This window comes from Adiantum capillus-veneris, chromosome 30 (assembly GCF_014529385.1).
Source record: "Adiantum capillus-veneris isolate H3 chromosome 30, ASM1452938v2, whole genome shotgun sequence".
In the NCBI taxonomy this organism is placed as follows: Eukaryota; Viridiplantae; Streptophyta; class Polypodiopsida; order Polypodiales; family Pteridaceae; genus Adiantum; species Adiantum capillus-veneris.
This window is the reverse complement of record NC_140960.1, coordinates 63529414-63665153: the sequence shown is the minus strand read 5'-3', so window position 1 is coordinate 63665153 and position 135740 is coordinate 63529414. Positions and strand designations below refer to the sequence as shown.

The 135740-nt window shown below is 44.1% G+C and overlaps 2 protein-coding genes and 1 long non-coding RNA gene across 8 annotated transcripts; 2 read left to right on the top strand and 1 right to left on the bottom strand.

The window, feature by feature from the left end:
- Positions 1-2731: 2731 nt before the first annotated feature.
- Positions 2732-3329, top strand: LOC147418082 (uncharacterized). Its single transcript, XR_015187329.1, has 2 exons — positions 2732-2808; positions 2878-3329. It is a non-coding gene; the product is annotated as an uncharacterized LOC147418082 (long non-coding RNA).
- Positions 3330-14582: 11253 nt separating this feature from the next.
- LOC147418081 (uncharacterized) lies at positions 14583-89596 on the bottom strand. 5 transcript variants are annotated; one of them, XM_086507161.1, is made up of 7 exons: positions 89391-89529; positions 89259-89313; positions 63459-63579; positions 61112-61427; positions 60359-60643; positions 15353-15490; positions 14583-15268 (listed from the first exon to the last, which is right to left on the bottom strand). In XM_086507161.1, the coding sequence occupies exons 2-6, from the start codon at positions 89281-89283 to the stop codon at positions 15368-15370; spliced, it is 870 nt and encodes a 289-aa protein (XP_086363287.1). In that variant the 5' UTR covers positions 89284-89313; positions 89391-89529; the 3' UTR covers positions 14583-15268; positions 15353-15367. The 5 variants fall into 5 exon arrangements, with proteins under 5 accessions (XP_086363287.1, XP_086363288.1, XP_086363286.1 ...); XM_086507162.1 differs by lacking the exon at positions 89391-89529 and adding an exon at positions 88972-89128 and having other exon boundaries at positions 89259-89373; XM_086507160.1 differs by having other exon boundaries at positions 89259-89397.
- A 35828-nt stretch (positions 89597-125424) lies between these two features.
- On the top strand, positions 125425-132634 carry LOC147418080 (uncharacterized). 2 transcript variants are annotated; one of them, XM_086507321.1, is made up of 11 exons: positions 125425-125679; positions 125964-126119; positions 128733-128854; positions 128935-128989; positions 129147-129221; positions 129655-129748; positions 130065-130128; positions 130243-130304; positions 130522-130588; positions 130676-130723; positions 132160-132634. In XM_086507321.1, exons 1-11 carry the CDS (start codon positions 125548-125550, stop codon positions 132422-132424), a joined length of 1140 nt encoding a protein of 379 aa, XP_086363447.1. In that variant the 5' UTR covers positions 125425-125547; the 3' UTR covers positions 132425-132634. The 2 variants fall into 2 exon arrangements, with proteins under 2 accessions (XP_086363447.1, XP_086363448.1); XM_086507322.1 differs by lacking the exon at positions 129147-129221.
- Positions 132635-135740: the final 3106 nt, after the last annotated feature.

The window sequence follows — 135740 nt, the reverse complement described above, 5'->3', positions numbered from 1 at the left end:
TGACACAGACACTACGTGATGCAGCAGCAGAGGCATACCCATATACCCAGCCTGAGCAGAGACGTCGTTCGGGGAGCATGCCCCAGAACAGTTGGTATGATGAGGAATGCCGGGACACTAGAGCTAGACTTCAGAGGGAGGTGCTTTTGGGGGACATCGCTCATAGGCAGTCACAGATTGACTTCTGACGCCTAGTACGGCGGAAGAAGAGGGCATTTTTGGCTCGTCTAGAGAAAGATCTATACCAGCTATTCCTGAGTCAGGACTCACGTGAGGCATGGAGGCTCTTTCATGAGCACTCCCCCCCTCTGCCATCACTTCTACAGAGGCCTGGGGCCAATATGCATCATCTCTGTACACAGTTCCTGAGCAGCCCCCCCTTCCCGACCCCCCCGATCCATGCCCACACACATGTGCTTTTTTCACCGCTGAGATGGTGAGGAAGGCCATTGACAGGATGAGGACTGGGAGAGCATATGATCATGATGGCTTACTGGCTGAGCATTTCACGCATGCGAGAGATTTATTAGCAGAGCTTCTAGCAGTTATGTTTAACCGTGCCATGTGTGAGGGCTTGCCTGATACTTGGAGCCTATCTACTATTGTACCTATCTTCAAGTCGGGAGACCCTATGGAGCCTGGGAACTATCGCACTATCATGATTGGACACACATTGCCACGGTTGTACGCATCTATTCTTGAGTAGCAGCTGAGTAGATGGGCAGAGAGGGAGGGGATACGCGCAGCTGGGCAGGCAGGTTTCAGGAGGGGTTTTTCTACTCTTGGCCATATCTTGACACTCAGAGCCATCATTGAGGAGGGCAGATCGCGTGGGAGACGGATCTATTGTAGCTTTGTGGATTTCCAAAGCATTTGACACAATGCCCAGAGCTAGATTGATACGCAGATTACAGCAGATGAGAGTACCCACAGACGAAGCTCTAGCTCTTTGACACTTTAGTGGCTTCTGCATTGCTTTATGGAGCTGAGATTTGGGGACCTTCACTGTATCATCACGGGAGGATAGGCTGCAGTGATGGATGGGGGGACATGGAGAAGCCTCTGGTCTCTATGATCTCGCGGCTTATTAGAGCCAAGGCTTCAGTACCACGTGCTATTGTACGAGCAGAGCTAGCTGCCCTCCCCACTGGTGGTTGAGGCGCTCACCAGATCTGTCTCCTTCATACACCGCATGTGGGAACTTCCCAGAGACAGATATGCACGCCTTGCACTTGAGTCCTCTCGACAGTTAGCCATGCATGGAGATACAGCATGTTGGTTTCAGGCGCATGGGTTCAGCATAGACAAATTTCCTCCCTTCCAATACTCACTGGATGCGCCCTCTCTGACTCTTACACAGTCCGAGATCACCAAGCTCATTCGCCAGGACTTGACTCAGCTAGACACCAAGAGGACATGGATACAGCCAGCACAGGAGCTGGGCACGAAGATGGCTTTCTACAGAGAGCATCTCCTCCAGCTTATGGAGGATGGTTTTGTGACGAGGCCCAGATACATGGACACCCACTTGTCTCATTGGATACGATGTGCTATTGGCCAGATACGCACATCTTCACACCAGCTGCGGATCGAGATTGGGAGATACAGCGGAGTACCAGCAGAGGCGAGAACATGCCCCCTGTGTGACATCGAGCCTGAGACAGAGTTGCACTACACATGCCGCTGCCCCGTCTACTACGAGATACGAGGCCGCTTCCATTGCTTGTTCAGAGAGGGCTGTGGACTATTCTCTAGAGTCATGCGGTACGAGGATCAGAGATGATTGGGTTTGTTCTTGCTCGAGCTGCGCAGACACAGAGAGAGCCTGATGAGAGAGACAGATCACAGACTTCTTTAGAGCTGCCATTGGACACCCGGAGGAGTTACTACCACAGCAGAGCTCGTCGCTTTACACCAGAGGCATACTGATCGACCGAGCGACTGAGTTGGGGAGATCCAGACGCCCACGACTGCGGAGGACTACACAGCATCGACGGATGCTGCATCAGAGGATTCGGGTCACTTTGGCCCGACATGCACGACGCCCGGTCAGACTACTGGCCATGGAGGAGATTGATGACATCCGCCAGCAATCGATGCTGGATCTCATGTAATCTAGCTATCTGCCTAGTCCACACCTAGCAGTTTAAGATTCCATAGTATTTTATTTTGTCATTTTGTCATTCTGTCATTTTGTCGTCTTGTTACTCTGACTTTGTATGAGAGCCACCACATTGTAACTTTTTGGTCTCATAGGTCACTTTGGCCTTTTGAAGACGTTAATATAACATTTCATTTCATCTCTCTCTCTCTCTCTCTCTCTCTCTCTCTCTCTCTCTCTCTCTCTCTCTCTCTCTGCGCCTAAAATCCCTCCCCACTCTCTCTCTACGCTTGGGCTGGCGGGGGGGGGGGGGGGGTAGGGTTGGTGTTGGAGCGCTTAGGGTTGGGGTTGCAGGGAGAGCGCGAAGGGGGTGGGGGGGGTTGCAGGGGAGCGCGAGGGGGGAGAGCGAGAAAGCGCGTGGGTAGCAGTGGGAGCGGGAGTAGGGGGGGCAGGAACAGGGGGAGCAGCACGAGGCGGGGGCAGGAGGGCAGCGCAAGGGCAGGAGCAGCGAGAGAGAGAGAGAGAGAGAGAGAGAGAGAGAGAGAGAGAGAGAGAGAGAGAGAGAGAGAGAGAGATGGTGCAAAAACATTTGTGTAGTAATGGTAAGTGAAATTTTTGTTTCTGGCCGCCTTGCAGGTGTTTCTTAGAGGAGACAGTGTGGTCCTCATTCAAAAACTACCATAGGCAACCAATTCAATTCTTTTAAGGTGAAATTGGAAATTCATCATTGAATTCTATTCACTACACTGGGGTTCACTCAATTGAGTGGCTTACAGGATTTTTATTGTGCACGGGGGATCAAGTAGCCATGCCTTCGGAACAAAATTTTGAATACACCTGCATTAACCCATACGCAGCGAAATTCGGCAAAATAAGGTTCATAAGCAGTGTAAAGCATTTGATTCCAAATATCTAGAGCTTGTAAAGCTGAAGCTTGCCTTTACTTCGAAGGCTGAACTTAGATAAGTTGAATTGCTGGCAGGAGGTAACATGTCCATAAGTGGAAGTCTAATGAACGTTTTTGTAGCCCTGTTATATGTAATCGATAGTGATATACAGTGGAAACGCACCCAATCGACAACAAAATGTGCAGTCTTCCCAAGTTGCATGCTTTCAAAGATTTCACTGTTGAGTGTGGGACAAGGCTTTTATTTAAAGCTATTTAAAGCCTTGGTACTATTAACTGTAGAGCCTCAACTGATTCATCAATTAATAGCACTTTTCCTTTTTTTGGCTTTGAAAAGCAAGCAAGGGGCAATAGTCGTACCCTTCTGATATGTGTGACTGCCTTTGAGACGTACAGTGGGCGACCATCTTTCAACCTCGTCGATATCTATGCATAAACTTGCCTCCCTTAGCACTTGAGTACCTTTTTTTATTTGGAGCATCAGCTCAAACTGTTATCTGGTTCAGTCTCACTTAGATATTCACCTTACTTTCTTGAATTTTTTCATAAAAGCCAAGATTCACCATACTTTTCTCTGACTTATTTTATAGAAGCCAATTTTATATTATCACATGTTATGTCACACTAGAATTACTTATGCATTCTATGGTTTGGGAAAAAACGAAGATATGACGGCGAGACTTTTCAAGGATAACCTTGTTGGATGATTATCTTGGTCTACCACACAAAATCACATTAGTCGTGTGTGTTATTTAATTAGGAAAAGGGAAATGGTACACTATTAAAGCTATGGTTGAAAAGCAATTGAGTTTGCAGGCCAAGGGACGAAGTTTTAAATTCACTATTTCTCTATCAACATTCATTTCTTCTACTAGATGGAATGTGGAGAGGATGTACTTGTACTGAGCCTCTAGTAAAGAACATTGATTAATGTATGCATTGGGTGCTGTGAAGATCTTATATATAGAAAATTCTACCTCCTCACATGGCCTATGTAGTCTGCTTTCGACTAGTCAAGAGGTATGGAAGGTTGGAACCTTGGTTTTCCAAGGTTCCTAAAGGCCTCTTTGGATGCAAAAGTCATCTAAGGCTCGGAGATCCCCTCTTGCTATCCAATCCCAACCATATTAGTAGTGTGTTGCATAGTATGAACAGTAATAAATACAGGGGTAATGCCCTTGCACGAGATGTGAAGAGGCATAGGACGGTCACAAGGGTGTGTAGCTTGGCACACCATAGATGGGGTCAAGCTTGGTTGGTGTTTGGCCAAGTGCGAACAGGCAAAGACTCTTTTATATAAATATGGGATTCCTATCGTTAGGTGGATAGTTCAATATCAATGCTCCTATGTCAGAGAGCTCGCTAGGGAGCTCACCTTGAGAGGTTTAGGAGAGGCGTATGACACCTACAATTCGATGGTATCATAGTAGTTAGTATCCTTGTGGTGGGTAATGATGCTACACATAAGGTGATGTCCCTCCTCTGTGTTTCTATGAGATCAAGGGAAAGTACATATACATTTTCTTCTTATTGTGATTTGAAAGATTCTTTCTTAGGTTCATTGATAGAGATTACGTAATTGATGAGTAGGAATGAATTTCCTGTTCAAGAAAGCAATGGAGGACAATTGTTTGAATATTTTCAAAGCCATACAAACTTAAGTTTCATTCATGTCAAGTTTGCATATGTAATTAAGTGGAACTACTTGTTTATGATTGTTGTAGAATTTTGGTTTAAACCGTCTTTAGGAATAGCAACAATACAAAGATTGCAAATCAAAAGCTACAATATAGTGGGCTAGAAGCCAAGGCAACCAACTTTCACTGCTGTCGACTTTGCCAAATTTGTTCATATGCTCGTAGCTTAAAGGTACACAAACAATTGAATATAGCCGAGGTTTGCAGCCCATTGTAGCAATGGATGTAACTAGAGGCTAAGCATCGTTGCGCAAGGAGAGAATAAACGTGGGCTTGGAGCTATAATAAATTCCCTCAGAGGTAGCATATTGGAAACATAACCTTGCATGGGAACAGTGACTATGTGAGGATGTGAGCAAACAGTCTAAGACAACAAAGAAAACATTAAAATATCTTTGAAATTCATGCTAAAGTATGAACCTCAAAAATTATCTAATTCAATGAGACAAATTGCTTAAATCACATTTGTAAATTGTTAACATGAAAGAAACGTAATTGCACTGCTCTAACGTCAATATGATGTAAAAGTACATCCTTCTAAAGGTGTGAGGATACCACATAAGACATTCTAATATCCCATTGATACAAAATAAGAGGGTGACCTCAATCATATTTAGATTAATAATTCTATTGTTATTGACTTATAGTATGCACATTTGCTCCAATGCAAGGTTGTAACTTCCTACCAACTAGACTGTCACACTCTAAAATGTTAATAACTAAGAAATTCAGCAAGACAAGGAAAAAAGGAAAGGGTATGTCCAACAAGATGTTTGTCAGAAACCTGACTATAGAATTGTCTATGTGAAAATTTGTTTTTAATAAATTCATGTAAGAAGATAAACGATTATGATGATAACTTTTAATCCCCTTTGATATTGACTATATTGCTTTAGAAACTAGGGATTTTATTTTTCTCTCTAACACAACTCTCCTTCCAGTTTCATGAGTTTGTCACTGCTTGCTATAAGTTCTTTACAGATAGATAGCAAAAATAACCCCCACATGTATCATATTTGGGGTCATGCCAATATTATATGTTGAATGGTCAAGTCTTTTGATTGCTCGATGCTATGTACTCTTGGTCAATTGCCATAACTAGCAATATATAGTTGGGAATTGCTTGATAAGACCTAAGAGTATTTATTACCTCATTGCCACCATAAGGATCACTATACAATTGAGGAATGGCTCACGTTCTACATTATAATCATGTACTAGCCTACATGTGCGTTTTCCTTCTCTTGCGTATTTATTACCTCACTGCCAATGTAATTTTGATGAATTTTGTCTCAAACCATAGGACTGCGATTAAAATAAATAACTAGTTCGGGGTGTCTTTGAATTTGATTTTTATTTAGACAACGATAGTAAATTCGATTACAAATATGCTAGTTTGAGTGACATCAAAAAGTCCAATGATCATTGTAACATGCAATTAGACTACTAGATCTACTTGTATGTGTGGTTGCTTGATAACCGTCTCCTTCTGTCACTATGATAGTAAAAATAAGCTCTCCAAAACATTGGTTGTTTGGAGACTTCATCCACATTTTTGTGTGACTATATACAAAGTTTACCAACAAATCCTTTCTTGCGGAGTGTGGGACAACACTATGTCGGTTCATGTTTTTTTCTCTCCCCTTCAAGCCACAAAAGCTGCTTTCTAAAGGCAATGTCTCCATTACAATGACAAGCATAAGCCATAACTATTTATTTTTGTGTCAAGCTTCGATGTGCCTCTGTCTATCACTCTTATGTAATTGCTTATATAATGCTTTTGTGTCATGGTTTTTCCATGTACCTGATAATCATACATACTAAGGAAAGCTATCGCGCACAAATTAAAAGAGCACAAAGGATCAATAACTCCCATTCAAGTTGTTTACATACCTATGGATTGTTTGACTGACTCCACCCTCGCTATGACCGTTGGACATTTAGATGCTACAACTGTGCTTTTTCGTAATTTGCCACACTACAAAATTGTAAAAAGAGTCGTTACAAGTCTAAGTATAAATTATGATTTAATTTTTTAATTTTTTTTTGGTGGTATACTTACTTCTAGAGCTTCTTAAGCATGCACAAAAAACTTTGGTACTCTCTCCTTAACAGGCAAACCCTTTATCTAGCATACATTCTTTGTCAAAGCTTCTCTATCAAGCATTAAGTATTGGAGCTCGCTAATTCAATGTTTCATTCATGCACTAAAAGGAACTCCTAATGTAGATAAAGATAATTGTATTTGAAAATGCTACTTAAGGTTTTGAGCATATGTATATGACATAAACTTGATGACTATAATTAAAAGTTTGGGGGAGAGGGGGGGAGTAGAATACATGGCACCATTTACTTTTCGTTTGAGTTGTGAGCAAACAAGTTTAAGGTGACAAAAAAAACAATGTGTCATTGGAATTCGATCTAGAGTATGAGCACCCAAGATGCTCTAATTCAATAAGAAGAATTCAATAGGTCAAATGGAGTTGTCCTAGTGGTAAATGTGAGGGGCTCTAAGCGCACGCACTATGGTTCAACCCCTGAGACATGTGGGTGTTAGTGAGTGGGCGCAATCCTTTAAAACTAGTTGAAGCGAAGCTTCGAACGGAAAAATTCTTAAAGCACACTTGTGAATGTATTAACATGAAAGAGGTGTGATTGCATTTCTCGAACTCACATCAACATGACAAATTGACATCCTTCAAGGAGAGTGAACATATCACAGTTTAACTTTGACAGATGACATTCTAATATCCATTACTATGAAATGACACGGTGACTTCAATCATTTTTTTATAAATAGTTCTACTATTATTTAGTTGAAGTACGAACATTTGCTCTAGCTCAACATTATAACAATTTTTGTACCCTAGGAATTATGAACATATATTCTAACAACATAGCCAAATAACCCCTCATATCTATTTAACACGTCTGTCTGCTTGGGTGTGTGAACACTTGCTATCAAGCAGACTCCAACACACTACAATGTTATGAACTAAGAAATTTATCTTGAAACGTAAATATTAAAAAAAAAAACTCTTAACAAGAATTGTTTCAACTTTCTATACTACCTAGCAAAGTCAAGCACTAAAAGAAAGCTAGAACAAAGCAAAAGTAAAATTGTTTCAAGGAAATAATACTTCTTCATACACATATAACACACACACACATATACATATACATATGTGTGTGTGTGTGTGTGTGTGTGTGTGTGTGTGTGTGTGTGTGTGTGTGTGTGTGTGTGTGTGTGTGTGTGTTATATGTAGAGATTGATTGACACACGCTCGGTTGATCTGTAAGGAGCAAAATGAATTTTCCAAAATACAGGAGGTGAAAACAAATCGTGGGGCCAAATTATGTTCTGTTGTCTTATAAGTCAACCATTATTTTTGCATAAACATTTCAAAATAATACAACCTAGCTTAGCAAGTGAAAATTAGCATTGATTTAAGCATTTTGTTATTGAACTTGCTTCACTTATCCTACCTCAATGATGATTCCGTTTTGAATGAGCTGACAAGCTGTAGTTCCTTCCAAAATCTACAATATCAAAATGCAACCTTCTTTGTAGGGAAAGACAATTGACAAGCTTTGCTTCGCAATATGGTATCTGCATGCCAAACTCTCAATAACTATAGAGCACTTGATTGTATCTCCCTAGTGGTTGACCACCTTAGTCTCCCATCCAATTTTGCAAGGAAACTATTGATCCACTTCCCCCTTTGCAAGTCCACATTGTTGGTTTCTTGTGAACACTCTGCAGTGGAAAGATAAACACAAACACATGAAGGTACATAAACCAAGTTAGGGAAGCTTTATGGGAACCATAGGTGCACTTCATTGTTGAATGCACATCCACCTCGATTCTTATTTTGGTTGATGTGATCAAGGCACTATCAGGCTTAGGCCAACCAATTTAAATCAAGCCCACAACTAGTAGCCTCAAGCCGATATTGCTAATTAAGCTCAAAGTAAGTTACAATTATTTGGTAAAGCTGTCCCGAAAGATTTGATCTAACGGTAAGGCTTTGGCCTATGAACCTATAGGTTGTGGGTTTAAAACCCCCGTTGGGTCACACTTTGAAAGCATTGTCGGCCGTTACACCATCTCCCATCTCAAACGCTTGAATGCCCAACTTGGTGGGTCAACTCCGTTGATATGAAGTTGTGAGTAGAGCCAGGGTCAAACAAAATGAAGGCATCATGCTCCCTTACCTTTCCCCTAGCATAGGAGAGAGGTGCACCTTTGCAATGAGAATCCTCTTTTGGAGCTTCGATGGTGGAAGCTCTAGGAGTCTCATTGCAAGCATTTTTCTTGGGGCAAGAACGATAGCCATGTCCTTGCTCCCCACACTTAAAGCACTTATGGTCCTTGCAAAGGAGAACAAATAGTATTTTGTCATTTTTTAACACAATCACGAATCCCAACACTTTAACGAAGCTTCTTTCAAAGGTAGTGGAAACCAAACAAGTGTAAGAAAATACCAAAGGTGTACAATGGGAACATGGTATTTAAGTTTCGACCGACCTTAGGAAAGGTTCATCCAATGGATGCTATGGAACATAAGTACGATCCACATCATTGGACCAAACTGCAAACCTCAAACATTGCATTTCCTGGAGTGTGTTGCAAAAGTCAATGTGCAAATGCCCTAAAGTGTCTCAATGAAAGTTGTTCCAAATTGGTAAATTTTGGGAAGGAAAAATACATTCCATTTCAATGGCGGTACGCTAAAATTTCCTTGCATGGGCGAGTTTTGACGGATTTTAAGGAAAGCTTACTTGCCCCTATTGTGGACAACCACCCATTTGTTTGCATACATGTGATTGCTTCATATATTATGTCATGCCAAGGGATGAAAGCATGAGCAGATTGATGGTACATCAAGAAACTCACCAACATGACATAAGGAATGGTACGTCGAAAGGGCTCATCTATAAAACCAAAGAAATGGTTGCATGAGTTCTCAGTGTAGATAGACATGCAGACGTACGAAAGGTACAAATATGTGTCGCAATGAAATTGTGACAACAACTTTGATGCAAAAGGGGGGCTCTAGCCATGTACTTGGCAAGTAAGAATTTCTAAATGTTGCTGAAGCAATGGGTCCCTTAGTGAAGGACAATTGGTGAGGATGATTACTTGTTTCTCTTGTTTGTGCATCATATTTCAAAGTAACTTAACTTTGTAAGACAAGTTTCGAAGGTCCGTGGCAGCAACAAGAAATGCACCAACAAAGGAGAACTTTGGTGTGGACTCCTTGCTGCAACTAAAAAGGGATTGCACATATGATTTTTTTCATAAAAGCAAATTTCCCAGACTGCATCTAATGTGAAAACTGTCCGAAAAGAGGAGAAATGATACAGGAACAACACTTGCTATATAGCACAAACTGTAGAAGACTGTAAGGGAGGGATTTGCAAAAAACGGCACTGACAAAAATTGTGCACAAAATGACGAAATAGCATGCACAATACTGCCTGTAGTGGAAACGGAGGCCGAAATGAATTCGAATCAGAAATCTGAGCAAACTAAGCTCTTCGAATTTACCTGAAATAGTTGTCGACTTGCGAACGCTCGCCAAAGCTCATAGAAATTGAAGAAAGTGAGCAGGCATGTGTTGGAGTTGCTAGCCCATTTTCATGGATCATAGTTCTTGTGGTGATTTGACAAAAGTACAAGCAGTGGAGCACAAAAGCAAAAACGACAACAAAGACCGCATCGACATCGACAACTAGGTCATGTCAGGGACGACATTCGGAGGGGGAGAGTGTTGACCACTGGGTCAACAACACGCCATAACTCAACACAGCCTTATTTTCTTAGAGTTATGGAATGCTGAGGATTATGGTTATAAACATCATTTGTAATAATTAGCTAGTCTAGTTGCAGAAGCCAGGGTGCAATGGCACTTCCAAATTGTAAATACAAAGCCATTTTACCCCTTGAAGCCCATTTTTAGGTTTAACCTATGGTAGCCTTAGTATATAAGGTACCTAGAGGGACACCTTGTGCTCACCTAGTGTTCATGTTGTCCTTGGACGCTCGAGTGCATCCTTCTCCTAGGGTGGATCAACTGAGGAGGAGGTTCCTAGCTGGTTGCTACGAGTTCTCTCTGTCCTTCCCAGCACGTGGTGCATCAATTAGGTGGTCATGGTGATGCCTATGCGTGGCTCTTGCCCGATGGTACGCGGCCCTTGTCCGACCATGTAACATGGCTAATATTTGGAAAGGGATAAGCACCTCCCCCATGTGGGCCCTCTGGTGTGTCGAAAAAATTATATATTTGGTAAAGCTAGAGAAAAGATTTGTAGGTCACATTCATACCTTAGGTCAGTTATGAGGTGATGAGATTTTCTCAAGATGGCGAGAGGCCAGTGATTCTCCTCTCAAGTAGGAAGGAAAGCTAAAAGGACACACGAGTGTAGAAAAGGGGAACATGTACTGGCCGAAAGAGCTGGACAAATTCTTGAAAAGAAGAAGCAGAGGACCACCAGAAGACAAGCCAAAAAGTTAGAGAGCAGCAATCGAATGCGGAAGAAATAGAAACATAGCCAAATTTTAATTTTGCAAAAACCAATACCAAATTAAGATTATGGTATTAAGTTTTAAGATGGAAAAATAAAAAAAATTAGTGCATATTTTTTTTTAAATCCCATTAATTGAATATAAATTTTCATCAAAATAAGGATTTTCATAGATTGCAAGGTTTATGGATACGAAAAAACTTATATAGCAAGAAATCAAGCTTTATAACTTTGTTATGAGACTAAATTGTTGTTATAATTTAAAAAACCCAAATCTTGAAAATACTCATAAAGAGAAAAAATTTGGTCTTTCAAGGGCTCTTTCATTACTATAATAAGGTTATGGAGCAAAACTTAAGGTCTAAATATATCTAAGACCAATACCCATCAACTAGACATTTTTCAAGGTTTCAAACTCTTAGGTATCTTGTACTTTAAGCTCATTCAAAAAAATATATAATGCTTAATTTCTTGTAAAAAAATATTGCTATAAAAAACTAATAAAAGTGTATAAATTTTCCAATCGTGTCCATATAAGATATTTGTATACAAACAAGTGAGATGAATGGAAAAATCTAAAATGGACTTTATTCTAAGGCTAATCTTTTATAAATAAATAATAATAATTACAATAAGATATAAATCACCAAAGGTAGCTTGCATAATCTACTACCTTAAGTAATGGAGTAGTAGATTAACTTTAGTATATATACATCATAAGGCATTGCAAATTAGATGAACTAAATCTTTTATGTGATCGTTAATTGAATTCGTAGACATTGCATATTTGATCCACATGACTTTCTTTATTTAATTCTAGTGACAAAGAATTTTTGTTTCAATTAAAAATTACAAAACTTTCACATATATAAGTAGTTCCCATGGATTATTGCATGCACCTTGCTCAATTTTTTCTTACACTAGAGTACCGGTTTTAGTGAAACATCGATTGTTGTTTTGTATCGGTACTTTTCATGAGTGTAGTTATTATTGAGGTTGTGTAGATAAGTGACAATTATAATTTTTATGGGTACTTTGGATAACATTTTATAAGATTGCAAAAGCATTTCTTGATAAGTTTTTTAGATTTCATGTGTCATTTTATTTAAATTCGTGAAATATTTTTTCGTACCAAACTAGTGTTAGAGCGTGAAGATTACGTATTGGGGCAAGAGGAAGAGGAATATCCATCTCACGTTTCAAACACTATGTAGAAATGTTAGAAAGTAGGTAAAATTTGTCAATTTTCTATTTTGCCGAGCCACTACAAGGAAAAGAGGCAAGGGTATATCTAGCAAAATGATTTTAAGGCCTAAACTCTAGAAGGGTCTATGTAAAAAAGTGTTTTTAATATATTCATGAAAGAAGATTAACGGATACAATGAGTGGAAATATAACTTTCAATCCCCTTTGATACTAGCTTTCAAAACATGGGATTTTATTTCCTGACATAGCTCCCCTACAAATTGGAACTTAGGTTTTTGTTTGCTCTCTTAACAGAACTCTTCTACAAGCGGCATGAGTTTGTAGCTACTTGCTACCGGTTCTTTTAGGATAGGTAGCTAAAATAGCCCACAATTGTATCGTATTCGGGCTCATTCCCAACGTATGTTGAATGGTTAAGTCTTTTGATAGTTCAATGCTATGTCTGCTAGTAATAACAAGCAATATATAGTTGAGAATTTCTTGATAAGGCCTACTTGTGTATTTATTACCACATTGTCACTAATAATCAATATACAATTGAGGATTGGCTCATGTTCTACATTTTAGGCATGTATTCCTTCTCTTGCATATTTATTACTCGTTGCTAATGTATTTTTGACGATTTTTGTTAGTGCGCCTTTGAATTTGATTCCTAGTTTTCATTTAGGCAATGCTAGTAAATATGATTACAAATACGTTAGTTTGAGTTACATCGAACACAAGTGATAGTGTCCAATGATACATGCAATATGCAATTATACTACTCAATATACTCTTCGGTGTGTTGGCTTGATAGCCATCTCCTTCTTTGACTATGACAGAAACACTAAGCTCTGTAAAACATTGTTTCTTGAAGACCATTCACATTTTTATTACTGCCGTAGGAATTGTTTCCTAGATGTAATGTCTTAGATGCAATGACAAACATAACCCAACGCTACTTATTCTTGCATTAAGCTTCAACGTGCCTTTGTCTACCACTCCTCTTCTCTCTTATCAAAATGCTAATGTGTCATGCTTTTCCAATGAACGTGATAATCAAACATGCTAAGGAAAGATGTTGCACCTAAATTAAGATAGAACTTGCTTTTAGCAATTTGCTACCCTGCAAATTGGTTTACTCATTATTCTTTTCTTAATGGTGTTGTACCCGCTTCTAGAGCTTATCGCAAGCATACACAACATCCACTTTTTTTGTGACTCATACAAAGCTTGCCAACAAATCCGTACTTAATGAGTGTGGGACAACACTTTGCTGGCTTACATTTCTTTCTCACCCCTTCAAGCCACATAATTGTTTTCTAGATGTAGTGTCTCAAATGCAATGACAAACATAACCCAACACTACTTATTTTTGCATTAAGCTTCGACGTGCCTTTGTCCACCACCCCTCTTCTCTTATTAAGATCCTCATATGTCATGCTTTTCCAATGTAAGTAATAACCATACATGCTAAGGAAAGATGTTGCACCTAAATTAAGATAGCACTTGCTTTTAGCAATTTGCTACCCTACAAATTTATAAAGCATGGCTTACTTATTTTTCTTTCCTTAATAGTGTTGTACCCACTTCTAGAGCTCATCAAGCATGCACAAAAACTTTGGTACTCCCTACTTAGCACGCCGCACCATTTGACAAGCAAGATCTTTATCTAGCACACAATCTTTTAACAAAGCTTCTCTACCAAGCATTTTAGTGTTGGAACTCACAAATTCTTCAATGTTTCATTCTCACCCACCAAAAGGAACTTCTATTGTAGGTAAGGAATACAATGTTTGATAGTGTTACTTTAGGGTTTGATCACTCCCTATGTTCAAGTTTTGCAGACTGGTGCTCGGTCGTGAGTTTCACAACTCACCACCATGCAAAAGCCAATAATGCGTACCTCGATGGGCAAAGCGAGTTAATAACTCACCAAACAAGGAGCTAAAAGCATATCAGCTCCCACAGCAGACTTTGCCATGCCAGATAAAAACAAGGTAAAAAATCAATCAGGCCTACAGAAGTGGATGAGAAAGTGTGTGACACCTGCTACTCAATGCTTCTCTTTATAAAAATAGGAAAACAATGTCAACTATCTCTGACAGTGGCCTACATATACAAAAAAAACAATGCTTAGTTGATACCTCTCATACACGAAATACGAAGAAAAAGCTTGTCATCATAACTTGTGATGTGGCAATGATCACCAATGGTCCACAATTGCTCCCAACAGTTCCAAACTTTACTAAGGCCTTATATAGGGTACAAATCTTGAGTAAAATCTAATACGGAAAGTCTATATGTGGCTACTTTTCTTCTTAGGAATAGGTCTACAATCAAGCCAGCCAAATAATTATAACTAATATCAGCAGTGTTATTCCATGTCACTCATCTAACATGGCAAATAAGCTGATTAAAAAATAACAAGATTTTCTTGTTTGCAGAGTGTCGAATTCCGCAATTCTGTATGGTTTCTTCAAAGAGCTTACAGTTTTGACAAATCGAATCTAAATGTCAAGTAATGCTAGTAATGAGCTCCTTCCCCACGGTCATACCAAAATAGTTGAGGATGCTTCAGGCCAAATAATCAGCAGCGTAGAAAAGGCAAACCTTGATCTCTTGATCTTCTACATTCATCTGTTTACACTTGGCAATGCAATTCCAAATGAGCTTGCATTATCTTGTGCTTCGATATGGCAGCATCTATGTCAGACAAGACTCTTTAACATCCGTGTAGCCATTCTCAGCAATATTCCATGCTGATAGAATAATGACTTCAATAGCTGCTGTGCACAACAATAACCACCTCGATGAAGAAATTTTGCTTATAACTCCAGCACAAGATCACTGCATCTCGTAACCAAGTAATTTCATTAATTGTATACATGGAAACTGCAAACAAAGTAACACCGTCATTGAGACCTGACTTGCCTTTGTCTTGCTTAACTAGCTGGGTGCCTTGGCTTGCTGACATGCAGTTGGCCTGTCATTTGTTCTGTTTATGACGACGGCTTGACCTCTTACCACCACCTTCTCTTTCATCTTGGCTGCTCTAAGACCTCCTTCAGTCTGCATCAGTGCTATGGATTAGCTCACAAGCCGCATAGAGAAGTAACAGGTATATAAAATGCTCTCTCTCTCTCTCTCTCTCTCTCTCTCTCTCTCTCTCTCTCTCTCTCTCTCTCTCTCTCTAGCACATGTGTGTGGGCATAGCTCGGGGGGGTCGGGACTCTGGAAGAGTCGGCTGTCCAAGAACTGTGTACAGAGATGACGCATACTGGCGCCAGGCCTCTATAGAAGTGATGGCAGGAGGGGAGGAGTGCTCATGAAAGAGGCGCCATGCCTCACCCGAGTCCTGACTCAAGAATGGTTGATATAGATCCTGCTCTAGTCGAGCCAAAAATTCCCTCTTCTTCCGTCGCACTAGGTGTCGGAAGGCAATTTGTGACTGTCTATGATTGATGTCCCCCAAGCTTTGGACCACTCTCTAGAGTCATGGGGTATGAGGACTAGAGATGTCTGGGTATGTTTTTGCTCGAGCTGCGCAGACACAGAGAGAGCCTGATGACAGGAGAGGCTAGCCAGTCTCGGAGACAGATCACGACTTCTTTAGACTGGACATTGGGCAGCCGGAGGAGCAGCTACCACAGCAGAGCTCACATTCTCCTCACACCAGAGGCACGTTGATCAATCGACCGACCGAGCTATGGAGATCTAGACGCCCACGACTACAGAGGACTACATAGCATCAACGGAGGCTGCATCAGAGGACTCCGATCACTTTGGCCCGACATACATGACGCCCGGTCAGACTATTGACCATGGAGGAGATTGACGAGATCCGCCAAAGACCGATGATGGAGCTTCTATGATTTAGCTCTTTTGAGGATTGTACACCCTGCTCATCTTGTATCAGCCTTTGTATCAGCTCTCACCCATTATATTGCCACACGCACACCCACATTGTGTTGTAGTAGCCCCCAATCACTACTTTCACCCCCCTGCTCATATCCTACACAGTTTCAGCTAGCTGCTTAGTTCACATCTAGTAGTTAAGTTTATAGTTTTTCACTTTACTTCATTTTATTTTTGTACCCAGACATTGTATTACATCCACCAAGATTGTATCAGTTTGGTCTTTTAAAGACGTTTAATATAACATTTCATCTCATCTCATCTCATCTCTCTCTCTCTCTCTCTCTCTCTCTCTCTCTCTCTCTCTATTTCGGGGATATAATCTTACACAATACCTAGTGTGGGTGGTGGAGGGCCTCTCTCTCTCTCTCTCTCTCTCTCTCTCTCTCTCTCTCTCTCTCTCTCTCTCTCTCTCTCTATCTATCTATCTCCCCCTTTTTTCTCTCTCTCTCTCTCTCTTTTACCCAAACACTTTATCCTTAGGATAAAGGACACCCATAGAACCTATTTGTTGTAAGGGATGTCGCGGGTATGCTTGGGACAAAGGATTATCGTTTCTTGGAACCAAAAGACCCCACTCTCTAACCAACTCAAACCGTCGGACTCCAAGAATACCTCCCACTCCCAAAAAGGACCCCACCACTCTTACCAACATAACTATACCACTTCTTGGAAAAGCAAGGCATGAGAGGACACCTCTCTATAAAGGACAGAGAAGAAGAAGGGACAGGCTAGGCTTTTTTTTGAGGGTACTACTACCACAACACTTTCACCTCATGGATTCCTCCTCTCAGGTCATTTATCACTTAAGAGTTTTTTTTTGCATTAGGGTGACATCAATAACAAGTGTGGATTTCTTAAGACACCTGTCTTCCACCAACATGTACTAACATTCTCATGTTTTTATTTGTGGTGATGGTGACAGGTAACATGGACATCCACTTCTCTAATTCAATCTCTGGTGATATTTTTCCATTGTTTGATGCATTAGTCTCCCTATCTGAATTAATCACATGTAAAACATTAAGGCATGAATGGAACAAGCGGGCTTGGTTTGAGTATATCATGAGCAGTCATCCACTCTGTTTATAGTGAATTAATGATATTTTCTAATTTCTTGGCAAAGTTAGTAATGGATTAATTATGTCACCTTCTCTCTCTCTCTCTCTCTCTCTCTCTCTCTCTCTCTCTCTCTCTCTCTCTCGCCCACCAGCCTGCTCGCACGAGCTCCCTCTCAGCCCCCGCCACAGCTCTGCCCATCACCATCTACAGCCCATGGCCCAGCACTGCTATACCCCCATTCAGCTCCTGCATTACACATGGCTGCAAATCGCTGAGTAGTGGTAAAACAGCCCACTGTGTAGCAAACCAGCCAGCTCCCTGTTATTCCAGCCCCCCTGCCTTTGCTCAGCCCCCCGCCACTGTATGGCCACATAGCTCTCTCTCTCTTTCTCCCCCATCGACCATGGCGACCCCCCCTCCATCCGCAACAAAAGTTGGCGGGGGGCTCATGATGACCCCCCTCGCCCGGTATTGCCGCCGTAACAAAGTCTCAGAGGAGCTACTTGCCTCAATCCGCTAGGAAATGGAAGGGATGCTCCAAGCGGAGATCCTGCAGGCCACCGGAGTGATGCACCAATACATCACCGATTTGCGAAAGGAGAATGAAGCTCTTAGGATTGAGCTTGGGGAGACCAAGAAGGAGATAGAGCTTCTACGAGCCTCGATCATTGTGGCCCGGGAAGATGGAGAGATCTCACACGTGGAGACTATTAAAGAAGACTTGAAGAAGGAGCTGCACACCGAGATGGAGGCTACCCAGGGGAAGTGGGTGGAGGTGGTCCGCAAGACCATCAAGCAGGAGGTCAAGGAGGATGTCGTACGTGAGGAGCACATCAGAGTCCAGGACACCCTGAGGAGGAGAGGTTGAGGCAGGCTCGACGCCTCAACATCCGTGTTGCTAATTGGACTATTTTCTTATTTTTAATGATTAATCTTTTTTTTAGGATATTTTATTATGTGCACTAAGAACTTTTAAAAGATTGTAGCTACAGGAACTGCCATCAGGAACGGACAACTCTGATGTGTCATTTGATGGGTGACGGTAAACATCGTGAAGGAGTTTCCGTACGTTCGGTGGAAAGGGCCGGGTTACGAGTGCCCCTGATGCGTCACATGATGGGTGACGGGTGCATCAGTAAGGGGGCATCCCGTAGGCTAAGGAGGAAATCCGAACTGAGTAAGAAAATACGCGTAAGAACGCAAGCACAAGAATAAAGATGGGTTCAATGAAGCTTTTTACGAAAAGCAAGAACAATCGTGGGAAGGCAGACGCTTTCCGAATCGCGGGAAGGCAGACGTTTTCTCGCGAGGAATCTATGTTTGCATTGCATTCGTGCATGTGGTTGCATCCAGGGACGCCTGGGAAGTGTTGTGAAATGCATTGGTTTTAACTTATAAGGTTTTATTGAGTTTTTGGGCAGGTTCAGACCAATTTTAAAATATGCCGGCCGCCCACTTAATAAGTGGGTAGCCACTTAGAAGATAAAGAAACAAAACCAGCCAACGAATTCTCTCTCCCTATTCGTGCCGTGGCTAGGGAGCTATAAAAGCACCACATGCCCTCACTCAAAGGAGGTACCAACATCAGCAAGAGAAGACTCTGCCGTAAGAGATCGCGAGACTACGAAGCACGGAAGTCGCTTTTCCCGCGCAAGAACGACAGGTATCTATTGTGGATTCGCCATACGAATTGTTGTCGCGTGTTTGTGTGGTTTGTTTTGCAGGAATCTTCCGTCTTACGGGAAGGCCCTTCACGGGAAGTACGGCTTCACGCCTAAGTCCCTTACGGGAAAGTACGGCTTCGCACCTAAGTCCCTTACGGGAAGGAACGGCCTTGTGTCCAAGCCCTTTACGGGAAAGCACAACCTTCGGGTCTAAGATTACAGAACAGAGGGGTTTCCTCGGGTTCTCGTGCTTGTATACGAATTCTCCCTGAATAAAAGAATACTCTTAACGGGGGGGGGACCAGCCCATCTTCTGGTCCCCAATACTGTGTCGATCTTCTTCCTTCTCTCATATTTGCAAAGTATTTTAATTTTCAGATTTTCAAGTGCTGGTGTACGCTCCCGTTTTGTGACAGTGGTATCAGAGCTCGGACTCCTCTCTCCCTCTGCCAAGAAGGACGATTCCGGGAAGAACGGGAAGAACCATGTCCAGCCAAGGGAGAAGCGTTGAAGAGGAGCTTCAACAAGTGCAAGCTCAACTTGCGGAGTTGCAACAAATTTTACTGCTGCCAGACATCCAAAAGCTTTTGGGCGGAATGAAGAAAACGAATGGAACTGATGCAGCCAAGCATCCAGAAAACACTGTTGGCGTGAGACCACAGGAGGCAAGAGAAGAAGCACGTGCCGAGGTGCACAAAGGATCTTCGGATCGGAATGAACGGCCTACTTCAAGGAAAGGCCAGGAAAAAGCGCTCTCGCTGCTAGACGAGAGCAAGGACATCTCTATCTCATCTCCATCTTACTCTCCTGATTATACTTCTACTTCTCGATCATCGCGTCAGAAGAAGGAAGCAGCTACTACCGCCACTACCATACATCAACCTAAAGATAAGCCTCGATTCAAGAAGCAAGGTCGCAAGTCTCAACATCGCATGAGAGTCTTCAAATCAGGCGACAAGGACATCAAGTTCGAAACCTACAATGGACGGAGAGACATCTCCAAAGCACTGTCCTTCATCAGACAGTTTGAAGTCGCCTTTACCAATGGGCACTTCACAGAAAAATCCAAATTACGCCATGTGGGGATGCACCTCAAGGAAACGGCAAGTAATTGGTGGTTAGCCAAGATTCTGGAAGGTTCTCAGGCCAGAACTTGGGAGAGCTTCAAATCTGAATTTTATGAACAATTTCTTCCGCCTGACTTCGAGCAGGACATACAGAAGGAATGGGACTGGCTTGCCCAGAAGGAACATGAAAGAGTAACGACTTATGTGGACAAGTATTGGTCGGTTCTTCTGAAGGTCACTCCCTTCATGAAGATTGCCGACGAGGAAAAGAAAAGAAAGTTCGAAGCGGGTCTCCAACCGCAGCTTCGAAAGAGTATGAAGGTGTATCCGCATGATACTCTTCAGAGGATGATGGAGTCAGCAATCATTGCTGAGGATTTGCACTCAACTGGGACGCCCAGAAAGATGGAGCATAGCACTTACCGTGCAAGACAAAGAGGGGTCTACGATGACCAAGGGGGCCAAGGAAGAAAACGTCCTCCATCTAGAGACGATGATCATTCTAAGAAGCCAGAGGGCACTGGCAAGCGAACTAAGTACCTTTCTCCTACTCAACTTCAAACTTTCAGAGAGGAAGGAAGATGCTTCTACTGTGGCGAGAAAGGACATATGAAACCGGACTGCCCGCTAAAGCAGCAATGGCAAGAACAAGCCTCTACGAGGCAAGAGAAAGCAAGGAAGGAACCCGCACCACCAACCTCGAACTCAATTCCAGATGTTCAAGGAAACACTTCTTGATGAACTCCCTCCGGTACGCCCGGAAGATCACCGCATAGATCTCATACCGGGTAGCTCGCTTCCCAATCAACCCCCTTATCGGGTGAGTCTTGCTCAGCAAGAGGAAATTTTGAAGCAAGTCAACGAGCTTCTAGAGAAAGGGTTAGTACGACCAAGTGCTTCACCCTACTGCTCTCCAGTTCTACTGGTGCAGAAGAAAGATGGCACGTTTCGAATGTGCATAGACTATCGGTCTTTAAACAAGATCACAATCAAGAATCGCTTTCCGATCCCTCGGATTGATGATATACTTGATAAGTTGCAGGGTGCAAGTGTCTTTAGTCGCATAGACTTAAAGAGTGGGTATCACCAGATACGAATCGCCCCTGAGGATGTCCACAAGACTGCTTTCCGCACAACCTTTGGACTATATGAATTTTTGGTAATGCCTTTCGGCTTGACAAATGCTCCTGCGACGTTCAATCGCATGATGGACCGCATTTTCAGCCCGTATCGAGCTTTTACGGGAGTATTCTTTGACGACATACTCATCTTCTCTAAGTCAGAAGAGGAACATCGGAAGCACTTGGACTCAGTGTTTCAAGAATTGCGAAAGCATGAGTTGCATGTGAATGCAAAGAAGAGCGAGTTCTTTCTCTCAAAGATACACTATCTCGGCCATATAGTCTCTCACAATCAAGTGAGTATGGATCCTGCCAAGATCCGAGTGGTAGAAGATTGGCCTATTCCCACTACAGTACATGATATACGTAGTTTCCTGGGATTATGTTCGTATTATCGAAGGTTTGTTCGAGGATTTGCTCATGTAGCAGGACCACTTTATGACTTGACAAAGAAGAAGATTCCTTTCAGATGGGGATCGAGACAACAAGGAGCTTTTGATCGGCTCAAGTACTTGCTAAGCCATGGACCTATTTTGATAGTGCCTGACTTAAGAAAACCATTTGAGGTTCACTGCGATGCTTCAGGCGATTGCATCGGAGCAGTCTTAAACCAAGAAGGCCATGCAGTGGCCTACGAAAGCAGACGGCTTAAGGATGCAGAGTTGCATGCATCAATCTACGAAAAGGAACTCACGGTTGTGATTCACGCCTTATCCAACTGGAAGCACTATCTTCTAGGAGCGGATTTTGTGATCAAGACTGATCACCAGAGTTTGTGGTATTTTCTTACGCAAAGGAAACTATCTGAGAAGCAGATGAGATGGGCAAACTTTTTGTCTATGTTTCACTTCCAGATCCTTCACACGACTGGGAGAAAGAACGTGGTCGCGGACGCATTGTCTAGGCGGCCAAGGGTGAACGCTATCACTTCGGTGTATCACCAAGAATTAGAAGCACTACCGGATTTGTATCCGAATGATCCAGACTTCTCCACCATTTGGGGAAAGCTACATCGTGGAGAGAATGAGTTTCCCTATTCCATCCGGGACGCTTATCTCTACCACCATCAAGCCATATGTGTGGCGGAACCATTAAGAAAGAAGATCATGAATAAAGCACATGCTTCGCCTTATGCGGGTCATCGGGGTATTCTCCCTACGACCTTAGCAATGGAAAGATATTTCTTTTGGCCTAGCCTTAAAGCAGACATTGATAAGTATGTCAAGGAATGCTTGGTTTGCCAAAAAGTGAAGTATGATCGACATAAGACGCCTAGGTTGCTACAACCTTTGCCTGTGCCTAATGAACCTTGGGAAAGTATTGCCATGGATTTCATCATGGACCTCCCTAGAACTCGGACTGGAAATGACGCGATCTGGACCATTGTGGACAGGTTTAGCAAGCAAGCACACTTTATACCAGTCAAGAAAACGATCAAAGCAGATCATATGGCTAGGGTCTTTCTAGCACAGATCTTTCAGAATCACGGAATACCTAAGTCTATTGTGAGCGATCGAGATCCTCGCATGACAGGAAATTTTTGGCGTGCCTTGATGGATAATCTTGGTACAACGCTGAATTTTTCATCTGCCTACCATCCTCAAACGGACGGGCAAAGTGAGGTAGCCAATTCCACAGTATTGGATATGTTAAAAGCTTATGTGTCAGACCGGCAATCTCACTGGGAGAAATATTTGCCTCTTGTCGAGTATACGTATAACAATACCATACACTCATCGATAGGGAAAGCACCTTTTGAGATTCTCTATGGTAAGCCTTTGCTTCCACCCATCCTTTTAACTAAGGATAAGATCTTTGCAGCAGATGAGTTTGTCCGGGATTTGGACACCGCCTACGGGCAAGTTAGGAGAGCTATTCTACGCTCTCAAGAAAAGCATAAGAAAGCTACAGACAAGCACAGAAGGAATCTAGACTTAACAGTCGAACAGTTAGTCTTACTCAAGTTTGAGAAGGCAAGACTTAAGAAACAAGCGTCTCATAAGGGGAAGGTGGTAAAACTTTCTACCCGTTACTATGGGCCGTTTAAGATCACTGAGCGAGTGAATGATGTCACCTTCCAAATAGAGCTACCGCTTAATTAAAAGATCCATAATGCTTTCCATGTCAGTTTACTCCGGCCGTATGTGGGACAGCTTCCAAGCCAGCCTAGTGCTGAGGAACCTCCTGAGGTTGAGGAAACAGAAGAAATACTCCAACCGGAGCAGATAGTAAGTCATCAGGAGCGGCCTCTCAAATCCGGAAAGATAACACAAAAGTATTTGGTTAAGTTTAAGAACTATTCGAATCTAGATGCTCAGTGGATGACGCAGGAGGAATTAGCAGCTTATCCCGAGATACTGGAGGTATATGTCCAAGCACTACAGTTGAGGTCAACTGTTTAGAAGCCAGAGGGATGTTGCTAATTGGACTATTTTCTTATTTTTAATGATTAATCTTTTTTTTAGGATATTTTATTATGTGCACTAAGAACTGTTAAAAGATTGTAGCTACAGGAACTGCCATCAGGAACGGACAACTCTGATGTGTCATTTCATGGGTGACGGAAACATCGCAAAGGAGTTTCCGTACGTTCGGTGGAAAGGGCCGGGTTACGAGTGCCCCTGATGCGTCACATGATGGGTGACGGGTGCATCAGTAAGGGGGCATCCCGTAGGCTAAGGAGGAAATCCGAACTGAGTAAGAAAATACGCGTAAGAACACAAGCACAAGAATAAAGATGGGTTCAATGAAGCTTTTTACGAAAAGCAGGAACAATCGCGGGAAGACAGACGCTTTTCCGCGAGGAATCTATGTTTGCATTGCATCCGTGCATGTGGTTGCATCCAGGGACGCCTGGGAAGTGTTGTGAAATGCATTGGTTTTAACTTATAAGGTTTTATTGAGTTTTTGGGCAGGTTCAGACCAATTTTAAAATATGCCGGCCGCCCACTTAATAAGTGGGCAGCCACTTAGAAGATAAAGCAACAAAACCAGCCAGCGAATTCTCTCTCCCTATTCGTGCCGTGGCCAGGGAGCTATAAAAGCACCACATGCCCTCACTCAAAGGAGGTACCAACATCAGCAAGAGACGACTCTGCCGCAAGAGATCGCGAGACTACAAAGCACGGAAGTCGCTTTTCCCGCGCAAGACGACAGGTATCTATTGTGGATTCACCATACGAATTGTTGTCGCGTGTTTGTGTGGTTTGTTTTGCAGGAATCTCCCGTCTTACGGGAAGGCCCTTCACGGGAAGTACGGCTTCACGCCTAAGTCCCTTACGGGAAAGTACGGCTTCGCGCTTAAGTCTCTTACGGGAAGGAACGGCCTTGTGCCCAAGCCCTTTACGGGAAAGCACGACCTTCGGGTCTAAGATTATAGAACGGAGGGGTTTCCTCGGGTTCTCGTGCTTGTATATGAATTCTCCCTGAATAAAAGAATACTCTTAACGGGGGGGGGACCAGCCCGTCTTCTGGTCCCCAATACTGTGTCGATCTTCTCCCTTCTCTCATATTTGCAAAGTATTTTAATTTTCAGATTTTCAAGTGCTCGTAAAGCTCCCGTTTTGTGACAATCCGTGTGACCGGCCTGGCAGAGGGACTTTCACCAGAGAGAGATGCCGAGGAGCTGTGCAAACGGCTCGGCTTTGGAGAGACCATGCCCTTCACCCGTGCATGGAGAGCGGGACAGGACTCCTCGAGAGCACGGGCTTTGGTGCTGCAGATGCGGTCCCCGCAGGAGAGAGTCACTTTCTTTCGAAAGCAAGTCCTGATCCGCACGCTTCTAGGCAGCCCCATCTACATCGACGAGGATCTAACGAGGATGCAGGTCGAGCACCGCCGTGCCTGCATGCCTCAAATATTACAGGCGACGAGAGAGGACCGAAAGGCCTTCTACAGAGATGGTCGTATTTTTGTGGATGGGCGCCCCATGAAATAGGGGCACGCGGCCTATGGGACGCCGCTGGGACCGGAGATACTTCTCAGAGGAGCAGTGTGGAACTGCAATGGGTCATTGTGGACTCGCCCCGACAAACTGGAGGAGCTTATAGAGGACCACGACTTCATTTGCATCACTGAGACCCATGAGAGCCCTGAAAGGGGGCTACCAGCCATTGCAGGCTTCAGATGGGAGTCAGTCTTTCGAGCTACCACTCGCCGCGGCACTTCACGAGGATCCGGTGGGATGGCCATATTATTTCGCCGTTCCATCAGCAGTCATATACAGATTGTGAGCCGAGATGAGGAGGCGCCTTTTCTATGGGTACGCCTGGAGATAGACCGCGAGCATTGGGTCTATATCGCCATTTGCTGCTTTCCACCACGAGGCTCCTCATATGCGAGCACTGATGGGCACGCACGGGAGGTGGATTCCCCTTATACACCACTCTCAAATGACATACTCCGCTACTCAACACTCGGAGAGGTCTTCCTTATGGGAGACTTCAACGGGCGCACCCAGACCAGGCAATGCGAGCTCTATGATATGGACCACCCAGAGATTATGAGCAGTTTAGACCCAGAAGAGATGGGGATTAGCATACTGTCAGCAGACTCAGGGCAGGACATCACCGGGTTCGACAGTCACCTATTGGAGCTAGGTAGCCGACATCATCTCGTTATTTATAACGGGATGCAGAGGTGGCCAGATTCGAGCGGGCTCACTTGCTTCCCTCATGGGGGGGGGGAGAGAGTACTGTCAACTACATTCTTGGGAGTCTTTTGGGGGCCCAGCTTCTCCGATCTTTCAGTGTCGGGAGACGTCCTATCGGTACAGACCACACTTTCCTCACTTTCACACTCACCTCCCATTTGTCACACACACCGACGCCACTCACACAGCCACATACCACTATTCATTTTACACACGAGCTCTCTCATGTCTATGCACACCATCTCCTATCTCTCGACCCAAATGCCCCCCTAGAATCACTCACATCAGATCTTACCTCCATGATTCACACATCTGCCATTCAGAGCTTCCCTCACCACACATGCACACATGCACCCCGCACAGGTTCCATGCCACGGAACAGCTGGTATGACGATGATTGCAGAGCATTACGACGTCAGCTCAGAGAGGATGAGGCCCGCGGGGTACTCACACACCGCCAGGTTCAGCGCCAGATGTAGTCTCTCACCCACCGTAAAAAGCGGGAATGGGACGAGCAGCAGTATTGGGACTTATATCACTTGCTTGTGAGCCGAGATAGTGCAGAGGCATGGCGCCGCATCCGCGAGCGCAGGCCACCGACACCGATCGAGGACCCGGACACATGGTACCGCTATGCAGAGGGCCTTCACCAGATACCAGGACAGCCACCGATACCCCTGCCACAGGGACCACGCCCCACCACTTCGTCCTTCTTCACATCAGAGATGGTAGCTCGAGCCATCCGGCATCTACAGCATGGTAGAACTCGAGACCAGACCGAGCTACAAGCCGAGCATCTGATTTATGGGAGAGAGACCTTGGCACCTTTCATAGCTCATCTCTTTAACCACGCACTAGTGGAGGGATTTCCAGACTCGTGGGCACAGCACATCATTGTACCTATCCACAAGTCTGGAGACACCATGGATCCCAACACATACAGGACTATTATGATTGGCCACATGTTGGCCAAGATCTATGGCGCGGTTTTAGAGAAGGAGCTTAGCACCAGAGCAGAGGCAGCAGGCATCCGAGCTGCAAGACAGGCTGGGTTCCGCCGCACATACTCTACCATCGATCATATCTTCACGCTACGCTGCTTGATCGACCAGGCACGAGTGAGGAAGAGGAGGCTTTACTGTTGCTTTGTGGACTTTCGCAAAGCATTTAATACGATGCCACGTGAGCGACTCTTCAGGCGACTACTCTCACGTGGGCTTGAGGAGGACATGATATGGGACATATATACACTTTATGAGCAGGTATGTGGACGAGTACAATGTCCAGGAGGCACTACATAGACCTTGTTTAGCACCATTGGTGTGAAACAAGGATGTCCACTCTCCCCTACACTCTTTGGACTCTACATTGATGAGATAGTGGATTTTATTCAGCATAGAGGAGGTGATGGGGTGGAGATGGGTGGCACCACAGTCCATATACTATTATATACCGATGATATTGTACTCATATCAGAGTCAGCAGAGGGCAGAGGGGCTGCGTCAGCATCTCCTTGGGCTCGATGACTTTTGTGCACCAGTGAACCTTGGGAAAACCAAGGTTCTCATCTTTCATACATCAGCACGGATCAGACGAGAGAGCTCTTTCACAGCAACAGGGGGCAGTATCGAGGTTGTAGGCTCATATGTCTACTTGGGAGTGACTTTTACCGCGGCATCAGGGGCCTTTTCCATGACACGGGCAGCCAGAGACATACTGACCAAGGGGTACTCCGCACTCGCACGGATGGAGAGACAGTGCCACCAGGCACAATTTCAGGAGCCCCGTACGAGGGGTGGTTTTTTGACACTCTGGCCACACTGGCTCTTATGTATGGGGCAACCATATGAGGACCTGGCTTAGCAGACTCGATCTGGCCTTTGATTTCCACAGGTACTGATGATCTCCAGGATGATCCGCAGCAAGCCGTCCGTTCCACATGATATAGTCAGAGCAGAGCTAGCAGTCCCACCTATGCTAGTAGAGGCACTGTTTCAGACGGTTTGCTTGTTACATAGACTACAGAGTATGGATAGGGACCGCATTGCCTATCAATACAAGCATCACAGTCTATGGCACCGGCGGGAGATGCCTCTTCTTGGTATGAAAAACCAGCGCGTGGTTCACTAAACATGGGCTTGATATAGATCGACTACTACCCCTCCAGTATGACATCCATGCACCTACTTATACTCTCACTCATCGGGAGAGGAATAGGATCATCAGGCAAGGGATTTCGCATATTTACATTGAGAGGACATGGATCAGCCCTAGGCAGCCACTATCGACGAAAATGCTCCACTACCATAAGCATTTTCTCCAGATATCAGATCAGGGCTTCATAGACACCCCTTAGTATATGCAGCAGTACATGCCACATCACCTACGGGTAGCCATCGACCAGCTCCGAGTCTCATCACACCAGCTTGAGATTGAGCGGGGCAGAGCCAGAGGCATACCACGAGAGAACCAGACTTGCCCAGTGTGTCAGACAGAGGTGGAGACGGAGGAGCACTTCATGCTACGATGCCCAGCTTACTCAGAGCTTAGACAGAGATTTGGGATTGAGGGCACTCTCCAGACATGCATGAGGAGGAGAGACCAGACTCATGTGGGCCATTTCATCACAGGAGCACTCCACATACGTGAGGAGTCTACACGACCATGACCACATGACACTGGAGGTGTTCAGCAGACGATCACTCAGCTTTTCCAGAGAATGACTTCGGGGGATCCCACACCGCCGACGACGACTGGGCTGACACTCTGGGTTGACACTCAAGCAGGCAGAGGCACAGCGAGCACGACACCGACCCCGAGAGTTAGGATACCAACGGCCCCGTCTATACCAGCAGGATATACTGAGGATATGTACACTTCATGAGCAGCAACTGAAGAGGGCCCGCTCCACCACACATTGGAGCACCCACTTACATCGGGTTTTTCAGCCCCTCCCCCCCATGTACCACTTTTTATACCCATCACCCATTACACACTACTAGCCAGCTCTGATACGGGTATGCCCTCACACTTTTACTTTCACTCAGCACGAGGTAGTCATTTTCTGTTGTGACAGAGCTACATCCACAGCAATGTATTCATATGGTCAGTATCTGCGGTGCCAAAGCCATATATACCCATACCACCACACATTAGCATCATACCACCACACTGCACATCCCGGTTCTAGATTAGCTTTCATTTCAGCATTCTATTTTCAGTATTTTCTTTTCCGGACACCCGGACTACAACTAGATGTATATTGATTTGTCTCATAGGCCGACTTCGGCCTTTAGAAGACGTAAATAAAGCTCTCTCTCTCTCTCTCTCTCTCTCTCTCTCTCTCTCTCTCTCTCTCTCTCTCTCTCTCTCTCTCTCTCTCTCTCACACACACACACACACACAACCTACTTGCCTAATCTTGCTATTTACCCATGCACAGTCTCTCTCGTGCTACCCCCTTGCTCTCGCCACCCCTCGCGCTGCCCTCCTGCTCCCGCCCTCGCGCTGCCTTCCTGCTCCCGCTCTTTCTCTCTCGCTCGGCGCTCTCTCTCCCATCTCCTGCTACCCTGCTCCACCTGCCCTAGTTGCACTTGCTCTTGCCCTCCCGCTCCCACTGCCCCCCTGCTCCCGCTCCTACTGCTACCCCCGCCTCCCCACGTGCTCTCCCACTCTCCACCCCCCACCCCCCCCCTCGCGCTGCCCCCCTGCTCCCGCTCTCACTGCTACCCCCGCCTCCCCACGCGCGCTCTCCCGCCCCCCCCCCTCCCCTCGCGCTCCCCTGCAACCCCAGCCACCCCCCTCTTCGCGTTCTCCCTGCAACCCCAACCCTAAGCGCTCCAACCCCCCCTGCCGGCCCGAGCGTAGAGAGAGAGTGGGGAGGGGTTTTAGGCATAGAGAGAGAGAGGACCCGTGCGTAGAGTGGAAAAAGTTGCGTAGAGAGAGAGAGAGAGAGAGAGAGAGAGAGAGAGAGAAGGGGATTCTTTCCCCCCCCCCCTTCTTTTTTTGCGGCCTCCAAGTATGAGGAAACAAAATGACAAGGAGGACCCTATGGAGGATGCCATCCAAAAATACAAAGAAGAAATGAGCGAGTCCATCAACAAGATCAATCGCCACCTCCTAGGTACTATTAACGGACTCAACGAGCGCGTGGCGGCACAGGAAAGCACGATACATACACTTGAGGATCGTGTGAAGGCCCACGATGAGGAAATCGCACTACTCAAGAAAGAGCTTGCAGAGGTGCGATCGCAAAATGTCCTCGAAGATGGAGAGCTTCAACCCTCAATAATTGAAGAGCTTAACACGATTAAAGAACAAGTGCGGGCCATCAAAGAAGGTGAGGAGCAACAAAAAGAAATGACGACCTTGTGGGTAGATGTCATCACAAAGACCCGACAAAAATCAGAAAAGGCCGAAAAATGGATCGAGATTGTCAAGAAAGCAAAGGGCAAGGAAATAACCCCCACCCCCACACCAACCGTCATTAACCTGACATTAGAAGAGGAGCAAAGGAGACGTGTGCGGGCCTTACACGTAAGGATATGTGGCATCAGAGACCAAGATAATGTGGATGAAGAGATGAAAGAACTCATGACTATGGTGGGGGTTAACGAGCAAATGCATACGAGGGATTGGAGAGTGGGCGATAAGAAAAGTGGGAGCAACGGAGAAACCTCGAAAGAAAGGGCATTTATCCTTCGCTTCCCCTCCATGGAAGCGAAGAACTTCTTGAAGAAAAGACAGACTCTAAAGAAGACTGGAATCTTTCTTGGAAATGACCTCACCCTCTCGCAGATTGCTCATATGCAAGAAGTAATGCTAGAAATTAGAGCAGCAAGGGAAAAAGGGAAGATTGCCTTTTACAGGGATGGAAGGGTGGTGATATTGGAGCGACACTCCGCATGATGGTGCGAGACCTATGGGACCACACTCAAGATGGCAACTTGGAATTGTAATGGGTCACTCCATCTTGATGTAGGTGCCTTTGAGGATAGCTTCACAGGGAGAGACAGCATTTTCTACTCTGAGATGCATCAAGCCCCTGGGCAATCCATGCCACAAGTGAGTGGATATAGATGGGAGACGGCCTATAGACAGGAGACCAAATCGGAGCATCGAGGACGGGACTCAGGGGGAGTGGCAGTTCTATTCAGGGAGGAGTTGCAGCCATTGATATATATAGCACGCAAGGATGAACAGGCTAGGTACATGTGGGTGAGGCTCAGGGCAGAGACGGACAGATACCTCTACATGGCTATCTGTTACTTTCCTCCTAGTACGTCAGTATATGCATCACCTAGAGGACAGTGCCCCTTTGCTATTTTCGATAATGACGTGGGAGTTTTCCAAGGATGGTGACATTATCATACTAGGGGACTTCAATGCTAGGACTGCCCATCACCATACAATATTTTATGATACTTCCGAGGAGATGCTTAGGGAGCTGGACGTTACTGAGATGGGCCTATCCAGACTATCACAAGATGAGGAATACACTAAGTATGGCAGATACTAGATAGATGGGAATTGCACATAGATTCGCAATTTTGAATAGCCTACAAAGATTTTCAACAACTGGAGGTTTTACTTGCTTTCCACACCGACATGGTGCTAGCAAAGTGGATTATGTTATGGCCCAACCAGGTCTCATTCCATTCTTTCAAGATTTCATGGTGGGCACTAGGCCAGTTGGAGTAGCAGTTCATCATGTTACCTTGTCTTTCACCCTGACGTTTCCGTTCAGCACAGCTCCATTAGGAGAGGTCCCCACGCACACTCGGTATACCTTTATGAGGGAGACGGATTCTGTGTATATGGATGAGATATACAGGCAGCTATGTACTCAGGAGCCGCGAAGGCCACTACCTAAACTCACTCAGATACTGACAAAGACGCTCCATGATACAGCATCAAAGGCGTACCCCCACAGCCAGCCTACACGGAAATGATCTGGGAGCATGCCCTAGAACAGTTGGTATGATGAGGAGTGTAGAGAGATGAGGATCAAATCACAGAGGGAAGTGCTCATGGGTATTACCACACATAGACAGTCACGGATTATCTTTCGCCGCCTAGTGCGACAAAAGAAAAGGGCTTATCTATCTCAGCTAGAGCGGGATTTGTATCAGCTATTTATGAGTCAAGACTCAAGCGAAGCATGGAGGCTATTCCTCGAGCATTCACCACCACCAACGGTCACCTCCACAGAGACATAGGGGGAATATGCCACATCTCTCTATACAACATCAGGGCAACCACCTTTGCCGGACCCACTAGAGACATGCCCGAAGACATGTTCTTTCTTTACTGCCGAGAGGGTAAGGAAAGCCATTGACAGGATGAAGACAAGGAGAGAACATGATCATGATGGTCTGGTAGCAGAGCACTTATGAAGGCTTCCCTGAGACTTTTAGTATGTCCACGATTGTGCCTATTTTCAAGTCAGGAGATCCCATGATTCCCTGGAATTATCGCACCATCATGGTTGGTCACACATTAGCTAGGCTGTATGCATCCATTCTTGAGTAGGAGCTGAGTAGAGTGGCAGAGGGAGAGGGCATACGAGCACCAGGGCAAGCAGGATTCAGGAGAGGTTTCTCCACTCTTGACCAGATTCTGACACTCAAAGCTATTATTGAGGAGGGTAGACACCATGGCAAGAGGATCTATTGTAGCTTTGTGGATTTCCGCAAAGCTTTTGACACAATGCCGAAAGCCAGACTTATACGCAAACTACAAGACATGGGTGTTAGGTGTAGAGGAATGATTGTTTGCGCTTTGCTCAAGATGAGTGCTCCGAACTGTGCTCAAGGTTCCTTTTAGTTCTTATGAAAGGGAGAGCCTTCCGTTCTTAATGGAAAGTGCTACGATCACAAACAAAGTGAATGGACACTGTGCGTGCAAGTGTATGAGACTCAGAGATAGAGAGAAGAAAGATACGACCCACGTTGTAAAACCCTCCTCCGAAGGCCCCACTCTCGTTGGCGAGAGTGGTCTACTTATTGATTACACAAAGTGGTACAATGACGATGCATGGAACTGATGCAACTTGGGACTATGCCGGTGACGACGACGGGGATGACGACGACGACTCAAAGGCTGAAATCTGCGGTCTTCTATCTGCTGTCCATAAAAACGCTATGGTTGAAAATCTAGGACTGATTTCGGCGGCTGAAAATGACTGTTTTGGCTGCGTTTTTGAGGGCTGAAAATGGTGGATCTCTTGCAATGACTAGGGCTGAATCTGCTGTTGTCTTCAAGGCTGAAAACGCTGCTGCAAATTCTCCGCTATAGGCTGAAAATGAAAACGCTGGCAGATCTGGGAATCGTTAGCAAAAATGCTAGCCTATCTGGTATTGTGGCGATGAAGGGACTGAAACGCCAGCGCTAGGGACGGTGGTGATGAACAAAAACGCTAGCTAAATGTGTTGGCGATGAGGCAAAGCTGCAAACGCCAGGTTCTTGTGAGTGCTGAGAGGTTCTTGCTGAGAGAGAGGGAGTACCTGCTGCTTGAGGGCCTGTTGTGCTCCTTGCTCATCTGCCCAAGAGTGCTAGTCTAGGGTTGCTTATATATTAACTTAGCAAAATTGCCTTACCTACTTTTGTTGGAAAGTCACTTAAAAATAATAAGTGAAAAATGTCAAAAATAGGGAAAATAGGCTAAATGCACTGGAAAAATCCCCTAACTGATTCTAATGGATTTTGACGGAAATACTGATGATCATGCTGTGTGCAACCAGAGGATATGCATCTACACTAAGTGACTGGGCATGCACGGTCTACGAATAGACTCACAAAAGTGCCAAATCACTTCTAATCTAGACTTGACTGGACTGACTGAATGCTGTAGCTTGTCCACGGACACATAGGGTTGGGATGTGTCACGTGACATCCCCTCCTTTTCAAAGTGAGGTACTGGTACTGAACTATATGGCGTCGAGGGAGATCACCAATAGCATCCAAAATCCTGGAAGGAACTCTTCGCCGGCCCACTTTGATGTGTGGGTCGTGCGGTACTTGAACTTCATAAAGGTCTGCAACGCTTGCTTCTTTGGGCCACGCCGAAAGCGACACAAAGTCTTCTGTGGCTCCTTCAATGCTTCAACTTCGTCGAGAGTCATGCTTCTTTCTTCTTCAAGAATGTCCATGGCTGAAAATTCTTGAAACGACATCCAACACAAAACCATGAACATACCCATACCATGTAAAGTGAGTGGCAAAAATCTTGTCTTCGCTAAAGACTATGTATGCGATGTAGATGAACATAGAGACAAAGTGACAACCCGTTCATCAAACACATGCAAACAATGAAATCGAATCTTTCTCTTATGATCTAAAGCAATCAACTGTGGCAAAACACAATGGAAATGCCCATGCTTGGTGCTCATACTTTCATGTGCTCTTTCTACCAATGTGTCATGCCAAGGAAGAGACATGGAATGTGGACTTTCTTGAATGCATACTTTTCAGCTGTTCATGAACAATCCGCATACATTCGTGCTCATTCATGAGTGAAACGTGCTCAACGTACAATATGTCATGCCTAGGAAAAGGGATCACATAAAGACGCTGACTAAAATACAGGAAACGATCACGAATAAAACATTCGAACAATGCATGCGTATCAATCATGCGAATACATAATACTTCCTGTGAGGGTTCTTTGGACCTAGGCTCAAGAGCCAAGATCGCTTCTTCTTGAGGGGGTTCTTTGGACCTCAACTCGAAAGCCAAGATCGGTTCTTCGTGATTGATCGAATCTACAACGAGGTTAGTGTCGCTAGAAAAAGCATCAACTAACACAGCATCCTGGTGAACAATCACATCTTCTTCATGCAACTCATCATGCTTCTGAGAAATCACATCTTGATCATGCCAATCATCATGCTTGTCTTTATCATCCAAATCATCATGCTGATCATTGTCAATCAAATCATCATGCTGCTCACAATCATGCAAATCCTGTGTGTCATGCTTTGGAGAAAAAGAGACTGAGAGAGTCTCCTTCGCATGAATCTGTTCAATCTTGTCCTACATATTAGCAATGAGAGAGGGAGAATGAACAATGTCTTCTCCATGAATGACAATGGGAGAATCACTTTTGGCATTGAGAGTGAAGGTGTTAGCCTCAAAATCAATGAGAGGGTTATTATCACGAAACCATCGAATGCCCAAAATCATATCACATCCTGAGAGAGGAGAAACAACAAATCTTCTAGTGAAGGCAGCTTGTTGAATTTAAAACAACACATCAAGGCACTCCTCCGTGATGAGAGCGTCCCTACCGAGAAGAAAGCCAAAGAGATCTCGGACTAACTTCGAGGCGGGCTCTCTCAACAAGAGAGGGACTGATCACATCATGCATACTACCTGGGTCAAACAATATGACAAAACGCTGCCCCGACGTACGACCATAACATTAAATGAGAGAATCATCAATGGGAGGGTCATGAGAAACTTGGGACACACTCGTGTTATCATTAATTGCATTGAGAGAGGAAGTGGATTTTGTGGATTCTTTAGATTCATTCGATTCAAGCTTAGGACATGTTCTTTTTATGTGACCCTTAATGTCACAATGAAAACAACGACCTTCCTTAGAATAAGTGCTTTGCTATTCCGACGTGATGTATCCTCCTACAATTCCTTGTGCTACCTTTTCATATGGAGTAAGCTTAGGTTTAGCAAATGTGTTCGCCTTACCCTTAGATTCATTGGAAGAATTCTTTTCTGAGAGACTGTTGGAAGATTGGTTAGAAGAGTTACCATTCTTACCGTTCTAAGGATTCTGAGAAGTTTGCGAGGTACTTGTGGATGTCTTGTTCTCCTTAGGATTTCCCTTGTTATGCTTCATCTCCTCTGCAAGAGCAATCGCTACCGCCTTGTTGAGATCGATTGGATCGAGCACCTCGACATCGTACTTGATATACTCGTCCAATCCATAAAGGAATGACTCTTTGCGTTCATCATCCGACTTGCGTAATTGGGTACCTAGCTGCAGAACACAATTAGAAAAAGACGTAACCGGCATACCATTTTGCTTGAGAGCGCGCCAATCGTTCTTCAATCGTGCGAGGTACTGAGGTGGCATAAACCGCGCCTTGAGCTTGTCTTGGAAATCAACCCAATTGAAGGAAAGGGGCGTGAATTCATCCGCTTCCTCTAGGTGCGCGGCTAGCTGTGCCTCTTGCCATGCGTGGTACCAATTGATGGCATCACCGGCAAGGTACATAGCTGCCGTCAAAACTTTGCTATTTCCTGTCTTCTTCGTTAAAATAAGCATCAAATTGATGCAACCAAGAATGAATAACCGTAGCATCCATCTTACCATCATACTTACTGAAAGTCAACTTCTCTGTGACTGGATGGTTGGAATCCGCATCGTGGCTTGCACCACTTAAGAACTCCCACGATCTTTGGGTGATTCGGTCTTCGAGGCTAGCACTTATCGAAGCAATTCTTGAGTGCGTAGCTCTCTTTGAGCAGCACGCTCGGCCTCCCTTTCTGCTTTTCGGTCATTTCTTTCATCGCGCTCGCGTTCGAAAGCAAGGCGATTGGTTTCTTGTTGTGCCAAAGCAACTCGATTCGCTTCTTGTTGTTGTATTGCATTTCTTTCATTTCGTTCTTGTTGTGCCAGCATCACGTCCATCATTGACTTCACCATCATCTCCATAGAAGTTAGTACAACTCGTGGCGTAGATGCGAAGGGGGAGGGTCGAAAAAAATTCCTGGCGGGGAAAAATCTTCGCCGCCTCTCTCATGCTCATCACCTGTATGCGAAGTATCCATTCCGCTTCGGGTGACGACCATGCACTATGATCTTTAGTTCTTAAGTTCACGAGGAACTTGGGTTCTTGAGGGTCTTGGGTTCTTGGGTTCTTGAGGTTCTTGAGGTTTTCTTTCGCTTGCAAACCATGTATGAGAAGGATCTTCTCTTCACCCGAGTTCTACTCCTTTCCGCGGGCGCACCCCTTGGCGGCCTTGCGCTCGCACCAAGGTTGCTTTTTCCCACCTCACGTCGATTGGCCGGCCACTAAGTGCACGGTCCGCTCTCAATGAGTGAAAAGAGACACAAGGGGAGGCTGGACAAGCCCTTCTTTCTTGGGATTCCTATCACTCTTCAAAAAACACGATTAGGAATCAACACGCCCAAGCGAACTTGGGTTCGTGCGACCTCAACAAGCAAAAGAGGATCTTGTGATTCTTGTGGTTCTTTCCTTGAGTGATACAGAACACTGCCAAAGCTCTAATACCAATGTTAGGCGCAGCGGAATGATTGTTTGCGCTTTGCTCAAGATGAGTACTCCGAACTGTGCTCAAGGTTCCTTTTAGTTCTTATGGAAGGGAGAGCCTTCCGTTCTTAATGTAAAGTGCTACGATCACAAACAAAGTGAATGGACACTGAGCGTTCAAGTGTATGAGACTGAGAGGTAGAGAGAAGAGAGATACGACCCAGAGACGTTGTAAAACCCTCCTCCGAAGGCCCCACTCTCGTCGGCGAGAGAGGTCTACTTACTGATTGCACAAAGTGGTACAATGACGATGCATGGAACTGATGCAACTTGGGACTATGCCGGTGACGACGACGGGGATGACGACGACGACTCAAAGGCTGAAATCTGCAGTTTTCTATTTGCTGTCCATAAAAACGCTATGGCTGAAAATCTGGGACTGATTTCGGTGGCTGAAAATGACTGTTTTGGCTGCGTTTTTGAGGGCTGAAAATGGTGGATCTCTTGCAATGACTAGGGCTGAATCTGCTGTTGTCTTCAAGGCTGAAAACGCTGCTGCAAATTCTCCGCTATAGGCTGAAAATGAAAACGCTGGCAGATCTGGGAATCGTTAGCAAAAACGCTAGCCTATCTGGTACTGTGGCGATGAAGGGACTGAAACGCCAGGGCTAGGGACGGTGGTGATGAACAAAAACGCTAGCTGAATGTGTTGGCGATGAGGCAAAGCTACAAACGCCAGGTTCTTGTGGGTGCTGAGAGGTTCTTGCTGAGAGAGAGGGAGTACCTGCTGCCTGAGGGCCTGTTGTGCTCCTTGCTCATCTGCCCAAGAGTGCTAGTCTAAGGTTGCTTATATATTAACTTAGCAAAATTGCCCTACCTACTTTTGTTGGAAAGTCACTTCAAAACAATAAGTGAAAAATGTCAAAAATAGGGAAAATAGGCTGAATGCACTGGAAAAATCCCCTACCTGATTCTAATGGATTCATATGGGAATACTTATGATCATGCTGTGTGCAACCAGAGGATATGCATCTACACTAAGTGACTGGGCATGCACGGTCTACGAATAGACTCACAAAAGTGCTAGATCACTTCTAATCTAGACTTGACTGGACTGACTGAACCCTGATCATGCTGTAGCTTGTCCACGGACACATAGGGTTGGGATGTGTCACGTGACAATGGGTGTGCCTACAGAGTATTCTCGCTTTATATAGGACAGTGATGGGGCGGGTACGCACTACTGAGGGAATGTCTGACATGGTCCACTCCACTATTGGAGTAAAGCAGGGATGCCCCCTATCTCCAACTCTTTTTGGGATGTATGTGGATGAGTTATGTAGAGCGTGAAGAAGACAAAGGAGCTCAGCTAGTAGAGACATGAATTCCGTTGTTACTATATGCTAATGATATTTTGTTGATTTCTAACTCTCTAGAGGGGATGCAGCGCCATTAGGATGCTTTGCATACATTTGCTCATGACAGTGGATTGTCTGTCAACCTAGGGAAAACCAAGGTTATGGTGTTCAACACCACACCATAGTGGGTCAGGAGGTCTGCACCCACATTTACGTATGGCCAGGAGAGTGTGGAGTACACAAATGCATATACTTATCTAGGGGTAGTCTTCGGTGGACCAGTGTTTTCACTGAGGAGAGCATCAGAGACTAGACTGACCAGAGCATATGCAGCCTTGGGAGGATTGGAGAGAATGTGTTCAGTTTCAGGAACCGCAAACAAAGCTATGGCCTTTTGACACTCTAGTGACTTCAGCTATGCTCTATGGAGTTCAGATATGGGGACCCTCAGTAGACCTGTAAGGTCTACTTCAGCTATGCTCTAGTGACTTCAGCTATGCTCTATGGAGTTCAGGTATGGGGACCCTCAATAGACCTGTAAGGTGCAGCGGAAGTGAATGTTGAACTTTGCTCAAGATGAGTGCTTCGAACTGTGCTCAAGGTTCCTTTTACTTACGGAAGGGTCCGTAAGTGAGAGTGCAATGGACACAAACAAAGTGGATAAACACTGTGAATGAAGGTGCATGAGACTAAGAGATAGAGAGAAGAATACGACACCAGAATATTGTCAAACCCTCCTCCGAAGGCCCCACTCTCTATGGCGAGAGCGGTCTACTTATGATTGCCCAAATCTCTACAATGCTTGGAATTGCCGACGATGTCGACGACCATGAGGACGACGACGAGACAGGCTGAAATCTGAAAATGCTAATGGCTGAAATCTGCAAATCTTCTATCTGCTGAATTCTAACTCTATGTCGATGACAACGATGCAACGACGACGCGCTGAAAACGAAGATGCTGCAAACTTCGCGGGATCTGACCGTGCAACGAGGATCTGCTGTGGGAAGGTGAGATCTGCAAGGTTTGGGGGTTCTTCTGCGGGTTCTAAATGCTGAAAACTGAGAACGCTGATGCTTGTGGGGATTCTGTCGCGAAGATCTGCAAAAACGCTGAAGTGTCTTGCAGATGCAAAAACGCTGGGACTGAAAATGGTATTGTTGTGGAGAATCTGCTAACGCTAGGGCTTTTGCTTGGTCTGTTGTCGCCAAGAATCTGCAAGAACAAAACGCTGGCTGTCCTATGGATGCAAAATGCTAGCCTTGCTGTGTTGCAAAAACGCTAGGGGGTCCTGCTGAGAAGGCGCCTGTTGAACCGAAGCTCCTGCTGCCTCTTCTGTTGTGGAATGCTAGCGCTAGGTTTCTTATATACAAACTTATGAAATTTGCCCTACCTAGTTCCCAACAAAAGTCAAATAATAAGTGAAAAATGTCAAAAATAGGGAAAATAGGTCTATGTACTGTAAAAATGTTCTTGATGGGTTTTGATGGAAATCTGATGATCATGTTGTGTGCAACCAGAGGATATGCATCTAATCTAAGTGTCTGGACATGCACGGTCTGCGAACACGCTCACAAAAGTGCCAGATCACTTCCTATTCTAGACTGACTTGATTGAACTGAACCCTGGTCATGCTGTAGCTTGTCCACGGACACATAGGGTTGGATGTGTCACGTGAAAAGACCACCATGGGAGATCTGGCAACACAAATGGATGGAGATGTATGGAGAGGCCTCTGGTCTCTATGATCGCTCAGATGATTCGGGCTAAGGCCTCAGTGCCACATGAGATTATCCGAGCCGAGCTAGCCGCCGCCCCCCCCCCCCCCCCCCCCGTGGTGGAGGCATTGACTAGATCAGTAACCTTTATACACGGTTTATGAGATCTTTGTAGGGACAGATACGCTCGGCTTGCCCAAGAGTCATCTCGACAACTAGCGCTACAAGGCGATACAGCATGTTGGCATGGATAGATGACAGCATGGTTTCAATCACATGGTTTCAACATGGATAGATTGCCTCCGTTTCAATACTCCCTGGATGCACCCTCCCTGTCTCTCACACGGACAGAGATCACTAGACTCATACGCCAGGATCTGATTCAGCTAGATACCAGGAGCACATGGATACAGCCGACACAGGAGTTGGGCACGAAGATGGCCTTCTACATAGAGCATCTTCTCCAACTCATGGAGGACGGTTTTGTGACTAGGCCTGCATACATCGATACACACTTATCTTATGGGATATGATGCGCTATTGGCCAGATACGCACATCCTCACATCAACTCCAGATCGAGACTGGCCGATTTGGAGGGGTGCCAACAGCGGCCAGGATATGTCACCTATGTTATGTAACTTAGAGCCAGAGAAAAAGCTTCACTACACATGTCATTGCCCGGCGTACTATGAGATACGCGGCTGCTTCCACTGCCTGTTCAGAAAAGGTTTCGGCTTTTTTTCTAGAGTCATGAGATACAAGGATCACAGATGTCTCGGATTGTTCCTGCTAGAACTGCGCAGACTTAGGGAGAGCTTGCTGAGGACATCAAGGGAAAGACAGTCTCAGAGACGAATCACAGATTTCTTTACGCCAGCCAGGGGAGAACCAGAGGAGTAGTCATCACAGCAGATCTCTGAGCCCACCCACACTAGAGGTACGTTGCTTGACCGAGCCACTGAGCTAGGCAGATCCAGACGCCCGCGACCTCGAGGGGTCTCCCACCATAGACGAAGGCTACAGCAGAAGATACAAATCACTCTAGCTCGACATGCAAGACGCTCAACCAGACTACTAACCATGAAGAAGGTTGATGAGATTCGACAGCGACCGATGAGGGATTTCATTTGAACCCACAAACCCCATCCCCCCCCCCCCCCCCCCCCCCCCCCCCCCAAAACCCTATATCTCGTTTGAATCCCAAATCAGCTTCAACTCCATTTCCTATCTCCTTTTTCTAGTGTTATAGTGTTAGTTCTTTGTAATTTCCGTACTCAGACATGATAATAGATTCACCAATTGTAACTTTTTGGTCTCATAGGTCATTTTGGCTTTTCGAAGACCTTAATATAATATTTCATTTCATTTCTCTCTCTCACAGGGGATGGATTTGTGATTCGACCCAGCTACATGGACACACATATGTCTCATGGTTTGCTGTGTGCCATTGGTGAGATACGCACATCCTCACATCAATTGGGGATTGAGACTGGTAGATTTAGAGGGATACCAGCAGACAGCAGGATATGCCGCTTATGCCAGCTAGAGCCAGAGAAAGAGCTACATTACATATGTCATAGCACAATGTATTGTGAGATACGGGGCCATTTCCAATGCTTATTCAGAGAGGGTTTCGGTCCGTTCTCTAGGGTCATTAGTTATGAGGATCAGAGATGTCTTGGGCTATATCTACTTGAGTCAGAGTTACCGGGGAACGCCCCCTAGCCCCCGTTCCGGTGTTCCGGGGGGCAGTTCCCTTCTCGAACGTTCCGAAACGTCCCGGAACGGTGGCCAGTGCAAACCGGAACGGCCGTTCCGGAACATTCCAGAACGCCCCGGAACGTTCCAGAATGCCCCTGGAAAGGCCAACGGCTACAAACAAATTTGGCAAAAATTGAAAAAGTTGAAGTAAATGTTTGGGCTTCTTTTTGAAGTGTGCAAGGCCTCAAGGACTCATAAAATGCACCCCCCTCCCCCTTTCTCTCCACAAGCTAATCCTCAAGGCTCAAGCTCTCTCCCTCTCACACTCTCAAGATCTCTCCCTCTCAAGACTCACTCTCTCAAGGCTCAAGGCCTCTCTCTCCCTCCCACTCTCTCAAATCTCTCCCTCTCCCTCTCACTCTCTCAAATCTCTCTCTCTCTCTCTCTCTCTCTCTCTCTCTCTCTCTCTCTCTCTCTCTCTCTCTCTCTCATCATCTAGTCATAGCAAGGTTGAATGGTCTTCAAAACGAGTTTTTTGTGAGTATTAGAGTCAAAGCACTCTAATACTCCTTGTATTTAAACACGAGGAGCTAAAAAATGCACTATTTGGGTGTTTCTTATACCTCCCGTTCTGCGCCGTTCCCGTTCCGGACCCCTAGCCGTTCCCCCGTTCCGTGGGGATCCCGTCGTCGTTCCCGTTCCGCGTTTCGGGTAACTATGACTTGAGTTACACAGATACAAAGACACTTTACTGGGAGGAGATAGAGAGAGATAGTCCCAAAGACAGTACAGATTTCTTTTCACTAGATATGGGACATCCAGAGGAGCAGCCATCACTCCAGAGCATGGCCCACACTCATTCGACCACTACCGGCACTCTCATCGACCGAGCACTAGAGCTACGGAGATCCAGACGGCCACGATTGAGGAGAGGGGCTACACAACATCGACGGAGACTACAGCAAAGGATTCGGGCCATACTCTCCCAACATCCAAAGAGCAGATGAGGACTGATTCTAGTAGTAGTATCTTTGTTCCAGTTCTTTTGTACCTAGACATGGTATTAGATTCACAAAATTACCCAGACATGGTATTAGATACACCATTTCGTAACAGATTGGTCTCATAGGTCATTTTGGCCTTTTGAAGACGTTGATAAAACATTTCATCTCTCTCTCTCTCTCTCTCTCTCTCTCTCTCTCTCTCAGCTATGTTGTATGGGGTGCAGACATGGGGACCTTCTGTAGGCCAGGATGGTTGGAGACGTATGGAGAGGCCCTTGGTATCTATGATCTCTCGATTGATCAAAGCCAAGGCCTCCGTACCCCACCCTATCAGTCGATCAGAGCTAGCTGCCCCTCCTATGGAGATTGAGGCGCTTACCAAATCAGTCTCCTTTGTACACAGCTTGTGGGATACTACTAGAGATAGATATGCTAGATTGGCCATTGAGTCTTCCAAACAGTTAGCTCTTCAAGGGGAAACTTCATGCTGGTATGCATAGATGACATCATGGTTTCAGCATGGACAGGCTGCCCCTTTCCAGTACTCTCTTCAGGCACCTCGATATCTCTTACACGGGTGGAGATTACTAGACTCATTCGTCAGGACCTGATCCAGCTGGATACCAGGAGGACATGGATAGAGCCGCCACAGGATTGGGGCACGAAGATGGCTTTCTATAGAGAGCACCTTCTCCACCTCACAGGAGATGGGTTTGTGATTCGACCCAGCTATGGACACACATATGTCTCATGGTTTGCGGTGTGCCATTGGTCAGATACGCACATCCTCACATCAGCTGGAGATTGAGACTGGTAGATTTAGAGGGATACCTGTCACAAAGTGATGACGTGGCTGCCCGATAGCTGAAACCCTAACTGCTGCTGAAACCATAATTCTGGAAACCCTAACCCTAAAACCTGCAAACCCTAAAATCTGCCAGAATTCCTAAAAACTGCAGAAAACCTAACCCTAAAAGCGCAGCAGGGAAATCCCATAAAATGCACAGACATGCTAACGTGGCACCGTACGGCAAGGCCCGGAAAAAGCGGCGAAAATTGCACTGAGAATTTGTTGATGCTTTTTTTCTGCGCAAAAAGAGAGGGAGAGAGAATCTTTTTGCTTTAAAAAGTTTGACAAGCTCAAGAGAGCTTGGGAGAGAGAAAGAGCCTCTGCTTTATTTTTAGGCTTTTGGGGCTCTGCTTTTGGCATCCCTTCTAAACAAAATAAATAAGTGGATTGGGCTCCCACTCTGCAGAGCATCTAGACGTAGAGTCTGAGAGTAAGACACAACCACTCTTGTACTTTGAACACTGATTAATACAAAAAGAAATACCGAAAGGGGCGCCAGTCTTTGGGGCCAATATCTCTAGGCACGGAACTCCGTTGGGCCAGTGTCAATCTATTGTGAACTGTGAACTATTTTGAAGTGGTTATTTGGTGCTGTCGCGATTGATTCTTGACTTGGAGTGTCCAAGTCTGTTACAAGGATATCAGAGCACGGCCGATTTCTCTTCTACGAAAAATCCGATCCCAATTTTTTTTCCGCAGCACCTATGGCTTCACGCAAGGATCAGTCGACTCCGTTTTGCATCCGGAGATGCGGGAAGGGATCACAACGAAGATTCCGGCAGAGAGTATGGCCCGCCTTGGCCTACTCAAGCAGAGCAACAAGAGAAGAAGCGTCGTCAATTGATCGGCGATGCAACAAAGATGATGCTCAGTTTTGCGAAGGACCCAAAATTGGCAAAATATATGAGCGAGACTTCTTTTCAGGAAGTGCACGAGCAGTGGCAGAAAACCACAACACCACCCCCGAAACCCACTCTCAAGAAACCTTCTGCTCACAAGACATTCAGAGAAGGAATTAGAAGAGGTGGTTGATGCACGGATTGCTCAGCTTTTTGACGCGCAAAACAAAGCTAAAAAGCACGGCAACAAGCAGAAGAAAGCCACTGACTTCCCAGGTTATTTGGGTCGTCAGTCGACATTTAATAAGGCAAAGAAACAGAAGAAGCGTGTTCGATTTGAAGGAGTACCTAGTTCTTCTTCTTCTTCTTCTTCTTCTTCTTCTTCTTCTTCTTCTGATAGCTCTTCTAGCTCTTCAGATTCGAGCGAAGAAGACAGAGAAGGCAAAAAGCGAAGCAAGAAACAACGCTTCGGAAAGGGCAAGAAAAAGGCAAAGAAGTCTAAATCTCGCCTAGTGAGTGACAGTTCTACAGAGGACTCGTCTACAGACAGTTCAGACTCTGATGACGGCAACTTTTATGCGAATAGGAAGAATTTTTATAAAGTCAACCAGTATGACTTTCTGGAAGATAAAAGCAAAAAAGTCCGAGAGTTTAAGGAAGGTGGACAATCAATCAAATTTGACACTTAAAGATGCTTTGAAGGGTTTGTCTTTATTCAATAGTTTGACATCGCTTTCGCGGGAGGACGCTACTCAGAGCACTCCAAGATTCGGAGAGCTGCCTCTTATTTTAAGGGGAATGCTCAAACTTGGTGGTCCACGCTTCTTTTAAACAAGACTGCGCCAGTTAAATGGTTGAAATTTAAGAAGCTTTTTTTTTCTTCTTGGCTAACTCAAGAGTATGAACGCGATATACGAGCTGCTTGGAACCATCTTCGGATGACCAAGAGAGATACGGTGGATGCTTATTGCGAGAGATTTTAGAGCTCTTTTCTACCCGCCTCTTCATTCAAGAAGATCTCATTCAGAGAACAGATGAGCGGTTTACGTTGGGTCTACCTACAGAGATCCGAGATCACTGCTTGGAACAGAAGTCAGCTTCTATTCAGGAGTTGATGAGTCATGCAAAACGGGGCTTTGCCATTCACTCTGGCAGTCTGACCTACCCCACCGATGAGGTCATGACACAACGAGCCAAACAGACTTCAGCGAATGAAAGTAGAAAGAGAAAGAGCAACCCAGAAAAGAAGGATGCATGACCCAAGCTTACTCCACATGAGAGAGCTCGCTTCATCAGGGAGGGAAGTGCTTTGGATGCGGGGAACATAAACATATCTCTACGAAGTGCCCTAAAAAGGCACAGAAAGAACAAAATGACAAGGACAGTGACAGGCCTCAGAGTTCAAGAGCAGCTGAGGAACATGGAAGAAAAGGCAAGATGAAAACAGGACTGGTTCCAGATTGTGTGGGTACCGATCCCAACACCATGGACGAGAGTACAGAACTTTGCCAAGCTTGGGGCAAAGTGAAAGACCAAGAGGCCCTGATCTTTTTTGATGTAGGAGCCAAGGCCAACTTCATTTCACCAGAATTGGTAGGCACGGCTGGAGATCACTCCCGATCGGATGGGACCACTTGCAGAGGCTGTTCTAGCGGCACCTGGCAGGGACGTAGCCATTACACTTGTCATTGGCAAACTTCGGTCGCATTGTCAGGGGTATTTGGGGCATGAGGACTTTTACATAATGCCTTTGGAAGGTTGTGATGTTCTCTTGGGGATTCCCTAGTACCACAAGAACAATGCCGTGGTCGATTATCGGGCGAGGAAAGCGACATTGACTATAGAGAAGGGCAGAACCATCGTACTTGACATTAAATTGAAGGGCGAGTCTGTCCCTATTATATCGGCTTCGGCAATTTCTAAATTAACGAAATCCAGTCTGTTTGTTTACTCGATCTTTATGAAAGAATTGAGCGATAAGGATAGGACAAATATGTCTAAACTTGATAAAGAACGCCAAGATTTTCTCCCCACTCACGCCGATTGCTTCTCAGAGGGCCTACCACACGAGTTACCACCTGCTCGTCCTGAAGATCATACCATTGATCTGATACTTGGAAGCACACCATCACCTTACCGTGTGAGCCGAGCAAAGAATGGAGAGATTATGAACCAAGTGAAAGACTCCTTGGAAAAGGGTCTTGTCCAGCCTAGTACTTCACCATATTGCTCTCGAGTGTTCTTGGTTTTGAAGAAAGACGGATCTTGGAGAATGTGCATCGATTATAGAGCTCTCAACAAAATCACCATCAAGAACAAATTTCCGATTCCTAGGATCGATGATATACTCGACAGATTACAAGGATCCTCGTGCTTTAGCAGGATTGATTTAAAGAGTGGATATCATCATATCAGAATCGGGCCGAGAGACGTCTACAAGACAGCTTTTCGGATGACTTTTGGGTTATTTGAGTTTTTGGTGATGCCTTTTGGCTTAACCAATGCTCCTGCGACATTTAATCGGATGATGGACAGGATTTTTCGAGAGTACATGCTATTTGTTGGCACTTTCTTTGACGATATCATTGTTTTCTCCAAGAATGAGGCAGAACACAGAGATCATCTGCTTCAGGTCTTTCAGGCATTACAAGATCACAAGTTAGTGATTAATGCAAAGAAAAGTGAATTTTTCCTACCATAGATACACTTTTTGGGACACATTGTCTCAGCAGCAAGAGTGCAAATGGATCCGCCCACGATAGAGACTATCCGTGATTGGCCCGATTTGAAGAATGTCCATGAAGTTAGAAGCTTCGTGGGACTGTGTTCGTACTACAGACGGTTCATTCGAAAGTTTGAAGAGGTTGCTTCCCCTTTGCATATCTTGACACAGAAAGGAGTCCCTTTCTCGTGGGGACCCACAGAGGTGACTACCTTTCAAACATTGAAAGAGAAATTGACTACGGGACCAGCTTTGATTTTGCCGGACTTGCAGAAGTCATTTGAAGTATATTGTGATGCTTGTGGTCGTAGTCTGGGTGCGGTCTTAATGCAAGAAGGCCATGTCATTGCTTACGAGAGCCGATTTTTCTCAAGGCCGGAAATGACAGCACAAATTTAAGAAAAAGAGCTTTTGGCGGTTATCCATGCTCTTACTCAGTGGCAGCATTACCTACTCGGAGCGGATTTTACTGTCTTTACAGACCATCAGAGTCTGCGCTACTTCTTGTCACAGAAGCAGCTTTCGGAAAAGCAGATGCGGTGCGCAAACATCTTGTCACAGTTTCACTTCCAGATTGTCCATGTTCAGGGACAGAAGAATTTGGTGGTAGATGCTTTGTCTCGAAAGCCGTTAAATCTAGCTATTTCCGCAATACACAATAGGAGCTTCGAGGATATGGTCGATCAGTATGTCATGGATACGAATTTTGCAGACGTTTTCACACGGATACGGGATGGGGAGACAGTAGCGGGATATTCCATTCGGGACGGCTACTTGATGAGGAAAACCATGTTGTGCGTTACACAGCTGTTGAGGGAAAAGGTTAGGACTGAATGCCACTGTCCGCCTTTTACGGGTCACCGCAGCATTGCTACCACCATGAAATGGGTAGAGAGATACTTCTTTTGGCCGAGACTCAAGAAGGATGTGGACGAGTTTGTGCACAGTTGCTTAGTATGCCAGAAGGTCAAGTTTGACAGGCATAAAGCACAGGGATTGTTACAGCCTTTACCCATACCCACCTGCCCCTGGGAAAGTATTGCAATGGATTTCATTTTTGATCTCCCGAGAACGCAGAGTGGTCACGATGGTATCTGGACTATTATTGCCAGATTTAGCAAACAGGCTCATTTCATTCTCGTAAAGAAAACAGTCAAGCCGAATCACTTAGCGAGACTCTTTGTGGCCAAGATTTTCAGATTACATGGCATGCCTGAGACGATTGTCTCCGACAGGGACCCCAGATTTACGAGTTGGTTTTGGAAGGCAATTTGGGAGAACATTGGCACGCGGTTGCAGTTCTCGTCATCGTTCCACACGCAAACTAACGGGCAATCTGAGATTGCCAATTCAGTGGTTCTAGACTTATTGAAGTCTTATATCTCGGATCAGAAGACTCAATGGGAAAAGTACCTACCTTTGGTGGAATTTTCCTACAATAACACGATGCACTCTTCGACGGGGAGGACGCCATTTGAGATTGTTGAAGGTGCTACGAAGGTTCCACCTTCCTAAGCACGAAAGATAAGATCTTTGAAGCCGCGATGAGTATACGCGAGACTTAGATACGGCTTTTGCCAAGGTTCGCGAGACTTTGCAGAAATCTCAAGAACGACAGAAAAAGGCAGCGGATCGCCATCGTCGCGACTTGAAATTGAAGGAGGATGATAGGGTGCTCTTATGTTTTGAGAAGGCACGCCTGAGAAAGAAAAATGAAAAGGAGAGGCTTTTTCCAAAGCTTAGTATGCGATACTACGGACCTTTTTAGATCTCTGAAAAGATAAATGATGTCTCCTTCCGACTGTAACTGCCTGATACTTGGAGGATTCACAATGCATTTCATGTGAGTCTCTTGAAACCTTTCAAAGGTGATGTGCCTGATGATGGGGAGCCTGATGAGCAACCCAAAGTGGAAGAAAACGAGGAGATCCTTGTTCCTGAACGGATTTTGGCACATAAGGATACGAAGAATAAAGGTAAAGTCTGAAGGCGGTTCTTGGTTAAGTTCAAGAACTATCCTGCATTGGATGCGAAATGGATGGAGGAGGAGGACCTAGTCTAGGCTTTTGGTTTAGCATAGTCTACTCCAAATGGAACTAGAATTCAGCTTGGCCAAAGATCTGGTGCAGTGGGATGCACAAGAGGAGAGTTACTCCGCTCCTTTGTCAACAAATGCCTTGATTTTGATACTAGAGTCACTGATTGGTCTCTTTGAGCTTCACGGATACTGAAAGCTGACAGCATTCTGCTATATGACTTTATGAAATGGAATTCCTAAATATGATATTGATTTGTTCTTGACTTCTTTTAAGTGCAGGAACTGATAGACGAAATGACTGCAGCATTTTGGTCTAATTGATCTCGAATAGACATGGTTGCAATAGGGGTTAGTCCATCGAACATCGATGAGGTCCCAACTGGATCTAGATGCGATTGCTAGCTACATTGCCGATAAATCATGGTCTAAGATCCAAATGAATGTTGAGTGTCATGTGATGTCCTGTGATGTCTAGTGATGTCCTGTAATGTCGTGTGATGTAACTATCGATTGGTACATGTGCTAGATGTGTGTTCCTCGTACGTAGGTACTAACAATCAGAGTCTGCTAAGATGGTTTATGGCCTCTGTCTGTTTTGCAGGCGTAATCGAGGGCGATTACAATGCTTTCAAGAGGGGGGGTATGTCACAAAGTGATGACGTGGCTGCCCGAGAGCTGAAACCCTAACCCTAAAACCTGCAAACCCTAAAATCTGCCGAAAACCCTAAAAACTGCAAAAATCCTAACCCTAACCCTAAAAGGGCAGCAGGGAAATCTCGTAAAATGCACAGACATGCTGACGTGGCACCGTACGGCAAGGCCCGGAAAAAGCGGCGGAAATTGCACTGAGAATTTGTTGATGCTTTTTTTCTACACAAAGAGAGAGAGAGAGAGAGAGAGAGAGAGAGAGAGAGAGAGAGAGAGAGAGAGAGAGAATCTTTTTTGCTTTAAAAAGTTTGACAAGCTCAAGAGAGCTTGGGAGAGAGAAAGAGCCTCTGCTTTATTTTTAGGCTTTTGGATTTTAAGCTTTTGGGGCTCTGCTTTTGGCATCCCTTGTAAACAAAATAAATAAGTGGATTGGACTCCCACTCTGCAAAGCATCTGTACGCAGAGTCTGAGAGTGAGACCCACCCACTCTTGTACTTTGAACACTGATTAATACAAAAAGAAATACCGAAAGGAGTGCCAGTCTTTGGGGCCAATATCTCTAGGCAAGGAACTCCGCCAAGCCAATGTCAATCTATTGTGAACTATGAACTGTTTTGAAGTGGTTATTTGGTGTTGTCGCGATTGATTCTTGACTTGGAGTGTCCAAGTCTGTTACAATATCAGCAGACAGAAGGATATGCCGCTTATGCCAGTTAGAGCCAGAGACAGAGCTACATTACATATGTCATTGCACAATGTACTATGAAATACGGGGCCATTTCCATTGATTATTTAGAGAGGGTTTCGGTCCTTTCTCTAGGGTCATGAGTTATGAGGATCAGAGATGCCTTGGGCTATATCTACTTGAGTTACACAAATATAAAGACACTTTACTGGGGAGAGATAGAGAGAGACAGTCCCAGAGACAAATTACAGATTTCTTTTCACTAGATATGGGACAGCCAGAGGAGCACTCATCATTGCAGAGCTCGGCCTACAGTCATTCGGCCACTACCGACACTCTCATCGACCGAGCACTGGAGCTACGGAGATCCAGACGGCCACGATTGAGGAGAGGGGCTGCATAGCATCAACGGAGACTACAGCAAGATTCGAGCCATACTCTCTCGATATCCATAGTGCAGATGAGGATGGATTCTAGTAGTAGTATCTAGTTCTTTTGCACCCAGACATGGTATTAGATTCACCATTTTGTAATAGATTGATCTCATAGGTCATTTTGGCCTTTTGAAGACGTTAATAAAACATTTCCTTTCATTTCATCTCTCTCTCTCTCTCTCTCTCTCTCTCTCTCTCTCTCTCTCATCCAGGATCTCACTGTTGGGCCCAGACCTATTGGGGTGGCAGTGGATCATGCTCTTGTGTCATTGACCATCTCTTTCCAGTTCAGTGTAGCACACAGGCCACGGGCAGCTGCCCCTACTCGCTACACCTTCATGCGGGAGACGGACTCTGTATACATAGATGGGATATACAAACGCTTGTGCATTGAGGAGCCAGGACGACCTCTGGAGGAGCTTACTACTATACTGACACAGACTTTACATGATGCAACACCAGAGGCATACCCACACACTCGGCCTCAGCAGAGACGCCGTTCTGGGAGCATGCCCCAGAACAAGCGAGACTAGAGCTAGACTTCAGAGGGAGGTGCTTTTGGGAGACATCACTCACAGGCAGTCACAGATTGACTTCCGATGCCTAGTGCGGCGGAAGAAAAGGGCATTTTTGGCTCGACTAGAGCAAGATCTTTACCAGCTATTCTTGAGTCAGGACTCACGTGAGGCGTGGCAGCTCTTTCATGAGCAATCCTCCCCCCCCCCCCCCCCCCCATTACCTCTACAGAGACTTGGGGCCAGTACGCATCATCTTTGTACACAGTTTCTAGACAGCCGCCCCTCCCCGACCCCCCCGATCCATGCCCACACACATGTGCTTTTTTCACCACTAAGATGGTGAGGAAGGCCATTGACAGGATGAGGACTGGGAGAGCATATGATCATGATGGCTTAGTGGCTGAGCATTTCATGCATACCAGAGATCTACTAGCAGAGCTTCTAGCAGTTATGTTTAACCGTGCCATGTGTGAGGGCTTACCTGATACTTGGAGCCTTTCTACGATTGTACCCATCTTCAAGTCAGGAGACCCTATGGAGCCTGGCCATCATGATTGGACACACATTGGCACGGTTGTACGCATCCATTCTTGAGCAGCAGCTGAGTAGATGGGCAGAGAGGGAAGGGATACGTGCAACTGGGCAGGCAGGTTTCAGGAGAGGCTTTTCTACTCTTGACCATATCTTGACACTCAGAGCCATCATTGAGGAGGAGGAGGGCAGATCACATGGGAGACGGATCTATTGTAGCTTTGTGGACTTCCGCAAAGCATTCGACACAATACCCAGAGCTAGATTGATGCGCAGATTACATGAGATGGGAGTACCCACAGAGCTCATTTGGGGGATCATGGCATTGTACACGTCAGTAGTGGGGCATGTACGCACCTCAGACGGTATATCCGCACCGGTTCACTCCACTATTGGTGTGAAGCAAGGCTGCCCGCTCTCTCCTACTCTATTTGGTATGTATGTGGATGAGGTTGCTGACTACATTGAGAGAGATGGTGATAGAGGTGCACAGCTGGCAGGGACATGGATTCCACTATTGCTCTATGCTGATGATATTGTGTTGATCTCCAACTCTCCAGAGGGGATGCAACATCACTTGGATGCTCTTCATACATTTGCCCACAAAAGTGGTTTGTCTGTCAACCTTGGTAAAACCAGGGTCATGGTATTTAATACCACCCCACAGTGGATCAGGAGGTCAACGCCCGCATTCACATACGGCCAGGAGACGTGGAGTACACAGATGCTTACACTTACCTTGGAGTGGTTTTTAGTGGACCAGCATTTTCACTGAGGAGAGCAGCAGAGACTAGATTGACCAGAGCCCATGCAGCATTGGGCAGATTGGAGAGGATGTGTTCACAGGTTCAGTTTCAGGAGCCTTGGACGAAGCTTTGGCTATTTGACACTTAAGTGGCGTCTGCATTGCTCTATGGAGCTGAGATATGGGGACCTTCATTGGATCATCACGGGAGGACAGGTCGCACTGATGGGTGGGGGGACATGGAGAAGCCTTTGGTCTCTATGATCTCGCGGCTCATTAGAGCCAAGGCTTCAGTACCACGTGCCATTATCCGAGCAGAGCTTGCTGCCCCCCCAATAGTAGTCACGGCGCTTACCAGATCTGTCTCCTTCATACACCGCATGTGGGAACTTCCCAGAGACAAGTATGCCCGCCTTGCACTTGAGTCCTCTCGACAGTTAGCCATGCAGGGAGATACAGCATGCTGGTATGGTGAAATGACATCATGGTTTCAGGCGCATGGGTTCAGCATAGACAGATTGCCCCCCTTCCACTACTCATTAGAAGCACCCTCTCTGACTCTTACACAGTCCGAGATCACCAGGCTCATCCGACAAGACCTGGCTCAGTTAGACATCAGGAAGACATGGATACAACCAGCACAGGAGCTGGGCACGAAGATGGCTTTCTACAGAGAGCATCTTCTCCAGCTTACAGAGGACGGTTTTGTGACGAGGCCCAAATACATGGACACTCACTTGTCTCATGGGATACGATGTGCTATTGGCCAGATACGCACATCTTCACACCAGCTGCGGATCGAGACTGGGAGATACAATGGAGTACCAACAGAGGCCAGGACATGCCCCCTGTGTGGCATGGAGCCAGAGACAGAGTTGCACTACACATGCCACTGCCTCGTCTACTACAAGATACGAGGCCGCTTCCACTGCTTGTTCAGAGAGGTCTTTGGACCACTCTCCAGAGTCATGCAGTACGAGGATCAGAGATGCTTGGGTTTGTTTCTACTCGAGCTGCGCCGACACAGAGAGAGCTTGATGAGAGGAGAGGCTAGCCAGTCTCAGAGACACATCACAAACTTCTTTAGAGCAGACACTGGACACCCGGAGGAGCCACTACCACAGCAGAGCTCGTCGCCTCACACCAGAGGCACACTGATCGACCTGGCGACCGAGCTGGGGAGATCCAGACGCCCACGACTGCGGAGGACTACACAGCATCGACGAACGCTGCATCAAAGGCTTCGGATCACTTTCGCCCGACATGCACGACGCCCGATCAGACTACTGACCATGGAGGAGATTGATGAGATCCGCCAACGATCGATGTTGGATCTCTTGTGATTTAGCTACCCTAGCTAGCTGCTCTGCCCCGTTCACACCTAGCAGTCTAGGATTCCATAGTATATTTGTTTTGTCATTTTGTCATTTTGTTACTCTGACTTTGTATCAGATCCACCACATTGTAACTTTTTGGTCTCATAGGTCACTTTGGCCTTTTGAAGACGTTAATATAACATTTCATGTCCTCTCTCTCTCTCTCTCTCTCTCTCTCTCTCTCTCTCTCTCTCTCTCTCTCTCTCTCTCTCTCTCTCTCTCTCTCTCTCTCTCTCTCTCTCTCTCTCTCTCTCTCTCTCTCCTGCGTGCTGCTCCTTGCGCGTGGCTCCCTCGTGCGCTGCCTCCTGCGCGCTGCTTCCCCTGCGCGCTGCTCCCTGCGCGTGGCTCCCTCCTGCGCGCTGCCTCCCCTGCGCGCTGCCCCACCCCTGTGTGCTGCTCCCTCCTGCGCGCTGCCCCCCCCCCCCCCCCCCCCCTGTGCGCTGCTCCCTGCACACCAAAACGACCAGCCCATCCACTGAACACACACACCCCATCCCCATCCCCTGCCCGCTGCCCCCTGCATACACACAAGCTGAGTGTTCTCTTCCCCTTCTCCCCTCTTCTTCACAATATGAAGAGAGGGTAGCTACGAAGCCAACCATGTCTTCCCCCATCATCAAGACGCCGACACCGACAACGAAGACAACGTCCTTCATGCTCACGAATAAGAGGCTTGCACAATTGGAGAAGGACATGAAGGAATGGCGGATGGAGAGAGAAATATGGAAGGAGGAGAAAGCCAACTTCATCAAGCTATGGAACGAAGAGAAGGAGGACATGAGAGCGGAAATCCAAAATCTCAAAGAGGAGAAGGAGAGAAGGGAACGGGAGAACGAGAAGGAGAGGGAGAGATGGAGGAAAGAACAAGAAGAGATGAAGGCACAAATCGATCTCCTTCATGCTTCCCTCACATCCCTCACCCCTGAGGAAGGAGAGATTAAAGGGGAGGCTAAGGAAGCCCTCAAGGAGGAGATCACCAAAGCCCTCACCGCAAGAATTGAGGACAAATTAGAGGCCACCAAAGAAGGATGGGTCGAAGTGGTCAAAAAGAACATCAAGAAGGTAGCAAGAGAGGAAGCCCAAAAAGATGAGGTACTCATCGTACACACAACCATCGAAGAGGAGAAGATGCGACAAGCTCGCCGTCTCAATGTGCGAGTGACCGGCATAAAAGAAGAAGAAGGGTCTACACCCGAAAGCGATGGGAAAGCTTTATGCAAGAAAGTGGGATACAAGGAAGAAGAGATCCCTTTCTCCAAAGTTTGGAGAGCCGGCAAAGATCCAAAGAAAAGAGCTCTCATCCTCCAATTCGCCTCCGAGGAGTCTCGAACTTCCTTCCTCCGAAAGAGGGTCATCTTGAGAGGGATAGACGGCCCCCCGATTTATCTTGATGATGACCTCACAAGGAAGAAGAGATCCCTTTCTCCAAAGTTTGGAGAGCCGGCAAAGATCCAAAGAAAAGAGCTCTCATCCTCCAATTCGCCTCCGAGGAGTCTCGAACTTCCTTCCTCCGAAAGAGGGTCATCTTGAGAGGGATAGACGGCCCCCCGATTTATCTTGATGATGACCTCACAAAGATGCAACAAGATCACCGTCGCGCGTGCATGCCTCGAGTCCACCAAGCCCGCAAAGAAGGGAAGAAGGCAGTATATCGGGATGGTAGGGTTATCATTGATGGCAAGACCATCGCATAGGGACTCGCGGCCTGTGGGACACACGAGGAGATTCATGTCACGGTTTGGAATTGCAATGGAGACCTATGGACACACCCAGAGAGACTTGAGGAGGTGATGAGAGGTCGAGACATCATTCTGCTTACAGAGACACACGAGAGCCCGGAGAGAGGGTTACCACGGATATATGGATTCCAGTGGGAGTCTCTACATCGAGGATGTATGCGCCAGCACACCACTCGCGGCTCAGGAGGAGTGGCCATACTCTTTAGACAGGGGCTTCACAGCAGACTACAGATTGTTGCCCGGGACCCACAGGCCCGCTACATGTGGATTCGCCTCGAGCTCTCACGAGACAGGATCGTCTACATTGCCCTTTGCTACTTTGCTCCCACAGGCTCCAGATTCGCCCCTATTGAGCAGGAGTCACCGTACGCATGCCTCACGGAGGAGATTATGGAGTACTCCACACTGGGTGAAGTCTTCCTTATGGGAGACTTCAATGCTCGTACACGCAGTGAGCAGTGTGAGACATATGACCATGAGGACCCAGAGACACTACACACTCTAGATGAGGAGGCTACTATGAGAGACACAGCAGACAGAGCTCCAGTCACAGCTTACGGACGACATCTACTTCGACTTAGCTCCCAGCACCGTCTCGTTATTTATAACGGGATGGTCCAGTGGCCCACCTCAGGGGGCCTGACTTGTATGCCACATGGAGTTGCAGAAGGAGGGGGGAGTACAGTCGACTATATTCTGGGACCCAGGGAGGCTACACACCTTATCACATCCTTCACCATTCCACCCATACCCATCGGAGCCGACCACACATACCTCTCTTTCTCCATCACCGGAGATACCATCACACACAGCTCCACAACACACACTCCACACACCACCATCCATTTCACACATGAGCTAGCCTCTATTTACTCGGCCAAGGTCGAACATGGCCTATGTCTCTCCTCCACCCATCCACACCACTCTCAGTTCTCACATCACATATCTCTTCCGTTCTCCACACTTCAGCTATTAGCTCTTTTCCACACACCACTCACACAGGACGCACTCCCCCCCCCCCCCCCCCGGGGCTATGCCTCAGAACCGCTGGTATGATGATGAGTGCAGAGAGCTATACCGACGCCTCCATGCACGGCGAGCCTTAGGAGAGATCACAGAGAGAGAGGCCAGACGGCATATGAAGACGCTGACACGCCAAAAGCGGCGAGCATTCGAAGAGGCACAGGAGCTTGAGCTATACCGCCTATTCATGAGCATGGATAGCGCGACGGCATGGCGCACCCTGCGCGAGCCATGTCCGACTATAGCTATTGAGGATCCACAGATATGGCATGATTATGCAGAGCGACTTTATGAAGTGCCAGGGCAGCCTCCTATTCCACAACCACACGAGCCTCGCCCCACGTGCTCCTCCTTCTTTACAGCAGAGATGGTAGAGAGGGCCATACGCCGCATGCAGCACAGACGATCAGCTGACCATACTGGATTACAGAGTGAGCACATCATTTATGCGGCCTCCACTATAGCCCCGTTGATTGCACATGTCTTCAACCGGGCTATAGGGGAGGGCTTCCCAAAGGAGTGGACACAGCACACCATAGTGCCTATCCACAAATCTGGCGACACCCTGGACCCAGGGAACTACAGGACTATCATGATTGGCCACACGATGGCCAAGCTATATGGAGCAGTACTTGAGGCACAGCTCAGCTGCTACGCAGAGATCGAGGGTTTACGAGCTCCAGGCCAGGCAGGTTTCAGACGAGCTTTCTCCACCATTGACCACATCTTCGTTCTGCGCTGCCTCATTGATGGGGCAAAGGCGCGGAAGAAGAGGCTTTACTGCTGCTTTGTGGACTTCCGCAAGGCCTTTGACACAGTCCCACGCGAGAGACTCTTCCAACGCCTTCACAGCATTGGGGTACCAACAGAGATGATTTGGGCCATATATGCTCTCTATGAGAGGGTGACGGGTCGGGTTCGTTGCCCAGGCGGTTTTTCAGAGACCATTGCTAGCACCATTGGTGTTAAGCAAGGATGCCCACTCTCCCCGACACTCTTTGGGCTATACATCGACGAGATCTCCGACTACATACTGCGAGCAGGGGGAGAGGGGAGCGACTTGGAAGGTACTCCGGTCCACATCATGTTATATGCTGATGATATTGTGTTGATTTCAGAGTCACCCGAGGGCTTGCAACGCCATCTTGAGGCCTTGGACGAATTCAGCACACACAGGGGGTTGACTGTGAACCTTGGCAAAACCAAGGTTATGATCTTTCACACATCCAGTGCAGTGAGGAGCGCCGCCACCTTCACAGCAGCAGGAGGACAGGTTGATGTAGTCACCTCCTATGTCTACCTTGGCATCACATTCACCAGCCTACCAGGACCCTTCACTATGAGGCAGGCTGCTGTTGACAGGCTCACCCGAGGATATGCAGCTCTGGCCATGCTAGAGCGGAGGTGCCACCAGGCACACTTTCAGGAGCCCCGCACGAAGGGGTGGCTTTTCGACACCTTAGTCACCCCGGCCTTGATGTACTCGGCGGCAGTATGGGCACCAGGATTGACAGCTGACCAATGGACACAACTTGACCACAGGTATATATGATCTCACGCTTGCTCCGCAGCAAGAAGACAGTGCCACACGACATTATTAGAGCCGAGCTCGCCACACCACCTATGGTTGTAGAGGCACTATTCCAGACAGTTTGCTTCATCCAGAGGATGAGAGAGCTACCTCCTGACAGACTTACCCGTAGAGCATTTGAGGCAGCTATACAGCTATCAGAGAGTGGGCATGAGAGAGCATGGTACTCACAGGTCAGAGCATGGTTTGAGGGACACGGTCTTGACATGGAGAGCCTACCACCATTCCAGTACGACCCCCACTCACCATATGTTCACCTCTCTCGCAGTGAGAGGAACTTGGTATTGAGACAGGATCTGTGGCAGCTATACACTAGGAGAGTCTGGGAGGCACCTAGCTTGGGGACGAGGATGTCAGATTACAGAGCCAGTTTCTCACCATATTGTCTGGGGGGTTCATACAGAGACCACGCTACATGGACACATATATGCCACATAGCTCACGGGTGGCGATTGGTCAGCTGAGAGTGGCTTCACACAGGTTAGAGACTGAGATCGGGAGACATACTGGTGTTCCCAGGGGGGAGCGAATCTGCAGAGCCTGCACAGAGGAGGTGGAGAGTGAGGAGCACTTTGTATGTAGATGCAGAGCATACACTGAGATCAGAGGCAGATATGAGGCCCTATTTAGAGGACAGCCCACTCTCCGAGAGATCATGGAATCTCGAGATCAGAGACAGCTCGGACGTTTCTTACTAGAGATACAGAGCCATCGGGACACACTACTACAGCCACACACAGCTACACAGACAGAGGGGAGACAGTCGCAGCTCACAGACTTCTTTCAGAGGATTTCCGCCCCTCCCTCACCAGACACTCAGAGGGGAGTGACACTCCCACAGGCGGAGGTGAACCGAGCTAGACGACGACCACGAGTCACAGGCTACAGGGGCGCGAGCTCCCACCACCGACAGATCGAGGAGATCCGAGCCCGGGAGCACCGTGCCACTGAGGAGCGAGTGGCTCAGATGAGGGCTGACCCGACAGCTTTCATCCGGGTAGCCTTGGCACCAGACCCACCCATGTACCACATCTTACATCCCCCCATTAGTACAGGATGGAGCTAGATAGCTTGATGCATTCTCATGATTGTACTACCTTGAGCATACAGACATGCATGTACCCCTAGAGATAGAGCTCCATCCCTCCTCAGATACTCCACTACCTACATTCAGTTCAGTTTTGTATCAATTTTGTTTCATTTGTCTTTCCGATAAACGGATGACATACACACAATGTACATTTGATTTGTCTCATAGGCCGATTTCGGCCTGACATAGACGTTAAAAATCTTTCTCTCTCTCTCTCTCTCTCTCTCTCTCTCTCTCTCTCTCTCTCTCTCTCTCTCTCTCTCTCTCTCTCTCTCTCTCTCTCTCTCTCTCTCTCTCTCTCTCTCTCTCTCTACACTTTTTTTTTGTCACACACACACACACACAAACACAAAATCTACGTGCCTAATCTTGCTATTTACCCATGCACAGTCCCTACACACACGCTCACGAGCGCGCACGCACAAATTCATGCACGTATGGAATGGCATAGAGTGCAATGCATAGCCACTACACACCTCTATACTATTCAATGCACACATGCATGGACATGAGGGGCCTGATGGTTGAGATAAACATAAGAAACTTCACTGGCTTTAAATCCCTTCATGCACACAAAAGCAAGTAATTCTAGTGTAGGGTGAATTGGCATACTTTAAAGTTCACAATTGCATCCATCCTCCTTACTTTCGGGGGGGTGTATATTTTTGGGTGTTTGTGATCCCTGTAAGCTTCCAGAGTTGCTGCATTCCAAATTTCTCCACAGTCTTGAAATGCTTCTCTTAAATCCTTGGGCGTTGTGAGCACAGAAACACCGTGTATAAAAAGAGGAAACTCTGCCATGAAGTCCCCTTCTCGAGGGTCAACTTCTGATAAGGTCATCTGTTGAGGCGATTGTGCATGGTCTTTTGAAGCAGCAGCACCACAGCCATTTTCAACCTGCACAAACACATGTACACAGCTCTAGAATTTTCCCCCTTTGTTTCCTTTTTTCTTTTATTTGTGAGTGTTGCTTTGTTTTGGGAGGTGGTTTTCCTTTTCGGCCTACATATGGCCTTAGTAAGCATTCAACTTTTGGGAGCAATTGTGGGTCGTTGGATACAACTGGTCGATTAGTGCCACATGGCGAGTTCATGATGGCAGACTGTTTTTCTTCCTGTTTCTTAAACGAGGCATTAACTAAGAAATGTCTTTTGTATACCACTGGGAATGGCCTACATATAAAGAGGGGCAGTGTTTTTCTATTTCTATAAAGAGGGGCAGTGAGTAATGGGTCACATACCCTTTCTCATCCTCTTGTGTAGGCCATTGTAACTTTCTCCTTTATCTGGTGTTTTTATCGGGGGGCGGGGGGGGGGGGGGGGGGGGTGGTTTAACTTTACTGATATATAGCTCTTCTAAACATACCTTGCCGGATTGGGAGGGAGCTACTCCAAAGTCTATTTCGACCCTCTGTTTTATAGCCTTTGTAGTTGTTCTATCTGTCACACATTCAGCTTCTGTCAAATTTGTACAATTTTTGAGCCCTTTTCTTACAGCTCTCTCTGCTATTGGTGGCTTTTCTGATCCAGACAAGATAACTGAAGAGGAGCCTTCCAGTTTTCCTGTCTGTTTCATGCTCTGTAAGCTATGTAATATCTCCTTCAATGTTTCGTATTTGCCGCCAACTTCTTTTCGCACTAGGCTTAAACTAGGAAACTCTCCACTGTGTGAAGCTTGATATCTGAGGCAGTGATGCATATCCACAAACCTTGGGTGAGATGTAAAGCCTTATAAGCACAGGTGAAAGCAGTCAATTGAAGACTATAAAACCATGGCTACAGGAATGATAAGAATGGAAACAAAACTGAAACAGGAAAATTGCAGCGATGGCATGAGTGGATTAATGCATACCTAACTTCTGCGTGTCGCAAACCTTGAAGTCAATTCACTTAAAAAACAAATAGAAAAAAGTTGATGTCAATGATTTACAGTTCAGGTGGGCAGCCCCAAATCCCCGAAATTGTTAGGCAAGCTTTGTGTTTCTTGCCTGTTTAGGCTCAAGCACTTCACCGGCCCCCGAATACTACAGTAAAATAGTGGAAACATAAACAAACTTGCAGGCAATTGCCTTTTTTTCCCTTGAATTTTAGTCTTGATGACTTCTCTGCTTTGTCCACCATACTTAAAGAAGTGAGGAGGCATGTATTGAATGCTTTGAAAATAAAATGCATCAAAAGACATCATACTTTCTAGGCATAATAGTGTGTGCGCGCACGCGCATGTGAAAAGCATTGAATGCTGCAATTGCCTACAGCACATTGGCAACCAAAGCTTCTGAGGCTACTGCTCAATCTGCACCTGCACTCATCAGCAACCTGAAGCACATGAGAGAGAGAGAGAGAGAGAGAGAGAAGAAGAAGAAGAAGAAGATTGTTTTAATGTCGTAGGAAACTAACCCAAGAGACCTTAAAGATCTATCCAACGAGGAGAGTTGAACTCAACACCTGACCAATCTACCACACTTGAGAGAGAGAAAGAGAGATGAAATGATATATTAATGTCTTCGAAAAGGCCAAAATGACCGATGAGACCAAACCGTTACAAACTGGTGAATTTGATACCATGTCTGGGTACAAAAAAAGAGCATCTAGGGTAACCATCGTAATGGGTTTGGGAACTTTGTTCAACCGTTACACCAAGATTGGTGTGCAGGTCCTTGGACTGTCCAACCGTTACACCAAGTCTAATTTTCTTGAAGCGGGTCTCAGAGATTCAAATGAGTTCAAACAAAATCCAAAAAGCCCACCAGGTCCAAACAAGGTCAAACAAAGTCAAACAGGTTCAAACAGATTTTAGTAGGCACAAACGCAAGATTTTTATGCATTTCATGAAAATATGAGCCTGTTCTGTATTATGTAGGTTTCACTAGCTGGATTCTTGACTACATGATACCTGTACGGCAAGAAAAAATGTGTCATTTTTTATAAGGGCAAGTTCAAAAAAAGGCCCTTGGAGAAATAGAACAAATTTAAGGCTAGACCTTCTATACATGACAGACTTGCAAACTAAAGGCTAGGATATGCCCTTTGAGGACCACAAACAGCACAAACCAACGTGACAATGTTCACCACCAAGTCCAATTTTCCTCGGACACACAACTTTTGGAAGACTCGACCAATCATATACAGAAAAATCATGTGGTGGAGATTTCATTAAGAGGCAAAGCTCTCATAAATTGATCCAAATGACAAACTTAAGGGGAGTGAAATAATAAATTGTTTTGAAGCATCTTTGTTGATGAAGGCAGCATGTTAAAAAACAAGCTAATATGGAGATAATTTCAAGAAGTTCACAAAGCTTTGTCCTTAAGCCATCCAGCTTTATGATGTAAAAAGGAGCCCTTTTTAAAAATGCATAAAAGTGCAGTGCAATGTTTTAATCATTATCCCATGCAAAAGTTTCACTTCCAACCATAAGATACAACTCTTAAGAGAATTGCCATCATGCAAATCTAGACCTTACATACTCCATTAAGTCCTAAAACTCTTGATTCTCATGCTTGCTGTATCCTTCAAGGAAAATCAGAAGAATTTGACGTCCACCTATTGTGGCACAACAGTTACAAGAGGATTTCGACAAAATTCAAAGAAATGCCCCAGACTACAAATCAAGAAACCAGGCAAACCATATGTAATAAATAGTGTGTTACTTTTGAAGTCTCTAGGCTAACCACATGTAATACAAGGGTATCAAAAGTTCAAAATTAACATACTTGGAAACAAATTCCACTACAAGCTCGACCCGTTCTTCCTTGCTCTTCCTAGACCCTCCACATGCTGTTGACCCGGTACCATATGCTCTCATGGCAGCAATATAGTTCTTCTGTATGTTAACTGCATGAAAAACACAAGACAACTAATTCTAAAACTAGGCAATTGACTTCCTTTTTCTGCCGTTAGCTGCAACGATAACACACACAGCTTTAAAAATGGGGTGACCAATGCTGTTTTGAATAGCTTGCCTAAGTAAAGGGAAGAAAAGGGGGCGCGGGGGGGGGGTTGAAATAAACTGTACTATCAAATTATCAATGTCTTGTGGCTTGCACACGTACATGTTTTGAGCGTTTGTTCGGCCAAAAAAGCGCATAGGCCCACCACTAATTTGGCCACTTCCCCAACGAAATGCCAACACTCCCAACGCTATGTCAGACCTCCTCCCCGCCCCCCGCCCCCAACACACACACACACACACACACACGCATGGCCCCTTTCACCACGTACAGGACAGCGGGAAGGCGGTCGCCCTGCTATGGCGTGTTCTCATGGCACTTGTCAAAACACTATCTCCGTGCTCTCGTGAATAATGCAATGCATTGTTGGGAACTTTGTAAGTTATGCATGGTCTGGGATCAGAATTCATTATGTTTGCTGTGTTTTTTTGGGTGCATGGCGGCCAGGTATGAATAGCATGCTTCGATAGGCTTAAGTCTTTTTTGCTTTTTTTTGAGGCCAGTATGGCTATTGTTTCTTGAGAATATTTGAAGTGTTCTCGTGCACATCTAACCCTATGCGCATGTGGACAAGCTATAACTCCTACTTCTAGGGTTCAGGTCAGCCTAGGAAGTGTCTTGGCACCCTTGTGAGCCTGTCGTAGGACGTGCATGTCCAGGCACTTTAGAGTAGTTGCATACCCTCTGATTGCACATGAGTGTAGCCAATGTCTGCTACGTCTAGGCGTTGGGGAGTGTTCACATACAATTGCATTAGTACCCAGCCTACGTATTTATCTGCATGTGAATCACCTCTTATTAATAGTTCATCAACTTATTAATAAGTGACATTTTTTCAGCCATTTTAGAAATCATGGGTTTTTAAGTTGGATTGCCCGACCCAGCTTTTACCGAGTCACTTCTCAAGCACAAGTCAGTACCCGCAATACCTCAGCACGTCTCTGGCATTTTTTCACCAAATCAGCCAGCGTTTTCAGAACTTATCCCATTTGGAGACAAAGATGGATATGTCTTTTGGAATGCCCACAAACCATGGCAAGTTCTCTCTATGATGTCTCATGAAACCGCCAAGTAACTCCTCAAAGATAGAGGCTCCTCTTCGGGCTTTGAAGTTTTACTAGATTGTCACACGATGGAAGCTCTAGATGAATCCTCGTCTCTGCAACGGATGTGGCGCAAATGTAGGCTCACGCCTGCGAACTCCCGTGGTGCTTGCCTCGGATTGTAACCCTTGGGCTCTGGGCTACCAATTGCTAAGATGATGCAGTTGGTGTGGACCCGATGTGCTACCAAAGATGTGTACAAATCAATGACGATGCACTGCTGAATTCTCCAAGCAGATGGGAGAGATGGTTGTGCAAACAATGTCAAGACTCCAAAGCTAATAGGCTGATCTGGATGGCGCCTTCCTTTGTTATCATAGGCCGCTAATAAATCCTGATACTCGCAATCAACATCTTCATGTTTCCAAGGCATGTCTTCAATGATGCAATCTGTCATGTCAAAGAGGTTATGACTGCAAATATCCATGCTAGGATTTCTTTATGTCGAGGTGGTCAAGCGCGCACACCAAGTCAACTATCCTCTCACAGGCGCATAATTGTAACCCCCGGTATACATTTGTACTATGCAGGGTGCTTTTAGTGTGTCTGCATAGTACCTTAGGGATCCACAGTCCCAATTTGGTACTTTTACGCTCAAGGTGCACAGTCCTACACACAATAGCAGGTCCTGCAGTTCCCTGAGTGAGAGAAGCGGCTTGGACAAAACGCTAGAGAGGGGGAATGGGAAACACACACAGTTTCCCCTACATAGCTCAAGTTATTCACAACACCCTTGTCATCTCGAAAACACCTTTAAAAACACACAAATTACTCTGGCAGAACTTCACCTTCACTTTACCCAAAGCTCACACACCCAGCAAGATCACCACTCAATTCACACACCCCACTGCGGCTCGTCTCGATGCTTCCAACACACACAACACCTCTATCTCACTCTCTTTACACAAACACCGCCGGTTCGGGTGGACACACACACACACTACCGACACCACGGAAACACGAGAGCACGAGAAACAGAGAGGGGAAGGGGAAACGACACCCAAAGGGGCAATAAAGGCTTGATCCTGCTTCAAAAAAAACACTTACAGCACTTCAAAGTGCCATAGCTATGGCTACCTCCAACAAAACACTCCTCTCTTGGCTCCCACAGGCAAAACTCTGTCGAAAAGCCCCTAAAACGTTCAAAAAAAACCTCTTTATAGAGGTGCCCTTACATTTTTTGCAACTTTTGACCACTAGCGCCAAGTGCTACTTCTCCAAGCATGAGCACTTTGCCTTCAATAAAAAGGGGAGGGGGCCCAACACACACCCCCATATGAACATTGCCCAACCGGGCGCGCCACGACCGCCAACAAGCACCACCGAGAGCCACTCACGGCAGGCGCATGACAACACAGAACCGCCAACGGATGGCCACACAACGCCACAGAGCCATCGCACAACGCGCCCGCGAGGGGGATGAGGGGAGCATGATAGTGATGCCTTCTCTCCCTCCTTGATATGCTATGGGGTGGTCCCGCTTTGGCCCTTATACCCTACTCCTTGACCCCTTAGCAGCACATATGGGATAAGGCACCGGCCACGTGGCAGCCTTTGGACTTCCCCCCCCCCCTTGGGATTTAAAAAATCCACCCCATAAAGCTCCAAAAAAATCCCTTTTAACCTCAACTTTGAACTACTCTCATTTTTTGCCCCTTTGGCATTCAATAAAGCCACAATGGGAGTGCACATCCTTAACTCCAAGCTCCTTGAACCTTGCCGCCTCTCGGTACCTCAGTCATCTCCAAGTAACTCCCTGTTTCCAACTGCAACTTCCGACTTAAATATCTTGATGCTCACAACTCTGCTTGACGGGCCGTCACTTCCGGCCAACTTCACATGCTGCATACTACCCCCGAGAACCTTGACGAGTTCGAAAGGACTCCTGATGCCACGCTTTTCGAGGCGGTCAAATATTCTTAGAACCTGCCCGTGACAACACTCCATCGGCTCATAACTTAGCCATCTCGACTCTGATTGGCGATTTGACCGACACACTCCATAACGTGAGCACTTCAGACCTATCAACACACCCAAGCTTTGACCATCTACCTGCACCCGTCCAATCCGGTGAGGATCTGCAGAGCACACCACCTTCAAGCTACAGTATCTTGCACTCCAGGGCTCCAATTGAGGAGCCGTCTGGACCAGCCTGGAGAACACTTAAGAGGACCACATCGTGCTACATAATTCCAGTACTTGGGACACCCTGAGCAGTCAACCTGTTTAGCCCCATATAGAGCCTACCTGGTCTAGAAAACCACCATAGGCATATATTTCTAGATCTACTTAGCTGCACTTGACCCTCATACTTGGTTTAACACCCTGGCTTGCACCTGTCAACACACATACCCATGCCTATGCCCACTTCTTGCTTCGACAATCTTTGGTTGCATAAACACTCGAGAAAAAATAAATCAAAGATAAGCGGATAAGTACATAATCTTCAAAGCTCTGATACCTATGTCACGTGCAACGGAATTAAAATGGTGAAGATCTAGGTTTTACACTTCCACCTTGCATTAGTGATTGCTTTTAGCTTGAATGATGGTTCCTTTTACATTCCCTGAAGAGAGAGTGAAATAGAGCAGTAGAGAGAGAGAGAGAGAGAGAGAGAGAGAGAGAGAGAGAGAGAGAGGAAAGTGGCACCCGATGGGGTCCCAACCAACCCTCTTAAGAGCCCCTCGCACTGTTGCCAATGTGGTATTTGCTTTTGATTGCATAAATGGAATGTACACACATGCAATACCTCAAGAGTCTACTGACTCGAATGGTGAATGTCGCCGCGGTAACTCCTCTATGCGAGGCACCTCCGAGGCTGAATTGATGCACTTTTGGATCATTCTCGATGTGGGATTTCAGATGGCCACCAAGGGTTGATCCGGGGCTGAATTACGCTCCCGATGTGAGAGGAATGAGGGGCTGAAAGCGCAGCTGCTGATGGAGCAATTGATGGGCAGCCATGGGAGCGCTTGATGCGCTGAGGGAAAGATGAGGAGAGGCTCGATGGGCTGCCAATAACTCCGGGCTGAAACAGGAAGGTTGTGACAACAAATTTGTGGCGTCTTCGGCGAGGAGATGGGCTGAAAACAGAGCGCAGGGCTGATCTGTTGCAGTTTGCACGAGCTGGGCTGATCTAGCGTTTATGGAGCAAAAACGGTAGGGCTGAATGCTGGTGCAAAGCATTGGCTGATCTGATGCACAAACGCTAGGGCTAGTGTGCTACTATCAGGAATTAGCTATGGATGATCCAATCGTTAGGCTCCCCTCCTCCCTTTATATGTGAGAATTGGGCTTAAGAGCTTCTAAAGGCTTGGGTAGGGGAAAACTTTGGGACGCTTAGGTAGGGCTTTGGTAAAGTTTTTCTCCAACATCTTCCCACTCGGGAATCCGATTAACGCAGGGAATGGCTCCTTGGATTCCTCTAAACTAAAACTACATGCACGTCGTGCCAAATGCCCACCGTAGAGTAATAACATTCGTCAAAATTGGGCCAACTCTCAGCCCTACCTTGAGAGCTTTGTAATGTTTCTCTTTCCCTTGTTAATTTAATCCATTCTACTTTTCTCAACAACAAAAAATTGTCAAGACGCTTGTACAATCCATTTATACAAGAGGGTACATCAATGAAGTATGTCCACGTGGCACATAGAGCCATGTGCGCTTGACATCAATTTAGTTCTCTCAAGTAAAGTAAACTTGTGTTTGTGTGTAAGTACTAGATCTGAGCTAAATCCTTAAAACCCTTTGGCTGCACCTGACATCCGAGACTTTGCGTCCAAATGCTCTCTGAAGAGTGGCCCTCTACGCTCTTTTAAACTTACCAAAGATGCCCAAAAGCAGAGCCCCAAAAAGCTTCAGTTCTAAAAGTAGGAGTTCCAAAAGCATTTGATCCAAAAGCACCACGTAAAAACTGTCAAAATCTGCCAGCATAGTTTACAGATTTTACACCATACCACGTCAACACTACACGCAAATCACGGAATTCCGTACAACTACCACATCAACATGTCAACACCTTTTACGAAAATCAGTCCCAAATGCCAAGCTTCTGATATTTTTGGGTTTCGGCCGATGCTCAGAAGTTCTTTAAGTGGGTAGGGGTTAGGATTTTAGCTCCCTAACCCCCCTTAGGCCCCTTGGCCCATCTTCAAGGTTCAGTTCCTCTTCTGTACACTTAGCCTTTCTAGTTGGGCATGCCACATCATCACTTTATGATAGATGTTGATGGGATCTTGCGGTGAATGCTTGAATATGTGAGGCTAAGGGCTGAAAACTGGGGCTGATCTCGTACTTAGGCTGAAAACTAAAAAGCTTGGGACTGCTATGGTACTTAGGCTGAAAACTAAAAGCATTGGTGATGATCTGATGCTTGGGCCGAAATATGCACTTTTCTAACGATGAAGCTAGGGCTTGAATCTGAAAACGCTGGCTGATTCTACTGCTAAAGTTGGCGATGGGTTGATGGGCGAAAAAACACTGAAGATGCCTATGCTCCGAATACTTGTATTGCGGGTACTGTATGCTTGTACTGCAGGTACTCACTTCTGCTTTAGAAGTGACCCTAAAATTAAAGCTGGATCGGGCAATCTCACAAAAAATCCCACAATTTGGTAATTGCTGGCTAAAATTTCACCTATCAATAAGTTGATGAACTACTAATAAGAGGTGCTTCGTATGCATTTATTACGTAGGCTTGGTACTAATGCAACTTATTGGGGAGCCTACACCTAGCAGACACTGGCAGTGCTCATGTGCAATCAAAGGGTATGCAACTAATCTAAGACATGCACGTCCTATGTACATGCTCACAAGGGTGCCATAACACTTCATAGGCTCTCCTTAACCCTAGAAATAGGAATTAGCTTGGATTAGCTTGTCCACATGCACATAGGGTTAGATGTGTGCGTGATATCCCTCAATTTTCCAGGCAAGGTACTCGTATCGAGCTACATGGCTTTTGTGTAGTCTGCCAACAACTCCGGGAAATCTGCAAAGAAATCTTTGTCCACCCACTTTGTTGCGTGGGCCCTGGGGTCTGCTATACTTGAACTTCAAAAAGAATTATAGTGCTTTCTTCTTTGAGCCATGCCGAAAGCGATGCTAAAAATATTGCTCCGGTCCCATGACTTCAACTTTGTCTTTGATCTCGCGTTTGTCCTCTTCAAGAATCTTTTTTGAGAAATCTCCCTGAAACAACTTCAACCACAATTTCATACACACATCTTTTACTTTTCAAATGATTGGAAAAGGACTACGCTTCCTAAAAGACTATGGATGGAATGCTGATGAAAAATGTGACGAAGTGCCAAACTTTTCAATGCGATCAAAATGTGATCTAAACTTGACTTTTCTACTTAAAACTATCGACTCTCACAAACCACAAAGGGAATACCAATGCTTGATGGACAACCATGTTAATACTGTGTTGTAATTGTGTCTTGCCAAGGAATGAACATGCAGAATTTATTGACATGACCTACAACGGTAAAACATTTTTGCTAAAGAGAGCTTCATGCTTTTGTACTCATCCATGAGTGAATCAAGTGTGTCGTGCAATATGGCTTTCCTATGAGAAAATAATTGTCGCAAAGTGATGACGTGGCGTTTCCAACTTGAAGAGAAATGGATGAGTGGACAAGAGGAGCTGAAATCCCAAAAAACTGAACCCAGAGAGTGTGGCCGAGGGGCCTAAAACAGAGGGAGGGAGTTAGGGATTTTTATCCTAACCTCTATCAACTTATGGAGCACCAACCGAGGAGCCTAAAACCCTAAATATCAAAAGCTTGACATTTAGTTGCAGTTGCATAAAATGCACTGACATGCTGACCTGGCAAGCTGTACGGATTTCCGTGTTTTGCGCTAGTGGCAAATTTTGGCAGTTTTATGTGAGCTTTTGTTGGCAGATGCTTTTGGGGGTTACTACATTTGATCAAGTGCTTTTGGGGCTCTACTTTTGGGCATCCCTTGTATTGTTTATAAGTGCCCCTAGGGTCACTCTCTAAAGAGCATCTGGACACAGAGTCGCGGAGAGTTGGACCCTCGGGAGTTGTACTTTGCGAGCATAATAATAAAGAAATACCAAAAGAGGCGCCAATCTTTGGGGGCAGTGTGTCTTGGCTCAGATATTCGTCGTGCCGTGTTGACTCTCTCTCTCTCTCTCTCTCTCTCTCTCTCTCTCTCTCTCTCTCTCTCTCTCTCGCCAAGTTCAAAGATTGGCAGTTTCTGTTCGTGTGTTGCTATTGATTTCTCCCTTGGAGCTTCCAAGCAGAGTCCAAGCCTCTAACAGTAACACACAAGGACAGTGACGAAAATACAAGAGACCGTTGCGAATGACACTCATACTAACTTTTCATGCTATCAAGGGATACTTCATGAATGGGTACTGTGGACCTCAACTCGAGAGCTAAATCTGTCTTGCGTGACTCAGTGTATCTGCAATTGGGTTAGCTTTACTAGGAACATAATCAAGCAAACCACCAAATTGCTCACAATACTGGAACCATCTAGATGGACGGTCACTCCAAGGTATACTTTACTTGGTGCACATTGGAGCCGCTTGAGAGCTTGATCATCCTTACGAACAATTAAATCTCTATCATCAAAAAATGCTTGTCATGATTAGGAAAATGAATGACAGAGAGAAATTCCTTATCATGCAATGACTGATTCTTTTTTGAACTATGGGACTGTGTATTGAGAGATGCTATTGATGCTACTGGACTGTGTGTTTTGTCTCCTTTCAAAACATGAGAGTGACAGATTAATGACACACAAGGTTTTATGACCGTGAATGACTACGGACGATGCCTAACTTGTGGATCAATCTAACAAAACCACTTAAAGCCAAATATCACATCACATCCAGAGAGAGGAGAAACGAAAAACTTGCGACAAAAACATGCTTGTCGAACACAAACCATCACATTAGGACATCCATGCGCAATGGAAGAGGAAACCGCGATGGGATCCGCTGGAATAGCGACAAAGCATGCGCTCTTCACAAGAGAGACACGAATTGTCAGGTGCAACGGAAGTGTTTTAGGGGTTTAGCTCAGATCTAGTACTCCACAAACACAAGGGACACTTTACTTCACTTGAAAGAACTGAACTAAACTGAATTGAATGAAAAGAGACACAAGAGATAGAGAGAGAGAGAGAGAGAAGACACGGTATGTCAGGTCCCAAACCCTCAAGGGCCCCCTTGCTCTGTTGCTAGAGCAAGTACTTTTTTTTTCTTGCAGAATGTTGATTCAATGACTAAATACTGAGATGCTAATGCTAATGGATACTGATGCTATTGATGCTGGGTGCTAGTACTGATGCTACTGATACTGGGTACTACTGAGTACTGAGGTACTGAGAGGTTCTATGTCGACGACGATGGTGACAACGATGGGTACTGCCGGGTGCATGTCGACGACGATGATGTCGACAGCGAGGTTCTAATGGATCTATGCCGACGACGACGTACCGATGGGTCTATGTCGACAACAATGATGTCGACGACGAGGTACCGATGGGTCTATGTCGACGACGATGATGTAGACGATGAGATTCTGATGGGTATATGTCGACGATGAGGTACTAATGGGTCTATGTCGACAATGACGACGTCGTCGACAAGGTTCTGTGGATCTATGTCGTTGACGATGACAACGACGATCGACGAGGTTCTGTGGATCCTTATGCCAAGCCAAGGCACAAGGGGTACTAGGTGTTGGGGTATTGTGTCGACGATGGTGACGACGGCAACAACGCTATGGCTGAATGCCGGAATCTGCTAGCGGTGGCGATGGTAAGGGGTCTGCAACCAATGACGAGGCTAGGCTGAAATCTGCAAAACGCTAGGGTGCTTGATGGCTGAAAACTGATCGTTGGCTGTAGGCGAAAACTGGTGACTTGCCACAGAGACGACTGCGATGATGATGGCGACAAGGCTATGGCTGAATCTGAAAATGCTGATCTGCTGCTGATAATGGCTAAATTGTGAAAACGCTGGCCTGCTGATGATGGCGGGCTGATTGCGGCGAGGATCTGCCGCAACAGGATGGGCTGAATGTTGATGCAAAAACGCTGGTGCTGAAGACTGAAAACGCTAGGGTACTTAAGAGGCTCGTACTGTGGCTCGGTGGCCTTTGCTCCTCTGCCTGATTCTGCAAGAGCTAGGTCTACATTTATAGGAATTATATGTTGGGTCGGGCAAGCTTCCCAACAAACCCACAATTTCTAAAAAGAATTCCAGAAGTCACTTATAAATAGATGACCTATAAGAGGTGGTTTACGCGGTAGAAAGCCCTCATGCTGAAATGACTATACTGTGCAAGATAGGGTATGCAACTATGACTGGCCTGGACATGCACGTCCTGCTAGAGGCTCACAAAGGTGCCAGGCTCAGTCCTAAACTAATGACTCATGCTAGATTGTAGCAGAAGCATGTCCACATAGCGCAAGTGAAGTGCGCACATGACACTAACAAAATCATGCATACTGCCAAAATCAAACAAGATCACTATGCGCTCACCATTCACATGATCATAACACTTAATGAGAGACTCATCTAGATGATCATAAGAAACTTGGGATGCACTACTTGGCTCATTTATGACACTAACAGAAGATGTGGGTTTTGTGGGTTCTTTGGTGGGTTCTTTCTCTATTCATGTGACCTTTAGTATGATACTTAAAACATCTTCCTTCTATTTCATACTAGGTTCTTTCTTCAAGACTTAACCAACCTCCTACTACTCCTTGAGCAGATTTTTTGTGTGTCAACTTAGAGATCTCTTGAGCTTTAGCCTTTCCTTTAGTATCACTATTAGGTCAAGAATTTTGTGCGCTAGGTGTAGTGGAAGATTGAGAAGAAGAAGAAGAGGAATTACCGTTATTCTTACCATTGTTCTTATCATTCTCTTGGTGTTGAGAGTTTAGCGGCGTACTCGACTTATTCTTCTTCGGCTTACCTTTGTTGTGCTTCATTTCTTGCTTAAGAGAGATTCTGACGATGTCATTGTAGTCCTTAGGCTCTAAAACTTCTACATCATCGTATTTGATATACTGGTCCAAACCAAAGCGAAAAGCCTCCTGGTGATCCTTATCTAACTTACGCAATTGAACACCAATCTCCAAAATATGCTTAGAAAAGGACATAACGGAAGTCCCACTTTGCTTAAGGCCTCGCCAATCGTCTTTCAACCAATCAAGGTATTGGCATAAAACAAGCCTTGAGCTTGTCTTGGAAGTGGACCCAACTGTAAGTTAGTAGTTTGCCATCCTTGGCATACTCAAGATACTCTTGACAACTATGCATCTTGCCACGCTTGATACCAATTAATGGCATCACCTCACAGATACATGGCAGCAATCAAAAAATTATTGTTACTGTTTTTCTTGTTAGTAGCAAAATAAGCGTTAAATTTATGCATCCAAGAATAAATCACCAAAGTATCCATCCTACCATCATACTTACTGAAAGTCAACTTTTCAGAGATTGGGATGTTGGAGTCCTCGTCACTACCTAGTCTACGTGATGACTCGCCGGCCTCCTTGAGTGGATCTAAGGAGAGCGCGTGCATGACCAAGTCTTGCATGCGTTTGTCTCGCAACGCCTCACGTTCTAGTTCCATAGCTGCCCTCTTTTCTTCAGCCACTATGCGTTGAGCTTCGCGTGTCCGCTCACGCTCTAGCTCCATAGCTACCCTCCTTTCTTCAAGAGCAACACATCGAGCTTCGCATTCCCTCTCTAGAGCCATGTGTTCCCTTTCCATGGTGGCCCATTGAACCCCCTTTTGCCTTTTGGCTTCAACTCGTTGAGCTTCCTTTTCCCTTTCAGCTACAACTCGTTGAGCCTCCTGCTATAGTATCATTTCCATCATGGACTTTACAAAAGTCTCCATAGAATTTGGTGCAATTTGTGGTGTAGACGGGGATGGAGGAGGATCCGAAAAAGCTCCTCTTGGCGTAGGGACTTCTTCTCCTCTAGTTCCACTCTCATCACCTTCAGAAGAGGATCCAGAAAAGGTCCTCCTAGTGTAGGAACTTCTTCTTCTCCAATTCCACTCTCATCACCTTCATGCAAAGTATCCATTCCGCTTCGGGTGATGACCAACTTAAGGCACTTGGGTTCTTGGGTTCTTGGGTTCTTGGGGCGTTTGGGTACTTGGGTCCTTGGGATTCTTGAGTACTTGGGGTGTAAGGTGCAGCGGAATGAATGTTGTATTTCTCAAGATTAGTGATCTTTATTTGCTCAAGGTTCCTTTTAGTTCTTAGGGAAGGAGAGAGCCTTCCGTCTTGTAGAGTGTTGTGATCACGAACAAAGTGAGTGGATATCGTGCGTGCAAGTGAATGAGACTGAGAGAAGGAGAGAGAAGAGATACGACACCCGAGAGGTTGTAAAACCCTCCTCCGAAGGCCCCACTCTCGTCAGCGAGAGTGGTCTACTTTGATTGCACAAAGGTGTACAATGCGTATGCAATGGACTGATGCAATGGGACTATGCCGATGACGACGACGGTGATGACGACGACGACTTGATGGCTGAAATCTGTGGTCTTCTAACTGCTGATTTTCGTGGACTGTTTCGGGGCTGAAATGGACTGTTTTACTGTTGTATTTATGGCTGAAATTCTCTGCTTTTGTCGAAGGTTCTGTGCTGAATAAAAACGCTAAGTTGATGCACCTTATGGCTGCGTTTTTATGGGCTGTTGTGGCAGGTTAAAAACGCTGCAAGGCTGAGTTGTCCATGCTGAGAAAAACGCCACAAAAAACGCTGAGGGGCTGATTGTCTAGCGATCCCAAAAACGCAAATGCTAGGGGCTACTGCTGATGGTCAAAAACGCTAAGGATGGGGCTGATCTGCTGGGGAACTAACGCCAGAAGGGGGAACTTCAATGGCGATGGCTGATGCTGTGGAAACGCCAAGGGGATGGGAGAGGATGGCGAGGCTAAGTGCTGAGGGGGGGTACTGCGGAGAAGTTGCTGTGGGGGAGCAGGAGAGAGAGCCCACTTGCTATCCTATGCAATGAGAGTGAAGGAGAAGGGGAGAGTGGCGCAGAAGAAGCACACGCAGAGGAAAAACGTGAGACAGAGAGAGCTCGTAGAGAGATTTGGGAAAAGTCACGCTAGCTCATTTTTGGGCTTGACCTTTGAGTATATGAGTAAGTGACCTTTGAGTATATGAATGGTCCCCTCACTTATAAGACTTTTAACTTATAAGTTAGTAAGTACAAGGCACTTAGGCCTTTATTCCCTAACAACCTCCCACCTAAAGGCAATGTACCTTGGGAGATCAAAGAATCAACTAACTATGATACATCAGCTGATCATGCACTTACTCATCCAACACCCATCATCTGTCGGCAATATGCAAACCGCTCTGCTGGAAGACTCTTGGTCAAAAGATCTGCAGGATTGTCATCTGTGTGCACCTTGACAAGTGTAATGCTCTTGTCATCAAGCACACTTCTGATAAAATAATACTTCACCTCTATGTGCTTTGTCTTGGCATGAAAAACAGGATTCCTTGCAAGCATAATAGCACTCTGACTATCACAGTGTAGCACAGGAACCGGTGACTTAATGCCAAGCTCTTCTACCAAACGCATGAGCCACAAAGCTTCTTTGCATGCCTCAGTGGCAGCCACATACTCAGCCTCAGTGGTAGACAAAGCAACACATTTTTGCAGTCTAGAAATCCAAGAAACTGCACCTCCTGTGAATGTAAACACATATCCAGAGGTAGACTTCCTGCAATCTGGATGTCCAGCAAAATCTACATTTGTAAAGCCATGCACAGATGTCTCACTCTTCCCAAAACAAATGCACAAGTCTTTAGTGCCTCTCAAGTATCTCAAGATACACTTCACTGCTTCCCAATGCTTTTTGCCAGGATTGCTCATGTACCTGCTTACCACTCCCACCGCAAATGCAATGTCCGGACGTGTAGCAACCATAGCATACATCAAACTGCCAACGGCTGATGCATAAGGAATCTTGGCCATTTCAGCCCGCATATCATCTGTGTTTGGGCAGTCATGTGCATTCAGTTTTACATATGGAGGCAGCGGAGTACCAAGTGCCTTTCCCCCATCCATATGAAAACGATGTAGCACCTTATTTACATAATCTCGTTGAGATAGATACAGACGCCTGTTGGGTCTATCTCGAGAGATACGCATGCCCAAAATATGATTAGCATCACCAAGATCCTTCATGTCAAAGCGATTCTGTAAGCTTTGCTGTAATGCATCCAGCTCCGTGACATTTTTTCCCGCAATAAGCATGTCATCAACATACAAAATCAGCAATAGAAGAGATCCATCACTTGCCGTTTTGATATACAAACAGTGATCAGAATTACTTCTTTTGTACCCTTGAGACCTCATGAATGTATCAAACTTGTGATACCATGCACGGGGAGACTGTTTCAAACCATACAAGCTCTTCAAGAGTTTACATACTTTCTTCTCTTGCCTCTTTGACACAAAACCTTCTGGCTGCATCATATAGATTATCTCAAGCAAATCGCCATGCAAAAACGCTGTTTTGACATCCATTTGCTTTAACTCCATATCTTCAGAAGTAACCAGGCCTAAAACAAGACGTAATGTGGCAAGCTTTACAACAGGAGAAAAAATCTCATCAAAATCAACACCATACTTTTGCTTGTACCCTTTAGCAACCAAACGTGCCTTGTACTTAGAAGAAGCATCAGATGTGACCTTGGTCTTGTAAACCCATTTACATGGCAGAGCCTTATGCCCTTTAGGCAAATCAACCAAGTCCCATGTATGGTTTTTCTCCAAAGACTGCATTTCCGAAACCATTGCTTTGAACCATTTCTTACTGTCTTCCCGTTGCATAGCCTCTTTATAGCAAGACGGCTCACCACAATCAGTAAGCATGACATAGTCCAAAGACGGTTCATATCTATCGGGGGACCTTGTCACCCGAGTAGACCTACGCACCCAATGATCCATAACAGGTGGATTTTCAGCCTGTAAACCATCAAAAACAGCAGGCTGTTCAGCCGGTTGCATCGCAACAACGGGCGGTCTAGGAGCATCAACCTGTTCCCCTACCTGTGGTGCATCAATGGCAACTTGTTGGGGCTGATTTTCAGCAGCTAATGGCTGATTTTCAGCACCATTTTCAGCATGTAAAGGCTGCTGAACATTGGGCCTTCTTGGCTGTCCATATGTAACATCTTCACGAAAAACAACCCGGCGCACTTCCTCGACCTTTGTGGGCTGTTTGTGCATGCAATTCTCATTGAAGATGACATCATTGCTGCGTATGATTTTCCATAATGCGGTATCCCATAATCTATACCCCATTTCACCATCCTCACCATATCCTAGGAAAATGCATTTATGAGACTTTGGTTCTAGTTTGGTGCGCAGTTCACTCCGGATGTGAACATAGGCCTCACAACCAAACACTCTTAAATGTGCATATGAGGGTGGCTTGCCAGACCACACCTCCTCAGACACCTTTCCACCCAAAGCCTTGCTAGGTGAGCGATTAATAAAGTGAATAGCTGTTTGCACAGCTTCTGCCCAAAAACCATGAGGTAATGCAACATGTGACAGCATACTCCGAACTTTCTCTTGGATAGTCCGGTTCAACCTCTCTGCAACTCCATTCTGAGAGGGATTAAAAGGAGCCGTGAGCTCTCTTTTAATACCTTTAGTAGCACAAAAGTCAATAAATGCTTTTGATACATACTCCCCCCCATTGTCTGAGCGCAAAGACCTAAGCTTCTTGTCATTTTGATTCTCAACAAACGCAAGAACCTTCTTGAAAGTATCCAAAACATCGCTTTTAGCACGTATTGGATACACCCACACCTTACGTGTAGCATCATCGATAAACGAGAGAAAATATTTCTTTCCCCCTAAGGACAACTGTGGCATTTCACATACATCGGAATGCACTAAGTCTAACCTGTCAGACTTCAAAGAAAGAGACCTTTTGTGCGGTGTTTGACTGTGCTTACCATAAATACAGTGCTCACAATGAGAAAAATCAGCATACCTCAAACACGGCAAATAACCACAACGAGACAGAGTTTCCATTCCTCTTTTACTCATGTGTCCCAACCGGCCATGCCACAAAGAAACACTTGGCTGCTCGGTTACGACGACAACATGGTCACGCACACTAGATACATGCAAAGGATACAAAGTGTCCGATTTACAACCCTTGGCTACAATCCGGGCCCCTTTACAAATTTTCCACTTGCTATCACCAAAAGTGGTGTAATAGCCTGCATCATCTAGCTGCCCTGTACTAATCAAACTCTTCTTGAGTTGTGGCACATGGCGCACTTTGTGCAAAACAAAAGTCATACCATCAGCAAAGGAAAACTGGACACTGCCAATACCTGCAATGTCACATGCATAGTTGTCTCCCAAATAAACAGTGCCCTGCACCTCACCTGAGTACTGTGTAAACCAATCCCTATGAGGTGTTACATGAAAGGAGGCACCTGAATCAAGAATCCAAGTATGCATGTCCACATCAGAACCCATAGCAAGGGTATGTGCATCCACAGAAGAGGCATTGAGTACATCAGTGCTGCTGTCACTGTCACAACTACTAGCAACATTGATTTCCTCAATCAACACAGTGCTCTTCTTGGCATTTCCCTTGTCCTTTGCATCAGTTTCAGCACCCTTGTTCTTCTCTTTCTTCCACTCATAGCATTCCCGTTTATAATGCCCTTTCTTTCCACAATGATGACACACAACATCTTTCCTACGAGATTTGCTGCGTGCCCTGTCCTTACTGTCAGATTTCTCCCTCTGTTGAGACCTGCCTCTCAAGTGCAAAGCATTAGAAGACCCACCTGTGGTGTTCTTCCTGTTCATCTCTTCCATCAAGAGAGAACTTTCAACATCTGCATACTTAAGTGACGCACTTGAGTTACTAAGAGCTGTCCGGAATACATCCCAACTCTCGGGCAATGTGCATAGCAGAAAAGTAGCTTTGAACTCCTCATCAATCGTGAATTTCAGCTCTGTCAGTTGGCTGAAAATAGAATTGAATTCATTGAGGTGCACTGACATGTGCGTGCCCTCCTTCATGCGGAGATCCATAAGCTTTTTAAGCCAATACACTTTACTGGCAGCACTCTGCTGTGCATACAACTCGTTTAAACGCTTCCACATGCCCCATGTTGTCTGCTCATTCTCTACATTGAAGAGTAAATTGTCAGACACCGAAAGCATGATCGTGGAGCGAGCCAACTCGTCCACTTCTTCCCATTCTTCAACCTCCATATCAACCGGTTTCACACCCTGTAACTTAATAGGTTTCGCCTGTTTCTTCTGCAACATCACATTATAACATTGCTTCTTCCATATAGCAAAGTTATGGGCCCCTTCAAGCTTGCGAATGTGCAACAAATTGCCACTTTCACTGCTAGAAGCCATTCTGAGTGATTGCAAACACTGAAACCCTGTTTTGCCGACCTAAACACGCCCAAATGTGCGCAATCGGGCAAAAAACAGCTTGCTGTTACAGAAAAACAGCGAGCAAATTTCACGCGAAATCACCCCAAAACGGCGTACATTCACTGCCAAACCCTTACCAAAGGTTTCCACAAGATGTATACATCATTTGCTTGCTGAAATTCCCTGTTGTAGGGCAAAAATCAGACCTGTAAACACCTGTTTTGCTGAATTTTCAGAACCTCGTTGGTGGAAACACCTGTAAGATTGACCTGTGAGACTTGCCCTAATGAAATTGCATCAAATTGACCCCGAAATTGGTCAATTTAAGCAGAAATAGGCTGCTGTTCGCCAGTTTTTGAAACCCTAATTTTGGGGAAACTGTCACCGGAGGTCGATTCTACACGGTGAGAGGATCCCTTCGCGACAGAGTTGATCGAAAACGGTTGAATATCCTTCCCGCAGCAAGCAAGAACAGAATTCTGATCTGTGTTGCGAAAATGGCTCTCTTGGAAACCCTAAAGCTCTGATACCATGTGTGGGGGAGCAGGAGAGAGAGCCCACTTGCTATCCTATGCAATGAGAGTGAAGGAGAAGGGGAGAGTGGCGCAGAAGAAGCACACGCAGAGGAAAAACGTGAGAGAGAGAGAGCTCGTAGAGAGATTTGAGAAAAGTCACGCTAGCTCATTTTTGGGCTTGACCTTTGAGTATATAAGTAAGTGACCTTTGAGTATATGAATGGCCCCCTCACTTATAAGACTTTTAACTTATAAGTTAGTAAGTACAAGGCACTTAGGCCTTTATTCCCTAACAGTTGCCTGTTGAGCGGGAAGCTCATGCTGCCTCTTCTGCCAGAAAGTGCTAACTTGGGTTTGCTTATATATTAACTTAGCAAAATTGCCCTACCTACTTTTGTTGCAAAATCACTTAAAAATAATAAGTGAAAATAACCAAAAATAGGGAAAATAGGCTAAATGCACTGGAAAAATCCCCTAACTGATGCTAATGGATTCTGATGGGAATTCCGATGATCATGCTGTGTGCAACCGGAGAATATGCATCTATACTCGGTGAGTGGGCATGCAAGGTCTACGAATAGACTCACAAAAGTGCCAGATCACTGCTAATCTAAACTGACTGGACTGACTGAACCCTGCTGTGGTGTAGCTTGTCCACGGACACATAGGGTTGGATGTGTCACGTGACATGGGGTACTCATTCTAGGGTACTTGAGGTTCATGGTACTTGGTACTGCTTGCAATTTGGGTTGAAGAAGGCTTTTCTCTTACCCAAGCTCAACTTCTCCCTGTGGATGCACCCCTTAGCGGCCTTACGCTCACACCAAGGTTGCTTTATCCCACCTCGCGTCTGTTGGACTGACGCAATGTGCAAGGTCCACTCTCGATGAGTGGAAAAGAGGATTAAGGGAAGGCTAGACAAGCCCTTCTTTTCTTAGTTAATTGTTACTCTTCAAAAGCACGGATTAGAGAGATCGACACGCCAAGTGGTCTTGGGTTACGTGCAATTTCAAACAAGCAAAAACTTTTATGTGGTTCTTTATGGCTTATGCCCCTTAAGACAAAATGATGAAGAACGGAGCGCGCCCGATGCGCAATGGACTAAGGGTGGCAGTGGCTAATACGTCTAAGGCAGGGACACGAAGATTCTTTGATAGAAAATCATGGAAAGGTTCTTTAGGTTCTTTTCTTGAGTGATAATATCCAACACTGCCGAAGAGCTCTGTAACCAATGTAATGGGCAGCGTAAGTGATTCATAGTGAATGCTCATGATTGAGTGCTCAGTGCGGCCTCAAGGTTCCTTTTACTTCATGAGGGATGTGCAAAGACTAGCTTTATCGCTATAAAAGTGCAGATTTCAGCCCAAGCATTAGATTATTGCCAGCATTTTCAGTTTTCAGCCTAAGTATCAGCCCCAACGTTTTCAGTTTTAAGTCTAAGTACCAGATTAGCTCTAGTTTTCAGCCCTTAGTGTCACAAACGGGAGCGCACACGAATAATCAACAAGATGAAAATAAATAATCTTTCAACTAAACAAAGTTGAGTGAGAAGTTCGACACAGTATTTGGGACCAGAAGATGGGCTGGTCCCCCCCTTAAAGAGAATCCTTTATTAGGGAGAATCTTTTTACAAGCACAAGAACCGGAGAAAACCCCTCCGTTCTAAATCTCTGACTCAATGGTCGTTCCTTCCTGTAAGGGAAATCCGAGAGACGAGCTCTCAATCCTTTTTCCGTCTGTATTCGGAGTCGAGACTCCGCAGACAATTTCCGAATTCCGTTCCCGGAATTCCCAAGCGTAGGCCGAAGCCTTCTCGCTTCTCCTAGACGATGAAGTACCTGCAAACAGACACACAAACACGCGACAACAATTCGTATGGCGAATCCACAATAGATACATGTCGCTCTTGCGCGGGAAAAGCGACTTTCGTGCTTCGTAGTCTCGCGATCTCTTGCTTAGAGTCTTCTCTTGCGGACGTTGGTAACCCTCTTTGAGTGAGGGCATGAGGTGCTTTTATAGCTCCTTGGTAACGGCACGAATAGCTGCTTGCATAGAGATCGCAGCCGTTTCTTTTTTTTTTTTGCACTGCTTTACCCGAAATAGAGAGAGAGAATTCGCTAGCTGGTTTTGTTGCTTTATTTTCTAAGTGGCTGCCCACTTATTAAGTGGGCGGCCGGCATATTTTAAAATTGGTCTAAACCTGCCCAAAAACTCAATAAAACCTTATAAGTTAAAAACAATGCCTTTCACAACATTTCCCAGGCGTCCCTGGATGCAACCACATGCACGAATGCAATGCAAACATAGATTCCTCGCGGGAAAGCGTCTGCTCTTCCCAGAAAACTCGTTAAAATATTCCGCTTTATAAGAAAAGCTTCTCAGAACCCATCTTTATTCTTGTGCTTGCGTCTTTACGCGTATTCCTCTTTCCAGTTCGGGTTTCCTGTCAGACCCACGAGATATTCCCTTTCCAATGCTCCCGTCACCCCATCACGTGACGCATCAGGAATATTCATTTCCCGGTCTCTCCCACCCAACTAACGGTAAAACCCCTTCGCGATGCTTAATGTCACCCATCATATGACGTATCAGAGTTTTCCGTTCCCGATGGCTTTTAATAATTCCAGTAGATCTACAGTTCCTAACCTTACGGTTCAAGTGCACATCTTTAAATATCCTAATTTCAATAAAAAGAAATTACTCAAGAAAATAAGAAAATAGTCCATTTAGCAACACTTAGCCTCGCAAATCCAAGCATCCACCACAAGATCCCATCAGCATCTCAACATCGAGGACAATTTTATTAGCATTTGTGCAATCTAAAGCAAATATACCTCTCTAGAGATAGAGAGGGGGGCCCTTGGAGGGGGGGGTTGGGACCCATCTTGGTATTAGTTTTCTCCCTCTCTCTCTCTCTCTCTCTCTCTCTCTCTCTCTCTCTCTCTCTCTCTCTCTCCCCCCTTCCCTTACAATATCATTCTCTTCTCTCTCTGGTCACTTCTAAAGCATAACTCAGTACCCGTAGTACAAGCATCCACTACCCTCAGTACAAGTATCTGCAGCTCAGGCATCTTTAGTGTCTCACAGCCATCAGCCCATCGCCAACTTTAGCAGCAAAATCAGCCAGCGTTTTCAGATTGAAGCCCTCATAGGGTCACTTATATATGTGATTAAAGCTAGGTCGGGCAATCTCGTAAAAATTCCCATGATTTGGTAGTTGTTGGCTAAAATGTCACTTATTCATGAGTTGATGAACTACTAATAAGAGGTGATTCGTATGCAGTTCTGACCTAGGCTTGGTACTAATGCAACTATATGGGAACACACCCCAGTGCCTACACCTAGCAGACACTTGCGGTGTTCATGTTTTCCGACAAGCAAACCTGTAAGGATTCTAGGTACTAATCCTTAATTCAGTACTTAAACTCATCATTAAGACTTAAGAAACTTGAACTGAACTCAGAAACAAGACTCGGAATACTCTGTGTTGATTGATTGGATGTGTGATACAAGGGCTCCTTATATAGGAGACGAAGAGACATAAATAAAAAGACACATCTCTTGGTGAAGAGACATGACTTTAGACGTAAAACACATCCTTTTGGCGAAGAGCTGCAACCATTGGGCGAAGAGTCGCACCCATAGAGCGAAGGGGTGTGACCAGTCGTCGAAGGAGTGTGGCTTTTGGCAAAGAGGCACGTCTCTTGGGCGAAGGGGTGTGACCATCCAAGCGCAGGGGTCCTCCTTGGCATGGCACTTCCCGTATCTGCAACTAGGAGTAGATGTATTGTTGTTAACATAGTCACAATCGTGACATTCCCTCCCATTTAAAATGAGAGCCCGTGTCAAAGAAATGACTTCTGATGTTGATAGAACTCTGGAAAGCATTGAATCTTCGAAAATCTTCTATCTTTGAGCTATCAGAAACCTTTGTCTTGAACCTTTGCTTCTTGCGAAACCTTTTTGCTTTGATTGCTAAATCCCATGTCATTGCATTATTCAAAGACTTTTTAGAGGAATCTGGCTTCATCAGGTTGACTGCAACAAGAGATTGATCTTCAAAATTCTTCATGCGATGTAAGATTTTTGGTTCAAAATCTTTCAGTAACTACGAAATATTTGGGAAAGAGGAAATCTTCTCAAGGTACTCTTCAGATGGGGTAACTTCAACTTTAGTAATCACTCGAGAGGATTTTGGCTTGAGGCTGTAATTATCTCCCAATAATGAATTCCAAAATTCTTCAGAATCATCTTCAGAAACTGTCACTTCATGACTTGCAATTGACATATCATCATCCAACAAAGAATCAAAGAAAGCATAGTCGTCTTCAGACTCAGAATCTAGAACTATCTCCTTATCTTTGCCTAGTAACGAAGTATCACTTGGAAAAACTGCTTACTTGAAATCATCTTTGTCTTCATCAATTGTTTGAGAAGAAGTTAAAGAATTCATAATTCATCAATAATAATATCTGCATCTGCATTGGAAATCATATTCTCTTCATAATTCACAGTATCATGTCGTATGACTAGTACACGTGAGGCTTGAATCAATCTTTCCGCATGAGAAAGCCCGTGTACAGTCAATTCACGTCCATCTTTGAACAAATTGATAGTATGTCCTTGAAAGCTAATTGTTGGATCATATTGGAACAACCAATGCTGACCAAGAATCGTGTCGTAATAAGATAAAGGCATGACTTCAAAATCCAGTTGATCTGCATAAGTTTGAATCTCAAACTACAACTGTCGAACTGTCTGATCACAAGTCAAAATTGATCCATCTGCTAATTCCACATCATATAAGTGAGATGTCTTCTGAGTTGGTAAGCCAAGCTGGTGAACTATCTGAGTACTGACAAATTATTCGAGTATCCGTTGTCCACCAAAACATTGATCGAACGACTTTTGATAGCTCCAAGTAGGCTCAAAACTTGCTTTGAGCTGGCTCCAAAACTGAAGAATTGCACTGAGCATGCTTCATAAGAATAGTCGTATCCTCTGAGACTCGAATCGTATTGACCACAGAGTTTCCTTTATCCTTAGCGGAATCTGGTTGTTCAACATTCAATGATGTTTCCGCATTGGAATTTCTTTTTGAATTAAACGGATTTGGTTTCTTTGGACATTGATACTATCTATGGTCACCATCGCAAATTGTACATAATCCTTCCTTCTTTGAAGTTGAAGATCCATTTGACGAAGAGCCTTGCCGAGTATTGGAATGCCGATCTTGAGAAAAATCACGTCCTTTACCACGATCAAGTGGAGGAATATTTGAAGAGGATCTGCTTTGAGATTGTTGATCTTGAGAATAGAATCTTGAAGCTGAATAAGGTTGCGTTGCTTGCTGTCTGAACTGAGACGGATTTTGTTGACTTTGGCTATAGCTGTCTCTGCGATCGCGCTGTGAAAAGCGAGCGATGTTTGAAAATCTGTCACTAGGCAGAAAATTCCGCGTAGGGCACGATTATCCCCAAGACGCTCCACATTGGCAATTGCAGCATCCAAGGTGGTAGGGTTGTATTTGTGGCATGTGCACAACGTCCTTCAGGTTGAGTTCGAGTCCGATAAAGCTGTGAAGTTTATCAGAGGAACTAAGAGTCTCTATCTCCAGAGTTAGCTTTTGGAACTCTGTGATGTACATACACGGCCAAGGAACCTGTCTGGCTCAGGCGACGAAGAGAGGACCGGGCATGAAAATCCACATTGGCAGGTTCGAACGACTTGCGAATAGCACGCCGAAATTTATACCAAGAAGGTGTGTGTTTACCATCAGCAACCCGTCTTGCCACCAAAGAAATGTTGTATCCTTGAGCAAAGAACTAGCAAGTGCAACTTTTGTACTCTCGACCAAGCCTGTGTTCGACAAGTAGACCTCCATTTTGAATAGCCACTGGTCCAGCACGCGCTTGTCGCGACGACCAGTGTATGGTTCCGGCAGTTTAACATCAAGCTTCTTCTTCTGTGCAGCATTAAAAATTTTGTTAAGTAATTGAAGTTCGCGATTGTCTACCTCTGGATCTGGTTCGTTTGGTTCGTCCACTGAAGCTTCGGAAGAAGGTGTTGAAGATGCTGCATTAGTAGTCCCAAAAACAGCAGGACGACTTCAAAAAGTGTTTTGCGTCTACATCTCATCCAAGCGAGTGTGAAGTGATGCGAGGCTTATGGAAAGTGTGGCCATCTGCTCCTTGATAAGAGTAAGGACATCGTCAGATTGACCACCTCCGTCCTAACAATTCGGCATGGTTACGTCTCAAAGGAAACTCGAGTAAGTGCAGGTTCGGGTTCGGGTTCGGGTTCGGGAATAAGTCCTGGGACGGGTGCTTCGTGAGCGGAAAATCTATCTGGAATAAGTTCGCGCTCTGGAGTCTGGGAATTTGGCAAGGTTCAAGATTTCAGGAGAGTAGACCGGCGATGGAATTTCCACGGGAAAGTCCGGAACAAGAATTGGTTCGGGAATAGGCGCAGGTACAAGTTTAGAGATTGTGCTGGTGGTCTTTTTTTTTTTTTTTTCTAAACGTGGCCTTTGGGTAAATAATGCCAAGTTACCCCCTTTTGGTCGGCCACCCAATTTGGGCGGACAACTTAACAACTTAAGTTATTGTACTTCAAAGTAAATCTCCAGCGATCGTAAAATTCCAGCCATGCCTACGTTATGTCACCTCTTTTTTTTTTTATAAGTCACCTCTTTCGGCCGGTCACCCCAAATTTTGGACAGGCTGGTCACTTATAATAACTTATAAGGCTTCTAATGTTCAGCCGGAGTAAAAACAATACAACAAAGTATTCAGCAACGTGAAATATCATACTCAGCCAACGCAAAAAAATTCAGTAGCGTAACTTTCAGCCATCGTTAAGTGAAACGGCACCCCAGCGTAAATTCAGAAAGCCCGGTTAGAAAATAAAGTCCGGCCAACGTGGGTGTCGTTTGGGAAATGTGTTGCCGTTTGGGAACTGTGCTGCCGCTTGGAGAATTTGCTGCCGCTTGGGAGATGTATCACTTGAGAGAGGGTGCGAAGCAAATTAACTCCGGCGAAAGGGTGCAATTCAACCAACTTTTCAGAATTTCTGCCAAAGGGTGCTCACACGAAAGGGTACTCACATGAACAAGTACACCTTGGAGCTTTAAAAGGCACAATCTTTCGCATTGACCCATGCAGCATCACGAGCATGACAGGTTCGCTTACACACAGCCATGCTGCTGTCTCTTGTCTTATATAGTATGTATAATACTAGAACATAAGTAAATTTGGGTTACCTCATGCCGAGATGTGTGTATATCACCACCTTTCTTCTACTTCCATGCAACTCTGGGAAGGGCGAGAGAGGGTAGCGGCGAGGGTGAGAGGCTCACAACCTTCAGGTCTCAGGAAAAAAATTTGCTATGATACCACTGTAAGGATTCTAGGTACTAATCCTTAATTAAGTACTTAAACTCATGATTAAGACTAAAGAAACTTGAATTGAACTCAAAAACAAGACTCATAATATTTTGTGTTGATTGATTGAATATGTGATACAAGGGCTCCTTATATAGGAGACGAAGAGACATAAATGAAACGACACGTCTCTTGGTGAAGAGACATGACTTTAAACGTAAAGACACATCCTTTCGGCGAAGAGCTACAACCATTGGGCGAAGAGTCGCACCTGTAGAGCGACGGGGTGTGACTAATCGTCGAAGGAGTGTGGCTTTTGGCAAAGAGACACGTCTCTTGGGCAAAGGGGTGTGACCATCCAAGCGTAGGGGTCCTCCTTGGCATGGCACTTCCCGTACCTGCAACTAGGAGTAGATGTATTGTTGTTAACATAGTCACAATCGTGACAAAACCAGTCCTTCTTTTAGGCTAACAAATGGACACAATGGAATCTATAGAATACTTATAGTTACTTGTCGATGAGTTGTAGAAATTTCTTTTAAAGCATCCTCGAAACAGTTTTCTATGGTCACAAAATTTTCAACAATTCTTATTTTTCATGATGCCTTTATTACGCCTGAAGTGTTGTCTCATCAAGCACCCAACAGTTTGAGAGCTTCAACTTAACATTCGAGAGCTTTTCCTACTATTCCACTTGGTAGTGTTTTTCAATAGTTGTTGCAGAGTGGGATAATTTGAAGAAGGCTTCCACTAAAACTTTGGAAGACTATAATGAGAGATCCTGGAATGTATACCTACCTCTCTTTCTCTAAGAATCTAACCTTGGAGAATCATTGTAAGAGATACACTATTGAGTTGCCTTCCCCATTACACGAGTATTGCCATTCCAAACAAGTAAACACCATGCTCGAGCTTATGGATCATGCCGCAGTTGGTTATAAGCTCATGAAAGGTAATCTTGTTTTTGAGCGACATAACCTTGACAAAAAGAGAAAGAGATATGGAGTGAGGAGACAACCCTACCACCACAGAAAACAAAATCTCTCTCTCTCTCTCTCTCTCTCTCTCTCTCTCTCACAGCTATGGAGCTCAAAGAGAAGAAGCATGCCTGTGACTCGGCGCAGGAACTGCATTTCGCCACTTGAACAGCACCGAGCAGTTTTCTACAGAGTGTAAACGAGGTGTCATTCGAAAGGAGCGCGAGCAGCAGAAATTCAAGGCCAGCCGGACAGCGAAATACCTCTCTATCTCGTCCGAGGGGTCCTTCATAATAGAGGATCTACGGTTGAGTTCACGTGGCACGGTTTGGAGTGATCTCTGTAGTCAGTTCGGGTTGCTACCCAGGTCCCAGTGCCCACCCTCATAGTGGTTCACTGGCTCGATCTGACGGTTGGGAACCTTGCAATGCCTCTTAGCTTCGTCGTCAATCATTCTATGTCATTATCGATGTGGAATGGCTCACTTGAGTTTGGAACGAAATTTAGGACCATTTAGACTCCATAGGGTCAAGAGCATCTCTTGCGTCCCTTTTCCACTCAAAGGTGTATCTCTTTCGTATGAACATGTTGCTCTCTTTGCTGCCAACATTGGACTCTGTCTATCAATGATTGGTTGTGACAGAGAATATCTCCACCCATGGGCAAGCTATTTGTGGAAAAGTTAGCCATGACTCAACACGCCAAGTCCGAATGCAAAGTGGGTGGAGGACATCGATTGAGTACCTTATCTACAAGCATCGTAGCCCAGTTGTCCTCTCCTTGGCACATTATGCAAGTATAAATCCATGAGAATACATAAGCAGCTTTGCCTGATAGCTTGTCCTCTGGAGTAAGTGTTTATGGTGGGTGGGGGTGTGTGTGTGTGTGTGTGTGTGTGTGTGTGTGTGTGTGTGTGTATTGTTCATGGTGTGTGCACACCACAAGCAATGGAGAATGAGCAATTAACCATATTAACCATACACAATAGATAGATGCAAATAGAGTCCTACGATTGATAGATTCAACCAAATTGTGAGTACAAGAGGGGCTCTTTTATAGAGCAAATCAAAGGGCATCTTGGTGACATCATTGTTGATGTGTTGGGCAACCTCTAAAAGCAGAAATTAGCTGGGTAGCTCATGGATGCTCATATGGGGGTGTATTTGGAGGATCCAAGGGTCACAAGGTATTGTATGCAAGCATATACTAAAGCTAGGCAAAGTAGCTAGATAAAGGTTTAATGTATCTAGTCACGGTGTACAAGAGACGTCTCCTATGAGGAGGTATGATCAAGGCACAATTCATAACAAGCCTTCCCTTTTGTGTCTGAGAACACCAAAGTCAAATGTCCTTCTAGTGGGGTCTAAGTCTCTCATCTAGATAGACTCACAAAGTAGTGTACCTCCCCTAGAGAACTAGTACCAATAGGGTGTAGGTAGGTCAAGTATCCTCCCTTGAGAATTGTCAACCAGGTTGAGGATGATAATACTCTCCTCCCCTTGAGAAATATCAACAAGGTGGTAGGACAAAGCAACGTTGTTTGGTGGACAAATACAAAAGTCAAATGTTGTGTTTAGAGAAGATCTTTAGTGCAAATGGTGCTAGTTTATTTGTGTAGCGGGAGGGTTGGTCCCCCCACCTTGCTTTCTTTGTGTTGTCAAATTTGTCATTGTAGTCAAATGTCTTCATTTTTGTAGTCATCTCCTCCCCTTGAAGTGGAGCTATTCAAGCGAGTTGTTTGTGTTGATGCCTTTGGTGCACGCATGACATACATATCAATGATTGTGCTTGTGGTGAATGTCAACAAGAGAGGTCTTACCATATTTTCAATGGCAGTGCCTAACTCTTTTAAAAATGGCATATGCATTGTATCCATAGTGCACTTAGAATGACACTCCAAAAGGTTTACAAAGGATTTTTGTGAAGTCACTCTCCACTTTCTGGAGCTCCTCTGCACGAATACTTTTGGGTTCACAAATTCCTCAAGAAGCACACACAAAAGAAAAATTGACAGGGATATACAAATTGTGAGCTTGAATGAAAGTTTGTGAGGCTTGTTTTATAGGTTTATGGGAATGCCTGCTTGTCAGGGTCAAGCTTCTGCCTTTTTTTTTGCGTGGGAAAGATCCCTCTGCTGGGCCGAGGGAAGAGGCGTGATGTTGTCCTTAGTAGGGGTTTTCTTGCAGGACTGCAGCCGTGGGAATGTCTCATGTGCCAACCGATCAGAGCCACCAGGACAAAGGTCTTGGATGTCGCCCAGTCGGATGACAGCAGTGGGGTGGTGGATGACTGGATGGCGAATGCGCTTAGGCAGTCGGTGGTCTACACTCAAATGCCAAAAGCTCCTATAGGAGCCAGTGAGGGTGTGTGATCGCCCGCTTCCGGATCCTACCAATTTATGGAGTCTTGTATATGGAGCGCCAAGTCCGTGTACTATTAACCACCAATGAAAGAAGTAGATCGACCGCACGACCTCACCATTCCAAGATTAGTCCACACGCCATCAGCCCACCTTCTTTGTTTCCTTGTCGGGGAACCGTTGGCTTTAGAATATATGCCGACTGTAGCAGCTTTGGCCGAGAGTGGCAAGCTCAAATGAACTCCAAATGGGGCATAGAAGAGCTTGTTGGAAATTTCTTGAAAAGAGCTTTTCCCACACACAATAAATGGTTGGCAATGTCAAGATGAGCACTTGATTCAGAGTGACATAGAATGGGTGAAATCAATCCATTATTTCATGCAAATATAGATGCAAGAGGAAGTTAATTAGCAATCATCGCAACAAGCATGAGAGGGAAGCTTAGATGATCTACCATACACACAAAACCAAGGTCCAAATGAACTAGGAGATACTAGCCCTTATGAGGCTCTGATACCACTTGTTGAGTAAGTGTTTATGGTGTGTGTGTGTGTGTGTGTGTGTGTGTGTGTGTGTAGCGTTCATGGTGTGTGCATAATGTACATGATTAACACTAATCACACACATCACAACCAATGGAGAATGAGTAATTAACCATACAAACCAATCTAAAATTAAATGGACCTAAGATGGGCCACAAAACATCAAACGGTGTGAATGGCAATGCCTAAGACTAAAAGCTCAAAAGACTTTGGACTAGCCAATCAATGCAAGCCTTATAGTTAGGCATCATTGTATGTCACAAGTTGGGCTTACCTCAAGAGTCTGTATAACATTGTGCAACTTTTACATAACTAACATGTTTTGACTTCACAAATGATCCAATGTATGAAACCCACGCAACTTAACATAATTTAATGCAACCTAAAAACAACTTTATTAGGTGAATTTTGTAAAAATATAGTATAAAGAAGTAGTGTACATTTTTTTGCATAGGCATTAATATTTCTTCAAAATTTAGGATACCTATTAGTTAAATATCACATGAAATTGTGTGACAATATTATGTAAAGGCTTAGTTTTACATATCATCATAAGCTCAAAAGTCTAAGTAGGCTATGTGTACAAATACTATGATCAATGGATAGAAGGTACTCAAAAGGATTTTTTTGAGATCATTTTTGAAAATGCGCACGGCATTTTATTTAGAACCTCTAGAAAAGGGCACTCAAGTGTCCTGCTCTAGTGCCAAAAATGCAACCTTATTGGAACATAATGCAAGTTTAAATCTTAAGAGAATTGAGTGAGGGAGTTGAGAAAAGATGAAATATGGAGAGTGAACACAATATTTTTACAAGCATTTCTTGGCATGTGCTTTTTCATACTTGGAGAGTTTTTCTTCCTTACAAATTTTCACCTTATCACTCCCTCTCATTCTTCCACCAGTAACCACTCCCTCCCCCCAAGTGAAAGACATCTTAGAGCACAACAATGATAGTGAGAGTGATGCAATACTCTACTATGCTTCTTAAATACCTAGGATAGAATAAGGCTAAATTTGAGATAGTGCTTATGCCATGCTCAAAAAGAGCTAGTCCTTAAAGAAAAGGACATAAGTAAGCTACAAGACCTAATGTTAGCCCCAATGACGTACTCAATTTCTTAAATAGAGTTGCAGAAGATGGGACCTAACATATAGGAAGAATCTTCTAAACTAAAAAACAATCAAATTTTGTGACCAACATGGGCCACGACAAGAGTACTCAAAACCCTTGAAATCAAAGAAAACTAAAGGACAAAAGCCAGTTGCAATCCACAAATGTCCTACAAATCCAATGATTCAAGCAAAGGGAATGCAACCCTATCAGTACGATATAAGGAGCAAATGCTCATGTCCATTTTAGTCCTACGGTAGAAGTTAGCGTAGCCACAAAAACCATGTCAAAGAAGGGGGGAAAGAAATAATGTGGAAGACTAGGATGGTCCTTCAATTGACTAATGAAATATTGAGAGACCCATAGGGCTCTTTAAGAACATCGAAGTTCCTAGCTAAATGGTGGAAGTGTGGACTTTGGCAGGGAGCCCAATTACCAAGTTATCCTCACAAACCTTTCATAAAGTAACTCAAGGTTATGCAACATGATGATGATACAACTACTTATACCTCGTGGATGATAGGGTAACACATGTTTGCCATTGTGGACTTTGGCATGGACCCTGATTACCAAGTTATCCTCACAAACCTTTCAGAAAGTTATGCAGCATGATGATGATACAACTACTTGTACCTCCTGCATGACGGGGTAACCACGAGGATTAAGCTAACTACTCATGACTAACAGGATATAGAAAAATCCCTAGCTAGAAATTTTGAATTGGCTTGCATCTAGTGTGAATGAGAATTCCAAAGGACCCTATGAAAGAGAAAGAAAACTTTTAACCATTTGAGGCAGAAGAAATGGATATGATGGCATATAATGCATCTAGAATTCCATGGCTCCTCTTGGAATGGCTCCTGAATCATGTCACTATCGGCATCAAAACCATCACAATTGGGTGCAACATCTTCGATGCAACAATTGTAGAGCAAACAAACATAGCTACACCAAAGTTTCAACTTGCAATATGGTTAATAGTTACAATAGATACAAAAATATAAGTATCATTAGACATATAAAGAAATGGTTTAGTGCTTATGGAATTTGTGAAATCATTGATAACGGCATATGTTGCGTGAGAACATTCAAAGAAAAATGGTGTGGATATGGCAAAAGTGGCACTCATGAGCCTCTTGGGTGACGATTGATAGATGGTCTGCTTGACATGCCACCATAGTTGCACCATTGGGAAAGAGAAGCTATACAGCTAGGGTGAAGACACTCTTCACGAGATCTATAGAGAATACATTCCAAAGGGGTAATGCCACCGATACCAACACTCAATTCGTAGTGGGTAGATAAGTCCACCCACACAAGTCACACCCCTTCAAGATGCCTTTCATGGTCCATTAGGCTGGTGGGAGAGAGGGAAACTATAAAATGATAGATCACTATGAGGCTCCTACGATGCTAAACTACATGCAATGAGTGCCCAAAATATTAGGTTTAGAAAATAGAAACTGATGCACTGTAAACTCACTTGAGAGATCTTTTTGGGCCAAGAAACGCCCTCCATAGATGTTCTAGATCAGTGAGCACTAAAAGCTCTAGGGGAACCGCTTTAGTAACTCCAAGTTTTGCCATCTCTGCATCCAAGTGTGTTGAAGTTGCATACATAAAAAACGTAATGAGTTGTTGATAATCACTTTGTTTTGCACATCATGCATTTTCTTCTATTTGTATTGTTTGTCGTCTGGAAAGAACCAAGAGTATTGGAAGCCCTTTCATGATGATCGAAAGAAGGGTGATTGTGCTTGCTCTATCAAGTTGCCCTAGAGCTGGTGCATATTGATCCCCTAGACCTCAACTCACATGATGGACTCGACATTCATAATCTACTCTTCCGATGGCTCCTCTGACTCTTCAATGACTACTTGACCTCTCTTCTTTTCACTAAATGGTCCTCCTATTGTTGTTTTTGGGCTTGGACATCCTTTAGTTGTTCTAGAAGAAAGGGCATTCTCTACCTAATTGATTATGGTGCTTGAACTCTTACCCTTTTCCCTCGTCCTCTTGTGTAGTGCTACAAATCATATCAATAGTGAGGACACTAAACAACAACAAGTACCCTATTCTTTGCATAAAAAGAGTAGAACTTATGAATCCGCTTTGTTTTCAAGGAACTCTACCTAAGAACCATCTGCAAGCATCTTGACCATGAAGCTTGTCTATCCACTTGTCTAGATAGATCACAGTATAACATACAACATTGATCATAAATTCCCATAAAACATATTAGTTAAATACTTCTACAGTAAGCGACGCACTGTGCATGCACAGTGTGGTTTCTCCTCCCCATTTTTTATGGTACGTACGGTTGACTTCCACTACAAAAATGCTTTGTTGAAGTGATCATGATGATAAGCATGCACTACCTCTTCAAGAGACAAGTTATAATCACGTGCAGCTGCTGCATAGAGCTTCTTTACCATTGGATTTTTGGACTTCATCTTCTCTCCCAATCTCAATACATCCTTGCATATTTTTGAATTTTGAGCTTTATCAAACATAGGAGGTTCTCCTCATATTTGACACAACCAAAGCATAGCAATCCTCACAAGAAGCATGAGGAGACCTTAGCGAGTATCTCTAGACAAAGGTGCATTCAATTTATTGTCATGCAAAGGATGCACTAATCATTTTGGCATGCCTCTAGCTTCCTCATTTCCAACTTAGTCCTCATCAAGTGCATCATTTACATCTCCATAAAAAAGAGGATGATTTGTGACATCACTTAAAACTTGCATAGGCTGAATATTTGCCACATTTGGACTTATATTTGTATTTCCACCATTGAAAAGAGACAACAAGGTATCAAAAATGGCATGTGAGCTTACACTTGTAAACAAGGATGAATTGCATCTTCCACAACATCATCTTGAGAAGTCAAGACATATTTTGAGTACGGATGATATAACTAATAACCCTTACTTTCAACATTGAAACCAACCAAGATGTGTTTGATAGCCTTGTCATCCAATTTCATTTTTGTTGTTATGACACTAGAGCATAACCCAAGCAAACACACAAGTGACCAATAGATGGCTTCTTATCATGCCATGACTCATATGGAGTCATAGACAACAAAGATTTGGTGGGACACCTGTCAAGTATGTAGGCAACACACATGATAGCCTCTAGCCAGCACATGGAAAAGCTTGGGTTTTGACCATACATCATGCCATCTCCATAAGTGACCCGTTTTTCTCACAGGGACACCATTTTGTTGAGGTGTATAAGCCACTATAGGGTTGGTACTTTATCCACGACCATCCAAAAAAGCATCAAATTCTTTTGACATATAACTCCCCCCCCTTCCCCCTTTCCCCCTTGAGGGTGTCGAATATTTAAGCACATAAACACTACGAACTTAGCTTTGAGGGGATATACCCATGTATGCTATGAGTAACCATCAATGAAAGTCACAAAGTACAAATTATTACTAAAAGAAGAGTGTGCATCATGCCGCAAATATCACTATGAATAAGCTACAACTTGTGAGTAACCTGCAATGAATCATCTTTCAAAAACCTAGAATGCTGCATTTTCCCCAAAATATAGCCTTCATAAACATGCTTAGATGGTGCCTCCAAAGACGGCGATGAGGCAACTATATCATATTTTTACAAATACATCAAATTGGTAAATTAGATGCCCAAAATCTGCATGCCATATTTTAGCATCCGGAACAAATTTAGAGTCTGTAGCTACATTTACAAAGTTTTATCCACATTTGTCATAAGACTTGAGCCTGTATAGCCCATGAGCTATGCCACAATAGTATCATGTGAAGTAAGATCGTGAACAATGTATCTATCATCTTCAAACTTTACAACAATACCAAGTCTTGCTAATGTAGGAACAAACAACAAATTATTCTTGATCCCAGGCACAAAAAATACATCAAAATCTGTGAAGAAACTACTAGAGTAATTGCTATTAACTGTAGTGAGTACAATCTTTTTTACTCTTTGAGCTAGAAAAGAGGCATTGTTGGCACAAAGAGACAGTAATCCCATTGGGGACAACATCAAGAGAAGTGTCTAAGTCACAATAATGAGATGTAATGTCTTTGTAGTGCCACTACCATGCATGTGAATCGGCAATCTCAATCATGCATGCATCATGGACAAAAGGATCATACTGACACTGCTCACTAAAAGTCCATTCTTTATTAACAATAAACTTTGTAGCTACCTTTAAAGAAGATTCACTTTCTTTCTTACATGTTGCTATGCATTTTAGCTTAGAACATTGCTTTATCAAATGATCAACAACTTTGCAATAGCTAGATTGTAACTTTTTCTTTCCTCTTTTAGTAGATTTACCACATGCATTGCTATTACAAGCTTGCGCGACCCGCCTACGATGGGTCTTACTCGCTCTTACCAATGGGCCAATCCTATACAGTTTCTCAAGCTCACTCATGAAAACACAAAGAAACACTATATCTCTCTCTTGTCTCTATTCTCACATTCAAATTTCTCTACTCATCTATGTATGCATGTAATAGGCTTGGACTCCAATTTGCAAGCCTCCTTAAGTGGCTACTTTCAAGCTTCTCAAGTGAAATCATAACTTGGAAATTAGGTTCACCTTGGTCATTTTTGTGACAGAATGACAATGATCTGCACTAACATAGGCTACTTTCAAACTTCTCATGAGAAATGACAATGATCTGCACTAACATAGGCTACTTTCAAACTTCTCATGAGAAATGATAACTTGGAAATTAGGTTGATTGACAAAATGAGAGTTATGTGCACTAATACACCTAACATCCTAACCTTGCCCCTTTTGAGAATCCCCTACAACACCAATATATGCAGTCCACGAGGCAACATTCTCAATAGGAATCTCATGAATGAATTCTTATACTTTTCTAAGGGCATTATGTTTAGCACATAGGTTGAGCAAAGCATTGCAATGTACATTATTTTTCCCAAGAGAAATGGACTAACCCTCTTGTCATGCATTTGTTTCTCATGTCAACTTCTTGCCTTCAAGATGCCGATAGAACTTGGAGAGGAGCCCTTTCTTCGCCTTTTCCAAAAATAGCCTAAAATCCCAAAATTCATGTCACCGCCCCATTTGAGTGTCCGTCAATCGATATTTCCCTTTCTTCTCTGAGTAGTTGGTCTTGCACACAAAACTAATGGCATAGATGTTTGAAGTCACTTGGGACCCATTACTATTGTAGGCTTGGTATTTCGGCCTACTTTGCTCTATTTCTACACACCAAGGACTCTCTCTCTCTCTCTCTCTCTCTCTCTCTCTCTCTCTCTCTCTCTCTCTCTCTCTCTCTCTCTCTCTCTCTCTCTCTCTCTGTGTGTGTGTGTGTGTGTGTGTGTGTGTGTATGTGTGTGTGTGTGTGTGCCTCTTCACCTTTCAGAAGCCCCAACTACCCCACTTCCTCGTCCCTCTCACAGCTCTTCAACTCCCATCGATGACAAGCGCTTCAACACACCATGTGGCATGTATGCTTGTGGAGCCACTTGGAAAAGCCCCACTACCTCTTCCCCCCAAGGATGCTCAACTCATGATGTTGATGCCCCATTTATGCTTGTAGAGCCACATGTCAATGCTTGAATTTGGTCCTTTATTATAGAGTAGAATAGATTCCTATCATGTCCCTTCCCCCCATCTCTCTACCAAGAGTTGAGTTGAACACTCATCAAGAATATATATTTCTTCTTCTTCTTATTCTCTCTCTCTCTCTCTCTCTGTGTGTGTGTGTCTCTCTCTCGTGCAAATGTTAAGGTAATGCTCTCTACAGACTTGGAAAGTCACACTTCCTCCCCTCAAACGTGCATGATCATACTCAGGAGACTTCATCCTCCCTCGCTTGTCTCTTTGCAACCTCGGGAGTTTTCCTAGTGGGAGCCTGCATATACAAAGACACCTGGCAATAGAACTTGGCTTGTCTTTGAAGTGTTGCAAGCTTCAACAATCAACTTGTACATTGATTTGTTTATGTGTGCTACTTGTACAACCTTCTCCAGTTGGCCATAGATGAGTGGTTTTTGTACCTCCACCAATGCCATTGTCTACAACAATCATATCCAAGCACTGGCTCTCAAGAACAAAAGATTACAACAAGAGGTTGATTAAGTGGCGATGGACCATAGCTTGTATGTTGTCTCTAATTTGATAGTCGACTATTCCAGCCCACTCCCCAACAAATATGGCTCCTTGACACTCACCTTCATGGCCTCTACTCTCGCTTTTTTGCATGTAGATTTCCCTACACTACATTTAAAGAGAACTCGTTTTGCGTTTAGCAAGCCTACCACCAGCCGGATAGTTTCCATGCTCTTAACAATACCATGGTTTTTTCAAGCATTGCTTGCTACTACCTGTCTTCTAATCTCCTCTTCCAAAAATTGTATCATCCAAGTGTAACGGATTGGTGAACCAATTTCTCTCTTAACTGACATTGATAGATCTTTGAGGTCTCTTGGATTGATCAATGGCAAAACATCTCCTCTCTTCTATCGATTTTTTTTTCTCCACCTTCCATATAACAATGTAGTTGTTCTTCCTTGTGAGAGCTTTCTAGAAGGAGACAAAAGTAAAGAAGGCCACAAAAAGAAATAGTTGACAAGGAAAGAGAGATGCCCAACTTCTTTGGTGGCAAACACTTGTGCTTTGAACGCCTGAGTATTGAAGTGCAGACTATGTGAATGCAGCAATGGGGATTTAGGCTCCCCAAATCCCTCACAAAGTGTGACACTCGTCCCACAAATTTTGTATGCTCATCATCTTTGTGAGTAGCTTATTCTTCTGCAAACTCTATCTCTCGCTCATCCACTCAACTTCTACATACACCCATGATCAACCTTCTAAAGGTCTCCAGATAGGAGCTTCCACTCCCATCCTAGAGAGAGAGAGAGAGAGAGAGAGAGAGAGAGAGAGAGAGACGAAAGTTTTAGTAGCTTGTGCCGGACATGACCTACTTGTTGGCCAAGATGATTCCCATGGAGCTCATGATGTTGAGGGGCCGAGGCACTGTTAACCCTCAATGCTCACGGACACCCCATCACCTACGACGGACGTGTATTATGTATTTGGTAGAGTCAGGTACCGGGCTTGTCGGACCAATAGGGAAAGGTAGAGTGATCGTCGATGAGAGGCGCACTTTAACTTGGACATTCAAGGGATTAGTTGGTTAAGCATGGGCGCCCAAGTGTGAATGGGGTGAGCTCCTATAAAAGCCAACTAAACCTAATTTTTACTCATTCTCTCATTTGTGCAATTGAAGAGTGCTCTTGCTCCATCTCCATCTTCTTCTTCTTCACCTCCTTGTGTGTGTGTGTGTGAGAGAGAGAGAGAGGGAGAGGGTGTGTGCGATCGAGCATTACGAAGGCACGACGGCGGCGAAGCGGTTGAGCGCGGCACGACTGCAGCTTCTTCTTCATCGCGGCGAGGAATCCACCACGAAGGCGAGCGTAGAGCGGTGAGTGACACACCCTTTGTTTTCTTGAGCTTGCTAGTTTAGGCTTGTTGTGTGCTTGGAGCCGTTTGTGGCTCGCACACGGTGTATTGGCAAGTCCCTTGCTTCGACAGTGCGGCAAGGAGCGCACATTTTTGGCGCCGCTGCCGGGGATATGCCCTACACTAAGCTCGGTTAGCACTTTACGCTTTCTTCTGGTGCAATTTCTATCATAGGAAAGGCAGGGAAGGAGTGTGTGGAGATTTCTGTTTTTTGCGTTTTTTACATTTGCTGTCAAGTATCAATTTCTGCTATTGTCTGCGTTTTTTCAATTTCTGCATTTTCAAGTTCGGCGTTTTTAATTTCTGCAATTTTCTGCATTTCTGCGTTTTTTTAATTTTCTGCAATTTCTGCATTTCTGCGTTTTTTCAATTTCTGCATATTTGCGTTTGTATAAAAGATAGATCGGGATCATTTTCCCAAGCCCAAGCCCAAGCCCAGGCCCAGGCCTCAGTCCTCAGTCTTATGATATATACTAGACTCACTCTTATATATATACCCTACTCCCTCAAGAGAGAATGAGAGCATGTGGGACAAGTCCTCCACTCTCCTCCTTTCTCTTCCCACTTGCACCCTTAGACTTTCTAGTTTGGGTCTAGTTCCCTACTGGGAATTGACAGTTTTAGGGATTCCGAGGGCATAGAGTGACCAAACGGAGGGCTGTAAAGCACGGCACGACCCTCTGACCGATACGCTCGTTTCGAGCTATCACACGGCCCATTCCACGACACGCTCTAAAAAAATATAGCAAAAAAACAAACAAAAAACACGCTAAAAACTAGTCACAAGGCCTCCTAGAGCAGCTTTTTGACACCTAAGGGTATCAGAAGCACATGCACTTACGCTCTGGGCGGGTGCTAGAACACGAGCATATTGAGGGTGCCTCTGTTCATACGGACACCCATTACCCATCCACGATAAGCTCTAGACCCTCAGCGGGGACACAAGGTAGCACCACCCAAGGCCCTAAAATAGCCGCTAGTTATTCCTCCTCCGACTCAGAAATCATGGAAGCATACCCTACCCAAAACACTGAGAGAGAAGGCCATGCACCTCCCGAAGCTCCACAGCCTAGTACTAGTATGTTTAGCCGTTTCATGGAAACATTAGGTAGAGCTACTCGCTCGGAACCTGATGCAAATGAAGCACACGAAGGGGGTGGGGAAGTGGACTCTCCTTTCACATCGCACGTGGACCCCACACCCCCAAAGAGTGTCCATGTGGATATCCTACCAACTTCTTACCAAGAAGGCCCTGTTGAGCTGCCTCCTTCAGAAGTTCCCTCTAGAGTACCGTTGGTGACAAGTAAAACCACGGGGAGCAACATTGCTTCTACCTCACAAGAAACCGTTAACACGTCGACTCTAGAAGGATTGTTCATTAATGATCATTGGACATACGACCTCCACACTGAGGTGTTGACGGATCTACACTCTGGCCACGCCTACCATGTAGGATGGATAGAGATTGTACAATCCACCTCTAGTGCCACGAGCATCGAAGATCAACAGAAAATGATCTGTAATGTTATCCATGGCATTATTCAATCAGAAAGGCAAAACCGAGGGGTAAATATACTCTCAACTGGCCCCATGAGATTTCTGGATACGAGCAAGGCTCAACAGCCTACTCTATCACAAATGGAGACTCCTCTAATGAGCCCCATGGACCCATCTTACGTCATTTCACCTGGGGTCTCTATGCAATCTGAGCCTCCGAGCGAAAACTTTAGCTTCCCTAACTTGGCTCAACCCTCTATTAAGGAAAACCAGTGCTCACTCCAGGGATAAGCCTGACAGAGAATGTACCGATGACATCTACGGTTAGCGCAGTGCCACTACCTAGTGTCGTAGTACCTAATATGGGGCCTCGACCATATGTGCCTCTAGCCCCTTATGCACACATGGCCCCCACACCTCCAATTGTACCACTTGCTTATGCTCCTCGAGTGCCGCTCCCTAGCTCTTATCCGAGTGGACCTATGCCCGGTTATGTTCCATATCCTGCATCATCCACACATATGCCAAGACCGGTACCCGTTCCTCTCCCACATATGATTCCAAGAGTACCTCCACCGGCCCTGCCTCCTCACATAGGTGACTTGGCAGCGTTTGCTCAAACCATAGGTCGATCTATCGCGGAAAATATGCGTCATGCATCTGATAGAGAGCCTAGAAGTAAGGCAGTACAAATTGCCAAACTCACGCAAAAATTCAATGGGGACGAAGATGCTAGAAAACACATTGAAGTGTTTGAACAAGTATGTGATTCCTTAGGGGAACGCAACGAACTACATAAGTGCAATGCCTTAAGCTTGACATTAAGTGGGAAGGCTGGAGATTGGTATAGGACCCTAAGGGTGGACGAGAAAACAATCTACCCTACCCTTCGAAGGTTGTTTCTAAAGGAGTACATACGAGAAGGTGTGCTTTGGGGTGTAGCATCTCAGCTACAGAAGGCCGAACGTAAGGAAGGAGAGTCAGTAAGGGACTTCATTAGTCGTCTAAAGCACTTAAACTCTCGCTGCCCTGTAAATGAGCGCTTCAACAATAACCAACTGCTTGATCGATTCATTCGAGGGTTGAGGAATGAAGGAATCTATAATGGACTAGTGATTAGAGGTATCACAACCTGGGAAGATGTCACTGCCAATGCAATCCAATTAGAGGACAACTTGATGATAGCAGGCATGAGGGTGTCTACTGACACGAGATCCACTAGCTCACAAGCCATTGAGTATGAACCCATGACTGCAAAGCCCATTGCCAATGAGCCAAAGGTATTTGAGACATTCTTGACAGACCTCACCAAGGCAATCCAAGAGTCTCTTAAGGATAATCGACCCCCTCAAAATAGTCACATGTATCCAAGAAGGGAGCAACAATGGTGTTCCATTTGCTTAGGTCCACATAGCACTAGTGAGTGCCCTACGTTTAGAGTAAAATTTAATGGAACTTGCAACGCATGTGGTAGGTATGGTCACCAAGCTAAGGATTGTTTAATGATCAAACGTATGATGGCAAATAGACCACCTGTAGCCTGGACGGATGCACCTCGAGCTCCTGTATTGATGCCTACTCCACCTGTTGAGCAACTACCGCAACACATGGTCCCTAGATCTCAAAATGTTGTACAAGCTACACCGCTACCACCTCCTGTGCTAGGACCGCAGCCCCCGCATCCAAGAGTCGCCCCTATGAACCAAGTGGGTTGCGAGCCATCAAATGCTTATGCAGATGGCTGTGAGGAGGAAATAGACACTAGTATTGCCTACGGACTTGATACATTGGAAGAGTGTCCTATATACTACATGGAAGATTGTTGGGGACAAGTCAAGCCGGTTTATCAAGCTGCTGCTCTCGCATCCAGAGGTCAAAATATCAACACCCAGGCTAGGAGGCCACCTCTTCAATGCTACGAGTGTGGTGGACCACATCGAGTAGCGGAGTGCCCTATTAGGCTGCAAAAGAATGCTGCACAGATGCAAATGAATCAAGGGAGCACGTCTGCAATGCCAATACTCACATGTAATCGTTGTGGCATAGATCACTTGATTGCCCAATGCCCCTATAACCCAAATGCGCCTAAAATCACACCCCTAAATTTGGTCGAAATTGCTAGTGTGACATCGCCAATACCACCCGTCGCACCCGCTTATGCGATTACACGGTCCATGCTTCAAGGGCCAGGACATATCCTCGAAGAGAGAGATACCGCGTCAGTTATCCAAGCAAAGAAAAAGAAGACACGAAGGAAGAAGTCGCAGAATACGGAAAATTCAAAGCCAAGTTCCAAAACAAACATAGGAACAGGAGATGACCCCGTGTATATGAATGACCTCGAGGATGATTCAGATTCAGTCGAGACAATGGAGACTAGAACCAATACCACAAAGGGAAAGACCGACAAAGAAAACCGTAACATGGAACCAAATGAAAACCGAATAAGAGAAAACCATAAAGAGCCTCTGAAAACACCACAAGTGTTTCCAAATCCAATCCAAGACCCCCAAGATAAACCGCAGGGGCAAAAAGGGAAGAATCGTAAAAAGAAGATTGGGACGTACCCAAACCCAGTAGACGAGATTAAGCAGGTGAAACATCTAAGAGGTTTAGTGGAGGAGACTCAAAGGAAACTAGAACCAGAACCCATGCAGGTCAAAATTCATGACACAGTGTTTCCCACGCAAGTTCATCCACCCCACATGAACCATAGACCGTTAGCCATATCTAGTATCATCCAAGAAGGGAGTGAGGACAGGACATCAGAAAGTGAGCATACACCCTTCTTGTTGGAAAGGATGTTTAACGAAGGAATACCTGATCCCATTGAGGAATATGAGATTCCATCCTCACCAGTTCCTAGTCAAGGACCTACACCCTGCAAAACGCCAATGAATGTTGCCAAACTAGTGGACTTCATGTCTTCTGAGGTCCGAACCACGATCATAGCAAAGCTGTATGGAGATCCTGAGTTATTCCTTGCACTTCGAGCATTCCTTAACGGAGAGCTACGAACGGGATTACCGCAGTTTGCGCAACCAAATAGGCCTGACTCGATTATGATTGATGAGGAAAATCATGTGCAATCACTTGACTTAGATGGACACGAGTCTGTGATCGAGGTACCCATTAACGAATTAGGGCAGTATTTTGAAGGCGACGAGTCTAATGCGACCCTACCCATCACTACCAAGGGATTAACTATAAAGGGAATTCTTGATGGTGGTGCGGGAGTTAGCATCGTTACAAAAGATTGTTGGGAATCCATGGGAAAACCCCGCCTCAGTGTTACTAACATTGTGGTAAAGATGGCAAATGGTACCATAGCCAAACCTATGGGGATGCTCAAGGATCTTAAGATCAAAGTTCTAGGACACAAGGTACGACATACGTTCATTGTAATGGATTTCTCTAAACACCTTATGTCATATGAAATGATTTTAGGACGACCATTCATGAGGGAAGCACAAATGGTTCACGATTGGTCTAAAAATCATGTCTATTTGCAATTCCAAGACTCTGTCCTTAGAGTGGATTTGGTGACTGGTAAGGTACACCCCTTAGGGAGTAAAACCATTATTGATCATCGCTCTAACACCACAGTTCACTCGGCCCCACTACAATATTGTTACACTTGTAAGAAGGATACAGGCATTGGCCAAGATTCTCCTTACATGGATGTGTTACCGGGTATGACGGAATCAGACAATGTGGATTGGGTCCACCTAGCATCAACCATAGACACTTGGGGAAATAGGGGGACAACCTGGGTAACACCTGAGGGGGATGAAATGCATATACCCTTAAATATGCTACAAGCAATGCATATCGCTTCTGACAAGACTCATCCTAATGTAACGAAGAAAACATACAAGTGGGTCCCTAAAGCTTCTTTAGTGACCATAGCTAGTGCTAAAAAACAGAAGCCTTGTAAGAAACGTACCACTCGCTCCAAGAAAAGTAAGAAAATGTTGCGATGGATCCCTAAACGACTATTGGAAGCCCAAGGCTACTATCAAGGAAATGATCAAATCTGGGTGCCAAAACGTAGATTGTGCTCTTACCTATCACCTGACCCAAGTGAGCCCAATCCCGTAGTTCCAAAACGAATCAATGATCGTGGAAAGAAAAAAATCACAGAATGCTACACACCCGCTCCCGAGCTAGTTTGGGTACCAAAGAAAGAACGATTTGTTCCACCTAGCTCAGGAAGGGGGGAGTCCCATGAAGATTCTAGCTCCTCCTGTAATACATCCATAGAGGTAAAAGCTTCTACACAGCCTCCATCTATAGTAGTGGACCTCCATGAAGCTACAAAAGAATCCACACCTCCGAGTGTTCAAGAATCACCTAATGAACCACTTCAAGTTCGATCCTGGGAGAGTACCTTACCACCCTTGCAGCTTGACAAGGCACCCAGGGTAATAGAAAACTACTGGCAAAAATCCTCACCTATTACCAACTGGAACAATTGGTTTCAAAGGGTGGCAAGCTCATTTCAAACGGTATGATCTACCCAAGGAAGGGGGGAGTGTTTGTGGACATCCATCATTCACTTGTTTCCCTCTCAACCTTTTTCCCTGACCTCTCAATTCCAATCTTAGGGAATGTACATATAAAGCTTTATACTCACAAAAAAAAAAGAAAAAAAAGAGCAAGAGCAATTAGCAAACGAGTATGCACATTAAAGTCAAAACATTGACTCAGACCTACACATGTCACATTTGGTACAGTGAAACAGAAACCTATGCCATAAAACACCTTTGATCCTCATCACTTGAATGATGGAGGGTAAGTAAGATTAGTACGATAGGAGTGTTTCTGTTTTAGAGTTGAGTGATTAGCAAAGATCTCTTTTCCCACTAATGTGCCTCCTGGAGGTAGTCCTTTTGTTTTCTAGTGTGTACAGGAGCGTGTTGCTATTGATAGGGTTTGGACCTTCATGGAACCTTCAAATCAAGCACGACCATCGACATAAACAGGTGTTTCTTGTCCATTAGCATTGCCGTTATCTTTTTGCATCTATGATTGTCTGCTTTGATTGTGATTGGTAGCATAATATTCAGTGCATTTGCTTAGTATCAAACATTTAATTCAATGTAATGTTTTGTCATAATCACTTGTCTAGGTCTAAAAATCAAGCAGTCCGACTAAGCTAGTTTGACCAAGCTAGGTATTAGAAATCTTCTCTTAATACCATGGGGAATGCCTTCCTAATAAGCAATGGTTACTTAGGTTCTTAATCCGATTTAGGCAGCATTGTATGAAATGTACTAGGGCTTTCTAGTGGGCTTAACCCTAGTGACCTTTAGCTTAAGTATTATAAAGGGAGTTTAATAATGTGATGAGCCTGGGGAGGGTAACAGTGTTATAAGACCCCCCAAAGTTACAAATTTAAATGCTGAAAATGAACAAGCAAAAAATCAAAGTGCCACAATGTAAAATTTTGAGCTGGAAGAGAAATCTCAGCTTGATTTGGTACTTCACTCACATGTATTGCCTATGGTACTAGAGCCCTAGAGGTTCCCAGTGTGGGCGCTTTTCCTTGAAAAGCAAAAAACCCAAGGCATACAAAATAAGCACACACATCATAATTGAATCAATGTGAAAAGACTTTGAGGGGTCAAAGAAAAAGTAATCAGTCAGGCGATGATTTCATGAGAAATTCCTTTTATGGTAGCTTAACTACAAGGTTTTCTAGATATAGCCTCTAGTCAGCCCTCGAACATGAATACTTGGCTCTCGCGATTAAACAACTTAATTGACCACAGAAAATTAAGAAGCTTACCCATGGTATTAATATTCGATCTCTAGTGCCTTTCGACCGTCAAATTAGTGACCCCAGACTTGTTTAATTTTTTACCTTTACATCTGTTTATGCATTTGATTACATTGCAATTTAATGTTCATTGCTAACAAATTGTTTGAAATTCTTTGACCAATCAATTTTTCTACCTAAAACTGCATATGCTTTTTAAGAGAATGCAATTATTGTGGCAATGTTGTTTGATTTTGCAGTGACTGAAGAAGGCTAAGGACATTCATCTCAAATGCTCTTCCACCTCGACGACCCAGCTTCAAGTCAATAGCTTCCGAGGACGGAATCTCCATCAGGAAGGGGGGCATGTTAACCCTCACGGCTCACGGACACCCCATCACCTACGACGGACGTGTATTATGTATTTGGTAGAGTCAGGTACCGGGCTTGTCGGACCAATAGGGAAAGGTAGAGTGATCGTCGATGAGAGGCGCACTTTAACTTGGACATTCAAGGGATTAGTTGGTTAAGCATGGGCGCCCAAGTGTGAATGGGGTGAGCTCCTATAAAAGCCAACTAAACCTAATTTTTACTCATTCTCTCATTTGTGCAATTGAAGAGTGCTCTTGCTCCATCTCCATCTTCTTCTTCTTCACCTCCTTGTGTGTGTGTGTGTGTGAGAGAGAGAGAGAGAGAGAGAGAGGGAGAGGGTGTGTGCGATCGAGCATTACGAAGGCACGACGGCGGCGAAGCGGTTGAGCGCGGCACGACTGCAGCTTCTTCTTCATCGCGGCGAGGAATCCACCACGAAGGCGAGCGTAGAGCGGTGAGTGACACACCCTTTGTTTTCTTGAGCTTGCTAGTTTAGGCTTGTTGTGTGCTTGGAGCCGTTTGTGGCTCGCACACGGTGTATTGGCAAGTCCCTTGCTTCGACAGTGCGGCAAGGAGTGCACAGGCACCCACATCTTCTAGCATCTCTTTTGCCCATCCTTTCCATTTTCCATAGAAGTAGGCAAACATTCCATCTCTCTCTCCCCCCTTCTCTCAAACGTGCGGGAAGGGGGGGGGGGGGGGGGGGGGGGGGGGGGGGGGGCTTGGGCTCTACCTCATGCCTCTTCGACATTGCAATGCTTTCAACATACCTTCAACCTTCTCAATTTGTGATTGTAGCATCTGCTTCCCCTAAGCCTTACTTAGAAGGCATGACACTTCCACCTTTTCTCTATTGCCTGGCATGTGAGAAATTTGTGTTGTCTGTAGTGCAAGTCGCAGCTTCTGTAGCCCTCGAGCACATAGTGACCAACTTTATGGAAGTGGAGTAAAGTAGGTCATCTACCCTTTGCCCCAACAATCTGCTTTGCTACCCCTAACTATGCAAAGCCTGCTCGAAAGTGCTAATTTTAGTTTCTGTTTTAATCAAGTTAGGCATCGCCCATGTAGTCTTCATGTATGCGAAGGTGTGTAACTTTGCTTTAGCCTCTTTGCTTGCCATGCCCTAAGTAAGGTGACTTGACTGTGCGCACTACAATTGTACCATAGTTTTCCTTCAGCTCCCTCTCTGCCTTTTCTACAATTGTACCATAGTTTTCCTTCAGCTCCCTCTCTGGCTTTTCAAGTCCCTCTCATATGAGGTTCTCTCTCCCCCCCCCCCCCCCCCCCCCCCCCCAAAACAACCTGGCAAAACCTTGACGTGAAGCTCCTTTTTCTCCCCCAGCCGAGCTTGCTGTCAGAGTGCTAATTTTGAATTGTTGTCACTTTAATAAATTAATTTTTTTGACAGTTTGAGTAGCCACGTGGCATCTGCTACGCTTTCCCTGCAATTGCTTCATTCCCAAAAGGACGCCTTCAAGCTCAGAAGAGTTTGGCAATCAGAGATCAGTACCCTGAGGGATGCTGGCTGGCTTGCAAATTATGATCGAGCTTGAGCAATAGGCATCAATAATAGAGCCATTATACATGGTCTATTTGAGATCTTGAAGATGGGCAAAGCAACACTTCATTGATACGGTGATGATGAGTCATGAGCTACCCCATCGTTTGTGTTGGCTACCAGCTACTGTGTGAGCATGCTTCAGCGCTAATGCTGTAGCCGTGTGTAGGGCTGTAGAAATGCAAAGTGCAACGACCAGCTTCAATTGGGCCAGCGTTGGCAAGAATAGCCTGTGCAGGTGGAGCATTCCATTGTAGTGCGCACAGAGGTCCGAGCAAGCACACATTTAGCCGACAGAGGCCACGCAAGGGTACGGAAATTCCATGCATGTTTTCTCACATAGCAAGCATTTCCTTTATGCAAGACGGCCCCTTTCTTTTCCATCAACTTCACTCCTTCCCCGTTTGTGCCATGTGGCTTTGCCTAAAAACGGCTCTCCATAATAGAGTAGAATAGATGGGAGGCATTTGTCACAGATGGTTTTCTACTTGAAGAAGAAACATTGAAAGTAGCAACATTGTTATTGCTACCTTTTTATTGTGTAGTAACAAATAGTCTCTTGTAACAACAAAGAGACCAACTCATCAAACTTAACAACATTAGCATTGTTCTATCAACAAGCCTCAAAGTAGAAGCAAAATTTTGATATGGATCTGGTAATGTAATCGAGACGGTCTACACAAGTGAATGGTTGAAAATGACCATCTTACTGATATCTTTCTTTCAGGAAGAAGAATGTCAATTTCGTCTTCTAATGTATGATTTTTTATTCTAGTTGTTTACGCGATAATGCTATTTTTATCTCATTGCGACCTGCATACAATCTAGCTAGAGTGTTCCAAGCCTGTTTTTCTATTTTGGTTGAACCAAAGCGAGGAGTAAGGGGGGGGGGGGGGGGGGGGGGGCAAACAACAGAGTCAATGCATATGCATGTGCATCTCTACTATCCCAACAAGCCTATACAAATGTAGGTAAAATAGCCCTAGTAGTAGGAGAAGAACTGCTAGAATCTGCAACACCCTCCACAGAACCTAGATCCATAGAATTTTGGCATGTATCAAAATCTTTAACAATGTGAAATTTGGCAAGAAAAGAGAAAATCACAATGCTTATTGCAAATTAAAAGCTAGATAATCTAGATGAGCACCCACCAACACTATGGACATCGTTGGAGTTCACAACTTTTCCTTTGGCTTTTAGAGAGAGAGAGAGAGAGAGAGAGAGAGAGAGAGAGAGAGAGAGAGAGAGAGAGAGAGAGAGAGAGAGAGAGAGGATGTAGCAATTTGGTTGCAATGACATAATTAGCTCCACGTGAAATAGGCTATGAGGAAGGGCAAAATGAGCGAAAGGTTAGTAAAGAAACCTTTGCATCTGCAAAAGAGGCCAAAGAGAGGGAGGAACAGGTCGATGTCAAAGTAGCACCCTTGCATGTGATATGTTGCCATATATTCGGGAGACAAAGAAGGTAGGAGTTACAAAAATGAAGGTGGGGAATCTTGCCACCCAAAGAAATAATAAGAGTAGTGCGAGAGCCTGCATATACAAAGACACCTGGCAATAGAACTTGGCTTATCTTTGTAGTGTTGCAAGCTTCAACAATCAACTTGTACATTGATTTGTTTATGTGTGCTACTTGTACAACCTTCTCCAGTTGACCATAGATGAGTGGTTTTTGTACCTCCACCAATGCCATTGTCTACAACAATCATATCCAAGCACTAGCTCTCAAGAACAAAAGATTACAACAAGCGGTTGATTAAGTGGCGATGGACCATAGCTTGTATGCTGTCTCTAATTTGATAGTCGACTATTCTAGCCGACTCCCCAACAAATATGGCTCCTTGACACTCACCTTCATGGCCTCTACTCTCGTTTTTTTGCATGTAGATTTCCGTACACTACATTTAAAGAGAACTTGTTTTACTTTTAGCAAGACTACCACCGTCCGGATAGTTTCCATGCTCTTAACAATACCATGGTTTTTTCAAGCATTGCTTGCTACTACCTGTCTTCTAATCTCCTCTTCCAAAAATTGTATCATCCAAGTGTAACAGATTGGTGAACCAGTTTCTCTCTTAACTGACATTGATAGATCTTTGAGGTCTCTTGGATTGATCAATGGCAAAACATCTCCTCTCTTCTATCGATTTTTTTTTCTCCACCCTCCATATAAGACTGTAGTTGTTCTTCCTTTTGAGAGCTTAGAAGGAGACAAAAGTAAAGAAGGCCACAAAAAGAAATAGTTGATAAGGAAAGATAGATGCCCAACTTGTTTGGTGGCAAACACTTGTGCTTTGAACACCTGAGTATTGAAGGGCAGACTATGTGAATGTAGCAAGAGGGATTTAGGCTCCCCAAATCCCTCACAGAATGTGACACTCGTCCCACAGATTTTGTATGCCCGTCATCTTTGTAAGTCGCTTATTCTCTCGCTCATCCACTCAACTTCTACAGGCACCCAGATCAATAGGAGATAGAGAGAGAGAGAGAGAGAGAGAGAGAGAGAGAGAGAGAGAGAGAGAGAGAGAGAGAGAGAGAGAGAGAGAGAGAGAGAGAGAGAGAGAGAGAGAGAGAGAGAGAGAGAGAGAGAGAAGTTGTAGTAGCTTGGACCGGACGTGACCTACTTTGTTGGCCAAGATGATTCCCATGGAGCTCATGATGTTGAGGGCCCAGGCACCCACATCTTCTAGCATCTCTTTTGCTCATCCTTTCCATTTTCCATAGAAGGAGGCAAACATTCTATTACTCTCTCTCCCCTTCTCTCAGTTGGGCTCTACCTTACGCCTCTTCCACATTGCAATGCTTTCAACATACCTTCAACCTTCCCAGTTTGTGATTGTAGCATTCGCATCTTCTAAGCCTTACTTAGAAGGCATGACACTTCCACCTTTTCTCTATTGCCTGGCATGTGAGAAATTTGTGTTGTCTCAGTGCAAGTCGCAGCTTCTGTAGCCTTGGAGGGCATAGTGACCAGCTTTATGGAAGTGGATTAAAGTAGGTCATCTACCCTTTGCCCCAACAATCTGCCTTGCTACCCCTAACTATGCAAATCCTTCTTAAGAGTGCTAATTTTAGTTTCCATTTTAATCAAGGAAGGCATCGCCCATGTAGTCTTGATGTATGCGAAGGTGCGCAACTTTGCTTTAGCCTCTTTCCTTGCCATGACCTAACTAAGGTGACTTGACTGTGCGCACTACAATTGTACCATAGTTTTCCTTCAGCTCCCTCTCTGCCTGTTCAAGTCTCTCTCATATGAGGTTCTCCTCCCCCCCCCCCCCCCCCCCAAACAACCTGGAAAAACCTTGACATGAAGCGGCTTTATCTCCCCCAGCCGAGCTTGCTGTCATAGTGCTAATTTTGAATTGTTGTCACTTCATTAAGTGACTTTTTTGACAATTGAATCAGGCGCGTGGCATCTCCCATGCTTTCCCTGCAGTTGCTCCATTCCCAAAAGGACGCCTTCAAGCTCAGAAGAGTTTGGCAATCAGAGATCAGTACCCTGAGGGATGCTGGCCAGCTTGCAAATTATGATCGAGCTTGAGTAATAGGCATCAATAATAGAGCCATTATACATGGTCTATTTGAGATCTTGAAGATGGGCAGAGCAGCACTTCATTGATACGGTGCTGATGAGCTCATGAGCTACCCCATCGTTTGCATCGGCTCCTAGCTATTGTGTGAGCATGCTTCTAAAGAAGGAGTTGATCATGGCGCTGATGCAGGGGCAGTAGCTGTGTGTAGGGCTATAGAGATGCAAGGTGCAACGACCAACTCCAGCAGGGCCAGCGTTGGCAGGAATAACATGTGCAGGTGAGAGCAAGCCATTGTGGTGCGCACAGAGGTCCGGGCAAGCACACATATAGCCGACAAAGTCCACGCAAGGGTACTGAAATTCCATGCATGTTTTCTCACATAGCAAGTGTTTCATTTATGCAAGACGGTCCCTATCTTTTCCATCAACTTCACTCCTTCCCAGTTTGTGCCACGCTGCTTTGCTTGAAAACGGCTCTCCATAATAGAGTAGAATAGATGGGAGGCATTTGTCATAGATGGTTTTCTACTTGAAGAAGAAACATTGAAACGGCTCTCCATAATAGAGTAGAATAGATGGGAGGCATTTTTCATAGATGGTTTTCTACTTGAAGAAGAAACATTGAAAGTAGCCATTGTTATTGCTACCTTTTTATTGTGTAGTAACAAATAGCCTCTTGTAACAACAAAGAGACCAACTCATCAAACTTAACAGCATTAGCATTGTTCTATCAACAAACCTCAAAATAGAAGCAAAAGTTTGATATGGATCTAGTAATGTAATCGAGACGGTCTACACAAGTGAATGGTTGAAAATGACTTCATCTTATTGGTATCTTTGATTACAGCAAGAAGAATGTCAATTTCGTCTTCCTAATGTATGATTTTTTATTCTATTTGTTTGCACTAGAATGCCATTTTAATCTCATTGCGACCTACATACAATCTAGCTAGAGTGTTCCAAGCTTGTTTTGCTATTTTGGTTGAACCAAAGCAAGGAGTATGGGGGGGGGGGGGGGGGGGGACAAACAACAGAGTTAATGCATATGCATGTGCATCTCTACTATCCCAACAAGCCTATACAAACGTAGGTAAAATAGCCCTAGTAGTAGGAGAAGAACTGCTAGAATTTGCAACGTCCTCCACAAAACCTAGATCCATAGAATTTTGGTATGTATCAAAGCCTTTAACAATGTTCTATACACCCTTGGAAACAAGTACATGCTGCACCATGTAAGCCTACAATGGATGGTTGTCTCCATCCAGTTTGTCATCAATAGACAGCTTGTTGAAAATATCATTGTTCTCAATAATAGTGAAAGATTGAATCTAATGTAGAAAATGTTCAAACCAAGTATAAACTAAAAGAAAACTATATATGCTACACATAACAAACCACAATAGATTGTAGAAGACTTGTTATGCAAAAATTTGTGAAAAAGCGTATGTACAGATGCATGGGTACAAGAGACAGAAATGGGAAGATGAAGATTGTGTGTGGGTGGAGCCAACCTCAAAAAATAGTGTGAGCCTCTTATTCTCTATATTTAAAGAATAAGTAAGTGGTAATGGGCAATCAAACAATCTGTCTGGCCCAGGGTAAGGCACATTGCTTTTACCTCAATAACCTCTCACTTAAAAGCAAGTATGCCGATAAGCGGTTCCACCATAGGACCTAGTAGAATATCCAATGATAGGTGAGAGAATCTCTCAATCTACACCCAATGGCTCTCTTGAAATACACGCATGCGATTGTATAGTCTCTAGTGATGTGCAAAAGTACGTATCTTAGCTAGAATCCACATGCATAGCATGCAAGTATCCTGTAATAACCTACATAGCTCCATGATGCATCATGCTATTGTCAGTCATCGATCTATTGACAACACCCCAACTGCAAATGTGCCCACTGTAGTTGCTATCTCATGTCTCGACACTAAAAAGTTGTACATGAGACTCTGAAGGCTGATGAAAACTGCATGGTATCTGCTAGCCAATCCCTAGTGTCCATTTCAATGCTCAATGCAACCTCTACCAATCTATCTGTAATAGGCACTTCAATACTAATTGCATCCACTTCATCATCAAGACTACTTGTCAGATATCCTAACATTACCATATCACCCTCTTGCATGAGCATATAAAAAAACTCCAGATCATCCATCTCCATAGTAGGAGGCATATGTGTCCTAAGAGGATCAATTTGATGGGTCTTGCTAGAGCGTGGCCGCCCCAGTATCTACAAACATGTCACGCACAACAATCTAAAGATCTATGAAAGAGACTTGTCTCGTCTATGTCTACCAATTGAGACCGAACCGTCTCGTATCGCAGATATATGCAATGGATGCAAAACGATAACGCAAGCACAAGTGTCAACAACTCAAGACTGGGACACATTGCTCACAACCAAGCATAGAATGCATGACCACATGCATAAGTAGATAGAAAACACAAAACTACCTACGAATCCCACAAATAGTGCTGCAAAATACGATAACTATGTAAACTTGTACCTGTAAACCTATAGAACCTATTACTCGGGACTACCTCTGTAAGATGTAGCCACTCTACGAGCATACGGTGTACACAACAATGAGCATGCACAAATTTCATTCTTGCAATAGTGGATACATGAACACTAAACCGTGTGTAAAAGCAACAAAACCAATCAAAGTGAGAGTCAAAGCTCGATCACTGTCAAAAGTGGGAGTAATGCTTGACTACTATTGCATTAGAAAGTAAGCTATAAATACATAGAAACTATGGCGAGAATCATGAAGGAAATATGGCAAAGTTTTCCTTGTAAATTAAGCAAAATCCTAAATAAGCTCAATCATAAAACCGGAATACAAGAATGCAAAAAAGCAATAGTGAAGCCAACTAAGCCATGTGCATATGTAAAGATAAGATTTATCATCCATAGACATCATACACTTGGACAAATTCTAACTATATGGCTCTCCAAAACCCATGAAGAGAAGCGAGATGATGAGCTGAGTGTAATCAAAATGCATAAGACCTATCTAAGGTAAACCGTCTCATACACAAACCCACGTATGGCATACATATGCCAAAAGTATGGCAAAGGAGCTTCTCATGCACAAGTAGCTCTCTTGAACAACTCCACCTATCCAAAACGTATACACCTATGAATTTACAAAATCCAAGCTATAACAAGCTCATTTGTATCCGGATATGCCATACATGACAATAAAACCACACAAATTTGTGCATAAATAATCCACAGACTTGTGAGCAAAAATCCGAGAAAATGCACACACATAAGTCTCGATCGCAATGATTGATCGACCAAAAATCAGGTTGAAAATCAAACATCCAAGCTATCCACACTTTATGCGTGTCAAATCAACTCCAAGTATTACCTAGAGCAACCAATCTCTCATATTACAACATATGGCAAGATATACGCTTCAAATATGCATGCCAACTGTAGCCATGAACATGTCACATAATCGCATTTGGATGTGTACCAATCCAAAATGCACATCCCAAATCAAGTACTTTCATACAAAAATGCAAGCTAAATTAGCTCTCAAAGAGCACTACAATGTGACATATATATCCATAAAGCCAAACTATACAATGCTCTCAAAGAAATTTTGTGTGCAAAATTTCAAAATTTTGTTATCATAAGTGAGTCTAAAAGGTCAAGAAACCGTAGGGTAGAATGGATTATATATATCCGAGTTCATATGTGAGATATATAAAAAACTACGTTTCAAGACTAAAAACACCAAAAATGAACCGTAGCAATTCTTGCTCCTGCTTTTTCTCTGCAAAAATAGAAAATGGCTTGTTGATCAACAAGCTCTAGAAAAGCTGAAACACATCATTAAGCTCATATCTGCAATCTATGCTCCTCTTCTACTGCGATGTGCATGCATATAATGTGGTCAAAGTATGTGATGTCGATGCTGCTCCCCTCAAAACGGGGAAGCTCACCAACCAATGTAATCAAACTCTTTGATACCAGTCAAAAGAATGCGTGTATAGATATGTGCATGTGAGAAAGAGGAAAGAGAAGATAGAGACTCTGTGTGGGTGGAGCCAACCTCATAGAATGGTGAGAGAAAATTTGTAGAGGGAGAGCAAAATTCATTGAGATTATTTAGACATTTTCCTTTGGAACTTATTTTATGCTTGTTACATGATGTGATTGTAGTTTGGGTGCTTTTTGTGCACTATGCTCAATGGTTTTGGAGTCGCACGATGGATTTGTCTTAGCATTTTGACACTCTATGCACAAGACTTTTTTTTTTGGCTTTTATGAAGTACAAACACTATGTTTTTGCTGTCAACATAAAGGTGTAAAGACTACTATAGGTAGAGTGGAGCCAAAAATTTACATATGTTCTGGTCTTGCATGTTTTTCAATATATCCTATGTCTTTTTAGTTGATTCTACCCAATATGCCCTTTTGCGTCTATGGATGTGCACCTCCAAAGTGGGATAAACCTTGCAAATAATTTATCCTCCATTAGCAAACAAATAGGCAAATGTGAAGCATTAATTCCCATGTTGGATCCACTAAAGTGTTGTGTAATCACCATATGAGAGAAGTATTAGCCCGTTTATTAAATAACATGGTGCACATAAAAACTAATGGGAAGTGTCCATTTGAGATTAATGAACGAAAATTTAAGAGCACCTCCTATTAGGTCTCCCCAATCTCAAAAAATTAAAAATCCTTTCAAAACATCTCAAGTGCATAAGTGAAGGGCGAGTCTAGTCTAGGAAATGAAAAGACTGTAGAGGTGCAAAGTCAAAAGACTTTTTGTGTGCATATAAATAGAGATGGTCCAATGTTCTTTATACATTTGTGATTCTCTGCTTGGTTTTCTTTCCTCTGGCGTTTTCAAGCCATTAGATCCATTACAAAATCCTTTTTTTAGAGCCATTAGGAAAGCTCCTACAAATCAACACGAGAGTGTAAACGGAGGTCCAGAAGTTAAAACATGTATTAAAAGCATCAGAACAAAAGCATGCGCTCACAAGTAAACAAGTATAATTACTCCTTTCAAATTAAGGTGTGTGCCTAGGTGCTTCAAGCATCCTTTAGTTTCTCCATAAAGGGAAGGCACTCAATACGTATGAGCTAAAATCATTTTCTCTTCAAAGATGGAGTCATGGCTAAAAGATTCCATGTCATTTGTATATGAGTGTGAACATCTAGAGTAGATGGGTGCCATAAAAGTTCTTCAATGAATAAGATTGATTCAAAAATCACACTTCAAAAATTTAGAAATGGCAAAATCTCCCCTCGTGACTATTTGACACTCCCTTGTCAGGTGGGATCTATGGTTCCCAAGAGTTGAGGACGGTGAGATTGATTTTCTGTTGTCTGATCTCGGATGTAATCCAAAGTGAACACCATATGAATCCCATGAAAGCGAACGTTCAGTGAACTTAATGTGAACACCATGTGAACTTCCTATGAACATCATGTGAGCTACGAAATACCTTGTGAACACCATGTGGTACCCACCCCATCAGTTTCTCTATATCATTGCAAGTTCTCTCAACTGACGCATAATAGCTAATGAGAGAATCATAGCCTCCGGTGTGGTGGGTTCAAGTCGTGGGGGCACAACCCAACCATGATCTTTTTATTCTTGAGAATAAACGGATGGTCCACATCATCTAAAGATCATGGACCGTTGATCCCACATAAGCTAGGACTGTCAAATAGTTCCAAGGAAAAGCCCCCAAGGTATTCATTGAAGGTTATCATATGCTGGTATGTGACTATACAATAGAGGGTTTTCTATGGAAAAAAAGATAAATTTTATAGAAGAGAGTACCATATATAGGGCCCAGGGTTAAGTGAGGCGTTGTGGTGCACGAAGTGACTTGTTCTTAGCGCATTCACATAGATCCAATAGCGACATTTTTAGAGGACCTTTCTAGTTAAGAAATGCAGTCACATAGGCCTCCACCACCACATCAAATACGGTGCACGTCTTGGAAGCACCTCTATCATAGATGGTTACATTTTGGAAGGCCTTCTAAATTGAAAATGACATGCTAGAGCAAGTCAATTAGATCCTTTTGCCTCCTATCAAAAGTTATCTTTTTGTCTTCATTTGGTAGCTCCAATGGGACCCCACCTATCTACTTGCTAAGAGATCACCTATGAAAATTCACAACCTCCAAAAAGCGAGCCTTCCAATTTTGAAAACCCTCCATTTCGAAAGGTCTATGTGTACGCGCTCTTACTACTAGTGAATCCCTTGAAAAAAAGCCTTGAAAAACATGTCTCAAAGCTAGTACAATTGTTTTTGAAAAGGTTCAAATGATTTATTTGGCCAATGACCACAAAAATGGCCTCAAAATATATCACATTTGTTTGCTAAAAGATTCTAACATATTGTCCTTTAGTAATACTTAGTCTTGCCCTTAATCACTACCTATGGTAGCACTTTGTTAAGCCTTAAATATTGTCCTTTAGTAATACTTAGTCTTGCCCTTAATCACTACCTATGGTAGCACTTTGTTAAGCCTTAAATATGCTTTTAGGGGAAGGTCGTACTACTTAATGGCTTCAAAAAAAAAAATCAGTACCTACATAGTGCAAGTGCGTAGCGCAAGGATACTTAAAGAGAAAAACATGCTGAGAAAAAATAAAGGAGAAAAAAAACACAAATGTACTAATGTGCAGTGCACCACCTCTTTATATGGACACACAAAGTCATTTGACTTTCCACGTTCTTTCATTTCCTAAACTCACCCTTCGCTTACGCACTTAAGCTCTTTTAAAAGGCTCTTTATTTTTTCGAGATTGAAGAGACCTATTGAGCACATTAATATATTTCTCCATCTTGCTAATCACCATCCTATTGATCACTATACAGTGTAAGTCGTCCCAATTTTCCACTTAGGCCTCATCTTGATATTAAACAAGAAAATAAAAGAAAAGTTATAATCTAATCTTCTTGATAGGTTTCCCTAAGTGATCCTTACGGGATGATCGAACCTTCGGTGAGAATTTTAGTTGTCTACAACTTTCAAGTAAATGATTACCCCGTGTACCAATTTGGCACATTTTGTTCAATCGAACCATCATAGATCACAAAAAAGAGACCTTATTGCTAATATCATAACCTAATTTTCCTAATAACATAGATAATTCCAACTCTCTAAGCTCAATAATGAAGTACTGGTTATAACAATGCCATTATTTTGGACAATTTTATCACTTCTACACATGTAGTGAATCTTGCAAACACTCAATATAATTTATTGTAAATGCATGAAGCTCATTTGAGCTAGAGAGACACACCTTCTATGCATTTGATGAAAACAACCGTGACCCTTCTAGCTCTTCCCTTGTTCGGCATATCCTGCGATCATTGCCTTGCAAAGATTAGAATTTGTATGTGAAGCTCATGAAAGCTTTTTGCATATAGCTCGAGAGAAACTTGCAAGCTTTTGTGGAACTCTCTTTTGCCTTACAAAGATCACCACACTTGGCATGCATGTCTAAAATAGCACCAACCAATATTATACTATGCTCAACTTTCAAGCATTCCATGCCTTGAGATCTCTTTATGAAATTTCTTACGTTTATCAATGGCCCCATTCAAGGTGTTTGCATAGATCAATACGTCTAGAATGGCACAATTAGGCATACATGCCAATCAAAGCATGATCCATGGAAATCTTTGATGCATCGAAAGCATGATGCCTGCATTTTTTAATGCATACATATGTCCTTTTTGGTTATCGATGATCACACAACTGATGGCCAACTCCGGAGAATGTTGACATTGACGTAGCAAAATTGATTCTTCAAGGACTCATCAAAAACCTTACATGAATTAATGAGGACGAGACATTGGGCATACATGTCAACCAAAGTACGTTGCATGGTGATCCCCACCATATATGTGTATGTTGTTATGGATGCATACATATTTCCCTTGTGACTATTGATGATTGAACAAGGAACAAGAAACTTCGTAGAATACTGACAAAGAAAAATGCTCTCTTTAAGGCCTTGGCATTGCCTTGGCGTTGTTGGGTTTGATCCGCGGGGCATAAATGGCTTGTAGAAGTATAACGCCAAAGGCTAGCTGCTTCATGTGAACCCGCACTGCTCTATGCCCACCGTGGGAATAAGCACTAGGTGCACAAAACCCCAGCTCCACAATTTTAGGGCCTTACCTCACTATTGGCTTTGATCCACTAGATCTAAATGACTACAATACTAAATTGTAGATGCGGAGTGCCCTCTTGTTGCATCCATTGATAACAGTCCTCTACAACTTTCTTGACTAGGCCATGCTGGACATATCTTTTTGTAAGTGCCTTCCTTAGAGAAATTCTCACTTTGCATCAGGGCTAGAAAAATACATTTTTCCTAATAAGGGGAAACTTGAAATCCTCCCGGTTTTTAGGTCAAAATTTGAAGCTTTTGCCGGTAATTACACTAAAACTTGTGTAAATTAATCGGTTTTCTTAAAGGCAAGCTCAAAATCTAACCGGGATTTTATAATTTTAGCCGGTTAAAATACACTAGACCCCGGGTTTTTTCTAACACTGCTTTGCATCTTAAAACTACAAATTATCTTTTGTCCTAACATTCACATAGAGAGTTGCTGTTAATTATATTTCAAATTGTGTATAAATAATTTGGTTTTCTTCTACTTATTCCTTTATGTGCTTGATGCTTTTAAATTAGCCTACATCTTAGGCATGCTTTGGTTGAGGTGCGTTGAACCTTTGCGGCATTATTTTTAGAGAGGTTGGCTAATTTTTTTCTCTGATTAAGATACATCAACTATGTTAATCAACTATTGTTGACAGCAGAGGGCATGCCTAGGACGGGGAAAAATCTTGGCTATCGGTAATTAAAAGATCTCAGAAGAACATGATAAGGGACCCTATGTATCAAGGATAAGTGGGCGAGTTGGGTGGGATGGCTGCCCTGATAGCCGATGTAATTATGGTCCCTGGATGACACCATGGCTCAACACGAGCATGACAAGACCTTGTAATTATTTGGGTTGATAAATATAATTCACTCACAATTGTGAGTTTTGCTAATAAAAAAAGATACATCAACTATGGGGCATGACTCCACTTCTCCATCTTCCACGTTGCCAACCTTTCCAAGCAACCATCCTCCTCAAAAGGAGAATGTTGTTCTATAATTGTAAATCCATTCACCAACACTCATGTAAACACTCAAAATTGCAAGTGTCTCTTTAGGCCATGTTGAAATCAAAAAATGATCGTCTACCAATCCCTAAGTCAAAATTTTATCACAAACCTCCCCGGTGCACTAGGTTAAGAATGGAGGCATAACAAGCGAGTTAGTATGAAAATGTACTAGAGTGGCGGAGACTCTGGAGTGGGGAGATCTAACAAGATATTTCTGAAATTCCATTACTCATCGGTCTCCTTGGCTGTCTAAAACAGGGAGCATCCTTTTGAACCCTTTTTGGAGAGAAATAGCCTAAAAGATCAACAACAAAGGGCTCAATCAAACAACCCATTTTTAAGACAGTGTCAACCGGTGCTAGAAAGGCCCTGATCAACCGGCTACCGAGTTCCACCTCAATGAGACTAAAAGAATGCTGATCTTCAGAGCAATTGAGGGGCTTGATAACTATTGCATGCATGTGTGCAAATCCAATTCAAGTGGAAAGCTTAGCGGTGGCCCAAGGATAGACACTTCTGTAAACCGCAAACCGAGGCTATATATCACATGCTAACGATTTTGGCTGATTGGTTCTCCCCCCTGAACAAGCAATGGGTAAAGCAGTGGTTGGAGTCAAGATGGGTGGCAATAACTAACAACATCTGGAGACTGGGACCATCCATGGCCACTTTCGATGAAGATTGTTGAATGGAAGGTATTATGGGGGCTTTGCAAAAGGCATAAAGATTTGTGCAATAGGAATTAGCAAGATAGATGCTCGAGATGCAAAATGGCTTGTCAGCAGACCTGGGTATCGAGTTGCCTCTTGATGAGGCTTGGTAGACATAATATGTGAATCCTCGGGGCTTGGCACGAGCCTGAGGTAAAGTGTACATTTGTTTCGGGCAAATTTAATATAGCAACTCACAATTGTGAGTTTGTTAAAAAATAATAATCACAAATCTACATTTCCTTCTCAACGGTTCGTAGTTTCTACAACATTATAATCTTCTCTTCTTCTCTTCTCTTCTTCTAAGGCTTTAGACACTTTGAGAGTGTACCCATAGGTCATTGCACATATTTGAAAATATTATGAGGTTCAAGATGTGGATATGTGACTTCTCCAAGACACTACATCTTGGTTCTTACTTCCTTAAGGACATCGTATTTGGCGTAAATGTCGATCAAAGCACTACTAAGGAACAACCCTTGACTTGCTGTCATAAAATCTAATATCTAACTAACCCAAATGATTTTCTCGTATTGAATTGATCATTTAATGCGAGAGAATAAATCTGAACAAGAGTTGGAATATAAACATGTGCTTATGGATCCATCTCAATGGGTCCAAATGGAAGATGGTATGTCAAAGAGCAATACTAGCTAATGGAGCTTGAAAGACCTTAGGGTTAGCTTCATTAAAGACCTCCAAAGGTTAGTGTTAAAAGTCCTTAGACCTAGGACCTTAGGTTAAACTAAGCTCATATTTTAGGTGTTAATAATTAAGGTGCTTGACATGCTTGATAGCTAGGTTCATGGTAAGCTGGCCCTGTGCTTGAAGTGGTCAAGTCCAAGTCAAACCTGGGCCCTACAAAGAGGGGGACGAGCCTACAAGCTAGAGAGAGAGAGAGAGAGAGAGAGAGAGAGAGAGAGAGAGAGAGAGAGAGAGCCCATCCTCATTCTAATTCCGTGCTTGATGAGTAAGGTGCTCGAGAAGCTTCCCATGCATGGGAGGTAAGGTGCTTGAGGGGCTTGAGTAAAAAAGAGACCCTACAAAGGAGGGGGCGAGCCCCAAAGCTAGGGGAAGCTTTGACTTAACCTCCCACTCACCCAAAGGGCATCCCCTTCCTCAAGGGGCACATGGACACATATCAAGCTCTCCTTATGCTTAGCCACATGGTGTGCTTGAATCCTATTGGCTGGGTTAAAGAGGGGTCCAATGAGCTTTTACTTTAATTCAACAATTATCTAGATATTATCAAGCCCTCTCTCTCAAAGGGGTAAGGAGGACACTTGTCCAAAGCCTACCCTTGTAGCTTGATATGCTTTATGCATTTGATTGGCTAGGCTTAGAGAGATCCAATCATAATCAAGCTTGAGCTACAAGGGGGGGTCGACCAAGCTAAGCAAGGGGCTTGCTTGAGGGTTATACACCCTCTTACACACTCATTTACACAGATTCTCACTTTGTGAAGTGGAAGAGCTCCTTCTCTAAGCTTGAGAAGTTGAGAGCCTACACCAACACTCTTGGCTATGGATGTAAATCCAACCAAGAACCATGCTTCAATGCTATGCTTGCCATCTTCTTCATCTCCATTACTATGCTACTATGTTATGCTAAGCTCTATGAGTAATGGTATGAGAGGACACTATTTCTTTCTCGTATGTTAATTCTTCTTCCTCTTCCCTTCCCTGACTCCTTGCTAGATCTCTCCACCTTTGAAGGTGTTTGAAGTCTTGGGATTGAGGCTGGGGATATGTTAATGATTTTGCAAGTTAATTAAGGGCATCAATTTGGTGTATGAAGTCTACCATCTTCATTGCACCAACAAGGTCTCAAGGAACACAATTTATATTGTACCAAGTTTCTCTTTATGGGGGAAACTATAATACAAAAGCCTTTCGAAGGGGGGACCGACTCCATATAAATCCGATCCTCAATTGTTGTCGATTTCTTTAACCCTCTCTCTCTCTCTCTCTCTCTCTCTCTCTCTCTCTCTTACAAGTATTATTCATGCCAAGCTACTACAGTTCAGAAAAGTGGTGGGACACCATGGAATCTCTATCGGCCATCGACCGGGGTGCTCAGAGCACCTCGTGTGTGAACGATCATGCATGTTTGAAAATTTGAAGAAAGGTACACGCAATTTTTGCAACGAAGTTACATGTGAAAGGAGAAAAGGTGCACACCTCTTCGAAGCTTACTAAGAGCGTGCGTGCAAAGCGGGGAGGAAGCCATGGCTGCTTTCATTCCGCCCTCTTTCTTATGCTCTGCACTTCCCATGCAGCACCAGCATTTTCTTCATGAGCTTTCTTCTCCTGCTGCTGCTTTCTGTCGCTTGCTCCTTCGCCATGTCGATGCTGGTGCGCATGTTCACCAAACGGGCCATTACGCCCACTTCCAAGGCCCTCCCCACCAGCTCTCCTTCGCAGAAGGTAAATACTCTTTCTGAGAGAGAGAGAGAGAGAGAGAGAGAGAGAGAGAGAGAGAGAGAGAGAGAGAGAGCCATCACAGTAGTTCAGTTGGTAGTAGATTGTATATTCGATCCCTGCATTTGGTGCCAGGAGATTGGTAATTACTCATGCTCTCTCTCTCTCTCTCTGTGTGTGTGTGTGTGTGTGTGTGTGAGAGAGAGAGAGAGAGAGAGAGAGAGAGAGAGAGATTCATGGAAAGAGAAGAAAGATGATGTTGTCAAAGTTGGCATTGAACTGCCTTGCAGATTTGGTTTGAAAATTCTGAGATTGACGATTTTGAGCTCGGACAAATGATTGGAGCTGGAACTTTTGGACAAGTTTTCATTGCCCGACATGTCAAGACGAACATAGTTTGCGCTATCAAGTGTATGTCAAAGGCTGCTATCATGAAGGCTAAACATGTAGGCGATCTTCTCTTTTACTCAAGTAACTTGCATGGGTTTTTTTTTAATATGAATCAATAGCCAAACTGTGTGCATTTAATGAGTCATCTCAAAGAGAAGTCAATGGTGATTGGATGCAAAAATGCAAGAGAAAGGGAATTCACTACGAAAATGAAGCCACAAGTTGCCCTACCACACCTCGATCAGTACCTTCTTGCACAACACGCTTTTGAACAAAATCAAGACGCTTTTGAACAAAACCAGCAAGCCCAGGCGCTAATACCATGTCAAAGTGCAAGAGAATGGATGAAGGTTCGAGAGCACGAGTGGGGGAGAGGTGCAGGAAGGAGAGAGAAAATCACAAGGGAGACGATAGAGAGCGTGTGCACAAGCTATTTGGGAATTTTATAATGGTACAAATTCCTGTACAAAATGCCTCTAAGGGCCCTGATGCCACTGAAACTACTTTCAGCGCCGCATGCCATATAAAAGAACAACGGGAACAAACTTTAACATTGAAACACAGCCGAACTGAAAGAGAGAATCACACTTAAGATGCGGAGTGACGGAGTTCCACTCCCAAGGGTATTGGCCCCAAACTTGGTGCCCTTTCGGTATTTCTTTATATTGATCTTGATTCTTAACAGAGTACAACTATCGGGAAGAGCCGCACTTGTACTGAACATGCAAAAGACTCCCCAAAGGCTTTGTTACAAAGGCCCTTGGCCCTTGCTTATAATAATTAAAAGCTAATTGCTTTTATAGTTCCAAAACCCAACTGTTGTTGAAAAGTTGCTACAAATTTTGCCCCGCTTTCCTGATGCTAGTGACCAAATTTTGGTCTTGCATTTTGTGTGTGCCCATGGCCAGCCGATAAACCCTGTCCCTCTTCCCCTTTGGACTCCTAGGGTCATCCATTTGTGACAAGATTAATTTAGAGGACATGGCCATTCAATTTTTGGTCTATTGCCTCCGCGTTACTCCAACTTCTATACTTCATTGATTACTAGTGGTCGCTTGAACACTATTACTTGGGAAGAGGTAGCCCCAATGGTATTGGACCTGGAGGAGCGATTCAATGCGGGGAGGCAATTAGGCTCCAAAGCCTTGGGGGGCAATCATTCCAACGACAACAAGAAATAGAATGATAAGAAGAAAAGCAACAATAACAACAACAAGCAATAGGCTTGCAAACTTCAAGGCCAAATTTACGTAACAATGTCTCAATGTACTTTGTTTGACACAAAAGATGGATGTTGAGAAGGAATTAAGCGGCATTGCATCAATTGTGGAGAGAGAGGCCATTATTGGTAGAAGTGTCCAAAGTGGGTTGGAGAGTCTTCATCTTCGTCGGTTGTAGTAAAGGCTCCACCTTTTGTCCATCTGGAGACAATACCACTCGAGGCTTCTTCTACAATTATATTGGAGCTTGATAAGAGACTCAAGAGATTGGGTCCTTGATAGTTGTGTTTCACGGCACATGATGCCTTTGAAGGATTTGTAATCCAACATGGGATGACGTTGTGGTTCCATCTTCATTTACGACGACAGATCCGTGATATCTATTCACAGCGTGGGCATTATGGAGTTGATCCCAGATGGCAGAGTGGGGATGCATTCCTCCAAGACTTCCATCTTAAGTCGTTGTAGGAGGTGTGCAAGTTAGGCATGGAGGTGGTCTTCACAAAGGACTCAATTACCATTTGGGATTGTGGGATTGTGACTCTGGCAAGAAGGTCACAGGGGCACAACGGAGCATGGTCTCTACAATCTTTGGGCTCTCTCCTTAGTTTTAGGCTCTCCTTTAGGAGATCTTTGGCATTTTCAGTTTGGCCACTTGAATATTGATGCTCTCCGTCATGACTCATGCTTTTCGTGATCAGATGATACAAGGCTTACCAGGTGTTGGGAGTAAGCAAGAAGGAAGCAGCATAGAGAGGAAATTCCAAGCGGAGAGCAGATCAGCCCAGTGGACTGCGACTTTGTGGATAATTTATAGGGAGAGAGTGTAAACTCTGACTTTGGTTGTTAAAGGGATATCGCAAGGGGCCTAGTTTGAGGGGTCAATGTTTCTAGGAGTGGTACTCTGCCACTCCGTATCTCTTGTCTACTGTATGGTGTTCTCTGTCAAGTTCAAGTGTTTTCTGTTTCACCCGTTCAGTTCGGTACTGTTGCAGTGTTTTCACCACCTTGTGACACACCGGTTATAGGTGCTATGGAGTTGATGTTGTAGCCAAACTAAAACGTATCTATCTGTAGAACTCTGAAGGATATGGAGGTGAATTGATAGTAAGTAGAAGAAACAAGAGCTTGTTGCCTGCTTTTCTTAGCTTTTCCAAGCCTTTTTTGCATTCGATTTTTTATTTACACTCATTGCACTCATTGCCAATGTTTCTACCTGCTTTTGATGCTAACTTTGGGAGAACTATGCCTTGTAATTTGTCAATTTTGTATGATGCTTGATTCATGTTTGCAATCAGCGTTGTGTGAATAAAAAATTTGTTCGTTGCGTATCCAGTTGCTTGGCATGATTAAAGGGGGTGTTTTATGTTGTTTGTTGTTCTATGTGTTTGTGATGGCTTCTAAACATGCACAATTCAATTAGTTTATTGCTGAAGTTTTTCTGTGCAGTTTGCTCATGTGAAAAGTGAGAAAGAAATACTTCAAAAGCTTGACTTTCCTTTTGTTGTCAACCTACTGGGTTATTGCCAAGATGACAAATTTGTATATTTGATTTTGGAGTATGTCGGCGGGTGAGTAAGTTGAGGCCTTGTTGTTCAAGCTATCGCTTTGCAAGAAGAGGCTTTGGATAAGGGTTTTTTTTGGTGAACAGAGGAGACTTTTTTGGCCATCTTCGGAAGAAAGAGAAGCTAGATGAAACTGCTGCTGTAAGTCTTCATTATCCTGGAATCGTTGAATAGCTTGTCTTTTTTGTTTTTCACCACGACTACGGAATTTATTAGTGCAAAGGGAGGCTCAATTTCTTGTTCTGGTCTTAACAATGGGTCCACAATGTCATTTGGAGAGTAACACTGGAGTTTCCAGCGTTTTTATGCAGCCCAAGTTGTTCTATGTTTTGAGTACCTTCATAGCTTGGACATTATTTACAGAGATCTCAAGGTAACTATTCAAATATGAAAACATATCACAAGTAAAGCTTCTGCTAAATCAAAGGGTTTAGAAAGGGGATACATCATTTGAAGAAACTTAAAGTGAGCACGCATTTAAATGTCTGTTTGGCACAAGGGTATGATCAATATTCATTGTTTTCAAAGGTATATGTGGATTTCATAGCTGTGGTGCTAGTTATGATAAGCTTTGCTAGCTGTGATTGCCACAAGCTCTATGTTAGTAAATTATGAAAGCCGACAGCTCAGTAGGCATTATTACAACACATGTTAATTTTCAATAAATGTCTTTCTCTTAATGATGAAAGGCTTTCTCTGTACTTATGTTTACGGCACATGCATGGATTTGGAGTTTTGAAGCAAAACAGGTGGGTTATTTATGTCATGATTAGTGGTTTAAATTTTTATTTTTGAACAATGCACAGCCCGAGAACCTTGTGCTTGATGAAAAAGGAAACATGAAGATAACAGATTTTGGTTTTGCAAAAAAGATTGATGCTCGAACTTTCACCTTGTGTGGTAAAATCCCAAAGTGCTTCTTTGTAACTTTCAAGTATATGGTATCATGTTAGGGCAAGGGTCCTAACCCATAGGCTAAATTCTGGCAAATCACCACCCAACCATCCTGCTATAGGCTCAATGTTCGGTGGTGATTTTGGCAGACTCTGTTCTATGGGTTTAGAGTCGAGGGCTTAAGGGAGCCACTCAACCGTCATATACATTGGCTCATCCTATATATAGCTCCTGGACTGCCAGCTCCCCTTGGGGTAGGACCCTTGTCTTGACATATCTTGAAAAGTAAACGTAAGCATAAGGTGTTGTCCATTTTCTGCAGGTACACCTGATTACTTAGCTCCAGAAATAATTCTTGCCAAGGGGCATGGAAAAGCTGTAGACTGGTAAGTGAGGGGCATGGCTCTTGTATGTAACATCATCTTCTGGTTTGAGGATTTTGTACTCTCTGATACTGAAGGCATGATTGCTTAGTTTAACACATTCAATACAAATGACAGGTGGATGCTGGGTGTGCTTATTTATGAGATGTTGGCTGGGATTGCTCCGTTTGCGGATGATGGTAAATGCCAAAGCACTTGCTACTCTCTACAATACATTTTCAGTTATTGGTAGAGGATAATTGTCTCAAATGGTTGCTGCGTTCACTTTCTTAAGATTTACGCATATCTTGAGAGTTTTCATTCTTCTTAGGCACCATGACAATGGGTGACACCCAATCAGTAAGCTCTTTGGCATCACACCAGCTTATCTTTACCTTGTGTTTTACATTTACCTAGATGCAAGTGCAACTTATCAGAAGATCTTGGATGGTAAAATAGCATTTCCAAGGCATTTTTCAAGGAGGTATTTGGATTGTTTGCAAACTCATATTCAAAAGATTTTCTATTTCTCAAATGCTGTGCCTTATGTTTCTATCATTGGATTCTGCAGTGCAAAGGATCTCATAAGGAAACTTCTCACAGCCGACCTAACAAAGAGGTCAGTATTGTTGAAGATGCCTTAGTTTTTGGGTTCTTAGTTAAGATCTTCCTAGTCAAGCAAAGGCTAGGCCATGTAAGTTACATATGGTGAGACACAAGGAAAAAAATAGGGGCTATTTATAGCCAAATGGCTATTTGTAAAGGGTCTTGAGAATCATTCATCTATTTTGCAAAAATTGTTCATCAAAATTATTTTTTTATTTTTTGTGCTTCTGGAAGAAAAATTCGCCGATAATACTGTAGAGTGCCATTTTTGTTGAAAATTTCAAAAGATACGCCCAAATCCTGTACTAGTGTCCCCAAAGAGTTGGTTTAACGGTTAGGCTTTTGCTTCTCAACTTGTCTGGGTTCAACTCCCTCGTTGGGTCCCCTCTAGAGGGTCACCTTGTGCTCACCTAGTTTTCACGGTGCTAGGGATTTTGCCCTTCAACACTCGATTGCATCCTCCTCCTAGGGTGGGTCACCCGAGGAGGTTGTTCCTAGCTTGTTGCTATGAGTTCTCTCCACAGTCCCAGTATATGTGGTGCATCAATTAGGTAGCCATGGTGATGGTTAATATTTGGAAGGGATAAGCACCTCTCCTTGTGGGCCCTCTGGTACGTTGTTAAAAAAATAAATAAATAAAAAAATTAAAAATATTGTACTTGTAGGTCTATGGATAAGATATTTTGCCAACGCAACTACACTTAAGGGGGTCTTATTTTTTAGTTCGAAGTCTGTATAACAAGCTTTTGTTTTTGAGAAGTAAGAAGTGCATTGATGTGTCATTGCGGCATTAACAAACAAGATAATCGTCATTGTGTTAGTTTTTATTTCAATAACAAGCAGGATTGGCTGCTTGAAAGAAGGGGTCCGAGAAATAAAGCATCATTCTTGGTTTGCAACTGTGAAATGGGATCATGTACTTCAGAAAAAAGATAGCCCCCCAATTAAACCTAAACCATTAGTAAGTTGGTTTTCTAATAACATGTAGTAGGATTTCTACACACTAAAATGTCATGCGCCGTTGTAATCCAACATAGTATAGCCTTTTGTGCGTACGTTGGGGGAGCATAATTCTAGCACAATGTGTGTGTGTCGTATATAGGTCTTATATGTAGTATACTCGTGTGTGTGTGTGTGGTATATATAGTGGACACCTGTGTGTGTGTGTGTTGGGGGGAGGGGGGGTTAGTAGTAGGTTAATAGAGGGGACCTCTATGGGAGGGGGTAAGTGTTTTTGAGATACCCCCTCCCTTCAAATAACTTTACCTCAAAGAGCTAAAGATTGCCCCTCCCTCCTTGTGTGTGTCTGTGAGAAAATTTCAATCAAATCAATCCCATCATGTCTTGTTTGTTTGTTTTGTTTTAGGAGTCGGGTTGGGCACTCCCGGCCGCTCCCCTCATAAATCATGTCTTGTGAATCTGAATTTGACTAGGGACTTTTTTTTGCAGAGCTCTCCAAGTGACACAACGAATTTTGAAGACTTCGAAACGCTACCACCAATGGAGCATTCGTTTGTGTTGTCCGAAGAAGAGCAAGCTGTCTTTGTGGACTTGTAAAAGCTTTGATTCAAGTGTGGGCGGACTGTGTTTCACGTCCTGCCTCAAACACGGCATTGTAGGGGTTTGTCTATGGGTTATGAGGCTATCTTGGATGACCTCTCGTGTTTTTTTTTCCTCAAGGAGCTATGTCTCCTTGAATGTTTCCATATTTTGAGCCTGTTTAAACTTGAGAATACAAAGGTGAGCTTACAATTGTGATGCTTTAGGATTCAAAAATGACGGTTCAAAGCAAGTAGAAAAGGAAAACTTTCCCCTAGATCTCGAGAAACATTGTGTAAAAATAGTTTTATGGATGTACTCTTAGTGTTGCAAAGAATGAATCCTTTGAAAATGGAAGCAATCTAAGAAAGGCTTATTTTGGGAATTGTTCACAATTAGAGGGGTATTTTGGGAATTTCCACAAATTTCAAGGGCACTTGGGTAATTTTCCCTATAAATTAGTCCATTTTACCAAAGCTTCCCTTTGGAAAAAATATAAAAAAGGATTTACTTGTGGTTGAGAAAATGATTTTTCCCGAACTATTGTTTCCTTGCCAATTGTGGCGTGCTGAAATTTGGATCTTTGAAGTCTAAACATTCAAGGCCTTGTTTCCTTGTCCTAGCACTAAAGGATGAAAGTTAAATCCTTTATGAGGAGAAATATTGCACTAATCACCTTTTCATCTTCAGATAATGGAACCTTCAAAGCTTTCTTTCTTCCTCTTATGGAGTCTTATGTGAGAAATTTTACATGCAAGAGTTTATGCGTTCTTGCTACTTTGCATAAAATATGCTCAGTTTGTGGCATACCTCTTGATTTATTTTTGCACATCGGTGCGCATCGTTGTGATCACATTGTGATAACCTTGAGGTAAGGCAATGAATGGCCCTTCTTATCATCGTCTCAACCGAGCACCACTACCCTTATTATCTGGGAAGCTTTTGGTAGAATACAGACACACATAGAGAGTTTCGATCTTGGTGGTCTTTCATTTCTCTCTAGGGTGCCTTGCCTTCAATCTCTTGATATCGATAAATAAATGATTATATAGTGAGTTGTATCCTAGAGGATGGTCCAATTTCAAGAACTAGCATTAAAGAGCAACAATGATGATTTGAAGGTATGCACTTAAATTCATCATTGTCTTTTCTCCAAAGCTAAAAAAACCCAACCAAACATTGAGGCCTTTGCCATTGGTAGGCCAACAAAGTAGTTGAAGAAGCTTTGGGTTATAAAGACAACATTATTATAAGGTCAAGGTTGAAACATCTATAGCTTGTCTAGCTTGTGAAGTTGAGTCAACTAGAGTCTGTTAAATCTCCAATCTTGATTATTTTCAAGGGTTGACGTGTCTATGTCAAAGGAAATGAAGCTCTACTTTTGGTGCCCCATTCGTAGCAAGAATCACGTGATCAAGGCTTGACGTGTCTATGTCAAAGGAAATGAAGCTCTACTTTTGGTGCCCCATTCGTAGCAAGAATCACGTGATCAGGGCTCCGTTTCATTCCATGAAGGGTTGACGTGTCTATGTCAAAGGAAATGAAGCTCTACTTTTGGTGCCCCATTCGTAGCAAGAATCACGTGATCAAGGCTCCGTTTCATTCCATGAAGCCATTTAAATTTTCCAAAGAATAGAAAGGAGTTTACATCCCATGCATATCAATTCCTTAAATAGCAAATATAGTGGCATGGTCTTTGTCCGGTGCACCAATACATGGCGTGCATCTTCTCTTGTTGAGTCAGAGCCTATGTGGCACCTACTCATGTGACTTCCGTATGCTGTTGATGAGTTGTTAAACGGAACCAAATGAAGTGTACAAGGGGCCAAAGCACTCTCCTTGCTTTGGGAGCCTCTTGATACCTCTGGATCAACCCCTCTTTGTAGGGGTTGATTTGGGAGCCTCTTGATACCTTCACATGTTTTTACTAACTATTTGTACTATCCTTTTGATGCTCTAGCCATTATTACTTAAGGAGAAATCTTTTGAACACATTCTAGTTCATTTTCAATAAAGCAAATATACTCTTTTTAGGTTACCTCTTGGTCCACTAAGTACTCATTTAAAAAATAATTTTAATTGCTAGTCTAATCAACCCAAAAGGTGATATCAAAGATAGAAGAGGATACTAATTGCCAAGCGATTGAACCTAATTAGCATTAGCGATAATTTTTCCCTCTAGCCATTGTGAGACAAATCAAGTATAATTTATGTGCCACTAATCATCTTGATTTATCAAGATTTGGTTAGTAGGATTTAAATTCATATTAGTGTGTGTACACTTATCTCATCAATTTGGCTATTCCCATTAAAAGCCTCTCTCTAATGACCTATCCATAGTCAGGTAATGGCCCAATTGCAATAATCTATTATAGTTATGGTTGATAGATAGGTTTGATCTCAATTTAGGAGTGCTTTCTTGCACTGTGTGTTTTTTATAAGAAACATACACATACGTTATGGCTAAAACTCTAAAGCCTAGTTAGTATTTAAGTGTGCACAGACTCTTTATCATGAATAAGCCAAGAGGTTTTTCCCCCATATTTATAGGCTTTTTTACTCCTGGCATAGGTTGTTGTAGACGGTGGGAACAGTCCCTAGGATGGAGTTCTCACTGGCGTTGGAACTAGTAATTACTGAGCCAATTACTTTGGTAACTACATAGTGGACAGTCAGTCAGAGACCCAGTTCGACATCTATAAATAGGGGCCATTACTTCATTTGATGGGACTATGATTTGGGTCGTGATTTGGGATGCTTTTGGCATTGTACTCTTGAGTGTAGTGTCTTGGAGCTCACTGTGCTCTTGTATTCTCTTGTCGATAAGCTCAGAGCAATCCTTTGCCTAACTATATATTGTCGAGTTATACTGATATGATTTGAATACAATCCAATTCCAGTTTTAGTTCCAGTATATGTGTCATTTCCATTTCAATTACTATTTTTAGTATCAGTGTCTTTGTTTGATCTGTCGTCTAAAGTATGAAGTTTGAGGCCAGCTCATTCTAATAATATATAATCTGCATCTCTTTTACCTTAAATCACTCTACCTACTCCTAGGCTTCTATTGGATAATTTCACCTCTTCTTTCCCGTTGGAGCATCACATTAGATTAGCTCTAGTTGGTCCCTTGATATAGGGCGTAACCGACCTTGGAAATCCTTATATAAAGACCGATTTTTCTTTTTGTATTCAAGGTTATACATTAATTTACCAGTTTTTCTTTAATTGGATGCTGCTCATCTCTCCTACTGAGAGTCTTTCCTTGATATAGTGATAATGCACCTCAATGTGATTTGTTTAAGTATGAAAAATTGGGTTCCTTTGCAATTGCCAATGCGCTTTGATTGTCAGTATAGATAATGTTGGCATTGGTGTGTCCAACGCCCAAATCAATTATAAAGAGTTTGAGCCATACACACTCAACTGTAGCTGTCAAGACTACCCTATGCTCAGTCTCACAATGAAAAGTGGCCACAATAGGTTGCTTC

Coding starts and splice junctions, on each gene's coding strand:
- LOC147418081 (XM_086507164.1), bottom strand. CDS start 89,581: ATGATTGACGACGAAGCTAAGAGGCATTGCAAGGTTCCCAACCGTCAG. Junction 89,414..89,490: donor GGGTGGGCACTGGGACCTGG/GTAGCAACCCGA, acceptor TCTATTATGAAG/GACCCCTCGGACGAGATAGA. Junction 89,314..89,390: donor CCCTCGGACGAGATAGAGAG/GTATTTCGCTGT, acceptor TACACTCTGTAG/AAAACTGCTCGGTGCTGTTC.
- LOC147418080 (XM_086507321.1), top strand. CDS start 125,548: ATGAGCTTTCTTCTCCTGCTGCTGCTTTCTGTCGCTTGCTCCTTCGCC. Junction 128,855..128,934: donor ATTTTGGAGTATGTCGGCGG/GTGAGTAAGTTG, acceptor TTTGGTGAACAG/AGGAGACTTTTTTGGCCATC. Junction 128,990..129,146: donor AGCTAGATGAAACTGCTGCT/GTAAGTCTTCAT, acceptor TGGAGTTTCCAG/CGTTTTTATGCAGCCCAAGT.